Here is a 144,179-nt window from a genome sequence, read left to right as displayed (position 1 = left end):
GCTCACATTGAGGTAGCATCCTGACTCTTTGCATGGGGGTAGTGTGCACGAGTTGGTGAAAGGGGGAAGGGAACATCTTATCTTCATTGTTTACTGATAAGCGGTATGGTTTTACCCCAGCGCAGCGCCGTGGCAGACACGTAAAAGAAACCAGACCACCCCCGATTATGGTACCGTTAGGAGTCTCCCTTCGAACTCAGGAAATGCCTTTCCCTGAGACACTGCCTGTATAGTCCCGATGTTGTGAGACCTGGACGAACAAAGGAATTGAAGGAGCCATTTTACGGCGTTTATCCATACATGTATTCTGATGGTGTGGGTCACTGCAAAGAGGCGGTAAAGAATTTCAGACCTGTTTACCCTAAACCCGAGGCAAGAGTACTTTCCCAAAAAGTTGAGTGTATTTTTCAAAAAGTTGGTGTACTTTGCAAGCAAAGCCATATGGGCTAGGGAAAATGTACGCGTGGGTGCAAACGTGTTTGTGTAAGAATAGCATGTCATGTGAACACCTTCAGAATTTAACTCCTTCCAATACAACAGGGATAAAACAATTTTATTTACCTGTCAGTTTATAGCATTATAACCTTTCTTTCTTTCTTTGGTGTTTAACGTCGTTTTCAACCATTCAAGGTTATATCGCGACGGGGAAAGGGGGGAGATGGGATAGGGGAAAGATGGGATAGAGCCACTTGTTAATTGTTTCTTGTTCACAAAAGCACTAATCAAAAAATTGCTCCAGGGGCTTGCAACGTAGTACAATATATGACCTTACTGGGAGAATGCAAGTTTCCAGTACAAAGGACTTAACATTTCTTACAAGTTACATACTGCTTGACTAAAATCTTTACAAACATTGACTATATTCTATACAAGAAACACTTAACAAGGGTAAAAGGAGAAACAGAATCCGTTAGTCGCCTCTTACGACATGCTGGGTAGCATCGGGTAAATTCTTTCTCGTCCCAGCCAATATGGGACTCCCCCTAACCCGCGGGGGGCAGCATTATAACCAGTGTCTTCCAAACAGATTAATAATGAAAAGATGAAGTTCGTGAAATAACATCTGCGGTTGACAGTGGCAAGTTCATTTTTACAATCATCCCAGAAAACATTGCTTCAGCACGGACTACAGCCTTTTCTTCTGGCAGGATTTGCTTTGCGGGAATGAACTTCATAATTCCTTGACAGCTTTCAGCGGATTTCTTTGCAGCAACCTTGTCCAAGTGAGTTTTGGAACTGCAGTGTCGTTCGATGTCATATTTCCCAGCATGGGCAACGGAGAAATCTGATTTACAATACTTGCAGTGTGCATGACTTTTTCCCATAGTAGACTCCACAATTCCTGGCTCTTTCTTATATTTCTCCGAGAAAATCTGCTGCTTCTGCTGTTTAGATTTGGTACAGTCATCCGAAACTGGCACATTTTCCCGCTTCATTTTGCCACGATTGTCCAGACGATCGCACGTGCCAACAACTGAACAAGGTTTCCACAGCTGAAGACTCGCTGTCATGGTTATCTCCCTTCGACCGAAACCGGTATCGGTTGTACCATCCCCTAATCAGCACACCAACACCGGAAAACGTATTCTAGACTTTTTCTTTGGCGTATTTTGTGCGTGTGTCGCGTATTTGCGTACCGATAATAATTTGTTGTACAAAATACGCCCAAATCGTACTGGTAAACAGGTCTGGAATTTATACCTATTCAGATGGCGTGGGTCGTGTATGACCCATACTTATTATGTTGAATCCTTCTTTACTTTCTTTATTTGGTGTTTAACGTCGTTTTCAACCACGAAGGTTATATCGCGACGGGGAAAGGGGGGAGAGGGGATTGAGCCACTTGTCAATTGTTTCTTGTTCACAAAAGCACTAATCAAAAATTTGCTCCAGGGGCTTGCAACGTAGTACAATATATGACCTTACTGGGAGAATGCAAGTTTCCAGTACAAAGGACTTAACATTTCTTACAAGTTACATACTGCTTGACTAAAATCTTTACAAAAATGGACTATATTCTATACAAGAAACACTTAACAAGGGTAAAAGGAGAAACAGAATCCGTTAGTCGCCTCTTACGACATGCTGGGGAGCATCGGGTAAATTCTTCCCCCTAACCCGCGGGGGGTACTAAAGGACATAAGACTGCTGTTGCTATGGAAACTGGCATTAACAGTGCCATATTGGATTTCTAGGAAAGTTTCACAGCAACATCATACATCAGAAATGCATAATATTTGGCACAAGGATACACATAACTTCATATACATATCTACAATCCTAGAGAACGATTTTTTTTACTTAAGACTTCAGTTGAATTTAAAATAATTTTTGAAATAAGGATTAATGAATATGCAGTTAGAAATTCATTAATCGTTATTTCAAATATTAATTAAAATTCAACTGTTGTTTTTTGTAAAGTTCTACATGATTGAGGCCTCAAATTGCCTTAAGCACTGAGTTTTCAAAAAAAAGAACTTCGAGAAGTCGACTTTGGGCTCAATTACGCTGTTGTGCAAAACTACAAGATCTGTACATTAACCCTTACACTGGTGCATTAACCCTTACACTGGTGCAATTCTGTAACACATGTTACATAGCCACTGGTGAATTAACAGAGAGAAAAATAACAAAAAACAGTCATATAGGTTTTCGCATCCATGGGAGGTAATCGGAACCGACCAAACAGACTGAGCCAGTAGCGCGACATATGTCGTGACAACCAGGTGAAAGTATACGTAAAGTAGCGCGACATATGTCGCGACAACCAGCCTAAGGGTTAACAGTGTTCAAGTCTAATACTTCCTCAAATGTCAGTGTCACCAATAATTTCAATAAATCATTGCCAAATATAGCAGAGAACTGCTGTGTGAATCAGAGAATACTTTGTTATTCCTCAGATTGTCTCACTCTTTTGGAAGAACAGATAGACTGTGCTGAACTGTACTCCAGAAGTGACCAGGGCAATGTTCAATTCTCACAACTGTAGAACTCCACAACACCAGATCTATGCCACTTCCGTTTCTTTCTAGGCCTTCCCACTCTTTATTTGATGCTGGCAACAGCTTGCTCTAATTCTGAACTGCTGGGGGCCACCTGCTGTGCAGTAACCACAAGATGCTCCCTTTCTGTGTGTAGGTCCAACCGGGGCTGGTCCACAAAAACTGCCCCACACTGCGAGCATGGGAATAACTTGTCCCTGTGCCGTTTCTCACGGTGTAACTTATAGCTGCTTGCACAGATGAACCTTTTCCCGCAGTCTTTACACGCATATGGCTTCTCACCTGTGTGAATTCTGGTGTGTTTCCTCAAGTAATCCTGTCGACTAAATTTTGCTGAACAGAATGAACATTGGAAGGGCTTTTCACCAGTGTGAACTCTCATGTGATTTCTGAGGTCAGCTTTGCCCATGGAAGTAAATCCGCAAAGGTTACACTCCTCTTTCTTTGGCAGGAAATGACGTCTCTTGTGTCTATCGTGATACAGCTTTCTCTTGAACACATGGCCACAGATGCTACACTGAAACTGCGACCCGTGGTAATGATTTTCCATGTGCAACTTGAGCCACAATTCCCTGTAGAACTTTTCTCCACAGATTGCACACTGCAGTTGCTTCTCTCCATGAATCCTCTGATGATCTTTCAAAGTTTTTTTGTGCTTGTAACTGGCACCGCACACTGCACAGCTGAAAGGCTTTTCGTCGCTGTGAACAGACAGATGTTGTGACAGAGTGAGCTCAGATGAAAAACCCTTTCCGCAGTAAGGACAAATACTTTTTATTTTGGGAGTATACTTTTTAACTTGGTCACGGTGGGTTTTGTGGTGTGCTTTTATTTCACTCCTTGAAAAGGTTTCGCCACAGCGTCGACATTTTGTGAAACGCTGATCATCTGGATGGCTTAACATGTGGGCGCTGATTTGGCAGTGCGAGATGAAACCTGTCCTACAGACAGGGCATTTGTGTTTCCTTGGTGAGATATCGACATGCTGGTACAGCTCTTCATACTCAGAAAATGTTTCTTGGCAACTTGAGCAAGCATACTTGCCATCACTGTTCAGCGTGTAAGCATGTGTGATGCGATGCTCCTTGAGAAATTTGTATTTGCCAAACACCAGATTGCACTTTGGACAGCAGTACAAGAGTTTATCCTTGATTTTCAGCAGCAGTTCTATGGATTGAGGGTCCAGCCCAGGTTGTGGAGGTGGCTGATCTCCCTTTGGGTTTGGACAAGGCTTGTTCCCTCGGCCTAGGTTGTGCAGGTAATATTCTGACGCTGTTTCCAACACAGTGTTGCAATTAAAACAAGTGTAATGCGAGTACATGGCACCTTTTTCCTTCAGATAGATTTGATACCTTCCGGCCATAAATTCCTCTAGAGTATGTTGTTTGTACTGTTTCTGAGGGTTGTACTTGTACTTGACTCTTCTCACTTTTTTTGTAGAGAACGACGCATCCTCCTTTTCATCATCATCAATTTGATCAAAGGTTTCCTCCGCACCTTCACACCCCTGCTCGTCATCTCCGTGTACAAATGTTGCATTCAAGGCAGCCTTTCTTTTCACACGAGGGGCATCGGTGACTACCGCTTCCATCTTGAACCGTTTGAACTGTAGATCATTGATGTCGTCATCACAAGTGGGTCGCTCCATGTGTTTGTTGAAGGCAGATTTCAACTTGAAGACCTTCCTGCACTGAGAGCATGTGTAGCTGGAGTAATATTTTCCGGAACCGATCTGGTGGCGCAGCTCACCATAAATGGCGTACTTGCCTGTCTGGGGCGCCTCTGTGCCAGGCTGCTGGTGGTCTTCGTCTTCTGAGGAACAATGATCAAAGGAGTCTTCATCTTTTTCCTCATGTGTCAGAACATGTGACTTTAACTGTGTCTTTTTGGAGAACACCTGAGTACAGTGAGGACAGCAAAGAAGATAACGCTCTTTCACTCTGGCCAGGATTTCCAAAGATTTTGCATCCAAACCTTGCTTCCCATCATTTGGTTCGCATCTTTCCTTTGGGTACTTGTGTGCATTTAACTCTCTGGCAGTCTCAAACACAGTGCTGCACGTGTTACATGTGTAGTGGGAGTAGTAATAATTAGTCTTCTTCCTCCCGACTTGGACTCGAAACTTTCCCAACATAAACTGTTTCATTGTGTTCTTAAGTGTTCCGTTTTTCTCCTTCTGTTTTTGTATCCGCAGAAAATTCTTTCGATAGTCGGCCTTCCTTGCTTTGTCTGCAGCCCTCATTAAATCACGCTTGTCGACGGGAGTTTTTCTTGCTGCTGTTGGTAAACTTGTCCCATCTTGTGCTGCCGACTCCTTGTGTGTGTTTGCTGATGGATCCTTGTGGACGTTGCCATCGCCCTTCCCTTCAGGATCATCCCCATCAGGTACTGCAGCCCTCATTAAATCACGCCGCTTGTTGACGGGAGTTTTCCTTGCTGCTGTTGGTAAACTTGTCCCATCTTGTGCTGCCGACTCCTTGTGTGTGTTTGCTGATGGATCCTTGTGGACGTTGCCATCGCCCTTCCCTTCAGGATCATCCCCATCAGGTATCTGCTGAGCAGAGCTGCACGCCTGCTTCTTGACATGTATGTTTAGTTCTCTCTTCGATACAAATTCTTTGCTGCAGGTGGGACAAGTGTGTGTTGGGAGATGATCATCACCATCAGGTACCTGCTGAGCAGAGCTGCACGCCTGCTTCTTGACATGTATGTTTAGTTCTCTCTTCGATACAAATTCTTCGCTGCAGGTGGGACAAGTGTGTGTTGGGAGATGATCATCACCATCAGGTACCTGCTGAGCAGAGCTGCACGCCTGCTTCTTGACATGTATGTTTAGTTCTCTCTTCGATACAAATTCTTCGCTGCAGGTGGGACAAGTGTGTGTTGGGCGATGATTGTCTCTGTGCTTGTTGGTCGGCTTTGATCCTTGAGCAAGCTCTGTACCCTTGGTTTTTGACAGTTCCACACTTCTGTTATTTAAGTTACTTCCATCTTTTGAGACAGTTTGGTTTCTTGACAAAGGAGTGTCACATCTATGGAGTACCACAACAGCAGTTTTGCATATCTTCTTCGCTTTCAAAGCCTCTGTCTGAACCTCTGGTTGTGATGGTCTGTTTGCAAGGTCTTTTTCCACTCTCTGTTGACCCTTTTTCTCTGGCTCAAAATCCATCTCATTATCTGAATCCTCTTCGCTGATTTGCATGTTCAAAAAACCATCTGAGTCTTCATCTCTTTCAGACAGGGTCTGTGTGAGTGAGACCTCCTCCGTTGTGGGTTTTGAAGTGGTTGATGCAGCGTTTGAAGAGATACTCTCTTGTGTAGACATTCCTGACAGTGGAGCTTGTTGCAAAGGCATTTTGCTTCGAGGTGATGACTGGCCCAGTGGGATGTCATGTGAAGGCAGCGGGGAAGGTAGGCAATTCTGGGAGCAGGGTTGCGAAGGAGCTCCTTGCTGTGAAGGACCTTGTGTTGGCAGCTGACATGTGGTACAGACCAGCGTGAGAAGACTGTTACAGCGACCACATCGGACACCCCGAAGACTTGCTTCTTGTCCGTCACTGACGTACCTGTTGCATAGAATATTCATCTTAGTCTTTGCATGAGCAAGTTCAACTGGCTGGGCTTGTTTAAGAGAAGTAAGAAATTATTGCGAAACTTAAGTTCATGCTATTGAATTTCTCCGTTTAAATTTAGTCTATCTTAAAAAAAACATGGGACCTTCAGAAATTAAGTTAAAGGCAGAGTAAGCCTCCCGTAAACCATCACAGATACGGTCAGGCTTTTACACACAGTACAAACACCCTTTCATTTAAACACTCACCAATTGAGAACATCCTAGGTGCCCTCCGTAAAGAGCGAACAATTTTCAAAGAATTTATTTTTGCGTGGTTTATCTTACCCCTGAGCCATCGTGAACCCGTGTGATCCAGTTTTCCCCCTTTTCACAATGCAGTCGTCATAGTTAGTCATTTGAATGCGACTCGACGTGAGCTTATCTACAATAGCACGTTTTTTATGCACGAAACAACGGCTGTGGTTCACAAGAACTCTAGCGATGGCTTTTGACTGTTGAGAGGAACGGCGATTTGCACTGATAAACCGGGCCGTCGTCTGCTACGACCCTTGCGTGACCCTGCTTCCGGGCTTTTCTTTTTTTTAAACTTTCACAACTTCGAATTGTTCTGATCTTTTCTTGATGAAAAACGAATTCTTTTATGATTAAAGAATGTTTGTGTAACAAGCTGTCAATTTATTATTTAGATTTTAAAAGTTAGGTCTAGCGCAAAAACGAGGCGCCATTGTTCTTCAGGGCCAAGTCCACGAAAATAAATTCTTGGAAAATGTCTCACGCTCGACAGAAAGCAGCCAGGATGTTCCCGTTCGGTGAGCGTTCAAATGGAAGTATGCTTGTACTGTATTTAGACGCCCGGGGAGCTCTGTGATGGTTTACGGGAGGCTTACTGTGCCTTTAAGATGGGAAAAAATTGAATACAGTGGAACCCCCTTTTAAGACCCCCTATGTAAGATACATACAGAAGGAAGTCTTACATATTCACCCTATATAAGACTTCCTTCATTTTAAGACCTTGCTTTTTACATTTAGTCAAGTTTTGACAAAATGTTTTAACATAGAGGGGGGAACCGAGACGAGGGTCGTGGTGTATCAGTGATCGCGCTAGGTATTTTTCAAACCGGTATGACGTCATGAGCTGGCTACAAGGCTCTCACGAAAATCGGTAAGCTTGCAAAGGCAACCAGTAAAATACAAACAATGACTTACAATACATTAAATCAATGTCAGTGATATGCGGACGTTTTTTCTCCCCCCCCCCCCCCCCTCAAAGCAACTGTCGCACAACTTAACAGTGACACATCAGCAGCCGCTGTGAGAGAGAGAGAGAGAGAGAGAGAGAGAGAGAGAGAGAGAGAGAGAGAGAGAGAGAGAGAGAGAGAGAGAGAGAGAGAGAGAGAGAGAGAGAGAGAGAGAGAGAGAGAGACTTCCGAAATAAAATAGGAAAGCAAATAGTAATCACGCCACTGGAAGACTTACTCACTAGTTACTTACTGTTACAGTTTCACTTTCGCCTAGTCTTTGTTGTCAAAAAGTTTTCACGCGCAGAGCCAACAGCATTTCTATGACTTAGCGATTTTGAATGGTCTTCGAGAGATGAATGTTGAAAATTTCGACAACCTCTTGTGTAACCATTTTTTTGACGTGTTTTTTTGCAGTCTTCACAAAACATGAGAAAGTTCTCCCCCTCCCCCTCTGTCCGCAACCACAGAAACTCTTTGCACCATTTTTCCTGAAATCGTTTGACAGTCAGTGGAAGATGCCGATGTTGGTTTCTTTGCCGCCGCTTGAGACTCGGGCTCTGCAGATGTACTAGGCCGTGAAGTACTTTCACTTTCAGTTCCTTCATTCAAAGGCCTTTTCTCACCTCTTGGGGGTAGAAAAGACAGTAAAGATCGTTGCTTCTTCATCGCAATCGACTCGCCTCACAATAATCAACTGTATGTAGACAAAGATCTAAGCTGGTGTGAGTACGTGATTTCCCGGTATGATGCTATGTCGGCTATTAGACGCCGTCCCTTATAACATAAACTGAAAGATTTTACGATGGACCGGGAACCGAAAGAAATGGCGCGAAAAGTATGATGTCTGATTTTTGACGTCATGTTTGACACCTTGACATCAAGTGTCATCAATGGAGACATAATCGCAACATTGTAGCGCTGTCACAACAAGCCATCCAAATCTCTCTCTCTCTCTCTCTCTCTCTCGTACTGACAAACGATTTTTGTAATTACTACTTTTTTTTTTACCGGTCAAACTAAATAACAATCGGTATGTCTGACCGACATCCACTATTTTTTCCGGTATTGGCGAATCTTAACCGGTAAAATACCGGAAATTACCGGTAAACGCGATCCCTGTGTGTGTGTGTCTGTCTGTGTGTGTGCGTGTGTGTGTGTGTAGAGCGATTCAGACTAAACTACTGGACCGATCTTTATGACATTTTTCATGAGAGTTCCTGGGTATGATATCCCCAGACGTTTTTTTCATTTTTTCCATAAATGTCTTTGATGACGTCATATCCGGCATTTTGTAAAAGTTGAGGCGGCACTGTCACACCCTCATTTTTCAATCAAATTGATTGAAATTTTGGCCAAGCAATCTTCGACGAAGGCCGGACTTTGGTATTGCATTTCAGCTTGGAGGCTTAAAAGTTAATTAATGACTTTGGTCATTAAAAATCTGAAAATTGTAATTAAAATATTTTTTTTATAAAACGATCCACAATTACGTTTATTGTATTCTGCATCATTTTCTGATTCCAAAAACATATAAATATGTTATATTCGTATTAAAAACAAGCTCTGAAAATTAAAAATAGAAAAATTATGATTAAAATTAAATTTGCAAAATCGATTTAAAAACAATTTCATCTTATTCCTTGTCCGTTCCTGATTCCAAAAACATATAGATATGATATGTTTGGATTAAAAACACGGTCAGAGAGTTAAAAAGAATAGAGATATAGAAAAGCGTGCTATCCTCCTCAGCGCAACCGCTACCGCGCTTTTCTGGATTGTTAATTTCACTGCCTTTGCCACGAGCGGTGGACAGACGATGCTACGAGTGTACGGTCTTGCGGAAAAAATGCAATGCGTTCAGTTTCATTCTGTGAGTTCGACTGAGCTTGACTAAATGTTGTATTTTTGCCTTACGCGACTTGTTTACATTTTCTGTTCATAACCCCTGTAAATTTACCTCCATTTAAGGCTCCCTCTTTTTTAAGAAATGATTTTCTCATATTTTTTTAGGTCTTAAAAGTAGGGTTCCACTGTATCAACAAAAAGTGTATTGATTCTCCTGTCTGATTGTGTTTTGGCATTATTGGTATCTTTTGGTTATTTGGGTTGTTTGTATACTGTTCAAAAAAAGAAACGCATAGCTTGTAATATTTGGTTAATTTAGTTATATGGCTACAAGGATATCCACCAAACTGCAGAAAATGTTTATCTGGCCGTCGACCTTTCGTCCATTGCCACAAGTGAGCTCTGCACGTGACGCATGCGTTATCAGTGGCTACAATGTCAAAATTGCTCATTTGGCATGACCACTCGTCATGCTTCAGTGTAATCTCGTGAAACTCGGGGAATATTGAGCTCTCACCATGTCTTCCAAAACCCATAAAAGCGGATTGTTCGCCACAAAGAAATCAGACGACAATTCAGCGACGAAAGATGGCCCGATTGAGCAGAGAAGACCGCCAAATTGCATTGGGTCGTTTACAAGCAGGCCAAAGTCAAAGTGCAATCGCCAGGCACTTCCACGTGTCCCAGAGCACCATCAGTAGACTGTGGGTCAGGTTTCAAGCCACTGGCTCCGTTGCTGACTTGCCACGAGCGGGAAGACCAAGGGCGACAACTGCTGCTCACGACCGCTTCATACGGCTCCGCCACCTCCGGAATCGTTTCCTGTCGACCTCATCTTCTGTCCAGGCTCTCCCCGGGCCACACCGATTATCGGACCAGACCGTGCGGAACCGCCTGCATGAAGCTGGTTTGAGAGCTCGCAGACCTTACAGAGGAGCTGTCCTCACCCGCCGCCATCGCCAGAACCGAGTGCAGTGGGGCAACCAGCACCTTCGCTGGACCGTCCGGAATCACTGGAGACACGTGTGGTTCAGCGACGAGTCCTACTTCCTGCTCCAGCGACATGATGGTCGGAGGAGGGTCTACCGGAGAGTAAACGAACGTTACGCGCCCAACTGTGTGGATGAGGCACCCGTTCATGGTGGTGGAGGCGTCATGGTGTGGGGGGCGATCAATACCGCTGGAAGGAGCACCCTGGTGCACGTCCAAGGGCGCATAACTGCCCAGCGATACGTGGAGGAAATTCTGCGCCCACACGCCCTTCCTCTTCTGGCTGACCAGGATGCCATATTCCAGCAGGACAACGCTCGCCCGCACACAGCATGACTCACCACGCAGTTCCTCACCGACCACCATGTCCAGGTGCTTCCCTGGCCATCCATGTCGCCAGACATGAACCCGATAGAACACCTCTGGGATGAATTGGACAGACGTGTGCGCAGGCGAGAAGAAGCGCCGGCAAATCACCGCGATCTATTGCAGGCACTTCAGGAGGAGTGGGACACCATCCCACAGCAAGATATCCGGCATCTGATCCAGTCCATGCCCAGAAGGTGCCGGGCAGTTGTTGCTGCTCAAGGCAGTCACACCCCCTACTGACTTGACAGCCTCGGCACCCAATCGTATTGATTGACTGATTGATTTGAAGATGCAAATGAACTGTGTGAGCATTCAACTGTGTCCATACCAAATTTCAAACAAATAATCTAAATATTGGATTTTCTGTTAATTTTTTCGAAAAATAAAACAAATTTGGCAAGTAGCAACTATGCGTTTCTTTTTTTGAACAGTATATATATATCGCAGGGATGTCGTTAGGCGTCGGACATCGGACATATAACGATGAAAATCCCCAAATGTCCGATTCACATCGCCGCATGTCGATCAGATGTCCTATCGTTTTAGCCTGAGCGTGGTCATTGTCCGATATGTACTCCATTCCTTCGGACAGCGCGATATTCGTTAATTTTCATTTCAAAATACAAATCTACTAAAAGACTGAACGCTCTCGTGTTCAGCTGACACTGAAGTGAAGTTGCCAGTGCCGCGTGCGGATCTTTTCTTTTGTCGGGAATTCCCGAACCGTTTGCGTCGTTTGGGTATAACCGTCTCGGTGCAGCGCACTCATCTAAAAATAGTGGATTATTTTTAGATCAGTGCATGCTACAGGAGTACGGGAGACAACTCCAACTGACTAAATTTGTCGTCTGCTTTTGTTTTCGATACGAAGTACTGAATTATGCCGCTGAAAAAAACGTGGGTGGGTGTGTGTGTGTGGGCGCATGACTTTGGAACAATTCCATAAAATGTGTTATAAGCTGTTTGGCACAAATTCATAATGTCCTATTACACTTTCTGAAAGCGGTCAAATGTCCTACTGATGCTGAAGAACTTAGGACATTTGTCCTATAGGTATGAATTTGTAGCAACATCCCTGATATGGGCGAGTAAAAAAATAACTTTATGACATTAGCCAACTCATTAAGTTTAAATTCCACATAGGAAGAGGATTTTAAAAGACAAGAGTTCAAAGTCAAACCATTTCAACTCTATTTCAGCACTATATATATCCTGCTCTTTTAAGTTTAATTCTACAAACAATTATAAAAGACCGGAGTCCCTCAAACCATTTCAACTCACAGTGAGAGCAGAAACCTGCAGACATCCGCATCTGTTGTCAGGCCACGTGAGGCTCCCACAGTGTGCCAGAGATCCACAACATCATCCTCTATCACCACGATCTGTTTGATGGTCTCCACCTTGCACTCAACTTGATCATCATCTGGCACCGCCATGACTTGCAGTGCCGTTTCCCCCGATTCCATTGATCTTGTGAAGCTGTTCGCTTTTTGTTACAGACCTGTAGGGGCATACAAATGGGTGAAATTGACTTTGTCAAAAATCCACAAGACTAAAAAATTAGTAACACAAACACCGGTACTTAAAGTTAAACCAGCTTGATTCTGGCATTGGCAAGTTGTTGTTATTGCTAAGACATGTAAACGCATCCAAAGTTAAACCATAGATTCTGAGTTACAAATAATGCTACAGCACAGGAGGACTGCATTTACCTAGCAAAAGCAGGTGTTTTAAAGGTGGTCGTCTACATTTTTACTTTTTTTTCAATAATCTTATGGTTAGATTTTGCTAAAAAGATATATGTCAGATGATGAATGAACCATGGGGAAAAAAAGTATAGAAAATAAAATGTATGTAAAAAAATGTTATTTTTGAGAAGTGTTAATAACACTGCCAATGTTTTGATTTCCATGTGCAGAGAGCATACATGTGCTTTGACTAAAAGTATCCACCAATCAAATGCATGTTACTATGCCGACAGCCACACCCACACAATCACAGCAACAGTTTGACACTGGGTATTGGAGCGCTGTCCACGATTTTGTTTTAAACGCACGAAATGCATGATATTCGAGAGGAGTTTTGCCCTCGGCATTTACCAAATAAGGATATCCTACTACGTCAGGGTTTCCACATCACATAAAATTAAGGGTATAATACCCTTTGACCCTCCAAATCACGTACGAGATGCTCCCTGAAGAGGTATACGTAACTGTTTTCTTCCAAAGAGGTAAAAAAACGTACGAGTCAAACGCTGAAAGGGTATAGCCTTTGCTAGTTTACAAGCAACAGCACGCAGGCCGCCTGCTCTACTGAGACCACTAAAGTACACGCCGTGTTCGTGCCACTCCTCTGTCGACACTGACACGCCGTGAAGCAGAGGTTGCCTCCCTTGTCCTCAAACTGCGCGATATCTTTAAACTGATCATCTCGATGGCACTATTCGCTTTAGCCTATCCGGTGCTGTCGCCTGCTCAAAAAAATGCCTCGCAAAACCAAGAACAAAAACCTGACCCCAAACAGACAAAATTGTCGTTTGGCGGTTGCAGCCAGAGCAGCAGTGAGTCAGTATCATTCATCAATCAGGCATGGGAATTGAAAATAGTAAAAAAGGCTGAACATTTGTAAGTAATAGCAAAGTCGACGGCGCGAAGCGCCTGGCCCTGCTAGGGGGGTTTGGGGGCATTTTGGGTGGATTTTTTTTTTCTCCAAAGAACCCAACTGGTGTAATTTGGTGTCATCTTAGCTCCAAGTTTGCCATTATATTCAGTTTTTAGAACCATTTTTGCCTCTTCCATTTATTTTTTTGGCGGAACAAAAAAACAATTTGGCGGAAATGTGCCTTTTGGCGGACAATTCCCATGCCTGATCAATTCAGACAGTTCATCATTTTAATTTTACAATCCAAAGAAAATTACACGAAAACTCGCGACTTAATAGAAAAAAAAGGTATCCATTGAAGTAATAAAGAAAGAAAAAAAGACTTTAATGCATTGATACACTATGATACATATATATATACCGTACTTTCCGGGTTACAAGGCGCTACAGCACATAAGGCGCACCCCCTTCTTTTTAAACAAAATTGTAATCCAGTCACCCATTGGGCGCAGGGGGCCGATAGGGCGCACCAAAATTAAAAAAGTATACCGGTAACAAACGGTCGAAGAATGAAAATAAGCCGCACATCAAAGGAAGAATACAGGGTGGAAATATGTGTGCTCTATGTGTGCGGGGAGATCAAAGGCAGGTCCATTGTGATAGCTGGGTTGCCTTGTTTAGACACTGACCTTCTTCCCAGGGGTCAATGACCCAGTTTTTGCTATGAGAGGTGTTTCCCCTGTCATAGATCTGAGAGAGGAAACACTTCCTGCACCGGGGTCAGTGACCGAGTTTAACCTATGGGGCGGTCTCTTTGATGTCTTGAGAGGAAACTTGGCCAGGGTAGTACCTAGTAGCTGAAACATGCATTATCACAAGTTGTTTGACTGGTACTCAGGCGGTCTCTTTGATTTTTTTCGTATTTCATACACGGATTAGGCGCTTCGTTATACAAGACGCAGGGGTCAAACTCCAGGAAAAAAGTCGCGCCTTATGACCCGGAAAGTACGGTACATGTATTGTCACAACGTCAAAATGGCAAAGGTGAGAACTACCAGACAGGCAATCATATGGGAAAAAAATGACATTTCATGGATACACCGATTGTCACTCATACCCTGTGAAAAATCTGGAAGGGGTATAAAAACCCTTTACTTTTTTCTTGAAAGGGTATGAATACCCTTGACTTTTGGGGTTGTGTGGAACTCTGCTACGTTGAATTACTATAATGAATTTTCAATCGGCTACCCTGGCTTGCCGCTTCATCCTCCTGATCGAAAGGGGGTGTATTTTTTAAATTTGTAGGGAATAGACTCAGTACCATGGGTGGGAGCCCAAAATGTTGCCAGGACTGAACATTTTGGAAGGCCGGGGTCCAGGGGCCGCCAAGGTTCCGGCGGGGTGCAGGGGCAGCGCCCTTGCTGGGGGGTCTAAATTTTAGCATTATACTTTATAGCCCGGAGGGTTTAGGTGGCCTCTCCTGACTCTAAATCTTAGAACAAACAAGCTTTTTAGAGATGCATAATATATAAATCTTGTAAACTTGAAGGTATTTGAAGATCATCCTACACCAGGGGTGTCGTTTGGATTGGCCCTTCGTCGATTTGTTTTTACTTTGGCAGAAACTTTCAGGTCCTTATTGGCCAAATGTCCGAAAAGTATTCGTTTGAATCGGCAGTCACATAACATTGTGACTGATTCTATCAAAGTTGACTAGAACAAAAAGGAGAATGGCAGACCAGTAAAACGAAAACAGACCATCACTGATATGTGTCCAAAATGTGAGTGTCCTGGAGTGAGAGTGGTGTACCACGACTAGGAAACATGTGATTGAAGAATAACACCAGTAAACCCAAAACATGGTCAGCTGTCAGTCACACCATCACTGCATTGTTTCATTTTCCATAAAGATGTCATTAAAGCTGGTGGTTTCAGTTGCAGGATGCTGTATATGTTCTGTGTTCCTGACAATGATTGTAGGCCTATTGGTGTTCCCCTCTTGTGCTTCAATGTTGCGGTGACTTTCGATGAGCCAAAATAATAGCCGAACATTTTCCAAAATGTCCTAAAGCTTTCTGACAGTGTTCGCCAAATGTCTCGACATGAAAATGTCTAGCTACACCCCAGTGCATGACTCCTTGTCGATAAATGGACCGCTAATTAAGCTTAAACTATTATTTTTATTGATGTGTCCCGCGCAGATAAGTGAAATGTCACCATTTAAAACGGTCTAGATATTGCTGAAAGTCAACAAGAAATGAATCAGTCGAAACTGTGCGTTATCGTTCACCGAAACGGAATAAAAATGCCTCCGTGTTGGAGACTATAAACAGCATCACGACCATTGATTGAGCTAAAGAGTCCAGGTGCGGAGACACACGCTCGATATAGCCTTGAATAAACGGGGTGTATAATATTAGGAAGATTATTTATGGCGCCAAAGCGCCTTCCAACTATGCCTATGCCATGGTACTCAGTAATACTAATGGTACTAGTACTTAGCCTGGTCCTATGTATCGTGTTTGAACTAATCCTTGACAAAACTACCTCTCAGGTTGCCCAAGCATTTTGATAAAATTTGAATGCATGCTTGGTTCGCTTCTTACCGTGCTAGTCCCAGCTATAACTCAGTGGTCCCAGCACAAAAGTGCACAAATGCACCGGAAATCGTGCATTTTACATGTGTCTTTCTACCCAACTTTAGTGTGTCTTTTAACCAAAATGCAGCGGGCAAAAATGGAATGTCATTGACACCAGTTGACAAGTTGCAGCCAAAAGTTCCTCTTGTTCACGCCAATCTCTTCCCAAAGACATAATAGCCTTTTCAACCGTAGTTTGGTTAAAAAAAACACACTAATGATTGGTATTTGGCTAAAAAGACACATGTGAAACGCCGCGACTATGCATGATTACCGCTGAAGTTGTGTACTTCTGCGCGGGGACCACTGATTAATTGATGTTAAGAAGCGAACCAAGCATGCGTTCGATTTTTTTTCAAAATGCTTAGGCAACCTGAGAGGTAGTTTCGTCAAGGATTAGTTTAGACACTGTGAGTCCAGGGCGCCAGTAAATATAATACCCTATACTCACGTGACGTATCTCACGTGATCTGGTAACGTGACTAATAATGACGTTACCTTTCAAAGATGGCGGCTATATCTTGATCTTGATCTTGATATGTCACACGCTTTCCTTCTTTGCCACTACTAAAGCAAACGTGTGCAAGATTGTATGTTACGCGCTTTGGAGCATGTGCAAGAACGGATTCAAACTCGAAATCGTCCCCCCAAAAAAACCCAAAATGCACACACGACTTTTATTTCTCCTGCTGTTATCGTTTCTTCTCTTTACAAATTCTTCAACGCTCAGAATACTGAAAACGGTATCCCAGACGACAGTACTGTTTCCATACGCGAATTTAGCTGCCCTTGGAAAGTGGCTCGCTCAGGAGGCCTGTTAGTCTGACACTGTAAGGACAGAGTTGTGAACATAGACAAACACTGTACATAAGGAAGACGTGGAACTTGCGAAGAAAATGCGAAAAAGTGTTTGTGGGTTATCGTCCCTAGTCACATGCTGGCGGCGAAAACAAAATGGCGGATCGCGTAGGTACCGATCGTGTGCGAGGTGGTGGTAAATTGTGCTCGGCTTTTTGTTGCAAGAACGCCCGTTACAAACAGAGCTGCTTCGGGAAAACTTTCCACAAGTTCCCTACAGAAGAAAAAAGGTGGGTTGTGCAGTGATTATTTCATCAGGTTTACCTTCTTCAGAATGAGAATGGCAATGGCTCGAGTCAACTCACTCAGTAGACTACAGCGTCAGCGAGTACTTACGACTGTGAGTGTGAGACAGCAGTCAGTACAAAACAACAGTTTACACTTGATGACAAACCCGTGGGCATATTTGCCGAAACCTTTATTAAACCTTGCTTACGGGAAAACTACAGTACAAAGGTACATCACTCATCCGTTTTGCGTTCAGGGCTCAGGCAGAGCGTTAGATTTAGACTGAAGATCTGATTTAGCTTTTTTTGCCTTTCCTTTTTGCTTAGTTTAACAATAACATTGTTGTTTTTATTGTCAAACTAGGTGCAGAATATGGATGCAATTCACAAGGCGAGAGGACTTTGAAAAGCTGCAGCCAGCTGATGTTCAAGGTCTCAAGCTTTGTACTGATCACTTTGAGGCCAACCAGTAAAACAATCCTGCAGAGAGGATCACTTGTGTGGAATGCTGTCCCAACATTGTTTGCAGTGCCCAATCCACCACCGAAGGTTATTTATTTATTGGTTTTAGGTTTTTGCAAACCAAAGAAGCACACTATTAAATGCAGGTTGAGTAATGACAAGTTTGAGGCTGATGTAAGAATTGAAAACAACAGCATTGTTCCCATCAAATAATGCCTGTTTGCATTTAGCGCAAAAAAATGATAAGGCCAACAAAAAAAAGTTACTTATTTTGGATCGACGTCTTGATTATGATGATAAGATGAACTTATTTTGCAAAAAAACAGCCCCAAATGGCAAAAAAGGTATACGGTCGGCGTCAACAACAAAAAAGTTGTATGTTTCTGGTCACCTGACCCTACCTATGTTTTCCCGACGACCCTAGACTTTTTTTTTTGCATTTTCAAAAATAAAAGGGGTATTCGAAAATCAATTGTTTTCCTGTTTTTCAACAAAATAGTTAAAAAGATGGTTTAAAAAAAAAGTTTAGAAAAAAAATCTCCACCTTTAGTCATGTTAGGTCACAAAAAAGTCTGTTTAAGGTAACATAGGCCCCCCAAAAATAGCGTCGGTAGGTCGGCTTTTTAGTTTTGTATTTTAGCCATCTGAATATTTTTATTTTATTTTTTAATGCCCCCAAAAAGTCTAGGGCCGGTGGGAAAAAAAATAGGGTCGGTCCGGATACCGTAAACAGATTATTTTTTGTTTTGCCTTACCAGAAACATACACTTTTTTGTGTGGCCTAAGACCAATGCCATGAAATTGGGAGAAATGTTTCATTGTGACTGGGTGTTGGTTGTGAGTTTGTCAGTTAAAGAGCTGTGCAATTTGCAGGTTGCTAGTGGGAGGAAGCCACCATCACAAAGGGTAGCTACAAATGAAGCCAGCACCGACCTGTCGCCTGATGCACAAATTGTTCAACCAGGTAAGAGATTTTTAACCATGAAGAACACCCTGACATCAAAAAATGTTTAAACCCATCCATTACATAGTTGATAATTGCTGTATAGGGTGACGGGCGCTGTGGCGGGGTGGTAAGACGTCGGTCTATTAACTCGGAAGGTCGAGGGTTCGAATCCCGGTCGCGGCCGCCTGGTGGGTTAAGTGTGGAGATGTTTCCGATCTCCCAGGTCAACTTATGTGCAGACCTGCTAGTGACTTATCCCCCTTCATGTGTACACGCAAGCACAAGACCAAGTACGCACGAAAAAGATCCTGTAATCCATGTCAGAGTTCGGTGGGTTTTAGAAACACAAAAATACCCCGCATGCTTCCTCCGAAAGCGGCGTATGGCTGCCTAAATGGCGGAGTAAAAACGGTCATACACATAAAATTCCACTTGTGCAAATAAATGAGTGCACGTGGGAGTTTCAGCCCACGAACGCAGAAGAAGAAGAAGCTGTATAGGGCGGATGCATGGATGGATGAAATTGTACCTGTAGTTCCCACACGTAAAGATGGGAAACATATCCTGTTAGAGGCATGGTGTAACAAGAAACAATTAAGTGGCTCTATTAGTATTCCCACCCCCACCCCCTTTCCCCGTCGCGATATAAGCTTGGTGGTTGAAAACGACGTTAAACACCAAATAAATAAAGAAAGAAAGAGGCATGGTGTGTGAGGAGTTTACCTGGTACTGTTGTCCTAATCAATCAATCAATCAATCAATATAAAGCTTATATAGCGCGTATTCCGTGGGTACAGTTCTAATGGCCTCACCCATTCAGTACCAAACAAGGTCAATTCCATCATTGTTCCACATCGTATCCATAGTTGCTAATACACTTCATTTCTGGCCTGCCCTCCTACGCTATTGTTTATTTTCATTTTGTGATTGAATTACACATGTTTTAATTTCTTCCAGGTTGTAACTTGTTATGGTTATGTTATTTTATGTGTGTTTTGTGTGTGTGTTTTCTTTTTTAGATGACATTCAGGCGATCCTGGAGGACATAGGATGTAAAGCATCAAAGTCGTCATCCTCCCCATCCCCTCGTGAAGCGGAACTTCGGCAGAAGGTCAACAAACTGAGGAGCAAGGTTTTCCGATTAGAAAAGAAAACGATGGAACCCCGTGTAAAACGAGCGAGTAAATTAGCCAAGCCTCCCAAGAAAGACTTTGTAATAGAACAGTTATCTCATATATTATCAGGCGAGGCGAGCTATTTTGCCATTTATGCCTGTTACATATTTACCGGTTATCTGCTGCTGTGTCCAATCCTGGCAGAGACGGAACGCATGTTACCAAGGAGCCGAAGGAGAGTTGAGATGAGAGAATGTGATTAACAATTGCCAACTCTCTCCGTACAAAGAGGGTCCAAAATTGTATCAAAATATAGATCGTAGGGAATTCAAAATAAAAAAAAGACAAAAGACAAAACATGTACTTCGGCTCATAGAGCCTTCTTTAATTTTTGACTCAAAAGTCCATGCTCCGAGAGACTCCTTTTTTTTAATTTTGAATTGCCTACCATCTATATTTTTATACATTTTCAAAAAGATTCATTCAACAGTCACCTTCCGTTATTCTTGAACTTGGCTATCCCAGCCTTACCTCAACATTCGATATTCCTGTGATATTTTTGACGTAAAATCAATTTTTACTGTAAAACACTTCGGCAAGAGGATTGGTCCAAGCAAACAAATAATAAACTTGTAAGATTTTTCCTGATATTTCCGATCAATTGCCTATGGTTTTATTTAGCTAAAAGATTCAAACGTCACACCTATGACTCATGGCTATTTTTAAGGGGAGAGTAGCATCCCTGGTGTGTTGTTTTTGATGTACCTTTTGGTCTGTTTACAGTAACATAGGCACACAAAAAGAGGGTCGGTAGGTCGGCTTTTCTTAATTTTTTTTTTATAACCATCTTTTTAAATTATTTTGCAAAAAAACAGGAACAAAATTGATTTTTTTTCTTTTTCTCCAAATGCCAAAAAAAAGGTCTAGGGTTGGCGGGGAAAAATAGGGTTGGTCGGGATACCGTAAACAGACTATTTTGCTTTGTTTTGCCTAAGCAATGACTAACAAACTTTCTTTAGGGTCTGACATTGTATATACTATACAATTTTTGGGGTATTAACTAAATACATGTATACAGTTTTTGATTCCTTTTATACTTTTTCACAAATTAGCCCCCCCCCCCCCCCTTTTTTTTTTTAGTCTGCCCTGGGGGCGGGAGGTCTCCTAATTTCGGTTTCTAGGGTCATCTTATGCTTCCCCATGAGCTGAGAACTTAATTTAAAATGGGCCACGATTTTTTTATTTGTATTTTGTAATTGTGCCTTTGTCCAGTCACATGATTTCACTTTGTACTTAAAAACTTGGCACTGTCATCATTTATTGCTATTTATTGTTCAGTTGTTCAGTATTTATTGCTATTGGGCATCAGTTGTTCAGTTGCCCTCTTTTGAATGAGCCATGCATGCATTATGGATGTGTTTAGCGAATTGGGATACCTCAAGCAATGTAAAAGAAGAAACAATGTGAAGCAAACATATAGCACCAAATAAAATAACCGAATCAGAATGGAAACTTCTTCAGTGTATGTGTGTGTGTGTGTGTGTGTGTGTGTGTGTGTGTGTGTGTGTGTGTGTGTGTGTGTGTTTGCTGTTTTAAATACCGAAAATGTGAAAATAAAGCAAGTCACAACATGAGAAAGATCGACTGTACTAGTCATAACAAAGCAAGAGACAGCCTGATCAGCATGCAGCAAAGGGGAATAACTCATATTTAGCCATTCTCATTTCTAAGCATGCCCAATGAGGAAGTTATCCTTCTTCCCATTGTAGTTTCTTTGACATAGATGACAAAGATCCCGGAAAGAACAAACATTTCGCGGATGCAGACACAGAAAGACGTCATGAAGATTGCGATGCTTCAAAAGATACAGACTGTGACGATGACTGTGACGTCATTCACATATTCCGAGACGTCATTTATAGTTGTTCGGTCACTTTCGTCAAAAAGTAGATCTCTCCACAATGGCTGCTCCTGTGTTTAGGTTTATCAAGCGTGAGTACGCAAAACGTGTTTGTTCTCTCCTCTGTTAAAGCTGTGAGACATAATCGCCATTACGAGCTAGTCGTGTGACAGAGAGTTTTCTTGCACACTCGACTGCTGCTGTTTCACTCCGGCTAAAGCCGTCGTGAAACATCTACAGTCTCGTGTGCAAGAAAACTCTCTGTCACACGACTAGCTCGTAATAGCGGGTTACATGGCGGCTACATGTTGCTGACGAGGATCGCCTTCGGTTGTATGAATGTCGAATGCACCGGTTAATCCGATTGCATGCAGGGGGGGACCAAATGAGTTGTAAGGGGGGGGGGGGGGGGGGGGTTCCTCCTTTTTTTGGGGGGAATGATCAGCGAAGTGGCGAAGCCACACTGAACTGAGCGCGCGGCCTGCCGCAGCAGGCGCGCGAACTAGGGGGGACCGGGGGCATGCTCCCCCGGAACATTTTTGAAAAACGGTTAAAATCTGGTGCATTCTGGGCCTTGTTTTGAGGGTTAAGAGCAGCATTGTTTTGGTGCTAAAACTAGTAAAAAAAACCAAAAACACTCAAAGCAAGGTACATGCTTTTTCCAGGGGTGGGGTCAGTGCACACCGCTACACGCTTTCTGACTTTGGAAAAAAAAATGACTCCAACTTAAAGTGCATTCGATTTCACAACACAGTTGTTGAAACAGCTTTTTAAGTTGTCAGTGTATTCTGTTGTCGATAGAAACATCGCCGTGGTACAGATTTTTGTTTGTTTGTTTATTTGTTGCTTAACGTCCAGCCGACTACGCAGAGCCATATCAGGACGAGGAAGGGGGGGATGAAGGGGGCCACTTGTCAAGCGATTCCTGTTTACAAATGCACTAACCCATTACTTGTGTCCCAGCAGGCTTTAGTAAAACTAAATTAATACCTACTGGAAGATTACCAGTTTCCAGTATGTTAAAATAGGCTTAACCTATCTACTGCTGGACTTACATCAGAACACTAACAGATTAAACTATACATGAATCGCGAGACAAGCGGCAAGAGAAGAGATTTTTGGAAAAAATACAGGTGAATGAGCAAGAAGGCAGAAAAAAGAAAAGAATTCATGAAGAAAAAGAGAGCATGACAGGAAAGAGGAACCAAAAATCTACCTAACAGCAAACTAGAAAGCTCCTGCGGTTCCAAAAACAGGAGGGGCCTTTAATTTCATAACCGCAGTGCCCCACTGCGGGAGCCGTGGTACAGATGGGTAAACTGGAACCATGCGTCTTTGTTATCGACAATATGCTTTTGGATATTGAGAAAAATGGCCGACTTCCGCAGCATTATGCTTTGATGATCGGAAGAGACCATCCAATCACAGCCCCCGAATTCTTCTTCTTCTTCTTCTTTCTTGATGTGGACTGGGTTCATCAGAACGTCTGTAGTCCAGCGGCGGAGTACTAAGTGATTGGTTACTGGTGGTGGGTGACCCAATAACTCCGAGAAGATGGTTAAAAGTATAAAACTATTTACACGAAGAGCTGCAGGGTTACTGTGTCAGCGAGGCAAGTCCGTGGGTACGACCCAGACCAGCTTGGAAGGACTCCAGTGAAGGAGCAACTGTGGTCTTAGGGTCGAGCTTGTTCCACTGACGCAGTGTTCGGGGGAAAAAGGAGTTGAAGAGAACAGGATGGGATGCCCTCTCCTGGAACAGTCTCTGGGCTCCTCTGGTGCGGCTGTCGCCAGAGGTGTAGAACTCGGCCTTGTTGATGTCGACTATGCCGTTGTTGATCTTGTAGAGCATAGTGAGGCGGTTGGCGAGTCTTCTGTCGGCGAGTGGTTCCCATTGGAGGGTCTTCAGCATGCTGGTCACACAGCCTGGGGTCCGATCGCTGTAGTTGTTGTGGACGTAACGGGCTGCTCTGCGTTGGACTTTTTCAAGCTCCGTGACGTCTTTCTGAGAGATCGGGTCCCAGACTGGCGAGGCGTAGTCAAGGACCGGTCTGACCATGGCCTTGTACGTAGCAGCTCTGACGGTGGTGGTGCACTCCCGGAAGTTCCGCCGCAAGAAGCCCACAGTTCTGTTGCCCTTGTTGACAGTCGCTTGCACGTGGCTGCTCCAGGACAGGTCATCGGAGATTAAGACCCCTAGGTACTTGCTGGATGGTGTTGTTTCCAGAGTCTGTCCATGGAGGCTGTAGGAAGTTGGCAGGATGGGCTTCTTCTTGTTCGGGGCAATGCGGATGACAGTGCACTTGATCTGCCATGTTGATTCCCACTGTTCGAGGCTGGATAGGTCCTGTTGGAGCTGCAGACTGTCCGCTGGAGAGGATATACGTTTGAAGAGTAGGGAGTCGTCTGCAAAGAGTTTGACGCTGCTGAACTGAACGCATTCAGGGAGGTCGTTGATGAAGGCTAAAAACAGGAGAGGACCCAGGACGGTCCCCTGCGGAACTCCGGACTGCACTCCGACTGGAGACGATAGGACGCCCTCCAAGGCCACCTGCTGTTGACGCTGACTGAGGAAGGCAGAGATCCACTTGAGGGTGTCGTTTCTCACTCCGTAGTAAGCCAGTTTCGTGAGCAGGCGGGCGTAGGGCACCTTGTCGAAGGCTTTGGAGAAGTCCAACAGAATTCCCCCACGTGTTCACCAGAATAGCTATATTGGTAGATATAGTGGACATAGTGGTCTCCGCACAACTTGACAAACAAAATAAAGTTCAAACAACAAAATGTAGTTCAATGTGTACCCCTTGCGGGTTAGGGGGAACAATTTACTCTGACTACGGGTTAGGGGTAAGTTTGGGAATGGGTTAGGTATGTAAACAGTTTTAAAATGCGTCAATTTCTGGCGATGTTTGTGAACGAAGATTTCGGGTATGTCTTAATACCGAATTCCCGCGGACGGCGTCGATTGAATTCTTAGTTCACAAACATCGCCAGAAATTGACGCATTTTAAAACTGTTTACGCCTGTCAAATGGTTGTGTGATGTGTCTAGTGTGTTGGCGAAGTGTTTTGTGCTTGTCACCTCTCGCTTTCAGCCCTCACCGCTGGCTAGCACCGTCCTTTTCAGGACAACGCGAAAAAAGAGCAGCTTGCGTCAGTCTCTCTTGCCAGTACATAACCTCTCCACAGCAAGCCCTTTGTAGTGCCTCCATCGTGGCGACAGGCGTGAACTGGGTACCGAAAGGCCCCAGGCTGAACTACAAGGACTCGGAGGAGGTTGGCCCCTAGACGTACGTGTGGCATACAGGCCCACCGGCGTGTGGATACGCCCTGGTGCCCACGAACCAACCCCGGCCCAACTATGGGTTAAATAGCCGGGCAGGACAGGCTCGTCAACCCTGGAAGGCAGCTGTCCTAGGAGAAGATCACTCCAAAATTAAAACGAGGGCAGAGGAGGCTCACTATCCCTGCAAGGAAACTCCTCTAGGAGAAGGACCACTCCAAATCTAAACCCACGTAGTCCCCCGAAGACGGAAGACATCGGCCATTAGGCGGGGAGCAGACCGGATGTCTACGCTTACTACGACAAATGATTGTGTCTAGGTCGAATGTTTACATACCTAACCCATTCCCAAACTTACCCCTAACCCGAAGTCAGAGGATGGTTTTGCAGAATTGTTTTTGGTACAATATTTTGGTAAAACTTGAAATATTTCGGCGAAAGAAAATTTCGTGACACCGGACGGAGAGTCTCAGGGACAATGAGATTTTGAATGAGACTACACAAAACGTAAACATTTGATATTTTTTTTTTATTGATATGAAATGCTACTTTCCCTTAAAAAAAAAAAAAGATCTGTACCGGTGCAGAATCCGGTCCGGTCCCCCCTCTGAAGTAGTCCCCCGGGGGACCAATTCGTGGCAAAAACTGCTCTATAATGGTCCCCCCTTAGACATCCAGCCTCGTTTTTCTTAGGCATTTAAGCCATTTTCAATCTATATCTTCGTCCGGTATTATGTAGTGCACAGACAGCAATCTCTTTGTTTGACTATATTTTGCAGAAAATAAAATAGATCTGATTTATAATGCCGTTCAAAAGAAAAATGACATGAAATAAAATGAATAATAAATAAATACTGATAAGAAGAAATGAAACCAGTCTCTGATTCTTTCCTTTCTTTTCTCTAAAATTGCTGGTAACATTACTAACATTGTACATGTAACAAGAAAAACGAGGCTGGATGTCTAAGGGGGGACCATTATAGAGCAGTTTTTGCCACGAATTGGTCCCCCGGGGGACTACTTCAGAGGGGGGACCGGACCGGATCCTACACCGGGTCTGAATTCAATATCAAGAGTATTTTTTTTTTTTTTTTTTTTTTTGCAATCGAAATTAATTTACGAAAGAATCGGCACTGTCTCCGATCTGATCGCCTGTAGACTGAGTATATCCTCAGTGAACCTCGGTGATCCTCGCCGAGACAATCGTAGCTTTGTCGTTCGTCGTTGTAAACCAAAGCTGCGATCGAGCGTAGGGTAATATGCCAGGGGACTCAAGTCATCCCCTGACGCTGCTGCGCAGCAGGAGATATTTACGAGTTGACTCCGATCGTAGCGGTGTGTATTGCCTGGTAGGGATACACTCTTTGCTGGGAGTATGATGAAAACGCGATAACACAAAATTCACATGTGCACGGTCTGCATCTTTGAGACAGTTGTGAAGCTTTTGACTGTTTTTTTTCGTAATCTATCGTGACAAAAGTATCCGCAATGCTGTGACTCCTTCGCTGTACGCTTGTTATTGGCTAATACGGTGAGCCCACGCTGTTTAGTTTGCAGACCGTGCACATGTGAATTTTGTGTTATCGCGTTTTCATCATACTCCCAGCAAAGAGTGTACTACGGAAAGAGGGTTCACTCCCTTCTTCACGCCGCTTGCAAAAGTGATGCGAAGAGCCGGCGCCGAATCTACAACAGCGTTACGGCTTGACCGAGGAAAACGTTGCCACCGAGCAAGGAGGAATAGAAGAGTGACGGACTGTTTTTACACCCCCGGTATAGGGGTGTGTATAGGTTTCACTCGATGTGTTTGTTTGTTTGTTTGTTTGTTTGTTTATGTGTTTGTTTGTGTTCGCAAGTAGATCTCAAGAATGAACGGACCGATCGTCACCAAACTTGGTGAACAGGTTCTATACATTCCTGAGACGGTCCTTACAAAAATTGGGACCAGTCAAACACACGGTTAGGGAGTTATTGGTGGATTTTGGTTTTTTGGGGGGATCAACTACGGCATAACTCTTCCTTATCTTCTCCATGTTTTCAGCGTTTACCTCCCTTCCTTCGTATGGTGCACTATAGTATGAGGGGGGCATCTTCGGATATTCCCCGTTCTGTTACTATTTTTAGAAGGTCACCGCAGTGTCCAGAACGTAAATTGGACCCGTAAATTATCCTCACTGTAAAAGTGCAAAGGTCGAATCAATTTATAGCCACGCGAAAAATACACTCTCATCTATCTCTATATATTTATACAATAGATATAGATATATATATACGGTTTCTCTGTGTGTGTGTGTTTGAGTGTGTCTGTAGAAAACACCTGTGTATTGCACAGTTCTGTTTGTGATGTGGTACCTAGGGCGTCGTCGACAAGTATGGGACTCGACATGATATGATCAGGAATGGCATTATGGCCCCTGAATCATGTTCGTGCTGTTCCCATTCCACGAGTCTGGAAGGGACCGAAGCCTGACGGGTCCATGGTTCGAAGCCGGCGTACAGTGCGCCACTCAAGCCGTGTATTCGGCTCTACTTGCTACCCGGCGAAGCGGCAGATACACCCCGGACAAAATCTGGTCGATGAGATATTTCAATACCTGCTCTCAGCGCGCAGCGCAAACCGATTTTTTTTCCCCGGGATCTTTTGTTTTCTGTATGCGGTCAGTAGGTGTTACAGAAAGAGTTATATTGATTTGTCTTTTTCTCCGCCTGTCTCTTTGTCCACTCAATCAACTTATTTTAACCACACTTGTTAGCAGTGCCTTCTCAGTTGGTGGCAGTGAGAATGGTAAGGACGGGGGTGTTTTTCCTACCTCGGAGGAATTTCTTGTTGTTTTCGGCTACTTATATAACTATCGAAAAGACTGTTTTATTTAGTTTTTGTAAAGAAAACACACTGGTCGTACTGTTACCAGCATCTGAAAACTATTTCACAGGCGCTCATGCAGTATTTGAAGAGATACAGACAGAAAATAAGACACTGAATACATGTAGACAGAAACTCACAGACTTATCTTCATACATTTGCTTTATTAACATATTATTAGTGAATCTATTGAAAGTAATGGGATTTGTCAGTTCTCTACACATTCTTTACATCAATGAAAATCAGGTGGTTTTTTTCTCTCTCTCTCTCATAAACATAACATATATTTCTGTGTTATATATAGTGTTCAAACATTGCTAAAACAAAATCTAAATGCATCTTGAAATGTTTTATTGGTTGCTTGACATTTTATTTCTGTCATTTATACTGTATTTAACTTCTATTTATTCTTGTAGTGGTGTTACCTCTCAATGGGCGAGGGCCGGGTGAAAAAAACCGCCATGTATACTTTGCTTATTCCGTCATCCTCAAAAAATAATTTAAAATTTCAAAATGAAATTTCGCTTCAAAAATTAATTTCATATTCAATTTAATTAATTTAATTTTCTCTCCCTCTCTCTCTCTCTGTCGGTCGTCTGTCTGTCTGTCTCTCTCTAGATCTCTCTGTCGGTCGTCTGTCTGACTGTCTATCTGTCCGTCTCTCTCTCTCTCTCTCTCTCTCTCTCTCTCTCAGACTCTCTTTCAATCTATCTCTGTGTGTCTAGTTCTGTTTGTTTGTCTTGTTTCATTTTGTTTTCTCAGTCTCTCAGTGTTAACCTCTTGCTCAAAACCACAACGAAATTGCGCTGGTTTGGTGTGATACAAGACAAACCGTATTCCTCTAACATTCATTTATACATTTCAATTATAGATTTAATAATTGATAAAATAAGGCGAACAGTACAATCTGCATCCCCATGAAAAGACAAAAAACGGAATTTTTTTTTCTCGAGAATGATAACCATTAGAAGCTGCACATTAGTTAGCTTTTGCCTTGCTTGCCAATGCTTCCGAGGTGCCAGTGAGAAAGTTTTACTCGGTCAGTGCTGGGACGGCGGGCTGGAATACGGGAAGGTCTGGCATCACTTTTAGGCCGAAGTGCTCCCTCTTTCCGTAGGGATACACTCTTTGCTCCCAGTAAGGTAATAAATATATTGTACTACGTTGCAAGCCCCTGGAGCAAATTTTTGATTAGTGCTTTTGTGAACAAGAAACAATTGACAAGTGGCTCTATCCCATCTCCCCCTTTTCCCGTCGCGATATAACCTTGCACATGTTATTCAAATAGATCAATTGCAATAAATTACAGTTTTTACATTTAGTCAAGTTTTGACTAAATGTTTTAACGTAGAGGGGGGAATCGAGACGAGGGTCGTGGTGTATGTGTGTGTGTGTAGAGCGATTCAGAGAAAACTACTGGACCGATCTTCATGAAACTTGACATGAGGGATCTTGAGTATGGTATCTCCAGACGTTTTTTTCATTTTTTTGATAAATGTCTTTGATGACGTCATATCCGGCTTTTCGTGAAAGTTGAGGCGGCACCGTCACGCTCTCATTTTTCAACCAAATTGGTTGAAATTTTGGTCAAGTAATCTTCGACGAAGCCCGGACTTTGGTATTGCATTTTAGCTTGGAGGCTTAAAAATTATTAATGAGTTTGCTCATTAAAGTTGTCATTAAAATCGATTTTTCGCAAACAGATTTAAAATTGATTGCATCGTATTCTTCATCACATTCTGAATGTTATGTTTACTCTTAAAATGTGATCACAATTAACGAAAAAAGATTAATTAGTCTTACGATTAAAATTTAAGAAATCGATCCAAATATGATTTCATCTTATTCTTTATCATTTCCTGATTCCAAAAACATATAGATATGATAGGTTGTATTCAAAACAAGCTCAGAAAGTTAACAAGAATACAGAAAAGCGCGCTTTCCTGCTTAGCACAATACGCTACCGCGCTAATCTGGCGTGTCAATATCACTACGTTTTGCACATGGGAGGTGAGCGATTTCCTTCACGCGGGGATTGACGAAGCTGTACTGTCTTGGTGAAAAAATACAGTGCGTTCAGTTCATCCCGTGAGTTCGACAGCTTGACTAAATGTAGTAATTTCACCTTACGCGACTTGTTTACTTTTTCACTCCTGTATGTGTTAACATGTGTTCCTTCAAATGAGAAGACAGTTTGAAATGAGTACCACACTCTGTACATGCATACTTTCTCACTCCTGTATGTGTTAACATGTGTTCCTTCAAATGAGTCGACAGTTTGAACCTAGCACCACATTCTGTACATGCATACTTTCTCTCCCCTGTATGTGTAAACAAGTGTTGCTTCAAATTTCTAGAACGCGCGAACCGCGTATTACACTTTCTCACCCCTGTATATGTTAACATGTGTTGCTTCAAATTATAAGACCTTTTGAACCTTGCATCACACTCTGTACATGCATACTGTCACACCCCTGTATGTGTTAACATGTGGTTCCTCAATGTACTAGACCGTGTGAACCTTGCATCACAATCCGAACATGCATAATTTTTCACTCCTGTATGTATTAACATATGTTCCCTCAAAGTAGCAGACCGTTTAAACCTAGCACCACATTCTTCGCATGCATGCTTTTTCACCCCTGTATGTGTTAACATGTGGTGCCTCAATGTACTAGAGTGTGTGAATCTTGCATCACACTCTGAACATACATTATTTTTCACTCCTGTGTGTGTTAGCATATGTTCCCTCAAAGTAGCAGACCGTTTAAACCTAGCACCACATTCTTCGCATGCATACTTTTTCACTTCTGTATGGGTCAATACGTGCCGCTTCAAATAACTAGACACTGAGAACCTAGCACCACATTCTTCGCATGCATACTTTTTCACTTCTGTATGGGTCAATATGTGCCGCTTCAAATAACTAGACACTGAGAACCTCGCATCACACACTGAGCATGCATACTTTTTTACACCTGTATGTATTAGCATATGTTCCCTCAAAGTAGCAGACCGTTTAAACCTAGCACCACATTCTTTGCATGCATGCTTTTTCACTTCTGTATGGGTCAATGTGTGCCGCTTCAAATAACTAGACACTGAGAACCTAGCATCACACACTGAGCATGCATACTTTTTTACACCTGTATGTATTAACATGTGTTGCTTCAAATTACTAGACTGAGTGAACTTAGCATCACATTCTGCACATGCATACTGTTTTACACCTGTATGTATTAACATGTGTCGATTTAAATTACCAGAACATGTGAACTTAGCATCACACTGTGTACATGCATACTTTTTCTCTCTTGCAGGTGTTACCATGGGGACCTTCAAAGGCCCAGACTGTGTATACGTAGCACCACAGTCTGTGTGTGCATTCTTTTTCTCTCTTGCATGTGTAAACACACATTGCTTTGGACTACCACCTTGTTTAAGTACAGCATCAAACTCAGTACTTGAATGTTCCTCTTGATTCAGCCAGGTATCACACTCAGTACTTAAATGTCTGTCTTGTTTCAGGTAGGTATCACACTCAGTACTTAAATGTCTCTCTTGTTTCAGGTAGGTATCACACTCAGTACTTAAATGTCTCTCTTGTTTCAGGTAGGTATCACACCCAGTACTAGAACGTTCCTCTTGTTTCAGCCAGGTATCACACTCAGTTCTTGAATGTTCCTCTTGTTTCAGCCAGGTATCACACTCAGTTCTTGAATGTTCCTCTTGTTTCAGCCAGGTATCACTGTGAGTGCTGACTGCACCGTGTCTATCCTGCACTGTATCAAATGCTTCTCCTGGTTCCTGTTTTGGGCGATGGTATTCTGCTGGCTCATTCAACATACCTGAAAGCAGAAGCAGGCAATTTCAAAAGAAACACTCAGTAAAGTCTGAATTGTGTCAAGTTCTCATTTACTCTGTGACCGTCCCAGCTAGCAACCTCAATATATTGGTCAGCCAGTCCTTTTTACATTTGGTCAAGTTTTGACTAAATGTTTTAACATAGACGGGGAACCGAGATGAGGGTGGTGATGTATGCATGTGTGCATGTGTAGAGTGATTCAGAGAAAACTACTGGACTGATCTTCATGAAACTGTACATGATATCCCAAGATGGGTTTTTTCTTCTTTTTTTTTAGTAAATGTCCTTGATGTCATATCTGGCTTTTTGTAAAACTTGAGGCAGCACAGTTGTCACACCCTCACTCTTTGACCAAATTGACTGGAATTTTTGTTAAGCCTACACTTTGGTATTGCATTTCAGCTTGGAGGCTAAAAATTAATAAATGATTTTGGTCATTAAAAATGTGAAAATTTTAATTAAATTTAAAAGTTCAGATATAGATTATTCTTAATCTTTTCCTGATTCCAAAACTATATAGATATGTAATGTTTGGATAAAAACAAGCTCAGAACGTTAAAAAGAATAGAGAAACGCACGCTACCTCGCTGTACTGGCTTGTCACTTTAAGAGCGTGAACCACAGAGATAAGAGAGTCTTTATCTCTGTGGCATGAACGTGTCACAGTGGCCGCCGGGCATGAAACCGACACAGCTATTGAGTAAATATTAGTGAAAAAATGCGGTGTGGTCAATTTCATTCTATGAGTTTGAAGGGTTGACTAAATGTACTCATGCGACTTGTTTTGTTGTCTATCCATCCCACACCTCCTTCAAAAGGTGTGTGAAGTGCCAACAAGGCCGATTCCCACCTATAACATCAACCATTCCTCTTCCCTACTTGACCACCACCACCACCCCCCCCCCCCCCCCACCATGAGATGTTTCATTGGCCTTACCATATGGATGTGTTTCAGTGATGTGCCAACACTCTTCTGCGACATCAATCTCTATCTTGACATCTGAGAGAAGAGCTGACGTGTCTCCTTCCTCCATGCTGTTGGGGGAAGCCTTGATCCCTGACTGCTCACTGTTCAAGTGGCTGACAGTTCCTGGCTGTTCACTGTTCATGCCGCTGACAATACCTGACTGTTCCCTGTTCAAGTGGCTGACAGTTCCTGGCTGTTCACTGTTCATGCCGCTGACAATACCTGACTGCTCACTGTTCAAGTGGCTGACAGTTCCTGGCTGTTCACTGTTCATGCCGCTGACAATACCTGACTGCTCACTGTTCAAGGTGCTGACAGTTCCGAATTGTTCATTGTTCAAGGTGTTGACAGTTCCTGATTGTTCATTGTTCAAGGTGTTTACAGTTCCTGATTGTTCCCTGTTCAAGGTGCAGACAGTTCTTGATTGTTCACTATTCAAGGTGTTGACAATACCTGACTGTTCACTGTTCAAGGCCCTGACTGTTCCTGATTGTTCCCTGTTCAAGGCGCTGACTGTTCCTGATTGTTCACTATTCAAGGTGTTGACAATACCTGACTGTTCACTGTTCAAGGCCCTGACGGTTCCTGATTGTTCACTGTTCAAGGCGCTGACTGTTCCTGATTGTTCACTGTTCAAGGTGTTTACAGTTCCTGATTGTTCACTGTTCAAGGTGCTGACTGTTCCTGATTGTTCACTGTTCAAGGTGCAGACAGTTCTTGATTGTTCACTGTTCAAGGTGTTGACAATACCTGACTGTTCACTGTTCAAGGCGCTGACTGTTCCTGATTGTTCACTGTTCAAGGCCCTGACTGTTCCTGATTGTTCACTTTTCAAGGCGCTGACTGTTCCTGATTGTTCACTGTTCAAGGTGTTGACATTACCTGACTGTTCATTGTTCAAGGCGTTGACTGTTCCTGATTGTTCACTGTTCAAGGTGTTGACTGTTCCTGATTGTTCACTGTTCAAGGTGTTGACTGTTCCTGATTGTTCACTGTTCAAGGTGTTGACTGTTCCTGATTGTTCACTGTTCAAGGTGTTGACTGTTCCTGATTGTTCACTGTTCAAGGTGTTGACAATACCTGATTGTTCACTGTTCAAGGCGCTGACTGTTCCTGATTGTTAACTGTTCAAGGTGTTGACTGTTCCTGATTGTTCACTGTTCAAGGTGTAGACTGTTCCTGATTGTTCACTGTTCAAGGTGTTGACTGTTCCTGATTGTTCACTGTTCAAGGCGCTGACTGTTCCTGATTGTTTACTGTTTAAGGCGCTGACTGTTCCTGATTGTTCACTGTTCAAGGTGCAGACAGTTCCTGATTGTCCACTGTTCAAGGTGCTGACAGTTCCGGACTGTCCACTGTTCAAGGCGCTAAACTGTTCCTGATTGTTCACTGTTTAAGGTGTTGGCCAATCAAAGCAGCTCTCTCTTCAAGGTGTGACGGGTCCATCGCTGATCAGGGTTCAAAGTGTTGCTGTGTAGAAAAATGAGATTCAGCAATTTAAATAAGCAAAAACAAATGTGCTCGCTCTCTCTCTCTCTCTCTGTCACACACGGCTCCACAACAAAAGCTCCATGACGAAACCAGTATGGGTACACCAGACATTCAATGATGAATCATGTGCAGTTTTAAAATCAGCAGTTAATGGCTATGCTCATAAGAATCTTGTAATAATACACAAGAAAGAGCCATGAGGGAATTTACTGGGCTGCACTCGTTAGGGAGCACTTAAAAGCCAGTGCAATCCATTTAAACAAAACAATTCTATGTGCATGTATTCCTGTCCTCCAAGCCCCGTGACTATCAATGTGATTTTGGAATGTTTATCTTGCACATGCATGCAGTGATGCCCACTAACGTGTTCAGATACAATGAAAAGCCTGCTAAAAATAAATATATATGCATTGCAAAACGCAGCAAGAGGAAAGGCACCGATCAAGTCATTGAGTAAATAAGGCAATTTTATTTCATTCTTGCACAGTATGCATCACTGCTATCAATTAAATGTCTTTTAAAATGACATTTATTTTATTTCTCTTTGAACTTTACTAAAATGGCAACTGATCTAGAAATGAACACCAATTTGCTTATCAATTGGGAATACCTTGGTCTACATAACTTTTTTAAACAAGAAGGGCAAAGCCCATACGACTCACATGCTTGACCTTGACCTTTACATGACCTTCAGGGTCAAGGTCAAATAACTAAACCTAGCAATGACATCATACACTAAGAACTGCTTTACACATTTTTCCTACCAAAATACATGTGACCTTGACCCAAGGTCAAGGTCATCCAAGGTCATGCAACACAAAGCTGTTAATTCAAGACATAGGAAGTACAATGGTGCTTATTGGCTCTTTCTACCATGAGATATGGTCACTTTTAGTGGTTCACTACCTTATTTTGGTCACATTTCATAAGGGTCAAAGTGACCTTGACCTTGATCATATGTGACCAAATGTGTCTCATGATGAAAGCATAACATGTGCCCCACATAATTTTTAAGTTTGAAACAGTTATCTTCAATAGTTCAGGGTCAAGGTCACTTTAAAATATGTATACAATCCAACTTTGAAGAGCTCCTGTGACCTTGACCTTGAAGCAAGGTAAACCAAACTGGTATCAAAAGATGGGGCTTACTTTGCCCTATATATCATATATAGGTGAGGTATTCAATCTCAAAAACTTCAGAGAAAATGGGAAGAATGTGAAAAATAGCTGTTTTTTAGACAACATTTATGGCCCCTGCGACCTTGACCTTGAAGCAAGGTCAAGATGCTATGTATGTTTTTTGGGGCCTTGTCATCATACACCATCTTGCCAAATTTGGTACTGATAGACTGAATAGTGTCCAAGAAATATCCAACGTTAAAGTTTTCTGGACGGCCGGCCGGGCTTCGCATGTGAGTCAAAAAGGTGTTTTTTTATTGATTGCTCCCATTTTATGATTTATGTACTGCATTTTGTTGATAAATGCTGCATCAAGCCACAGGGTTATATACCGTATTTTACGGACTATAAGGCGCAGCTTTTTTTCTCAATCTTGACCCCTGCGACTAACTGAACGGAAGCGCCCTATGTGTTGTTAAAATTAAAAACCCTGGCCAAGTTTCATCTCAGCCATCAAAGAGACCGCCTGAGTACCAGTCAAACAACTTGTGATAATGCATGTTTCAGCTGCCAGGTACTAACTACCCTGGCCAAGTTTCTTCTCAAGACATCAAAGAGACCACCCCATAGGTGCAGGAAGTGCTACCCTGGCCAAGTTTCCTCTGAAGACATCAGGTCCATGTCTGTAAACAAGGCCACCCAGCTATCACAATGGACCTGCCTTAGATCTCGCGGCACACACAGAGCACAAATATTTCCACCCTGTAGTCTTCCTTTGATGAGCGACTTATAGACCGGAAGCGCCTAATGTGATGTTTTTTCTCAATTTTACCTCAAAAGTGGGAGTTGCGCCCTATAATTATAACGAAGCGCCTTATAGTCCCAAAAGTATTGTTTCACGGCGCGGCTTGGTTAAAATTCAGTGATGGCTAACTCGGAATGGAATCAATGATTCGTGAGCTTTGTTGTTGCGATCAATGAAACGCTTTGGAGATAAAAAATTATACTAACAGGGAAAACTAAAACTAAAAGAAAGGAGAGTTAAGTCACTCAAGAAGAAAAACAAAAAGGTTGAAAATGACCGATTTAAGAAAGAAAAAACACAATAAACAACACATCAGCGATGGCAGGGCTCCCTGCAACCCTTGACGTCACTATGCATTGTTTGGAGCACTAACCCCTGTGCTATACTTGCTAGTGATTAGCACGCCAGTAAATACAGCACCCTACACTCATGTGACATGTCAAATTAGCTTCAGACTGAATGTTTCTCTGCGGTGTAATTATCTTGAGAGGGAAAATCATGGCAAGATCTTGCAACTGAAGCAGAATTGTGATGTAATTTGATTGATTTTACCCTAAATTCGATTTATTAGAACACACTGGCTATACGCACTCGGAGTGTATACAGGGGTTAGAATCTTGTATACATTCTGAAGTTAACTTCCGGTCATGAAGCGAATTTGCCATTCAACACCACTCTGCAATAGGAACGCAAAGCAGTTGATTATACGAGTACAAAAAAACGAAAACAATCTGATGCTGCACGGCCATGGCTCAATAGCTGTAACGTAGATAACATTTTCGGGGTGCACTTAAAAGACCAGACACTGAACTGCATCAACATTCAGAGTGTCATTCGACACCATTTTGAGAAGGTACGTATCTCTTTTGATTCAGTCATATGTGGTATTAAAGTACACTGGGAACAAACACAGACAAAAACAAACACAGACACAAAACTGATGCTTAACGGCAGTTTATTGTCTGAGTTTGGAACACACTCGGAGTGTGTATCGACCTAGAAACGGTTGTATACCATGTGAATGTAAGTTATTTGCCAACCCTCGACACTCCGAAAATGAGATAACGGAAGTCCATACGTCAGACTGTTTTTTCATTGGCTACTTCCTAAGGACTTGTTAGAAGGCATTTTATTGGCTACAGATTTGTAACAGAGCTTTTCATTGTTGGAGTGTATACAGACTCATCGATCCTGAATACACTCATAGTGTGTAAAGCTTTTGCCTTATTAGAAAACGCACCGAGCGTTTACCAGTTACGTCCCTTGAATAAGAAAAGACATATTTTTGCGTTGAAGCTAATTTCAAAGTCAAAATACCATTTATCATCACAAACGAGAATCCAAAGGGGGGAATACATGGTCCAAAGTTAAATCAGCAGCACCGCTCGGTGGGTCTTCGGATAAATCGAATTTGGGGGATAGTCACATACATGTCACGTAAGTGTGCTTAGTGATACCAGTATGACGGTCCTGCTAATTACCGTCAACTACCGTCGACTACCGTCAACTGCCGTTACAGAACTACCATCAACTACCGTCCACTTTTTCTGTGTCTTGAACTTCTTTTTTTTCCCTAAATGCAGGTGGCTGAGTTCAAAACTCGCCATTTGGGGCGGTACTACTTGTCTCCGAAAACCTCATCAGAAATAAGAAAATTCATCCTTAGATCGTGTTTTGTTACATAATTGTTTGCAATCATGACTTATATTTTGAAGGTGGATTTTTGCCTGTTTCGGATTAGGGTCCTGGCTTCACTGTAAGTGAGGTTAGAGGGTTGCTGCTCAGTTTTGCTGCCCTCCTTTGCCAGCCGATCCGCCACTTCGTTGCCCACAATCCCCGTGTGTGCAGGGATCCACTGCAGGACAACCGCTGTGGTTTGGGCCAGTGTGTTGATGTTCTGCATCAGGTGTTCCATGGTCGAGTCTGGATTGCCCGAACACAAGGCCTGGAGTGCTTCAAAAAGAAAAACAATGGATATAATCCACACGAAGATGCCCTCCATCAGCTCACTCGTCACGAGCAGACCATTGTCTTCCGCCTCCGGACAGGCCACTGTTGAATTAACAGCCACCTAAAAAGGATCGGCATCAGACAGTCGGCCCTGTGCCATTGTGGAGAGGCGGACCAGACACCGGACCACTTCCTGCAGACCTGCCAACTCCACTGCAGTGAGAGGAAACATGTCTGGCCCACAGGGACATCGCTGCACACCAAGCTATGGGGCAGCACTCAGGACCTGGAAATGACAGCCCACTTCGTCAACATCACGGGCCAAAGAATCTAGACACAGCCATCGCCGAACGCTGAAGAAGAAGAAGAATGACTTATATTTGCAACTTATTCCCCCCTCTGCTTCTTTCTCTCTGTAAACTTGTAGGGCTAGTTATTTTTCGGTAACTTACCCAACAACCAAAATCACTTACCCAACAACGGGCCTGAATCCTCGATAGCTCATGGGTAGAGACTGTACACATTGTGGATCTACTTTTTGCGACTCAAAAGTTCAGAACACTCTAATGTATGAAATATACATTTCTGGAGCAAACAATACAACCATACCGCATTTAAACCAGCAACTACAGGCTTGAACACATGAATCTCAATATAAAATCCATGAGTTTGGTTGTTTTCTGAATTCAGATCTGCCGTGCACAATCGTTTATCGCTAGCAAGATTCCAAGGAAAAGTAACTCTCATACTTTGTCTAGCGACACGAGTAGTTCCCCTTCCAGATTTCGGCTGCATCGACAAGACTGCAATCCGACGGTCAGTTTTCAACAATATTTAATTTTATAAACAGATTACACACAATCAATTTCAAACATTTAATCAACTTAAAGAACATGCAGCGGTTTCATACACTATTTTGCCCCAGAAAACTGAACTTCATACAGTTTTTAACGTTGGAACACGGGTGTAAAACTTCGTCTGCTAGTCACATTCGAGGAAAGAACATTTCCTGAGCGATACCAAAACATGAACAGAACACACACTATCTGCCTTTACCGCCACAGCAGAATGACAACATAACTGTGTACTTGATTTTAGTTCAAAACATCGAAACTGACAAGAAGTGTTAACAGAATTGAATGATTTGCACGGAACTATACAACCGCGCATTAATCGATCGCCTGCGCAGGTAGACTGGTTGGGTGAATATGATTCGATCAAACTTTCGCACAAAAACTCCTCTTTTCTTTGAATAACTGAAGAAAGGAGGAATAAAGAGGTTACATACCTCGTCTCAGTGATTATCAAAAATAATGGTCTCAGTTCGCGGTCATGAAAAAGCTCGCTGAAGCTCGCATTTTTCATGATCCGCTAACTTCGACCATTATTTTTGATAATCACTGAGACTCGGCATGTAACCTCTACTTACACCGTTCATGGCATTATTTTCATGTTTGTGCGAGGATTTGCGAAGGAGCGAAAGCACTAATCACATGACATCATCAATACTTGTGCTTTCGAGTAACAAGAGTTACCTCGAAGAAGTCTCTACAGCCATGGAACGTGGTACTACAACGGAGGCAGTGGTGTTAGACTTTGCCAAAGCTTTCGACCGTGTAAACCACAGTCTGCTCTGCCACAAGCTCTACCACTACGGCATACGAGGAAAGACCAACAGCCTCATCGCAAACTTCCTCAGCGGCCGCACGCAGTCAGTCGTGGTGGATGGTGCGCAATCCAGCTTTGTCAAAGTGAAGACCGGAGTCCCCCAGGGCTCTGTCCTAGGGCCCTGCCTCTTCCTCTGCTACATAAATGACCTCCCCTCCAAGATATCTTCCCCTTCAAGACTCTTTGCTGATGACACAGCCGTCTACAGGTTCATCACCTGCGCAGAAGACCCAGCCAAGCTTCAGGAGGACCTCCAACGCCTAGAACAATGGGAAAAAGAATGGGACATGGCCTTCCACCCAGACAAGTGCTGTGTGCTGCCTTTCACCCGAAGCCATTCTCCCCCTCTCTCCAACTACACCCTCCACGGCCAGACGTTGGAGAGAGTCACCTCCACCAAGTATCTTGGGGTCATTCTAGACACTAAACTAGACTTCACCCAGCACATCGAGAACATCTGTGCCAAGGCCAACAAGACGCTGGGCTTCCTGAGAAGAAACCTGAAGGTATGCTCCAGCCTCACCAAAATGCTGGCCTACAAGACAATGGTCCGCCCTATTCTTGAGTACGCCTGCACAGTATGGGACCCACACTCCGACAGGCTCATCACAACCCTTGAGAAGGTCCAGCGCAGAGCAGCCAGATTTGTCACAAACCGCTACCATAACACCTCTAGTGTCACAGATATGCTGACGCTACTCGAGTGGCCTACGCTACAACAACGACGTCGCTGCGCCAGACTCGCTATGCTCCACAAGATCCTCAACGATCAAGCCTGCGTCTCCTGCGTCGGCCTCAAGCGGCAACCTCGAAGTGGACGTCGCAGCAACCACAGCCAACAGTTGGGAATAATCCCGTGCCGCACAGACTACAGAAAGTTTTCTTTCTTCCCGAGGACCACTGTCGACTGGAACTCCCTCCCATCAGATGTTGTCGAGGCCCCCTCCTATAATGCCTTCTGCTTGAGGGCAATGAGGGCCATACAGGCACAGTAACCGCCCTCCCCCTGCCCCACCAAATTTTTTAATTTTTTAATTTTTTTTAAATTTTTTATTTTTTTTATTTTTTTTATTAATCTTTGTTAAGGACACACACTTGCACTTCGCCAACATGTTAATAATGGTCAATTCATTGATCGCTGAACATTATTGGAAGAAGAAGAAGAAGACCTCCCTTGCATTGAAATTGTTGCATCGATTTCGTCGATAATCCGGCTCTCAACACAAATATAAGGGTGCATGTAGCATGAATCAGGCTTACTTTTTACAGGCATGTCCAATACTTCACTTTGTCCAAGTCATCCACTTCTCATCCACTTCTACTTCGTGAATCACACAAATCCCGTGCTTGTCGCCCCAAATGGCGATTCCGCCACCTTCGCAAGTTTCGAACTCAGCCACCTGCATTTAGGGAAAAAAAAGAAGTTCAAGACACACAAAAAGTTGACGGTAGTTCCGTAACGGCAGTTGACGGTGGTTGACGGTAATTAGCAGGATCCCAGTATGAGCAAACATGAAACAAAGAAAAGAACGATCTAGTTTGAGAGCTACTGCGGATCGACTGTCGGTTCCCGAGCCACTCAACGCTAAAGTTCAAAAACAACCAAAACAGTTTTATAAGTACCGTATTTGAAGCATGTTTTTTTGAACTGTCGGGAATAGATCTTGGCATTTTTGCCTGTCAGTGTCACAGCAACACGATTGATTTTGTGGATACGATCAGCTCTCCATTCGGCATCCGCATTCCTTGTGGTATACTATGGAAAGCTATGAGCGCTGATCGAGAATCTCACTGAACTCAATCTGCACACAGGCATGCAACAAAAGGCACCGCGCATCTTGAAAACATGGTTTACCTGAACTCGATCCTCCTCGCTGTGAAAAATGTAAGTTCCGCAAAGGCAGCCTTTTTCCGGTGCAGCGATTTGGCAATCCGAACAGAGTAACTTCCCTTTTGTCTTTTTGCCCTAAACTGCCAAAAAAACCGACTAGATGCCAGGAAAGTAATACCATGCTTGAACTATACTCCGTCTCTGCCGCTGAAGAACTTTGTAGGCGGTGAATGGTGCTAGTCCATGATTATAATACAGTAAACTACCTTGTACCGGTTGAAAGAAACCCGTGGGGACCCAAACTTTAGGTTTCTTATAGGTCCAATTCATTCTTCTTACTCGGCGTGACGTTATCAAATGGATCGGCTAGCTTTAGCCCTAAGGGGCACAACTCCGCTCATACTCTCTTCGCGCCGCCATATTGGATGCCGTCTTTGTTAGTTTTCTTCATTGCACTCTTGTTCTTTTTGCGTATTTCACTGTGTATGCAGACAGGGAAAGGCGCGAGCGCCGTAACCAACAGCGAAAACGGCCACACGACCACTCAGCGAACCGAAACAGAATCCCTAAGCTGCCTAAACGACAATAGTCAATCATTGTCCCGAACCTACAACCCGGTCTGCCCTCGGGCGGACCACCCTCATCTTCCAAAAAGGGATGAATTGTCTCGTTGCTAAACCAAACAAACAACTATTACACCCGCCCTCCAATGAACCTGTACGCATAGTACACATACGGGGAATAACCCGTTAATATACGACCACAGTACATTTAGTACAGTACATCCTAGTACACACCATGGAGGAAAAATCCCACCATAAATCATACATAAATGATTATCTTTATTGTTTTTCTTCTTGTGAATAAACACAAGAAAGAAATGGGCTGAACAAACACATACACGAATCACCGAGCCTTATATAAGCCTCAGTCACTGTGAGGACATTTGGGTAATAAACCACCAGTACGTGCAAGTACATCCTAAAAAGGGAAATGAATAATAGTCATCTATAAATGATTATTCTCAATTGAGAATCAAAATAATGAGGATATGGGTTTGAATAGTTGTCCCCTTTCAGTTTCCCCAGAACACCTCTCTAAAACCACAAAGAAGCTATCCTAGCAATTAGTGAAACTGTAAATATTGCCGAAAAGTACTACAATTGGGAGAGGTACTTAGGGATCTCTGGGCTGCCTACTGCATTTGCCGGGTTTGGCAGACCCTTGATTTTTACCCCCTATGCCACACAACGTGTCATTTTCACTTTTGTCGAGTCGCCACCCAACGCTCAAGCACCTGTCAGAGATCGTGCAAGGCATCCAACATGGCGGCGGATGAGCAATTCCAGAGAGTTACGACCCGTGATTCTCATACCGCGCGCGCCGAGTAGAAATGCTGTTGATAACTTGAGTTTCTGCAATGGGCCTATATCCGGTGTTTTCTGTAACCGGTTTGACCGGATATAAGAAAATATTGCAAGTCGACTTTCTTATAACCAGTCAATCGTTTTTTTCTATGTAAAATTGATGTTTTCACACTATTTTCGCCTTTACTTGTTTTTGTATGTTTAAACTGTATTACACACAAACACAGAGAACAAGAACAAGAACAAGAACAAATCTTTAATTGTCTAAGGCCACAGCCCCTTACAATAGTGGTTAAAATAACAGCAATAGTATCTGCACAGTTATAAATGTAATTGTTGAATCAGATGTCCAGTGTGTACAAACACCCCAGCCAGCAAAATTTTGCGCAGCGAATGCGTGTCGCAGTCGCCAAACTCTGCGTAACAACTGCACTGGACGCATGCGTAACGCGCGCGATTTTGCAAAGCGAAATACATGCGTGACACACTCGTTTTCCCTCAGATTACGCAGACCATACGCACCTCCAGCGCACGCTTATTTGACACCAAGACAAATTCGCACTCTCCACGCAGACGTCACGATTGCTTTACGCATTCTCACGCTATTAACGCGCTCTCCACGCAGACGACGCGATTGCTTTACGCATTTAACGCGCTCTTGACGCAGATGTCCTGATCATCTTACGCACTCTCCACGCAGATGTCACAAATTATTGACGCATTCTCAGGCATTACGCGCTTTTTACGCTCTCTTCACGCAGATGTCACAATTGCTGTACGCATTCTCACGCATTTGACGCACTCTCCACGCAGATGTCACAATTGCTTTACGCATTCTCACGCATTTGACGCACTCTCCACGCAGATGTCACGATTGACCTACACAATTTTACGCAGACCACACAACCGCTTTACGCACTCACAAACAAATAATGGTCAGTGCACAACATTGTATTGATCCAGAAAGACAAAGGTCAAGCGTGCAGGTTCGATAACAGAGATGATCATAATTATGTACAAGTTCTAAAACAAAAATGCAGTCAAATAAATTGATTAAAACAAAGGAGAGATTTGAATCTCGCTTATTGCCATTGTGACTTCCAGGTTTTAATTTCACTGCATTTTGACATACCAGCAGCACGGAAACAAAAATGATCAAAATACTATTCAAAGCAGAATTCAAATTGGCAGAACAAAGAATAAATAGAACAAAACCCTGATAGTCATCATCGATACGCCGTAGTACATGCAGTGAAGAATCCAGTATAACTTATAAGAGAGAATTTTGATGTACACTCGTCACTATATCACATTGATGTAAACAAATAAATAAATAATTGGCACAGCCTAGGCATAGGTAGCAGTGAGTTGTATCAACATGTTTGAATACAGAACAGGAACAAAAAGAGAAAAAAAGTTCTACAAGCCAGCTAATAGTTGAACTTCAGATTACTAATGATATCACAAACAAACACTTAGTTAATGCCCATTCTCCAGGGATCGAAATCCAGTCAATGTACACCAAACTAGGATAACACATACATTTAGAATCTATCACGACTGCATAAAACATTGGTATGCAATTCACAAAGCAAGGAACTTGAAACATGAACATTGACATTAAACGTATGTGCCCCACACACATTTCGGACAAGGCCAAAAAAAAAAATAGGTGTGGTTACGGTAACATAGCCAAAAAAAATAGGGTAGGTAGGTAGGCAATCACTTTTTTTTTTTTTAACTTTTTTTTCAAATGTGTACAAATTAAACCTACTTGACAGGGAAATAAGTATGCGACACGGGCGCTTTCGCTTTCATTGCGTTTTTTGCACTCGGTTTTTTTTTTGTTTTTTTTTTGTTTTGACAAATGTAATAAAAAGTTATAGGATCGGCCCCTAAAAATAGGGTAGGTCGGGTTACCGTAACCACACCTATTTTTTTTTTAGGCCCAAGGCAGCTGAACGAAATTCAGATGTGGATGGAGCACAAAATAATTAGATGGGGCGGCGTGAAAGCATACTGGGACAAGGAACAAGCAAGAGAAAGAGGATAAGAAGATAAAAGGAAGAACAAACAGAAGAATAAGAAAGAAAAAAACAAAATAAGAGAAGGAGAGAGAAAAAAAAAAGGAAAAAAAAAAAAAAAAGGAAAAAAAGGGAGACAATCATATGAATGTGTACCATTTAAATAAAAGAAATTACAAAAATTACTTTTAAAAAGGAGACATTTCAGGTTTTGATTTAAAGTGTGTTAACATATTCACATATACCAGTAACTTTGCATGGAAAAAAAAAGGTCACAATGATTTGAAGCAAATTCAAATGCCAGAGAAAAAACAGAACAAAACCCTGATGTCATCATTGATAATCAGTGGTACGTTCAGTGAAGAAAAAACAATTGACACAACCTAGACATGGGCAGCAGTGAGTTATCAAGTTTCACTACACAAAAGTAACAACTACAATAATGAAACAAAAGGTAAAATGCCAGCTAATAGTCAAAATTCAGAACAATATCAAAAAGAAACACTTATTCAATGCCCCTTCTCCACTGATATGTATAAGCACACCAACATGACATAAACTCATAAATTAAAAAAAAAACATGACATAAAACTCATAAATTAAAAAAAACTTATCAGACTGCGTAAAACATAGGTTTGCCATCTCAAAATGGATGTAAAACACGCAGCTTACTCACAAAATGATAGACAAGTCTCCAGCGGCCAGCTGCTCAGCAAACAAAATAAGGTGGCGAGGATCAATATAATTGAAATGCATTTTTTTTGCTGTTTCGGAGAGAACTTTGCTTCATTTACCTTACACTGCCTGCATTCAAGGGCTAAATTTTTATCAGGTGCACCAAGACTTACATCTATAGAAATCCAATCATAACGGTTTTAACAGCAAAAAAACAAATATATATTTCTAGTCTCGCTTCTAAATTCTCAACTCAACTCCAAAAAATAATAAAGAACAACAAAAACCCGCATCATGCATTGTCTCCTTCAAGCTGCCTAGGTTGTTTGCGTTCGACTCCCATAAATGACAAGGAATTGTTAAAACCTTTTCTTTCTATTTGTTCACTTTTTGTTTTCTTCTTTTCTGAACTCTTTATACTTGTATTTTATTCATTTTAATTTAGCCTGAAGGTTTGAGTCGTGTATTAAAAATCGAATATAGTGTGTAAGTGCCCTTGAACAGCTTTTCCAGAATCATGTATTCTATATTTTTAGTATGGGATACCCACAAGAAAAGTTCAAATGCATCCATGCGTCTCCACTGATAGTAATGGTAGTTGAGCACTTCCAGTTTAGTCTTCTGTCGTTCTGACACAACCTAAAAGGGTACATCATGTCTGAACATCATCTGTAGAAGAGTGTGACGTTTAAAGCTTAGCTTAAATAATGTCCAACAAAACCCCAGACTCTTCTGTACATTACCCATCAGCCACACAGACCTGAACTGTGAAATACAATTACTCACTAGCAATTTCTCAGGCGAGTCAAATCTTACATTCATCAAATTTTTGCAACTAGCATTGTAAATAAGCCTACAGAGATTACAAAGTTCAATTACTGCAAACCAAATCATGAAGGCTCTTCCATGGCCTGTTGTCTCTTTCTTTTATCACAGGCTTCCAAAAACCAGTCTTGAACGGCCGTCTTCAAGGTCTTGACCTGTGGCACCCGTACAGCTTCACGGAACAGCCTCTGCATGACAAAACAAAAAAATAACATGAACTTAGATCATCAAACAACTATCACTGATTTGAGAAAAGTCTCAAGTTTATTTCCTGACGCCTGTAAACTTGCTAAAAATCATACAGACACACAAACTTGCATACACACCATACGCTTTTACAACACACCAACTATACTTGAGTTAGGAAATTACAACACATTGTAATCCTTGTAGAAGAGAAGTAAAAAAAAATACCTACCCTAATATTTGTTTTAACCCTTTCGCTGCCAATCAAAACTTGGGTATGTGCATTCCTGACTGCCAGGGAATATTGGAGTTTGGGGTGTAATAATTCACAAAAAAATCTAGCTTCAAACTGGCAGTAGGTAGGTAAGTAAAACCTATGTTGTTTTTAAAGGAAATTGAACCAAGAATCTGTTTTTAGTGTCTAATCATGGAAATGATAATTAGTTTGGCTTATAATGATGTTTAAATATGAACTTTTGAAAAATCAGCCCGGCGCATCTTCCGGTGCCTGTGGATCAAACACAGGTGGCTGTTTTGCTCGCTCCAAGAAAGGATTATAATCACTGTCATCTACCTGTTTCCAACGAATTGTCCGAAAGAAGATCTCCCCCTTCCCCTGTCAGTATCCATAATCATTTGCACCGCCTGTAGCGTCAGTCCGGCTTTGTTTTTCCCTACTAGGGCCCGGTCGACAGTCACCGTTAGCCATTTTGACGAGTCGAGATTTCTCTCCCATACCCTGTCGACAAGGCCGAAAATAGCCTTCAAACGCAAAACCGCGTCACCATTTATGTTTATTCATGAGAATGAGGTATCCTACCAAGCCATTGGCTGCTATTTGTGTGTCAGCAGTGACGTAGCATTTCTGGAAAATCCCGGAACGGAGAAGACGGGTTTACCCGTCCTAAGGCGCTGCGGCTGCACAAGCGCATGACTGGTATACCCGTCATAAGGCAGTCAAGTGGTTAAAGTTACCTTTACTATGACTTTTTCTTTGGGGGCCTTCGGAAATTCATAATACATGTACTGTGACGTGCAGACGCATATGTGACGACATCATACCGTTTGCTAACATCCTTATTTCGTATGTAGTCGAAAATCCATGACACTGACAAATGAGCTCAGGAACTTGGCTTCTAGCAATTTAATGTTAAGCGTAAAAGCTTTGACAACTATCATTCACATGTGAAACATGGCAAATTTAAAATTGATTCCAAAGAACAAAATTTGAGACAGAAATAACTTGTTGTTTTGTAGACATGGATTTTATCTTCTTCCTAAAAGGACCAGGATGATTTTACAAATTATGAAAAACAACTCACTGTCGATGGCTTTTAGTCGCAGCGTACACCATGGTCTCTTTCCCTGCCCTCCCCCAGAGCCCCCTGTCAGCAACCGTGTAGCCTATGGAACACCTTCGTCATCACAGCATCAGTAGTCGTCTTTAGTTCATGTCCACCAACCACACCGAGCTCATGGTCATGGATCTGAAACAAACAAAACAAGCCAACTGAATTCCAAAAATCAAATATTCAGACAGCTCTTCTTCACATACAAACAATTCAATCTGGAAGCATCATACTGTCACCTGGAACAAAAAATCAATAATCGCACTTGCTTTAAAAAAAAAAGTTTTCAGAAGAGCAAATGGTGATTGAGTGTAGCATTGTCATAAAATGTAATCACACACCTCAGGTGACCTGCATCAATCATTCAATACTATCTCACAAATCTTCATTTGGAAAGCACAAACATAGTTAGAAGAGAGCGTCAACCGTGATACTATTCAGTGTGGACAATTTTTTTCTGACCCATAATCCGATGCCTACACAAAGTGAGAATCAGAACTCACAAGAAGGCACTGTTGCATGTTTGTGATTATTTGCTTGAGTGTAGCACTTGCAATTTTGAACTTGAGGAAACAGCGTAGCAATTTCTGTTACATCCCTGAAAACCTAGCAGATGGCAGCTCTGGCCACAGAGCAATATTTGCATTATTTCTCACAGATGCAATGATCACAGAAAACAAAGTGGTGCATGCATTTTCCGCACCCCACATGAGAAAAAGAGGCCCATCATTGTGCGTACCCATAAGCATAGTTTTATCATCAAAATGTGTTGGTTAAATTCACAAATGTGACCAATACGCATAAACCTTGCATGAATTCCCAGGATAATGGGAAACTGGTCATGACTGAGAACTGATGAACAGTTAAGATACACCCGTGAACCGTGATGACATCTGGCATCCTCCAAAAAGCACACACTCAAGGTAACATTTAAAGCCTAAAGAGCGTCTAACAATAACATGTCACTCTCACAAGATCTTGCTACAGTTATCTGGGGAAAATAGCACAGGCATGACTGGTCTGCTTTAACAATAGCATTCAAAGCCACCTACCAGTGATCACTCCTTCGACAGATCCATCATGTGCCTTCAACATCTTCCACACTCAACAGTAAAAAGATGACTCCATTGAACAGTAGCACAGGCTCTGGCTCCACCATGATTCTTTGGCGACCAATTACTAAATTAGTCGCATCAGGTCCATCTGCTCCTGTAGAACCTTCTCCAGCAGCAAGAACTGATGTTTATCTTGCCGCTCTGCTCTGCTCGTAGTCTTGTGTCCGCTGAATGGAAGAAAAGAAGAACAAAAAGACATTTACATGAAGCAATACATATTTTAGACAATCTGTCGGCCTGAAAAGAAACCATCAGCACTAAAAAACAATCTGAGCAAATGTTCAAAGTAAACGTGACATCTCTATATTTTTGAATGAATTCAGGAGAAGATGAGGAATATATATATTGCAATCAATTTTTAAAGGGGCATACAGAGTGGCATTTGATGGGGTAATCAGATGTAGGGACTCAGCAGTTGGAGATGAAAATTTGTGTGTGTATTTACTTCAAGCAGATTTTTTTTTTTTTTTTTTTTTAGACAGAAGAACAAACACACACTAAAAATCATTGTTTAAAGTTGAACTGACCTTAAATTTTCCTCCAAACACTAGAACTTTTTGTATTCATTCAAAAATATTCATCAAAAAGGTTAAATTTTAAATTCAATTTTGCAGACTTTGGATGAAAAGTTACTCTTCTCTGGCATCCCGCGGACACAGTTCACACTTTCTCATCAATGAGATGCCTGTGTTAATTAAAAACAAACATCAATAAAACTATTAAAATAAAATAAAAATTTAAATATAAAAATAAAATCGACCAACCGCCCCCACCCGATTTTTTTTCCCTTTGCTGGAAACAATACATTTGTTTCACTAAAACAGTAAAAGAGATCAGCTGAATTTGTTTGACACATCTGGTTATAACTAAAAGAATAAAACACAAAATAAGCCAAAGTCACAGAACAAAAAGACGCTGTCAGTGTCACTATCAATGACTCTAAATGAGACACTCATTGCTATCGAGCCATACCTGTTCATCTTCACCTTGCCGGGACGGAACGACAGTCTGCGTTACTGGCATCGGTGGCGGTGTTAAGGTCACTGTCCATCTCAGCTTTCTTCACCTTCAGTTCAAACAAGCAGTGAGCACCGTCATACTCAAGTCAAAGCTTTCTGAAAAAATAAATACTTGGAAGTTAAATAGGATCACATTGATTCCCAAACCTAACAGTAACAGTAACACGCAAACATCAAAACTGGAATATTAATTATTAAATATAAGCATCTCAATTTCACTAAATTAGTATATTTATTTTCTCTGTGATGTATTTTTTATTTTTTATTTTATTTCAAAAAAATCTGTTTTTCAACTTTATCACTGCACACGCTGACACAGCCTCTGCCTGCCTCTCTAGTCTATGCATGCCTCGGGAACAAGGGTAATTTTTCTCTTTTCCGAGACTCAGACACAGAATATTCCACTATGAGTCTATGTCAGTATGCGGAACTGAAAGTTGAACATCTGTGGAAAAATAAAAAGATACAAATAAAAAAAAACAGATTTATGAAGAGCCTATTAGTATTACTACTAAAGCTCCTGACAACTGCTGCCGCAATGACTCGACCAGATTAGGAACCAACCAAAGTTCACCAAGAAACAGACAATGAGACATAAAATGATAAACGAAAATTCAGTTTTTATGGTGCCGTGAGCGACCCGCGAATCGGGATTCGGATGGTATTTTCACTCTTCCACAACTCCTTAAAAACAAACCACTGCATCAATCAACTTTATGTTTTTGGAAAAGTTAGTTCATTCATCCATCTTTCAGACAAAACAAACATGAATGAATAGAACAGTGTTCTTCTAGGCGAAAAAAAAATCGAAAGTGTGAGAAATTCTCTCTGGAATCAAACTCGGAAGCCGAAGCCGCGAGCTATCAAAAATTCAAATTCCCAAATCTTTCCTTCAGTTGATCAACTTACCTATTCTTGAAAGAAGTCAATCTTCATTTCAGAGAGAAGGATAAGATTACCTTGCATCCAATAAGCAAGTCAAAAATACAAGTCAATATGAAGAAAAAGCAAAAAAACGCCGATACAATGTGGATTTGACAGACTTCTTGCCAACAGGAAGTTGGAGATTGTCTGATTGACAAGGGAAATAACTTCAATAAATTGCTCTTTTCAGTCAAGGTAACTGTCTCCCCTGAAATTGAACTTTCATAGAGATTTTCTTCCAAAGCAAAATAAAATAAAATGAAAATATGCTGAGAACAAATTTTATGTAACCATTAACATCAGCCTTTATTTTGAGTAGATAATTAGTTTCAAAGTTACTTTAGTTTACATTTTTTTGTTTAATCTGAATTTTTTAAATGTTTTTATCGTTTTGTTATGGGTGTTCATATAGATTTCAGTTATCTTTTCTGTTCATATAATATTTTTATTATGCTTTGCCTAGATTTTTCCACGACATTATTTTGTGGAAAGCTGATTCCTACAACAATACCAAATCCCCATTACAATAATTATATTACATGCTAAAACAATTATAATGATAATACAAATTAAAATAATCATATTTATTTTAAGATAAAAATAATCAGGATAACAATTAAGCAAATAAATGTTAGTAATAACAAAATGATTAAATAAAAATTAAATGGGAAAACCATTACATAAAATAAAAATATTTTTATTAAACTTTTAAATGCATTTTTTTTTTTAACCGAAACTGTCTTAAGATAAACTGAAAAATAACGGATTGAAAGTTTTTATGCAATTTTTTTTCTAAAAAAAAAAAATAGAAGTTTTTGAAGAAGAATAACTATTCATAACCAAAATTTAAAAGTAAATATTTTTTAATAACATAAAATATAATAAATTATTTCATGAAGTAAATGCATAAACCCACGGTATAAAATTAGGAAAAACAAAAATTGCAATCACCTTTTCATTGAATCCATGCGTGCTAAACACTGCGTGGTGAAGTCGTTTCGAATGCGACAATCTGCGTAAAAGTTGGCGAAAAGTAACGCGCGCGAAGCGAAGGTGTCACGAGGCCGTACGCATCCCCGCATGAAAAACGCAGAAATAACGCATGCGTCACGCAGAATCATGCTGGCTGGGACAGAGAGAGAGAGAGAGAGAGAGAGAGAGAGAGAGAGAGAGAGAGAGAGAGAGAGAGAGAGAGAGAGAGAGAGAGAGAGAGAGAGAGAGAGAGAGAGAGAGAGAGAGAGAGAGAGAGAGAGAGAGAGAGAGAGAGAGCAACAAAACCCAAGGAAATTTTATCTTTAAAACTTTTATTTCCAAAAGCAGTAAAACAAATAATGATGGTAATCCAGCTAACGGACGAATAACAGGCATTGATTCAAATAAAGAGAGAATGTCATATGTTTGACAATTTGCTACATCAGTCTCAGACGAAATAATGTGCAAATGTAATGATAATTCTTTCAGAGGGTTCGAATTATAATCACCATTTGTGATGTACCTCTTCAGACTTTTGAAATTGTTGAAAGCTCAGAGGAAATATTTTGATTGTCTTTCATAATTTGTGGTTTGGGTAGTCTCCTATAAGTAAGACTATCTCTGTCTATCAATCTGTCTGTCTGTCTCAGTGTCTATCTCATCCCCGCCCCACTCACCCCTCCTCCTTCGACTCAAATTGAGCTAGGAAATGAATAGTCATCTGTTTGGAGTGAAAAGAAATCAGAACATTCTGTTCTAAGTACATGTATACTAGAAAAAATATGAAAAATATATTCACCCATCTCGATATTCAATGGAGATTCATGCAGAGTTGTCTTTTGGCCCACTAGGCCTACTGATTGGCATCTTTTGCCTCGCTTCTGTGCAAGCACTCACACTAAATTAGAAAGGCCACATACATACGTGTAGATGTAAGCTTGCATGACCTCATGCATGGCAGTGACTACCCAAAATAACTTCCGTTTACAGAGTCCAATACAAGGCATACTTAAGCAATTTATCACCACTTCTACTTGACAATCGAAGACTATTCATCAATTGTAATTAGCTGTTTACCAGAAAAGAAAACTCAAACAAACAAACAAATCCCGAAATGTGGATCAAAGTAAATTGGAGCTCTAAAATTGTAAAAAAAAAAAAAATTATAAGGTATTCTGATTGAAATTTTGGCCAAGCAATCTTTGACGAAGGCCGGACTTCGGTATTGCATTTCAGCATGGAGGCTTACAAATTAATTAATGACTTTGGTCATTAAACATCTGAAAATTGTAATTAAAATTATTTTTTTATAAAACGATTCAAAATTACTCTTATTTTATTCTTCATCATGTTCTGATTCCAAAAACATATAAATATGCTATATTCGGATTAAAAACTCTGAAAATTAAAAATATAATAATTATGATTAAAATTAAATATCTGAAATCGTTTTAAAAACTATTTCATCTTATTTCGTGTCGGTTCCTGATTCCAAAAACATATAGATATGATATGTTTTGATTAAAAACACGCTCAGAAAGTTAAAACGAAGAGAGGTACGCTATACCGCGCCAACGGGCTCGTCACTTTCACTGCCTTTTGCACTAGCGGCGGACTACGTTCAGTTTCATTCTGTGAGTTCCACAGCTTGACTAAATGTAGTAACTTCGCCTTACGCGACTTGTTTTATTACTTCCCACGCTCATTGTGCGTTTTCAAGCAAAGTGTACTGTGTGCGTCTAGATTAAGGAACAGTGGATTCCCCACAATCTTAAGATTTGTCAAATTTGCCAGAAACTCCACCCAAATGGTCAGATCAAGAGTATCCCTTTGAACCAAAATTAATTAGAAAGATGAGATGTAGAGTCAAACAGTTTTTATATTGGTTCAAACACTTTCCTTCGTCATTTTTTATTGTCAGTATTTAATGACGGTATTTGTGCTTTCATAATAAATCGAGTTCTGGCGACCCATGTTGATATATATATATATATATGTTACAGGGAATAAGAACATTTAGGGAATAAGCTTAATCACTGAAATTTTAAGGGAATAGGCCTCTTCCCTGTTTCAACTGGGGAGTAAGCTTATTCCCTGAGAAAATCAGGGATTTAGCTTATTCCCTGAAATGGGAGGTCATTTTTTTTACTTATTCCCTGATTAGTTTGAAACACACAAACAGAAAGACGTGTAGGCTACATTTTATCATAAATAAATTCGATATCAGTGAGCTTTGATCACTCTTTAAAACCATCTTTTGCTTGGAAATGAGTTCTTTCTTGACTTTTACTCACTCTCTTGATAAATACAGAATGATTTCGTGAACTGTTGTCGGTGTTTGTGTTTTGATTTTTCCTCGGGCAGATTCAGTTCAATTGAAAAAGTCAGTCGAGTCTGTGATTCATATCAAGCAACATGGACGCGAAAGAACAAGTATTTCTTGAGGAAGTGCTACAAAATAAGGACAAAGCAAATAGATTACTTATGACCAGAGATGAGTAGCCTACCACAGAATTTTAGATGAAGTGAAGGAAGCAGCAGCGACAACAGCTACTAAAACCCAACATCAAAGGCACCTTCTAAGAAGGTATGAAATTCTTACCTGTGGGCAAGTATCCAAACTCGTTCTAAAGCGAAAGGACGAAACTGAGCAACCTAAACACTTCATATTTGTTGAGGAAATGTACGATGTTTTAAAGCGCATCCATGTTGTCACTGGCCATGGTGGCCGTGATAAAATGTTGAAAGAGGCTGGGAAAAAGTATGCAAACATAACAGAGGCCAGTGTCACTTTGTTCAAGTCTTTGTGCGTTCAGTGTCAGGAAAAAAAAAGAAGACCTACGATTAAAGGCATTGTTGTAAAGCCTCTCCTGTCAAAGTCGTTTGGATCAAGATCTCAAGTGGATTTAATTGACTATCAGTCACTTAAACAGGGAGGATACTCATGGGTTATGGTCTACCAGGAACATCTTACCAAGTTTTGCGTGCTTAGAGCCCTTACAACAAAACGAGCAGCAGAGGTGGCATACCAACTTTTAGACATTTTCCTTCTCTTCGGAGCCCCGCAAATTCTTCAAAGTGACAACGGTGCCGAGTTTTGTGCCAAAGTCATCACTGAGCTAAAAGAATTGTGGCCTGATTTGGTTCTTGTCCACGGGAAGCCCCGACATCCCCAGTCACAGGGGTCTGTTGAAAGAGCAAATTCCGACATTCTGGGATCTCCAGAGGCTGCACCCTCAACGACCGTGCTGGGATCTCCAGAGGCTGCATCCTCAACAATCGTGCTGGGATCTCCAGAGGCTGCACCCTCAACGATCGTGCCTGGACTTCCCACGTCCTTACTACAGCATGAGGTAAGCTGCTTATTTACTCTCTCTCTCTCTCTCTCTCTCTCTCTCTCTCTCTCTCTCTCTCTCTCTCTCTCTCTCTCTCTCTCTCTGTTTCATTATTTTCCTCAGATATAAGAGAGGTTTGCCCTGAAATGGGGCAGGAGTCTGGGGGCAACGGCCACATTCAGTAACCGACGTAGAAAACAATGCAGTATGCCTGAAAAAAACACTAAGCATTTAGATTACAATATACATATTTTACAGAGAGAGAGAGGAGAGAGAGAGAGAGAGAGAGAGAGATGCATGAGACAGGAAGAGTTGCATGAGAGAGAGAGAGCGAGAGAGAGAGAGAGAGAGAGAGAGAGAGAGAGAGAGAGATGCATGAGACAGGAAGAGTTGCATGAGAGAGAGAGAGAGAGAGAGAGAGAGAGAGAGAGAGAGAGAGAGAGAGAGAGATTTGTGGGTTGGGGTGAGGGATGGGGGGGGGGGGGGGGGTCGCCTTTATTTCAGAAAAATGTTCGTCACCTTATAATTATATTCCATAATAATTTATTCGCCATAAAACAATATATCTAAAATTAGTCTTTTGGCATGTCATCATTTCCAAGTGAATAATTGTTATTTCAGGTCATGGACTCTTCGAGCCAGGATCTTCAACGCCACCATCGGGACGTTCAACCCCAGGACATTTAACGCCAGCATCAGGACGTTCAACCCCAGGACCTTCAACGTCAGCATCAGGACGTTCAACCCCGGGACCTTCAACGTCAGCATCGGGACGTTCAACCCCAGGACATTTAACGCCAGCATCAGGACGTTCAACCCCAGGACCGTTTAACGCCAGCATCAGGACGTTCAACCACAGGATCTTCAACGCCAGCATCAGGACGTTCAACCCCAGGACCTTCAACGCCAGCATCAGGACGTTCAACCCCAGGATCTTCAACGCCAGCATCAGGACGTTCAACCCCAGGTCCTTCAATGTCAGGAATTGATAAGCATAAAAACAATATACTAGTCTCTCGTAAAAGGGCCTATCAGGGGCAAGAAAATCAGGCTGAAAGGATGGTGAAAAGAAGCAAGCAAATATTTCCTGAAGCTGAAGTTGGAGACTCGGTGACAGTCCCAATACCAGCAGTTGACCGTGGGAGATCTGACCCAAGAAACTTGATTGGCATAATCAAAGACAAAGACGACAAAGGCCTGTACACAATTGTGGTTAAAAGTGGGGTGCTCCAAGGCAAATATTCACGAAATCAATTTGATGTTTGCACATATTCCATGCACAATCTACAGGATATGAACGAGGAATGTTCTATTTCACTACGAGCAGCTGTGAGGCAAGAGTCGAACTGTGGGGGACAGGGGTACATAAAATGTAACTGCTCGGGATCAAAACGGTGCAAGACAAACCGATGCTCTTGCTTCAAGGCTCGCATGGCTTGCAACTCAAGATGCCATGCCCTCTTGACGTGCTCCAACAAAAATTGAAGATCACACTTTGAACGTGCTGTGGTAGATTGAAGAAATAAAAAAACAGAGCTTTGGACTTCAATTGTTTGCTTCAAGTCGCGGATAAAGTATGAAGTCAAGTCACTGTAGGTGATTTTCATGTTCAAATTTATACAATCTGTACTTTGCATGATTTGAATGTATACGTTCGTGTTCATCAGTATCAACCAGTCCGCAGAATATGTAAATGTTTTGACATGTTGCCCACTTCTTATTAGGGCTTTCATTGTTTGTGTGCAGCAATATTTTTATCTTGTATTTTGATCCTTGTGTATTCATGAATAAACCAATGTTTAAAGCAACAAATCTTGTATTAGTGTTTCTGTTTGTGTGCTTTAAACTAATCAGGGAATAAGCCAAAAAAATGATCTCCCATTTCAGGGTACAAGCTAAATCCCTGATTTTTTTAGGGAATAAGCTTACTCCCCAGTTGAAACAGGGAATAAGCCTATTCCCTTAAAATTTCAGTGATTAAGCTTATTCCCTAAATTTTGTTATTCCCTGTAACATACACAGTTAAGAGTAGAAAAAATTAGTATTTAGTGTAGGAGGAGGGTTGGGGGTGGGTAGGGAGGGGGTGGGTATGGTTTACTTTGAGCAGGTCGGTTTCAGTTTTAATAAACAATTTTAGAGAATTGTGTATTTTATATTTGAGTCTTTCGTGTTTTAGACATTGATGCATTTAATAGTTTTAACGAGTTGCCTTTTGTTTTATCATTCTGGTGTTTATCTAGATGTGTTGTGTATTTTATAAGAAGTTTTTAAAAGTTCGAAGTTATTTTAGCATATAGGTTTTTTTTTATGGTCTTAATAGTTAAATATGTATTACGTTATTATTAAGATTCATGTTTTGTTAGCACTAAGCAGTTGTTTTAATCAGTCTGGTTTTCTCTTGTTTTCATTTTATGAACATTTTAAATGTTAGACTAACTTATTGTTTTGTACAGAATAATAACTGTGTGAATGGTGTTATACTGAATGAAAGAGTGTGACATGAAGTTCTTGTACATCATTGTAAAGAGTGTGAATGACGTTTTAGTTTAGATGTCAAGCGCTTAGAGCAAGCCTTTTTAACGAAAGTTTTTGATTTAGCGCTATATAAATGTTCTTATTATTATTATTATTATTATTATATATATATATATATATATATCAATCAAAACTGGATTACTAGCCCTGATGATACCTAATAAAGTGGTATTAGGCTACGGTATGGGCCAACAGTTGTTCACTTTGGTATTGCGCCCGCACACACCGACATGCATGCATAGCATAGTAATAATAATAATAATAATAAATGAGCATTTATATAGCGCAACATCATAACAATACAATTATGCTCTTTGTGCTTGACACATTTAAAATTAAAACACAGTTATACAAGCATTTACATCTACATTCATAGTCGGCAACACTTAATTAAAAGCATACACCATCAAACATACATTACAAAAGATTCTTCCACTAACTAAGTAATAAAAACATGAATAAAATAGGTAGTGAAAACGATTATGTGCATCAAACTTCTGATTTAATATTTGTGTCACTTGTGTGTGTGTGTGTCACTTGTGTGTGTGTGTGTGTGTGTGTGTGTTTTATTGTACTGTTTCAGTTTCCTGTCGATTTATTTAAATTTTGGCTATTTTGGGGTAAAAGGATGAAGAGGAACAAACCACAACTATGGAGGATTTCCGGTTGTGCAAATGAGAGATCAGATGCGAAACTTTGCAGGTAACTAACGCAAATGAACATGGCTCCTGGAGTGTCTTGTTGTGTTGTTAACTGCACAAACGCGAGACACAATTTGAAAGGACAAAAGAAAAACGAAAGCCTGCGTTTTTTTCGAATTCCAAAGGTGAAAACTCGTGAGGGGGAGCACGTCAGAGCTGTCACAGAACGAAGAAGGAGAGCATGGGTTGCAGCAATCCGACGCACGAATATAACTTTCGAGCACTCATCGGATAGCCTTCGTGTTTGCTCTCGTCATTTTCACAGAGGTAAGTTTATTATTTTAATCTGGAACTAACTCACTACTGACAATGTCATATGTTATGGTTGGCAACTTGAATGTGAACAGTGACTTCTCAACAAGACCACGAGAGTCTCCAGGACGATCTGCGAAGCTTAGAAGCATGGGAAGAAGAGTGGGAAATGTCATTCCATCCTGACAAATGCAACACCCTCCCAATGACTCGAAGCAGAACAACCAAGCCCCACGACTACGTGCTCCATGACCACCAGCTGGAGTCGGTGGACGCCATCAAATACCTGGGCGTCACCATTCAGAAAGATGCAGGTTGGGACAAACACATCAACAACGTGTGTGCCAAAGCCAACAGTGCACTAGGCATGCTGAGGAGAAACCTGAAAATCGGATCTCCAAAGACAAAAGAACTAGCCTACAAATCACTTGTCCGACCAATAGTCGAGTACGCTTGCACAGTCTGGGACCCGCACAAGATCAAAGAGGTCAGTCAGATTGAAAAAGTGCAGCGTAGGGCAGCTCGTTTTGTTCTCAACAGACACAAACAGACGGCCAGCGTGGACGACATGCTCAACGAACTAGAGTGGCCCTCGCTAGAAGAACGCAGGAAAGAGGCCAGGCTCTCCATGCTGAAGAAGATCACATCGGGATCCGCACATGTGAGGTGCGAGGAGCTACACCTACTCGCCCCAAGGGCTAGAAGAGGAGTCCCCACAGAGAGACAGCAATTCAAGCGGATCCCAGCGAGAACAAACTACAGAAAGAACAGCTTCCTCCCAAGAACAATCAGGGACTGGAACGAGACCCCTTCATCCCTCCTCCTCTCACACCCCCAGGCCCCAGACTCCTGCACTGCGCAGGAGTCGAGTTCCTGCATTGTGCAGGAACTCCCCAGCCCCCAGTAGATTCTAGCTAGGTTTTTTTTTTTTTTTTTTTTTTTTTTTTTTTTTTTTTTTTTTTTTTTTTTTCTCACTCTTTGGAATCTGCAACCCTCCACAATGTGACATAATGGTCAGCCAAAATGACCGTGGTCACAATATGGAAGAAAAAAAAAAAAAAAAACAGTGAAGCTATCAACGACGATAACCTAAAAAGGTTCCTGAAATGTACCGACCCTGATCCTATCTGACACTGCTAACCTAACTCAGTCAGAGATTGACTTGTTTAGAAGTTAAGTTGGCACTAAATGCATTCATGATTTTCAAAACTCAGGTGAGTAGACTGAGATTAATGTGGATGTTCAGTCACTTTGATTTCATGTTCATATGTATACATATATATATATTAGATGAATACCCACTTCGCCGGGTAGCCGGCTTCGCCGGGAAGAAGTAGAGCCAAAGCCGGGTGAGTGGGGCACCGTACGCCGGCTTCGCCGGGTACCCGGCTTTGCCAGGTGAGTGGCGCACCGTACGCGATTGACGCCACACGAAGGAAAACTTCTAAAAATAGTAACGGGAATATGGATTGAGCGTTGTGGACAGTGACCTTCTAAAAATAGTAACGGGAATATGGATTGACGCCACACGGAGGAAGGGAGATAAACGCAAAACACTGGAGAAGATAAGGAAGAGTTACTGGGAATGGATCTGGGAAGATGAACAAAAAACCCAAAATCGGTTCAGCGCTGCGCGCTGAGAGCACGTGTTGAAAATTTTCATCGACCAGATTGTGTCTGGGGAATATGCCCACCAAATTTGAAGCAGATCCATCGAGAACTTTGGCCGTGCATCGGGCACGGACACACGGACACACACAAGTCGTATATATATATAGATATAGATAGATATAATTTAATTTTATTGAAATAGTAGCTGAACCCGGTTTTTTTTCGTAAACCTTTAGTTATTTCCTAGAACGGTCCTTGATGAATGATTATTTCTTTCCCACATCATCTATATATATATATACGACTTGTGTCTGTGTGTCTGTGTCTTCGCGATGCACGGCCAAAGTTCTCGATGGATCTGCTTCAAATTTGGTGGGCTTATTCACAGAGACCCCGGACACAACCTGATCGATGAGATATTTCAACACGTGCTCTCAGCGCGCAGCGCTGAACCGATTTTGGTTCCACCTCAGCTACCCGGGCCCCCATACCGACACACCAAAGCCGCTACACCACATCACAACGCCAAAGTTCTTGGTGGATCTTTTTCAAATTTGGACACCGTATTCAGCTACACCCCGGACACAATATCATCGATGAGATATTTCAACACGTGCTCTCAGCGCGCAGCGCTGAACCGATTTTGGTTTTTGTGTTCATTGCACCATTACAAGTAACTCTTCCTTATCTTCTCCACTGTTTTGCGTTTATCTCCCTTCATTCGTGTGGCTTCAATCCATATTCCCGTTTCTAAGTTACTATTTTTAGAATGTCACTGCGCTGTCCAGAACGCTTCCCTTGCACCCGTAAGTTGTTCTTACTGTCAAAGTGAAAAGGTCGAATCAATTTATAGCCACGAAAAAAATACACTCTCACCTATCTCTATATATTTATAGATATAGATATACATATATATATGATGTTGTGACAAAAGGTCGTGGCAAAAAGAGTAGAAAAATCAAAAATCTAAAAATATTTTTTGACACAAGTGCATTTTTATGCTGAATGTTTCATATTTTCATTACATAAAATAAAATAGGAAAAGATAGTTTGGTCAGCGGGTTCTGTAGAATAAGCATATTTTGTTAACAATCTGACAGATGTTGGTCGTGATGCTGGACATACCATTTGATTGATTTACCTCCATAAATGAAACTTCTGCAATCCAAATACCTTTTATAAATCAAAAGAAAGTACAACACCAGTGAATTACACGCAAACAATTCCAAAACCAACTTACATTATTTATTTTTTTATACATGATGTTATGTCCAACATCACGACCGACATAAACATCACGTTTCCGTTTGATGTGTTTACAAAATAAATGACAAAAGAACACTTCTGTCAGTTAAAATCAAGGATATGTAATTCCTTTTACATAAAAACACACACAAAAGAGCTCACAAACTTCAAATTACCATGATCATGGCACTTTTTGAGTCGGTTGTGATGATTAGGCGATGGACAAACTTGATGCTTGTCATTTCATTTTCAACAAAAGAGAATACAAAAAACAATTTTGGGGGGCTATTACCTTAACTACTACAGATCTAGTATTTGCAAAAAAACATAAAGGGGACTGGAAGAGCCTTTGTTACGATGACTGTGCTTAATCTTATGGTCGGTTGTGATGACATAGCGATGGACAAACAAAATTAAACATAACACTTAAAGTTAAAACTAAAAGACAGACAACTCTTTTTCTGTCTTATTTTGCATTCTCTCTCTCTCTCCATATATAATACTAATAATATGCAAAACAAAACCCATAAAGAGGACTGGAAGAGCCTTTGGTTTATGGCTTAGCATGTTATCGTAGCGAACGTTCGCAAGCTCTTTCCTCTGTGCAACTCACGACAGGCCTGGAAAAAGTCATAATTAATTTGTAGCTTAAGTTAAATAATGGGAAAATGGGAAAATGCTGTAGAGTGGGAAAGCATCTTAAATGCACCTTCATCGGCGATGATCAGGACTCTGCAGTAATCTGGACTACAACATAAATTGTTTAGGCTACGTTAATTCAATATAAGTTATAAGCCCATAACTATAGCTTATGTAACTCTGTAAGCAAGCACACACACACACACACATACACACACACACACACACACACACACACACAGAGAGCCTGCACTGACAGTGACACCCAACATTTTTTTTTTTTACTTAAAAGTTAAACTGAGTTTTTAGGCCATGACCTACTGGTAGGCCTACTACAACTAGTGTCATCTGATAATCAATTGACAACTGACCTACTTCTTTACTACTACTTTAAAAGAAGGGAAAACAGCTTACAACAACAAAAATTCAAAAAAATATACCAAAGAAATGTAAGGTCAGTTGGTTATGACAGTGAACATAGCAAGTTTGTCTCCTGGAAAAATCATCACAACCGACAGTAAACTATGTGTGGATTGGAAATATTCATGCAGAAATTCATTCCATTGCTTGTCGTCAATAATTAGCTGCTGTACAAAACATCGAACGAACATTTTCAAATTGTTTGCTTTCTCGAAACAGCCGTGAATTACATTTCGTATGTCGGTCATGTTCGGTTGTGACTTTGGACATACAAAATAATTTGTCCTCTCTCAGCTTTTTACCTATCGCACTCATTCGATGAGCGCGAACAACAAACAGAGAGCAGTGTGTCGTATTTTGATGCGCTCTGTTTCGTTTGAATAACATGCAAATTCGAAATGAGTTCAATGAAAAATTATTTCTAACAGATTGTTTGTCGGTTGTGATGTAGATGTCGGTTGTGACGTCAACTTGTAATTCAGAAAATACGGACAAACGAAGCTCTCTTACTTTCCCTTCTTCGACGCGCCATTTCCAAGAAAAACAAGCCTCGGTTTGAAATCAGTTGGGAGCGATACTATTAAAACGTACGATCAGAAGTCAACGGAGAGTGTCAGTTGTTGAAAAATTCGTGATTGTTTGGTTGTGACGTCCGGACAAATGATTCGATGCTTAGCAAATTATTCGGCATATCTCTGTCATGTTTGTAAATTTCAAATGCCCAGCGATCTCAACTAATACATTAATTCTTTTTGTGTTCTGGAAACTGCAAAAGTTCGGACTGGAGCATAGATGATACATACACACGATGTCAAAACATCGTTGTCACTTCGGACAAACATCGTCACAACCAACAACCTGAAGTTAATTTCTCCGTTTCTAATTAAATATTTTTATATAGAAGCAGGTTTGTTTACACACATATTGATTTATTATTCTTATTTCCAGATTTACAATGCAGTTTGGTTTTGTGCATTAAAAAGAGTGTTCTGGGTTGATAACAAAAGTATGAGTTCTTGCTTATTGGTTTCGGCGGGAAATTTTTCCACAGTTTTTCACTTTCATCGTAGATTTAATTCACAAAGCTGTTGTTAAAACACACAATTTTATCGTAGGTATCTCTTCATCCTATTTTCAATCCAACAAACAAACACAGACACATACATGTTTTTGATAATGTTGTTTAATTGCTTACAAACACACATGGGGTCTGGAGCACGACCTTTTGTCACAACATCATATACGTTTTCTGTGTGTGTGTGTGTGTGTGTGTGTGTGGGCAAAAACCTGTGTATTGTAGAGTTCTGTTTGTGATGTGGTCTAGCGGCTTTTGTCTGTCTGTATGTTCTGGCATTTGAGAAGCAACAACAGATAATATAGGGCTAAGAAATAAGCTCTAAAATTCTCAATCCCGTTTGACAGGACTTCGCCTGCAAAGGTGATTGTGATGAACCGCCACGCTGTCTGTCTCTGTCTCGCGATTCACCCCATATTCCCGTTTCTAAGTTACTATTTTTAGAATGTCACTGCGCTGTCCAGAACGCTTCCCTTGCACCCGTAAGTTGTTCTTACTGTCAAAGTGAAAAGGTCGAATCAATTTATAGCCACGCGAAAAATACACTGTCACCTATCTCTATATATTTATAGATATAGATATACATATATATACGGCTTCTCTGTGTGTGTGTGTGTTTTGTGTGTGTGTGTGGGCAAAAACCTGTGTATTGTAGAGTTCTGTTTGTGATGGGGTCTAGCGGCTTTTGTCTGTCTGTATGTTCTGGCATTTGAGAAGCCACAACAGATAATATAGGGCTAAGAAATAAGCTCTAAAATTCTCAATCCCGTTTGACAGGACTTCGCCTGATGAACCGCCACGCTGTCTGTCTCTGTCTCGCGATTCACCCCGGCGAAGCCGGGTATTCCTCTAGTAAAATATACGCTTATAACATGTGTTTTATCACACACACACACATACACACACACACACAGTGACACACACACAGACAGACCATCACTCGCAAAAAAATTCCCTCGCACATACACACACTCACAGATATACTGAAAAATACATGCACGCCTCAAACACGCAAGCACACACACACGCGTGCGTGCGTACGCACCCCCTCCCCTGACACACACGTACACGCGAACACAAATACTTCTGCGTGCATGCGTTTGCGCTTTAGCATTCCAGACAAAGGGAGAGACAGACAGACATAAATTTATAGAAGAAGCAGCAGACACATAAATAAAGAACCATGCAAATAATCTTTCTTCCTTGCTCGTTCATACATAAAATCATACGCATTGACAATGACATGCACGCAGGCGCGCACACAAATACACACACTGTCAAACACAGACACAAAAACGCTAAAAGGACATATTCTTGGCTAGCCTCGAGTGACCTATAGACTTGTCCAGCTGAAGCTTAGCACTCGACAATGACTCCACAAAAATCATCACGCAGAGAAAGACAGTGACGTAATCAATTGACGACATAGTAAGGAGACGTGAGCATGATCCTCGATGGCTCATAGGATATCTACTGTTAATTGCCGTTTTTAACGACTCATTTCAGGTTTGGTTTTCTAAAAGTACATCATGACTGAGTCAAGTGGCAAAGAACATACCCTTACATTCCTGTCTCAGTCGGTGCAGCCGTTTCGGAGCCTTTAGTCATCAACACACAGACAGACAGAAACAAGCTTTAAAAGTTAGATTTCTAATGTTGGAATCTTCTTTCACATAGAATTCTGGTAGGATCGATACATTTCTTGATAATAAAAGTGCCAATCCATCATGATTGCAGGTCAGCCAGCGTACGAGATGGCAGAAACTGATCCAGACTGGGCCCCATCACTGCACCTAGAACATGAGGAAAGCATAACCATGGAAGGGAATGATCAAGTTGAGTGCAAGGTGGAGACCATCAAACAGATCGTGGTGATAGAGGATGATGTTGTGGATCTCTGGCACACTGTGGGAGCCTCACGTGGCCTGACAACAGATGTAGATGTCTGCAGGTTTCTGCTCTCACTGTGAGTTGAAATGGGTTGAGGGACTTCTTACTACTGAAAATCATTTGTAAATTTTTAGTTTATTTTTTTTTAAATAGTACTATAGGACAAAGGGTACTACATACACAAAATTAAACTTTAAAGATGAAACGATTCAAATGGACCCTAGGATGCTGCTTCAAATTTGTGTGAATCGCACATCTGTCCTGACCTTATCAACATGACAGGAAACAGATCTTCTGTATATTAGTACATGGGTATAAATATATTGTTACAGGTATTTCAGTGACGGACAGGATGCAACTCATGGTGTCCGATGTGGTCAGTGCAACAGCCTTCTGATGCTGGTCTGTACCAAATGTCAGGGGTCATCACAAGGTCCTTCACAGCAAGGCATGTCTTCCCAGATCCACACCCAACAAGGAACACATTCTGAAATCTGTTCCCAGCAAGGCACACCTTCCAAGCTGCTTGCTGGAAGCGTCTTTTTACCAGCCTCTTCCCCCAAAAAAGTGTTGGAGTTATTTTCACAGCAACTGCCTTCAGTACCGTCATCTTCAAAACAAGTCTCTCCTTTACCCATCTCTTCACAGTTAGCTCCTTCGGTTCAGCCGTCAGGGATATCTACACAAGAGAGTATCTCTTCAAATGCACCGTTTCTCACTTCAAAGCTACCATCAAACTCTAAGGAGGACTCCCTCACACAGACCCTGTCTGAAAAAGATGAAGACTCGGATGGTTGTTTGGATATGCAAGTCTTTGATTCAGAAGATTCAGATGTTGAGGTGACTTTTGAACAGGCGAAAAATTGTCAAAAAAGTGAGAAAAGGGAGGAAAAAGACCTTGCTAGCGCAACATCACAACCAACAGTGCAGTTAAAGTCTATGAGTGAAAAGAACAGGCATTCCAAAACTGCTTTTGTGATGCTGCATAAATGTGACATGCCTTTGTCAACAAAGCAAAGTGATCCAAGCGGTGTCAGAGGCAGTTCTGGTAAAGGAAGACAGACATCTGGAGTGATAAGAAGAGGACTTGTTCAAGGTTCAATACAGACTGCAGACAAATTGACCACTGTGTCCAGTCAGCAATGCCCCAAACAACAGGATTCTTCAGTAGACACACACAGGGAGTCTCCAGACACACACAGGGGATCCACAACAGAACAAGATGGGACAAGTCAGCCAGCTAGAGCAGAACAAGATGGGACAAGTCAGCCAGCTAGAGCAGAACAAGATGGGACAAGTCAGCCAGCTAGAGCAGAACAAGATGGGACAAGTCAGCCAGCTAGAGCAGAACAAGTTCTTGTACTGGTAAGTAAGACTAAGAAGAATTATCGCACTGATGCAACCAGGGCAAAGAGGGACAAGCATTTCAAACTTATCCTTCAGCAACGAAAAGAGAAAAACAAGAAGCCGACAAACACCAGGGAACAGTTCATGTTGGGAAACTTATGAATCCGGGGTAAATGACTAAATAGGTGGGGCACAAGGTTTATCACTTCCACTACATAGCTCCTATGGGGGAGTGTTTAAACTAAGCTTCCCCACCCCTTTTCTTCTCTTCTCTTGTCTTATTTCTACCTTCCTGGTCCTTTCACCTGTATTTTTTTTCCACAAAACTCTTCCTATAACATCTGCAGATTTCTAATTCACCTCTTATATATAATTTCTGCCTCATTGGAGCCTTCATCTGTTTTTCTCTTATCCAAACCTCTTTGTTTTTTAACCAAATTCTAGTATTTCTCTGTGGTCTTCTTTAGACCCGGCTTGTTTGCTGAATAAAAAAAAAAGTGTAATGATTTCGGCTGGTGACCTGATGATTGCATTTTTAGGTATCTACTTAGCTGCAGCTCTGAAGAGCCAATACATCATTTTGGCCCTTCCTTGATCTAAGAATAGTAAACCAGAAGGTTGAAGAAGGCTTACCCGCTTCAGTCAATCAGCTGGTCAAGTTGGGATAAGTCAATCAGCTGGTCAAGTTGGGATAAGTGTTTAGACTCTGTCGCTTTGGACCTCTGGCTCAAGAAGCAAAGCCAAAGGGAGCTACAGGAGAGGCGGGGGTAGTCAGGACGATTATTTTGCCAAGTTGCCACCTAACCAGTTCCAGTCAAAAGTGTTGTGTCAAATGAATTCAAACAAAAATGTACAAATCAGTTGGATTGATTTTATTGTTATACAGTTAAACCACCCCTACGGTAACAGAGAACCTTATGTTTTGTCCTATTGCTGCATATATCCACCTTTCTCCTGGAGCTAGATAAGGCCAAAAAAAAAATAGGTCTGTTTACGGTAACCCGACCGACCCTATTTTTTTCGCGCGACCCTAGACTTTTTTTTGGCATTTTGGGGGGAAAAAAAAAAAAAAATCTTGGGGTTTTTTGTGCAAAATAACGTAAAAATATGGTTTTTTGAAAGAAAAAAAAAATCCCGACCTACCGACCCTATTTTTTTTGGCCTATGTTACCGTAAACAGACCTTTTTTTTTTTGGACCTAAGATGTCATCACAAAGCAAGACCTTAAATCTTGTTGATCAACTCCCTTTGACAGCTCCCTTTGTACTTGAGATTTTAATGCACACTCCCCTCTGTGGGGCAACAACTCCCAAAGTGCAAGCGAATGAATCCTAGAACATCTTTTAGACAACAGTAACCTGTGTGTATTTTATGCATCTGTTTAATGTTTGGTGATTTTATTAATGAGCGCTTCTGGGGTGATAACGCGAGACAACTCGCGAGGTGGCGCCAGTTACCAGCCGAAAGAAAGAAGGGGCATAACCTCACCAGAACCGACCATTGTCTGTTTACCGTATAAAATGCATGACTTAACACAAACTGTTACCAAACCGATATGCTATTTGGGACCAATGCAAGTTGTTTTTTTCTCTCTCGTGTGATCTTGCCGTAAGGTGGCGCCAATTACCATCCTAAAAGAAAGAGGGGGCATAACCTCACCAGAACCGCCCATTGATGTCAATTCATAATTGTTATACTTATTGCTATTCTGGTTATTATGGGGTGTACAACTGAAATGCATGGATTCAGGAACTTTGGGGAGAATCAGGCATCTTTGTTGCAGTGTTTATATTTTTCAGTTTTCATTTTGGTACTTCATGTCATTTTTTTCAGAATGTCTCACGATTTGGACCTAGGTTGGAACCTGTTGAGGAGAAAGCCAGACCTGTTCAGCAGTGCACCGTGCCATCCTGCCCTTTTGAAACGGACAGAAGCTTTGATATGAAGAGGCACATGACTAAACATGACAAATACGGACCCCTGTGGCTGTCCACCCAGAAGACGGCCAGGCCTCTGCAACACTGCATTGTACCAGCCTGCAGCTTTGCAACCACCAGGTCTTATGACATGAAGAAACACATGGGAAAACATGTTGCTAAAGCTATCAGTATCAAGCCTCAAGTAAGCAAATTGTTTTGGATCCTCTGTTTTGTGTGTGTTTTTTCTGTTTTAATTGCGTATTTACATATATTTAGAATTCAACATTATTGATATTTGAAATTTGAACATTACTAACACCAATGTACTACAATTTGTCTGTCTAAAAATGCTAACTCACATTTTTTTAATTAATATTATACTAGCAGTCAGGAACCGGCTTTGCCTGGGGTTTTAGAAGAATAACCAAGCAAGAGCTACCTCCCCTGGATTCATGAACCTTCCCGTGCTTTCTTATTTGATTTGTTCAAATCTTCTTCTTGTCGTTCGCCATTCACACTTGGAGTCTAGCTCTGGAAAAGAAGTTGGTGGTCTTATGTCGAGCCTCCACAGGTCCATGCAGCTTCTCGTGGAGGGTCGTCGGCCTGGTCCAGATCTCTCTCCCCAGGGGCTGGAGATTCCTGCAGTCCTGCAGGATGTGGGCTGCATCTTGCTCTGCGTCTCCACAGGGACACATGGGGGAGGGCACGGCTCGCAGTTTTTTGTGCAGGTGTTCTTTGTTCAAATTATTTTCCAGATAAGAGCGATAGAGAGTCACTAATGAACAGAAAGCGTTGTACTGGCACAATGAATTCCTGCTAAAAGGGTTTGCATGATATTTTTCATGTTCTCACTACATTTTTGGCGGCTGAGAACAGTTTATCACACAAGAATTCAAATACGTAGTCATAATTTTTGCAAAAGTTATCTCGCGTTGAGGTTTCAGAATACTGTTTACAATTTTAGTTCTGAACCTCCTCACACGTCTTGTTGCGGGCATTTGAAGACGTGTATTGCCCACTCACAGTTTCAGCATAAATCCGTCTACTGCTTAGATTGCTTTTGTGGTATGAGTTATCTTCCCCCTCAGAAATGTCTAAAAAAATCAATCCTGAATGGATTAATCTCATTTCCTCACACGTCTTGTTGCGGGCATTTGAAGACGTGTATTGCCCACTCACAGTTTCAGCATAAATCCGTCTACTGCTTAGATTGCTTTTGTGGTATGAGTTATCTTCCCCCTCAGAAATGTCTAAAAAATCAATCCTGAATGGATTAATCTCATTTCCTCACACGTCTTTTTGCGGGCATTTGAAGACGTGTATTGCCCACTCACAGTTTCAGCATAAATCCGTCTACTGCTTAGATTGCTTTTGTGGTATGAGTTATCTTCCCCCTCAGAAATGTCTAAAAAATCAATCCTGAATGGATTAATCTCATTTCCTCACACGTCTTGTTGCGGGCATTTGAAGACGTGTATTGCCCACTCACAGTTTCAGCATAAATCCGTCTACTGCTTAGATTGCTTTTGTGGTATGAGTTATCTTCCCCCTCAGAAATGTCTAAAAAATCAATCCTGAATGGATTAATCTCATTTCCTCACACGTCTTGTTGCGGGCATTTGAAGACGTGTATTGCCCACTCACAGTTTCAGCATAAATCCGTCTACTGCTTAGATTGCTTTTGTGGTATGAGTTATCTTCCCCCTCAGAAATGTCTAAAAAAATTAATCCTGAATGGATTAATCTCATTTCCTCACACGTCTTGTTGCAGGCATTTGAAGACGTGTATTGCCCACTCACAGTTTCAGCATAAATCCGTCTACTGCTTAGATTGCTTTTGTGGTATGAGTTATCTTCCCCCATCAGAAATGTCTAAAAAATCAATCCTGAATGGATTAATCTAATTTCCTCACACGTCTTGTTGCAGGCATTTGAAGACGTGTCTTGCCCACTCACAGTTTCAGCATAAATCCGTTTACTGCTTAGATTGCTTTTGTGGTATGAGTTATCTTCCCCCTCAGAAATGTCTAAAAAGTTAATCCTGAAAGGATTAATCTCATTTCCTCATTTTTACATTTAGTCAAGTTTTGACTAAATGTTTTAACAAAGAGGGGGAATCGAGACGAGGGTCGTGGTGTATGTGTGTGTGTCTGTCTGTCTGTCTGTGTGTGTGTGTGTGTGTGTGTGTGTGTGTGTGTGTGTGTGTGTGTGTGTGTAGAGCGATTCAGACCAAACTACTGGACCGATCTTTATGAAATTTGACATGAGAGTTCCTGGGAATGATATCCCCGGACGTTTTTTTAATTTTTTCGATAAATACTTTTGATGACGTCATATCCGGCTTTTTGTAAAAGTAAAAGCTTTTTGAAAAATGAGAGCGTGACAGTGCCGCCTCAACTTTCACAAAAAGCCGGATATGACGTCATCAAAGACATTTATCAAAAAAAATGAAAAACACGTCTGGGGATATCATACCCAGGAACTCTCATGTCAAATTTCATAAAGATCGGTCCAGTAGTTTAGTCTGAATCGCTCTACACACACACACACACAGACAGACGCACACGCACACACACACACACACATACACCACGACCCTCGTCTCGATTCCCCCCTCTACGTTAAAACATTTAGTCAAAACTTGACTAAATGTAAAAAGTGCAACAGTTGTCACTTTGTGTTGAATAAACAATAGATCCGGAGGAGCGAATAACTGTGTGGTTGTGTTTACTTTGACACGTGCTTTCTGTACCTGCAACTTTTACCGTGACCGTGATTTGCCACTGGTGTTCGTGATCGTGAAAACAAAAATCAAGGTAACTGTGATCGTGAAAGCTAAAATTTCCCTTCCCGTGATCGTGATGATGCCCCCCCTTTGGGGCCCTCATCTGAGAGGTATGGGGGACAGAGACACACACACACACACACACACACACACACACACACACACATTTACATCCATTCTCAAAAATATAGTAGTCAGGACCCGGCTTTGCACGTGTGTTTCTGATTCCCCCCCTCGCTAAGAAACTTCTAAATTCTTTTTTCAATAAGGTTAAGAAGAAGAATGTACCGGTATGCTCATTCATTTGGATTAGAAGGCTGAAAACAATGTAAAAGTATTACCATCAACTTCATGTTACCTTTTAAATAACTTTGACATGAGTTATCTCCCTTCCTTGAAAAAGCTTTTCATAGTTTTGATTTTGGTACGTTGGTTTGTCTATCATTTCAGGTTGTACCAATCAAACCTGGCCCCACCAGTTCAAGTACTCGGGAGAAAGTCAAACGTCTTCATTGCAGCGTGCCAAATTGCCCTTATGCAACAAACTGGACCCGTGATATGAAGTTTCATATGAAAAAACATGACAAACTTGGACCTGTGTTGAAACTGGTTGAGAAGAAAGCCAAACCTATTCAGCAGTGCAAGGTGCCATCCTGTCGTTTTAAAACAGACAGAAACTTTGATATGAAAAAGCACATGAAAAAACATGACAAACTTGGATCTCAGTTGAAACTGGTTGAGAAGAAAGCCAACCCTATTCAGCAGTGCAAGGTGCCATCCTGCCCCTTTGAAACAGACAGAAACCTTGATATGAAAAAGCACATGAAAAAACATGACAAACTTGCATCTCAGTTGAAACTGGTTGAGAAGAAAGCCAAACCTATTCAGCAGTGCAAGGTGCCATCCTGCCCTTTTGAAACAGACAGAAACTTTGATATGAAAAAGCACATGACTAAACATGACAAGTACGGCCCCCAGTGGCTGTCTGGCCGAAAGAAGGTCATGCCTCTGCAGCACTGCTGCGTGCCAGCCTGCAGTTTTGCAACCACCACGTCTCTGGACATGCAGAGACACATGGAGAGACATGATAAAGAAGCTGTGTCACTGGTAAGCAAGGGATCCTCTGTTTATCTTAGACTGTTGTTTGTACCGTGGAACCCCCCCCCACCCACCCACCCACCCACCCTCGTAAAATAAAGACATCCAAATTGTCCATGGAAAGAGACATTTTCTGGAAATAACTCCATTTTGAAGTGCTAAGGCAGAGTTGAGCAGTGAAGTAAACAACAAACATGATAGCCCAATCACTAGTGGGTGGTGTGTGGAGACATGCCAATTGTTCATGATTGGTCTACAATATCATGATGAGTTGTTTTCCCAGTATTTTCAAAGAAAAGAAAGAATACAACAATGGGTGATTGAATAAAATAAGTGGTCATTTGAATATTCTAGTATTCCCCTTCATTTATAATGTTTAATTTTACATGTATTACATGTAGTATTCTCATTGATTTGAGGGCATTATAAGGACATACTAGTGTAAGTGTATTTAAATTCCGGGTCCGATTCATCTCAAATTTTGTGCATAGGTTTCTTTAAGTAATATACAGACATCCCTGGAAAGAAAAGGGGATAAGTAATACATTTTATAGTGTCAAGAAAAATATATTATAATATCACTATAAAACAAGAGGCGAAGCCTTCAAGGCTCACGTAAGAAATCGACAAACAGTAACACAAACTCAATTACTCCGTCACACATACACACACACACACACAGAAAGAGCATAGGTGAAACTGTGCAAGAAAGCGAGACACTAGATCTAGATCTGTCTGTCTGCATACTTACAGGGACACGACTGCCAACTAGTCTCGGCCCGCTCAAAATATCAATGACCGAGACTTTCAGTAATTCCTTCGCGTGACGTCTAACCCTTTTACGTCATAATGTGACGTCAGTGTAATATGATGTCTTCAAATGTTAAAGTTTCTACCACAGACATACACACACACATACATACACTCACACATACATACGCACGCACGCACAGACAGACAAAAGTTAGCACTGCATAGGCTACACTTACGTCAGCCAATAATATATGTTACTGTACTTTGCAAAACGAATGTTGAAAGTTATTCAGGATTGTCGAAGCCATACAAAAACAAAAAAAATCATTATAAATTTAGTGGTAAAATATTACAACACTAATAACCCTGGGTTAAATCATTACTAAACTTGCTCACAGGTAAGTTCATTGCCTACAGTTTTAAAATCACAAAAACATTAGGTGTACCATATAGATTTCTCCAAATTTGTCCCCACCCCAACTCGATCCCATGTCCTGACTGACAAACATTAACGAAACATTAGATTGTCACTTTATTGATTTATTTTTTATTTTTGGTGGTTTTTTTTAGTAAAAGTCTGGGAAGTAACTCCTTGTATAAATGAAGCAAATGACGTTACAAAAAAGGGGAAGTAACTTGACTTCACTAGTATGCCCAAAATGTACTTTTGACATGATAACTGATATACTTATTTTTTCAGGACATACCAAAGAAACCCGATCCAGTTGATTCACCTGCTCCAAGAAACCATGATGCAAGTAATTCAAGTGTTCCAGAGGACCCTGGTGCAAGTTGTTTGAGTACTACAGGTAACCTTGACACAAGTAATCCTTGTGCTTCAGGTAACCTTGACACAAGTAATCCTTGTGCTTCAGGTAACCTTGACACAAGTAATCCTTGTGCTTCAGGTAACCTTGACACAAGTAATCCTTGTGCTTCAGGTAACCTTGACACAAGTAATCCTTGTGCTTCAGGTAACCTTGACACAGGTAATCCTTGTGCTTCAGGGAACCTTGACACAGGTAATCCTTGTGCTTCAGGTAACCTTGACACAAGTAATCCTTGTGCTTCAGGTAACCTTGACACAAGTAATCCTTGTGCTTCAGGGAACCTTGATTCAAGTCATCCAAGTGCTCCAGAGAAACCTGATGTGAGTCATTCAAGTGACCATGTGAAACTTGTTAGAAATGAACTAAGTGTTGAAGGGAATCTTGATCACAGCTTTTCACATGAGCACATCAACCTTGACCATGTGGATTTCAGAGCTCAGGAGAAACCAGATCTTAATGATTTTTCTGCTTTTGTCGACCTTGATCCAAGTGATTTAAGTGGTCAGGTGATCTTTGATCTGAGTGAGTTTGGTGTTGGGGTTAAACCTGATCCTGGTGATTCAAGTGCTCAGGAGAAACCTGGTGCAAGTGCTACAAGTTCTCATGAGAAGCCTGAGTCAAATGATTCAAGTTCTCAGGAGAAGCCTGAGTCAAGTGATTCAACTTCTCAGAAGCATGAGTCAAGTGGTTCTAATTCTCAGGAGAAGCACGAGTCAAGTGATTCAAGTACTCAGAAACCCGAGTCAAGTGATTCAAGTTCCCTTGAGAAGCATGATCCGAGTGAGTCAAAAGTTCAAGAGAAATGTGATGCAAGTGATTCAAGGGCTACAAACAAAGACAAACGTTATCGATGCAGTGTTCCATTGTGCCCGTTTGCGACAAACAGAGTCCGTGAAATGCTGCGTCATATGAGGAGAAACGAAAAACATGGACCGCAGTCTGGTGTGATGGAGAAAATTGCCAAACCGCCACAACATTGCCAGGAACCAAACTGCCTTTTTGCAACGACTTACGCCTATGACATGAAGAGACATATGGAGAGGCACGCAAACAGAGCGAGGCAGAAAAGGCCACCGCCACCGTTCTGGATCCCAAATGCGGAGCGTGCCTACCGAAAAGGATGCCGGGTGTTGTACTGTCGCGTGGGAGACTGCACCTTTACCACCTATTCCTCCTCGTCCAACTTGCTGAATCACATGCGTTCCAAGCACCCCTCTGTCGTAGGCAAGATGAAGATGCCCTTGAGCACCAAAAAGGGGCCAGGGCAGACCACCATCTCTCATTTGTGTGACCAGTGTGGCAGGGCCTACATCACGGAATCTGGATTAAGGGGGCACAAGAAAAAGGTGCACATGGGTTGCTTCCGCTATCGGTGTGACAAATGTGATAAAGGTTTTTTAAACAAAACCACTTTTTCTCGCCATATGTTGCTGCACGAAGACGTCACGTGCAGTGTGTGTGGGGAAACATGGCCTGGCAAGAAAGAGCTCCAGTTGCACATGAAAACCACTCATCCTCTGCACAAATGCCTAGCTTGTGAGCAGGAAGGTTGCCAAGCAACATTTTTAGCATTCTCAGAGTTAGCACGACACATGCAGCAAACCCATCATTTAAAGCCAGAACGCCTAGCTTGTAAGGAGGAAGGTTGCCAAGCAACATTTTCACTAAAGTCGGATCTAACGCGACACATAAGGTCTAAACACAAGGGGAGGCATTTTGTGTGCCCTGTGTGCGGCCTGACGCTGAGCTACACATTCACTCTCACTCGTCATATGAGAAAGTGCCACAACATGACAGTGACCCCGCAAAGATCTCGTGCTATAAAAAAGCAGTAACCTATGAGCTGTATGGCTGCTGGCCCCACTCTACTCCTTTTGTCAGGGCAGAGTTGTGGTTTAGAGGTAGACTGGACAAAATATTGCAGTAGGGAACAAGTTGACGCAACTGCAAAGACGATTATATATTACGGTGGAACCCCCTTTTCAAGACGCCCTTAACTTGAAGTGAAAGAAAATCGGGTCTTAATAATAATTAATTTCTCTCCAATTTCAGATTCACTTTTTTTAAAACGTGATTTTTTCCCAGCTTTTATTGGCTTAAGTTAAGAAGGAGGGGGCCTTAACAGTTAACATGGAGGGTTTTAAAGAGAAATATGAAAGAGCAAGGTCTCAAGATAAGGGGGAAATCTTTACCTTAACGATGGCCTGGGGTAGCTCGGACCTCGGTGTACCGAAGATGCTCACGCTTTTTCAACTTGCACAGCAGAAGTCTAACACAACTGAAAAACCTAAATGATCAGCTGGGAAAATACTGTTCAAAGGCAACGGTCCCATTAGGTTTCATCGTGTGCTCGCGGCTAAACTGGACAGTGCATGGGCAACTAAACTCTCCCAAAACAATATTGCACCCATTTTTGTACCCCAGGTAAAGCATTAGTTCCCATGTCATTTCTTTCAAACTGTATAGATATTATGCAATTAAAGACTCTCCACTTAGCTATCTGACATAGTTATTGGATCAAAGATTTCTGTTAAGGTGTCACGAGACCATCGCCGAAGTAAGGGTACCCACAAAATCGACCTGACAAAAACTTCAGGTACTAATACAAAAATCGACACAAATTCAGAAGAGGTGCAACTTGGCAACTGTTACATAGGATGGGAAAGCGAATCAATTATCTTACCAGAACAGGTTCTTTTGTTTTGCTATCTTGCGTATCTCTTGTGTCATTATAATGATGCAGGTGCGGAGCGCACGAGCAGGACAAAAATAGAGGTTTTTGTGTCAAGTTTGAGGGGTAGTGGTACCATAACAAAAAGCGCTGTATTTCAGCAATGACTAAATGGATTGCTTGGACATTTTCAGGATCTCAAGTCTACATACAAGACGTACCCATGGTAAAAAAAATTGGATCATTACAGATTTATTCTCAGATGTTATACGATCTTTCAGAAAATGTTTTTAAATTCGTCACAGGTTTGTGTATTTACATTTCAAAAATGCATGACTTTCTTTAACCAGTACTTGATATTTAGCGTACATTAATTTCAGCGATATAGTTTTAGTGATAATGTGATAATGTATATAAACATCTGTATTAACAGCTATTGTGTTTTCAGCGTAGCAATAGGGCCCGATATTTAGACGAGACAAGTATAATGCCGACGAGTCGAAGACGAGTCGCATTATACTTGTTCGAGTCTAAATATCGGACCCTATTGCTACGATGAAAACACAATAGCGTTTATATAGCTATTCTGACATTAAATTCTGTGTTAAAATCATGTTTTTGTCAGCAACAAGTACCAGAATGGTCCATGTCGTTGATTGCAGACGACGGTTCAACTTCCCTTTCCGCATGAAGCCACGGAAATAACCGAACATTGAAAAACCCACGGACATGTATTACGGAGAAAACTCGAGATAACCGGATGTTTAGCATTACGTCAATATGCTAGGAATCATATGACGTCATGACGTATCATGCTTGCCTACGTATATTGTATGTTCGAAAGTCTGACTTCAGTTGGGAATTCGCGTGGTGAAGACTGCGGTAAATCTGTAGATGATAAGAGAACAAGGATTGTCTCAGAAGAAACGACTAAATGTTTCAGACCGGTAACTTCATTTCAATATTGCACTATACAATGGACGTTCTATGTGACAGGAGAGTTTGCTGATTTTGTGTTAAACATTGGAGAGATCGTCTGCTAGAATCAGAGATAGGTCACTTCAGATTGCAGCTTCTGGAAATTTGCAAGGTTTGTTGCCTGTTAAAGAACTGGATTTGACACGTAATGTATGTCATGTACAGTAAGCAACAACAAAAACACACACAAAGCAAATGGCATCGTCTGTCGACTAGTCACAGAAACAAACCTGGCGAGGTATGCATGTACTTTATACACGTGGAAGAAACCGGAACCATGCGTCTTTGTTATTGACAATATGCTTTTGGATATATTGAGAAAAATGGCCGACTTCCGTAGCATTATGCTTTGATGATCGGAAGAGACCATCCAATCACATCCCCCGAATTACCCTACGTGTTCATCAGAATAGCTTTATAATGTGATAATGTATATAAACATCTGGGGCTGTTTTCGGGATTTTGTTGATAACATGTTCTGTTTGATTAAGGGTATTCAGCTGGTATTTCCTTGTTGTCACTACCTATTTTATTCATGTTTTTATTACTTAGTTAGTGGAAGAATCTTTTGTAATGTATGTTTGATGGTGTATGCTTTTAATTAAGCGTTGCTGACTATGAATGTAGATGTAAATGTGCACATCCACAGTACTGGGTTACAACCTGGGGACATGGACACCAGGAAAAAAAGTAGGACTGAATTGAGTGAAATACACTTTTTTAAGTGCAAAAGACATGCCTGTATCTTTTTCTGTCAAAGAGATGACCTTCCATATCGGGGTTTCTTTAGAAATGACAATTAGACACATGCAGTACGCTCTATGTCGTGGGTTACATGGTTTCCACTTTAGGCTTCAATATCGACAGGAAAGAACTTGAGCTCAGTTATTGCATGTGGCATGTGGACAACATTGATAAATAAATATGCAAACATGAAAGTTTGAAATTACAAGTTTCCATAAGTTAACTAGATCGAAGTAGAAAGTGGAAACCGTAACCCACGCAATTTCCAGGCGCAAAAGTTTTTTCTTGTAGGTCAAATGTAGCAACTAGCCTTTTGGGCACCCTTTTGGGTTTTAATACATGATAGAAACATTTAAGTGAGCAAAAAGTTTTCGATCTGTGCTCACTGGGTGTATGTGTATCTAGAAATAATACTGTCGTGAGTTACATGGAAACCATAGTTCGTAATGTCTTTTATTTCCAAAGAAAAGAACTAAAACTTGATTATTGCATGTTGGACTACATAGATAAATAACTTTAAAAAGGCCTTCAAATAATTAACCAAGAAAGAGACTGCCATGCGCAAGCGACAATCCTAAATGAGAGCATTAATCGATTGTCGATCGTGCGTTGCAGAAGAATAAAAAATTTCATAATGGCGCCGATCATGAGAACACATGTGCTGCTCAAACTTTGCACCAGATCAAGCTTTAATCAGTAAAATATCGCAAAATTTGTCGATGAATATATGCTACAATTGTCAAAAAAGATTTTACATATTCTGAATCTGCGTTTGAACAGTGAAGATACAGTGTGGTCTGTCGTGAGTTACGTCTCGAAAACCGGAAACGAATACGATTGGGTGGATAAATTCTCATTGTCTATTCACATGACCGGGTCAAACGTCATGAATGGAACTTTCCACGGTGTTCCCGCGATCTCACAACGCGTGTGTGATAGGCAATGCGGGATTTGTCGTCTGCTGTGGCCATGCTTTCGTGCGTTACAGATTGAAGCGAAACAAGGGTGGGGTACATTCAAGCGCAATTATAAGCTGAAATAAATTCGTTTCCTACCGTAGTGCTGTGTTTTGAAAACCTAAATGTTGTTGAAATAAATAAATAATGACTTTGAATAACTTTGAGGTTTCATTTGTTCCGCAGATCGCATTTTTTGATGAAGTTGAAACCGGAAACGACTGTAACGCACGATTACGTGTTTTCTTTGCTGATTAAAATCCCCTAAGAAGATAAAAAATATGCTCTTCTGGGGGTACGTGTCCAACAGTGTCCTTTAGAGAACCAGAAAACATCGCCAAAAAGATTCTGAGAGCTTTCTTCTCCATAGTGCAAGGCAGCAAAACAAGGTGTCGTGTTTGTGTTCCCCATTTCAGCACCATTTTGGGTGGGTAATCGGCAAAACATTAAAAACTACAAAACACAACACAAAGTTTGGAAGTTCAAATTGGCTTTTTTTATTAAGACAAATCTATTTGCTATTGTGGGAATGTAACCTTTTGGTCAACCATTAAGCACAGATATTTTGACAGATTTTCAAAGTTGATAACCCATGCTGTGACCCAGTACTGTGGATGTGCACAAATGCTTGTATAACTGTGTTTTAATTTTAAATGTGTCAAGCGCAAAGAGCATAATTGTAAAGTTATGATGTTGCGCTATATAAATGCTCATTTATTATTAGTATTATTATTATGTACAGTTCACTAATTGGCACATTTATAGGTCAAATCCTTTGACTTGTGTGCACTTAAAAAAAAAAATGGTCCGAATTCGGGGAGCGACTCAACAGTACGAGGTTTGATGTTGAACGGTAGCCATTCTTAGCTCATTTAAACCCTCCAAACTTTTATCTTTTGGATTTTCTGAATGTCCGAGTATACAAAAACAACCCCTCACTACTCAGATCATCGGTGACCCGAAGACAGCAATTTCAGCCAGGTTCAGGAGCATTGTGTTTGTGTCATTGACAGTTTTGGAGGGGTAAATTGGAACACATCTTGGGACAGAAGGTAACAGTCGCACAATTTTTCCTTTTGATAGAAAACTTTATGGAATTGTCAGGAATAAACTGAAGTTCATGTGAAGAACTAGGAGGATATTCGATGAACTCATATGACTGGACAAAATATCCCCGTCATTGCAAGTTACACTTGCGCGATGGCATGCATAATTCAGTAATAAGAGCGCATTACTCCATTGGAACTGCCCTAATCCTGTCTGAATTGGCTGTATTCAAGTCACTAGTTGTTTAAAGATGGTTATGGTACACTAGGTCTTTCAAATAACCCCAAAGGTAACAATCTGGAGGGTTTTAAAAGGGTTAGCTGGGCAACCGCTCAATTTCAATTCTTTGTTTAGATGATCTCAGAATTCAGATTTTTTATTCGAAAGAACTCAAAAGTCAGACCATTTGTCAATATATATTTATATGTTGAAGTTGGTAACATTTTGGTGGGTTGCTTTTGTTTGAGTCACCCTGTATTTCCTAGTTGTAGTGTATGCTGTTATGAAAATTCATACAGTTTTGTAGAGAAAATGCCTTGTCTCTTGACACACGTCGGGGAGAGGGAACTGCCACCCTTAAGAGATTATGTGTATGCTGTTTTGTACTCACCTGAGTAATCTGTGATTCTTAGTACTGAGCAGTGTCGGTCTGTATTACATTACTGCGGTCTATTTATGATTATGTTTTTTTCATACTTCTGTGAATGAGTGCACACATGATTGTAGGCCTACAGATAACAGAACTTTTAGGAAAATTCACACAGATCACTCTTTGTGTTGCAGCCTGGAGCTATCAAGCTCAAAAAGGCTAGGTCCATGTAACTGTTCAGTAATTAAACCACAATGCATCAACATTGATCTTTGCCTCCGTTTTAGTGTAGATGCTTGTATAAATGCTTTCCGTGTGGAAGCAAGTGTTTTGTATGCTGTGTGTGCGTGTGTGTGTGTGTGTGTGTGTGTGTGTGTGTGTGTGTGCGTGTGTTTGTGTGCACCGTGTGTGTGTGTGTGTGTGTGTGCATGTGTGTGTGTGTGTGTGCACTGTGTGTGTGTGCGTGTGTGTGTGTGTGTGTGTGTGTGTGTGTTTGTGTGTCCTTTGCTGCCCTACATGCCAAACGGCATAACCTAACTCTGTGTCTCCCCTCCACCTGTTGCCTTGCTTCTTTAGCCCTAACTCTGTGTCTCCCCTCCACCTGTTGCCTTGCTTCTTTAGCCCTAACTCTGTGTCTCCCCTCCACCTGTTGCCTTGCTTCTTTAGCCCTAACTCTGTGTCTCACCTTCACCTATTGCCTTGCCTTCCTCTCTTTCTTTTCTCTTGCGGGTTCCAAGTGAAAGCCTCAGTGATGGGTGATGTTGATTTCCTGAGGGTGTGTCACATCCAGCAGCATTTTCTTCTCAGAGTATCCTGTCAACAGACTCCTGGCCCGCCCTTTGCCACAGCTCTGATTTTGTCTGTCCACCCATAGACCTATATTCTAATATAGGTCCCTGGTCCACCTGATCTTGAAGATGAGCCTCAGACAGGTGTTGATAAAAGTCTAAATCTTCTGCTGTACGTGTCACCTTGCTCATCGTCCACGTCAGTCTCACTGAGAGCTGTAGAGTAGGACGCATTTGACATTGGAGTTGCGCAGCTGTTGTCCAAATGTTCTTCAACATCATGAAGCTGCTCGTACCCCTGTCCTAGCCGCGACGTCTCTGTCAGTGCCGCCTTGCCCATCCGAGTCGATCACACTTCCTAGATACATGATAAAGGATTGGACCAGGGCTGAGTTGCATGAAACTAAAGTGAGTCTATCCCTCCCGACCCGCCCATAAGAAATCAGAAGTGATAAGTGATTTTAACTGTAAAATTAATCTATCGCTCTTGCTCCATATTGTTCGTCCTGTTTGTATAGGTTTTGTTGGGACCGGCACGGTTGGTCTAGTGGTAAGGCGTCCGCCCCGTGATCGGGAGGTCGTGGGTTCGAACCCCGGCCGGGTCATACCTAAGACTTTAAAATTGGCAATCTAGTGGCTGCTCGGCCTGGCGTCTGGCATTATGGGGTTAGTGCTAGGACTGGTTGGTCCGGTGTCAGAATAATGTGACTGTGCTGCGACTTCTGTCTTGTGTGTGGCGCACGTTATATGTCAAAGCAGCACCGCCCTGATATGGCCCTTCGTGGTCGGCTGGGCGTTAAGCAAAAAAAAAAGAAAAAAAAAAGGTTTTGTTGGGGCCCTGTTGCTGCGCTACGTAGTACTGTGTGGTAGGCCAGGACCTGAAATTCGGTACCAGGCCAAATCTCATAAAGCAATAGCTTGCCTACCAACCCACCCATGTTTTTTTAAATTTTCATAGGTACACTATTCACTTTATCTTTCAATCTCGGGAAATTAGGCGCATCAACCAAATGAGGACAGGAGCCATGTACAGAGATTTCCTCACTAATGTAAGAAGAAGAATTTAAGAAGAATACTTTATGGGCTGACTGCCAGTGTGAACGAGAATTTGCTTATTCAGGGACAAATAAATAAACAACGTGTTTCAGACACATCCCTCTCTTGTGATTGGCACCTCCTATCTTTGTTCCCCGTAAAAGCAAGGATATGTACTCTTTTACAACTCATTTATTAAACTCGACAGTTATTTTCGGGATTCGTCTATTTGACCTTCTGCCAGTTTTGGGGTAAAAAGATGCTGGGGGTAAGAACCACAACTATGGATTACTTCCGGTTACACGAAAAGTAGCTGCTAAAACTTACAGGTAACTAATGCAACTAAAAACTACGAACATGTGTTTATTTTATCATATTCTTGATGAGTTTGCAATGCAGCTTTATTGACTGGAATGATCAAATAACATCAGTCGTCTAAAACGTGCATACAGCGGTCGAAGACGGAAGAGAGCCTAACGTCACGAGTCGGAATCAAGACTTAGTAAAGTTAGGCCTAAAAACAAAATAGGTGTGGTTACGGTAACCCGACCTACCCTATTTTTTAGGGGCCGACCCTATAACTTTTTATTACATTTGTCCCCCCAAAAAGTGCAGAAAACGCAATGAAAGCGAAATCGCCCGAGTCGTACACTTATTTCCCTGTCAAGTAGGTTTAATTTGTACACATTAGAAAAAAAAGTTTAAAAAAAAAAAGTGATTGCCTACCTTGCTACCCTATTTTTTTGGGCTATGTTACCGTAACCACACCTATTATTTTGTTTTGCTTTACTGGTTAGTTTTGTGTGTTGAACTTGAACCTCTTGAGTCTGCCAATTTTGTCGTAAACATAATACATTTTGGGGGGCAATGTTTCGAGGTGGAGCGGTGGGATGAGGGGGGGTGGGGGGGGGGGGGTCTTTTTGGGGGTAATGTTGAGCCACAGGCGGAAGGTATCGTTCACTGGACCACCACTATCGTAGAGAGACTTTCTATGATAGTAGTGGTCCATCCAGTGAACGATACCTTCCGCCTGTGGTTGAACTTTAGCGTTCAGGAACGGTTTTCTACTGCAATGAAACTTTTAAGCCTCTGATTTTGCAGAACCTGTCCATGTAGTTGTAAGCATTAGAGGTCATTTTAGATCTTGCTAAAGCTTTGAAGTTACGGAATTAACTGTACATACAGATGCCTTCACATGGGTTTTAAAATATAGAAAAGGTCAGAGCAGCCTTTTTTTTAAGGGAGACAGTGCTGCATGCATTTTGTCTACCAGTAGTAGTACTAGTAGTACCATAGAATAACCATGGCAGTCTTTTTTGCTCGATCAAATTGTATTCTTAATTTTGGAGCTCATTGGCATTGCACAAAATACTTTTTGGATAAATATTCCTTGCTTTGAAAGACTTGTGTCAAAAATAAGTCAGTAATGCCACCGGAGGAGCTCTGCATAATTTATAATGCTAAAGTTGACGGATTGGTCTAGACTGATACCTGAAAATAAGCAGCTCTGCCCTTTTTGAAAAAAAAAAATGTTTTGGTCATTTGCTTGATTGGGTCACCTTGATTTCTCTCTATCCCTTAGAGTGGAAAATAAATCATTAAATGATTCTTGCATGTGGACTTTGTCTACTAACTCACTAAAAGTAGAAGAATAAAAAACATTATGCAATGCATGATCAAGAAAATTTCTTTTACTAAGTTTTAGTGCCAGTGTTTTGTAAGCAATATGTTTCAGTCCTGCGTATCATTACTCTTACAGATAAGGAAGTATGTGATGTCACACTGACAGGAAGAAACGGGCATCACAAGATCTGCAGACCCAGAGGATTCACCTGACACGGTGTAGAACAGCATAACCATGGAAGGGAATAGTCCAATAGAATGCAAGGTGGAGACCATCAAACAGATCGTGGTGATAGAGGATGATGTTGTGGATCTCTGGCACACTGTGGGAGCCTCACGTGGCCTGACAACAGATGCGGATGTCTGCAGGTTTCTGCTCTCACTGTAAGTTGAAATGTTAATGGTTTGATGGACTTCTTACTACTCAAAGTCTTTTGTAATTCTTTGTTTATTTATTTTTTAGAATACATGCAGTACTATAAGAGGACTACATTCACAAAATAAAGATGAACTCATTCAAATGGGTGCAAGCATGTTGCCACAAATCTGCGAATCGCACATGTATGTATATTTCAGGACATTTTACCAACATTGTGGTCATACACAATAGCACATCATAGTCAGCTAGCAACTGTTTTCTTTGTCTTCTTTTCTTTTTTAAGTCGATTTTTGTCCTTTTGGATTGCTTATAACTAGTGTTATTAAGTTTGTTCCATCATCTTAGATTTGAAAAAAAGGAAAGACTCGTTTAGACTTGGCAAGGAACTGAGGACAGTGATTTGGGAGTATTTGGCAACTACGTTAGAATAGGTTTGGTTACATTTACTTTCATGTCTTTTTTAAAAAAATTAAATTTTTGTTATAGGGCTGACAGAAAGGTGAAAAGAATGATTAGAAAAATGACAGGAGTTACCTCAAAATTTTACCAATGAATTTGTGAGCCAAATGACCAAATGACAGTTGATTGACTGCTTGAAGTTAATGGCAAACATATAATATGAGTTCCATTTACTGACTTCTAAAAGGATTGAGTGTACACTATCCAAAAAACAAACAGTAATGGTGTTTATGGCAGTAAAGGACAGAAAACAGATCAACTGTTTGTTACAGGTATTTCAGCGATGGACAGGATGCACCTCATGGTGCCCGATGTGGTCAGTGCAACAGCCTTCTTACGCTGATCTGTACCAAATGTCAGCGGTCATCACAAGGTCCTTCACAGCAAGGCACACCTTCTCAGATCTGTTCACAGCAAGGCATGTCTTCCCAGATCCACACCCAGCAAGGCACACCTTCTCAGATCTATTCTCAGCTAACTTTCCTACCTTCCCAGCTGCTTGTTGGAAACGTCTTTTTACCAGCCTCTTCTGGAAAAGAGTTATATTCACAGCAACTGCCTTCAGTACAGTCATCTTCACAACAGCTCCCTCCTTTACCCTTCTCTTCGCAGTTAGCTCCTTTGGTTCAGCCGTCTCTGCCACAAACCCCATCGTTACAGCCGTCTTCGCAGGAATCTCCTTCATTACTGCCGTCTTCACAGCGAGCAGCAATGCTCTCGTCTACTCAAGGTCAAATGCCTTTTCAACAAGCTGCGCTGTCAAGGATGTCAACATCAGAGAGTATCACTTCAAATGCACGCATGCAAGCACGCCTGCATGCACCGTTTCTCACTTCTAAGCTACCGTCAAACTCTAAGGAGGACTCTCTCACACAGACCCTGTGTGAAGGCGATGAAGACTCGGATGGTTGTTTGGATATGGAGGTCTTTGATGGGGAAGAGGATTTAGATATTGAGATGACTTTTGAACAGACGAAAAAGGATCAAAAGTGGGAAAAAAGGGTGGAAAAAGACCTTGCCAGCAGATCATTGCAACAAAAGGTGCAATCTTTGAGTGAAAAGGACATGCAATCCAAAACTGCTGTTGTGATGCTGCATAAATGTGACATGACTTCGTCAACAAAGCAAAGTGATCCCAGGGGTGTCAGAAGCAGTTCGGGTAAAGGAAAACAGATATTATCTGGAATGAAAAGAAGAGGACTTGTTCAAGGTTCAGTACAGACTGCAGACAAGTTGAGCACCTGGGGCAGAATGCCGACGGATAGCCCTGACAACAACAGAGGCTTAACATATATTTGTCCTAACTGCAGCAAAGAATTCAAGTCACAGAGAGGATTCAGCATGCATCTGAAAAAGAAGTCATGCCCTAAAGCTCGCCAGGGAGCTCTCAGTGAGACATTTGTAAAAGATGATGATGCTGTGTCCAGTCGGCAGCGCCCGGAACAACAGGACTCTTCTGCAGACACACACAGGAAGTCTGCAGCAGACACGCACAGGAAGTCTGCAGCAGACACGCACAGGGACTCTTCAGCAGACACGCACATGTTGTCTCCAGACACACACAGGAAGTCTTCAGAAGACACACACAGGGACTCTTCAGCAGACACACACAGGAACTCTTCAGCAGACACACACAGGGACTCTTCAGCAGACACACCCAGGGACTCTTCAGAAGACACACACAGGGACTCTTCAGCAGACACGCAGAGGGACTCTTCAGCAGACACACACATGTCGTCTCCACACACGCACAAGGAATCTTCAGTGGAAACGCACAAGGGGTCTGCACCGGAACAAGATACAAGTCAACCAGCTGAAGCAGATCAAGTTCTGGTACCGGTAAGTAGGACTAAGAAGAATTATAACTCTGTGACAAGCAGGGCAAAGAGGGCCAAGCATTTCAAACTTATCGAAAAGAGAAAAGCAATAACCCGATAAACACCATGGAAGAGTGCATGTTGGGAAGACATGGCAGACGATCTAATCACATACAGTCTTGTTAATGAAAGAAACCACGAATCAAAAAACAAGAAAGGTAAGTTGTTGGAACATTGTTATTGACAAAAATATGTTACAACACAAATATATATCAACCCAACAGTCTTTGTTTGTTTGTTTGTTTGCTTAACGCCCAGCCGACCACGAAGAGCCATATCAGGGCGGTGCTGCTTTGACATATAACGTGCGCCACACACAAGACAGAAGTCGCAGCACAGGCTTCATGTCTCACCCAGTCACATTATTCTGACACCGGACCAACCAGTCCTAGCACTAACCCCATAATGCCAGACGCCAGGCGGAGCAGCCACTAGATTGCCAATTTTAAAGTCTTAGGTATGACCCGGCCGGGGTTCGAACCCACGACCTCCCGATCATGGGGCGGACGCCTTACCACTAGGCCAACCGTGCCGGTAACCCAAGTCTTTTAAGTGACCAGACAAACAATTAGTACCTTGATGGAATTATTAATTGTGACTTATTGTTTGTCTGTTCACTTAAAAGACCGTGGGGTCGACATATTTGTGATTGTAACATATTTTTGTCAATCACAACGTTCCAACAACTTACCTTTCTTGGTTTTTTTATTCTGAATTTTGGAATGTTGGCAGTCTCTTTGTTTATGAAAGTAACCATGTCCAAGCTTATGTCTAATACTTAGGCAAAAAAAAAAAAATAGTCTGTTTACGGTAACCCGACCGACCCTATTTTTTTCGCGCGACCCTAGACTTTTTTTGGCATTTAAGGAAAAAAAAATTAATAAAAAAAAATCATGTTTTTTTTGCAAAATAACATAAAAATATGGTTTTTTGGAGGAAAAAAAAAAATCCCGACCTACCGACCCTATTTTTTGGGCCTATGTTACGGTAAACAGACCTTTTTTGGGGGGGGCCTTATCTATTTACTTTGAGAACACCTACTACATGTAGTACTTATCATAGGTTTGTATTCGATGATGGTGGGCTTTTTTATTTGAATAATTTGTTATTATATATGTAACTGTACCTATTAGAAGTTAACTATATTTAAAACTTGAGCAGTTTAATGTTTATGAAGATTAGTTTCCAAGTTTTGCTTGATTATTGAATTCATACATGTAACAAGAGGCGAAGCCTTTAAGGCTCACGTAAGAAATAGACAAACAGTAACACAAACTCAATCACTCCGTCACACATACACACCCACACACACAGTAAGCTTAGGTGACACTGTGCAAGAAAGAGAGACACTAGATCTAGATCTGTCTGTCTGCATGTAGCCTACTTACAGGGACACGACTGCCAAATAGTCTCGGCCCGCTCAAAATAACAATGACCGAGACCACACACACCACGCGAGAGAGAAAGACTACAGGGAGGCATGCCGTCATGATGCATTAATTGACGTCAAACACTTTTGACCGTGACGTAATCTTATGCGAGCTTTATCCATAGTCTTGGATAACCACTCACACATAGACTCGGAAATGTTAAAGTTTCTACCACAGACATACACACGCACAAACACACACACACACACACGCACAAACGCACAGACAGACAAAGTTACGATCGCATAGGCTACACTTCGTGAGCCAAAAAGGGATGAGTCAGAAGATTTGCCTCGAGGTTATCATTTATCAAGCTCCGACTTCATGTTTTCAAGGTTGAAAGTTATTTCATACGTTTGTTTAATGTTTAATTTGATCAATTGATTTATACTATGCTGGTTATTTTGGGTTTTGTTGTTGAAATCTTGTTCAAGGGATTCAAGAGCTTTGGAGAGAGTCCGGTATCTTTGTTGCAGTGCTTATTATATTTTTGAGTTTTTAATTTGGTGCGTTATGTCAATTATTTCAGGATGTACCATTGAAGGCTGGTCCCAAGGGTTCAAATTCTCGGGAGAAAGTGAAGCGTCTTGTTTGCAGTGTGCCAGGCTGCCCTTATGCAACAAACTGGACCCATGAAATGAAATTTCATATCAGGAAACATGACAGATTTGGACCTCTGTTGAATCTGGTTGAGAAGAAAGCCAAACCTATTCAGCAATGCAAGGTGCCATCCTGCCCTTTTGAAACAGACAGAAGCAATGATCTGAAGAAGCACATGGCTAGACATGACAAGTACGGACCCCAGTGGCGGTCTGTCCTGAAGAGGCACATGCCTCTCCAACATTGCAGTGTACCAGCCTGCAGCTTTTCAACCACAAGGTCTCAAGACATACGGAGACACATGAGAAGACACGATAAAGGAACTGTGCCACTGGTAAGCAAATTGTTAAGAATCCTCTGTGTATCTTAATTCTTATACTGATCTTACTACCATAGAACCCCCTCCCCTCCCCTTTCCCACCCTGGAACCTTTTTTACCCCCCCCCCCCCCAAAAAAAAAAATCAAAAAACAAGAAAGGTAGGTTGTTGGAACGTTTTTATTGACAAAACAATACATTCACAAATATATCGACCCAACCATCTTAAGTGCACAGACAAACAATAACGAAAACTTATCTGGCTGATTTTTTCTTCCGCCTGCCATGAAGCCGCAAGCGAATGAATGATTATGTAACTTCATTTTCGGGACTGTGGCTCTATCCCATCTCTCCCCCTTTCCCCGTCGCGATATAACCTTCGTGGTTGAAAACGACGTTAAACACCAAATAAAGAAAGAAAGAAAGAAAGAAATTTTCGGGACTAAATGGCTCTTTGTTGTTCTAGGCATAACCTATATTTTTTACTCCCCTGAGTAAATGGGACTTATATCGGAAGTCTATATTATTAGATATGAGGACAATGACTGCGCTGGACTTAAAACGATAAGAAATCTGACCACAATGCACCTGAATGAATGGGACATTTGGGCCATTTAATCAGATAATGACGGATGTCCGACTCATAACAACATCTCTGAGTGTAGGAAAACACACGTGCTTAGCAAACACTTCCAGTGATCAGTAAGCCATCAGCGGTAAAGCGTGGCTCTGTTGTGCACATTTTCGAGAAGAAAAAAAATAATAAAAAATATTATTGAGCGCACACTACATTACTTACACATCAGAATATAGTTGACCGAGAGTGTGTACATTCGCAGCCTCATTTTGAAAAGCTTGTCCGAGTAAAAAGGGATCTTAGTCTTACTCTAACTTTTTTCAATTCCATCCAAATCTGAAATAACTAAGTGTTATGTTATTTTCTGTGTTTTTATTGGAAAAATGTGTCCTAACCTAAAATCCTGTACCCCAACAAATGATCTTTGGTGTTTCTAACAAAAACACCAGTGCGTAGAAGTGAGAAGCTTTGTTCATGTCCCACTTTCAAGCGCCATTTTGAGACCATGCTTCGATAAACAAAAATTTTAAACAAATTCACAAACATAACTTTTTTTGCAAACACGTTTTATTTCATCAGACAAAGTTGTCATAAATTGCATGAAAACATCAACTGAGTCCAAGGCTTTGTGAGAGTAAGTTTATAGACCAGCAAAGTTAGTCACTCACTGATTCTGTAACTGTTACCCAGTATCATGGACGTGCACATACCAATATTTCAGCATGTAACTGCCTTCCTCGGGATGGTATGGAAAAGAAGGGATAATGTATTATTATTCTCAACTATTTGAGGGCATATTTACTTTTGACATAATATACTCATTCTTTCAGGACATACCAAAGAAACGTGATCCAGTTGATTCACCTGCTACAGGAAACCTTGACACAAGTAATTCAAGTGCTCCAAAGGACCTTGACACAAGTAATCCAAGTGCTTCCGGGAACCTTGACACAAGTAATCCAAGTGCTTCCAGGAACCTTGATAGTAATGAACTAAGTGTTGAAGTGAATCTTGATCCTGAGGGTTTCAGAGCTCAGATGAAACCAGATCCAACTGATTTTTCTGCTTTTGTTGACCCTCATCCAAGAGATTTAAGTGGTCAGGAGATCTTTGATCTGAATGATTTTGGTGTTGAGGTTAAACCTGATCCCAGTGATTCAAGTGCTCAGGAGAAACCTGGTCCAAGTGCTCAGGAGAAGCATGATTCAAGTAATACAACTTCTCAGGAGAAGCCTGAGTCAAGTGATACAACTTCTCAGCAGAAGCCTGAGTCAAGTGATTCAATTTCTCAGCAGAAGCCTGAGTCAAGTGATACAACTTCTCAGGAGAAGCATGATTCAAGTGATACAACTTCTCAGGAGAAGCATGATTCAAGCGATACAACTTCTCAGCAGAAGCCTGAGTCAAGTGCTACCAGTTCTCAGGAGAAGCCTGAGTTAAGTGATTCAAGTTCTCAGGAGAAGCATGATCCGAGTGAGTCAAAAGCTCACGAGAAATGTCATGCAAGTGATTCAAGGGCTAAATACAAAGCCAAACGTTACCGATGCAATGTTCCATTGTGCACTTTTGCAACAAACAGAGTCCATGAAATGCTGCATCATATGAAAAGAAACCAAAGACATGGACCGCAGTCTGGTGCGGTGGAGAAACAAGCCAAACTGCCACAATGTTGCAAGGAACCAACATGCTTTTTTGCAACGACTAACCCCAATGACATGAAGAGACATATGGAGTGGCACACAAAGAGGGCGAGGCAAGAAAGGTCACCCAAACCGTTCTGGATCCCGCATGCGGAGCGTTCGTACCGGAATGGATGCCAGGTGTTGCATTGTCGCGTGGGGGACTGCACCTATACCTGCTACACCACCTCGCACAACTTGCTCAGGCACATGCACAACAGACACTCCTCTTTCATGGCCAACATAGAAATGCCTTTGAAGGCCAGAAAGGGGCCAGCCCAGACCACCATCTCTCATTTGTGCGACCAGTGTGGTATGGCCTACAAAACGGAATCTGGATTAAGGTTGCACAAGGAGAAGGTGCATATGGGCTACTCCCGCTACCGTTGTGAAAAATGTGATACTGGGTTCGTCACAAAAGGCCATTTTTCTCACCATATGTTGCAGCATGAAGACGTCACGTGCAGTGTGTGTGGGGAAACATTGCCTGGCAAGAAAGAGCTTCAGTTGCACATGAAAACCACCCATCCTTCGCCAACACATCTCGCTTGTGAGGAGGAAGGTTGCCTAGCAGTATTTTCACAAAAAAGCCAACTAACGCGACACATACTGTCTAAACACAAGGGGAGGAATTTTGTGTGCCCTGTGTGCGGCCTCACGCTGACCTACTCATTCACCCTCATTCGCCATATGAGAACATGCCATAAAATGACGGTACCCTTGCAAAGACCTGGTGTAAGGAAAAGGCGATAACCTTGCAAAGATCTCATGTCAAAAAAAGGCGATAACCTTGCAAAAATCTTGAGCAGTACGACTGTGGAGCCCACTCTACTCCTTTTGTCAGGGCTGAGTTGTGGTCTAGAACGATATTTTCACAAAAGACTATCAATGAATTTTTAACCTCATTCATAAATCCTTATTTAAAAAATTATTATAAATTCAACTGTAGTCTTTTGTCAAAATATCGTTCTATATGATTGTAGATAAAAGTCTTGTGTATCTTTGTGCTAAATATTAAGCATTTCTGATGTATGATGTTGCCGTTAAACCGTTTCCTAGAAATCCGAAATGGCGCTGTTTGTGCAAGTTTCCATAGCAACGGCAATCTACGTCCTTTAGTTTTCGCAAATTTTTCTTTTTTTTTATATATAAGTCACTTCAATAACTACCCAGAAAACTAAGTTACTCCATGTATTTTCCAAGTTTTATTTTGGTCATTTTAGTGCCGCACATTGACAGATCTAGATCAAGTGTCTTGCACTCTTGCACCGTGTCAGCTATGCTTACCGTGTGTGTGTAGGCCCCTATGTGTGACGGAGTGATTGAGTTTGTGTTACTGTTTGTTGATTTCTTATGTGAGCCTTGAAGGCTTCGCCTCTTGTTTTTCTCGCTCTCTCTCTCTCTCTGTATACTATGTCTTTGTCTGTGTCTCCCTCTGAGTCTCTCCGCTTCTGTCTCTCTATGTATGTCTCTGTCTGTGTGTGTGTGTGTGTGTGTGTGTCTCGCTCTCTCTCTCTCTCATCCGACTCCTGGCACACAGGTCAAAGCAGAGGTTAACTTGAGTGCACGTGTACCTAGCAGGAGGGGGGTGATTCGGGTCAGAAGTGGGGTAAAGCACTTTGGTCTTCAGTCTTTGGGTTATAGCTTTCAGTGGAGAAGACGCCAACATGAAATTGCACTATGCTCTACATGTGTACTATTTATTGTCCTTGTCTATTGGACACGAAGAAGGGAAGCTACAATCGCCCCAGGCCATATATACTCTTTGTTTCCTGAGCCTGGACCATTGAGACGGTTACCTCATAGATCTGTTCATTCTTCTGTTTGTCGGTGTCAAAAGTTATACCCCCATTCCACACAACTGTTCTTTGTCCCGTTCCCGTACCAACCAAGGAATGCTGCCATAACAATGGAACGCTCCGCAAACGGCCGTTTTTGGCATCTTTCAGCAGCGTCTGACCATAATGGCAGCCGTCCTTTGTCGGTAAGGGAACGGGACCTAGAACGGATGTGTGGAATGCGGGTATGACAACTCAGTGTGTGAGAGCGCTACCGTTGCGTTACCGTTGGCGTTGTTTTAAGTTCCTTTAACGATCCAAGCGTTCCGTTACCGATGGGTTGAGGTTCCAGTACCGTTCATTCTGATCGGGAGGGGAACTGCTAAAAATTTGAACATGCAGCCCAAACTCAGCCGTCCCTTCCGACCCTACCGTTCAAAGCAGTTCCATTAACGATCAGTTACGTTCATTGCGGTTCTGTCCCGATCCCTCCCGTGCCCGCACCGTTCCATGGTCGGTACAGGAACAGGACCTAGAACGGTTGTGTGGAAAGGGGGTATAAGACTCGACCACTTGGCTTATGGTGGAGACAGATGGAAGATCTCTGGATATAATTGAAGAGGAGTAGTCTTCCTTTTAGAAAAATGTGTACTCTGCCTTGCAGATTACAAATTTGTGCTGTCGGGGCTGGGTAAAGGGAGTGGAGGGTAAGGGGGTGGGGGGTGGGTAAGCGAGGGGTAAGAGAGACGAAAGAAAACTGCACAGGGAAAATTCACTGCCTGAAGTATTCAATGAAGCCACACACAAAAAAAAGAAATTACCATATATGCAGGTTTTCAATTCATAATTTTGCAAAGTATCTGCACAAGCATGTGTGCCTCTGTGAGTATGTTCGTGGTTGCTTTCATGGGACACTGCCTGTATCCTCAGGAATTTGAGGATTTCTTTTATCTCTCTTTTTCTGACACCGTTGATTTAACGTCATTTTTACAGGACAGTTTTTTTTCCTTTCAGTTATAAGTTGTAGTAGTTTGACTTTATTGTTTTAGGACAAGTAGAGCTCATTCACCAGTAGCAAAGATTCCCCCCGTGGGTTAGGGGGAAGAATTTACCCGATGCTCCCCAGCATGTCGTAAGAGGCGACTAACGGATTCTGTTTCTCCTTTTACCCTTGTTAAGTGTTTAGAATATAGTCAATGTTTGTAAAGATTTTAGTCAAGCAGTATGTAAGAAATGTTAAGTCCTTTGTACTGGAAACTTGCATTCTCCCAGTAAGGTCATATATTGTACTACGTTGCAAGCCCCTGGAGCAAATTTTTGATTAGTGCTTTTGTGAACAAGAAACAATTAACAAGTGGCTCTATCCCATCTCCCCCGTTTCCCCGTCGCGATATAACCTTCGTAATTGAAAACAACGTTAAACACCAAATAAAGAAAGAAAGTAGCAAAGACTCACTCAGTCAGTCAGTGTGCCTGAGTGTGTGTGATGGGGGAGGGGGGGGGGGGGGAGGGACTCTCCCGTGACCGGCCACCTGCAATGTACGGACAGGTTTGCACTGGCCCAAGGGTGTCCGTTCATGAGAGGGACTGCCGCTGTAACAGCAAAGCTAGTGTGAAACATAAGTAATCAATTTATCCACTTGACTATATTCACAACAGGGACCTATCACTCTTCTTTGTATGTTTTTATGCCTACGGATTTTCAAATACTCTACAACACATGTAACCCAAATTCAACATGTGCCCGTACAATACCGCTTCTTTTATGAAAACATTGCTTCGGCCATGTTGATTTTAATCAACCAATTTTCTTGTCCTATTTGGAATGGAGTCCAACTTTTGGATGGTTTTCACAAGGATATTATTTGTAAATGGTGAAGCCTGATGTCTCTCTTTATGTAGGGCTTACTTTTTGTTCTCATTTGACTATTTTTGGTGTGTGGTTTGTTTGTTTAAACTTGGTAAACTGTGTGGAAGCGCGAGTGTTTTCAGCACATGACTGTGGGTGTATATGATAGTATCATACCGTATGACTGTGGGTGTATATGATAGTATCATACCGTATGACTTTGGGTGTATATGATAGTATCATACCGTATGACTTTGGGTGTATATGATAGTATCATACCGTATGACTTTGGGTGTATATGATAGTATCATACCGTATGACTTTGGGTGTATAAATGATAGTATCATACCGTATGACTTTGGGTGTATATGATAGTATCATACCGTATGACTGTGGGTGTATATGATAGTATCATACCGTATGACTGTGGGTGTATATGATAGTATCATACCGTATGACTTTGGGTGTATATGATAGTATCATACCGTATGACTTTGGGTGTATATGATAGTATCATACATTGTACCGTATGACTTTGGGTGTATATGATAGTATCATACAGTATGACTTTGGGTGTATATGATAGTATCATACCGTATGACTTTGGGTGTATATTATAGTATCATACCGTATGACTTTGGGTGTATATGATAGTATCATATCGTATGACTTTGGGTGTATATGATAGTAGCATACCGTATGACTACATGTATATTATCCCCCCGCGGGTTAGGGGGAAGAATTTACCCGATGCTCCCCAACATGTCGTAAGAGGCGACTAACGGATTCTGTTTCTCTTTTTACCCTTGTTAAGTGTTTCTTGTATAGAATATAGTCAATGTTTGTAAAGATTTTAGTCAAGCAGTATGTAAGAAATGTTAAGTCCTTTGTACTGGAAACTTGCATTCTCACAGTAAGGTCATATATTGTACTACGTTGCAAGCCCCTGGAGCAATTTTTTGATTAGTGCTTTTGTGAACAAGAAACAATTAACAAGTGGCTCTATCCCATCTCCCCCCTTTCCTCGTCGCGATATAACCTTGAACGGTTGAAAACGACGTTAAACACCAAATAAAGTAAAGAAAGACATGTATATTACATTACATTAATGCGATCTATTTATGGTTTATCTTTTGTTCATTATTTTTTTAATTACTGCATAAAGATATATATATACGTATATATATATGTGGGGTCAGGTTCACTCTCACTCTCTCAAAATCCCACTGACAGGGTGGCAGGGTTCATTGATTTATTTCAAACCCCACTTAGCACACAATGGCCTGGAAACATAATACAAAAATTGTATTAAGTTTCAGGAAACAACAAGTCATGAAAATAGGCAATAAAATCAAAGTAATGTTATGAACAAGAAGAGCAGAAATATTTACATAATTATTCACAACACCATAAGTACTAGAGCAAAGAGTGACAGAACACAACATACTTCAGTCCTAAAAACAGCATGAACAAACCTTGACTAGAAAGTCAAATGCAAATAACCTAAGTACGGTAGGTTCAAGCTGCTATCAGAGTTTCTAGCACAACAGAACACAAGCTTATAGAAAGACAATGTGTAAAGTGTAAACTCTCAATCTCATTCCTCACAACATCACTGACAAGTTACTTGATGCCAGGATCACCAAGGGACTGTTGGGTATGGGTTGTACATCATTTACTCTAGCGCTTAACCGGTGAACAAGATCCAGTGCCTAATGTTTATATGACACTAGCAGTTAAGCCCGGCTTCGCCCGGGAGTAAGCGGAGCCCTGTAGCAATTTAAGACGCTCGCTATCCCATTATCATTAGCTTTACCTCCTTTGTTTGGATACAAAAAAAGAGTTATCTCCCTTACCTTCTAGAAATTTCCGGAACTGTCCAGTTAATTTTTCTTTCTTCATTTCTTCCCCTCGTAGGAGCAATAGCGAGTCTCTAATATCACTGGCATGATGTGCTTGCTACAGGTGAACAGTAGGCACTGAACTGGTCTTGCACCATATAGGCTGTATTCAATAAATGGGAGGTCCATAATCTGAGAAAGGAAACAATGAATCAAGAAACTAAAACCCAGGTGCACATCTGCGGCACCTCGGGAGTGTACGTGCACACTATCTTGTTCCTGCCTCTTGCCATCTCAGAGGCTTTACCTCCTTTGTTTGGATACAAAAAAAGAGTTATCTCCCTTACCTTCTAGAAATTTCCGGAACTGTCCAGTTAATTTTTCTTTCTTCGTTTCTTCCCCTCATAGGAGCAATAGCGAGTCTCTAATATCACTGGCATGATGTGCTTGCTACAGGTGAACAGTAGGCACTGGACTGGTCTTGCACCATATAGGCTGTATTCAATAAATGGGAGGTCCATAATCTGAGAAAGGAAACAATGAATCAAGAAACTAAAACCCAGGTGCACATCTGCGGCACCTAGGGAGTGTACGTGCACACTATCTTGTTCCTGCCTCTTGCCATCTCAGAGGTATGGCGACCACAGACAGACACACACACACACAGACAGACACTCTCTTTTATTTATATGTATAGATAGTCTGTTGGGCTTCTTCCTTCCGAGTCATGAACTGGGGCCTTTTTAACGTTTTAAGTTCAGCGAGTGGAGTTTTAGGTAGAGCGTGAGGCTTGATAAAGGCACTTCTTGTGACCTCATGACTAGACAGCTGGCGTTTTTATTCACTGCTTAGATGCCATGGGACAACTTTTATTTTGATGGCGCAACAATGACTGTCGCTGCTTGAAGTAACTACGACAAAGGGGGCACTGAAACTGGGGGTTCTTGTCGTGGGTGTGCATGTGTTGCCGAAACAATCGTGCTGACGGAAATGTACCGTCGCATATACTGCAGGCATGAATAAGTATGGGTGCTTTCTTGCACACGTGGCGAGTCAGATTCCTCCTGTCTTGGTACGATCGGTTACATTTGGCGCATTGGTGTGGCTTAACGCCGGCATGAGCACTAACATGGCTGTGATATTCGGTTACATTCATGTAGGTCTTTTCACACAACGTGCAGCGGTATCTTGGTCCCGATTCAAAGGCGTGTTTCTGTCGCCTGTGTTCGGTGAGAGCTTTGGAACGTTGAAAGCTATGGCCACATTCTTGGCACAGATGGCGCTGGGGGTTTTGAGATTTCCGAGGCTTTGACGTCAGTATCGGCAAACACATAGCCTGAGCTTGGTCTGGAACATCATGAAAAGGATGTGTTTCCTCCACCACCTCGCTGGCATCCACTGGGAAACTGTCCACTGTGACGGCTGAGATCTCCATCTGCAATCAAATATGGGCATTGTGTTTATAATGGTTTCTGGACGAAGAATATAGTAGACCAAATGTATTTTCTGCGGAACATTTTTATACCAAGAAAATCATAAATAAAGAAATCCGCCCAAATTCCGATCTATCAGTGGCTTAATTCTTGATTGCATAATGACCTTCCTATTCAAGCATGTACAAATAATTTGTTTTATTGACAGTGAAGCTTGAAGAGGGCGGTCATTATGCAATCAATGTTTTAAGGGACAGGCCTATGGAGGTCTCCCTTTTGCGTACTTCGGAGCGGTGTCACGTGATACGCAGAAATGGGTTGGAGGGCAAGAAGCGGAACGGCTAGTAGCGTCAGTGCGCCGCTCGATGATTCGGGAGTGTTTTAATTGAATAATGTCAAAATCAGGAACAAAAACGGTCGACTAGCCAAAAGAGAAGTACATTACATCATTGAGTGACGTTGCTAAAGTGCGATACTTGGAGAAATTGACCGAAGCTCTTTAGTTTCAGATTACATATAATTTCTGCTTCAGTGTGTGTGCATGAGTTTTCATTTTGTTATTATTTAAGAACTTATAGTTCTATTTCTAACTTTGTATGTTTATGTGTGAAGCTCTTTAGTTTTAGATTACCTATTATTTCTGCTTCAGTGTGTGTGAGTTTTCATTTCATTGTTATTCGAGAAATGGTATTTCTAACTTTGTATGTTTATGTTTGGAGAAGCGATTCTTTTTTCCTTTTTGGGATCAAGTCTGGTGTCTGCTTTAGTGCTTACTTTGATATTACCTTAGAACATTTATTGTGAACCTGTAAATGTGTAATGTGTGTGTGTTTTTTTTGTTCTTCTTTTTTATTTTTTCTATTTCGTTTTACTTTAGTGCTGCTGAAGACAGTAACTAAAAATTTCCCTGAATTCAGTGTTACGAGTTTTTTGTTTTTAATTTTTATATATATGTTGACAATGACAGTTCAGTTAAATAAAGCGTTGAACACATTATATGTATTTTAATTTTTACCAATCTGTCACTCTGTGAATGTGAAGCTGGTGTGAGTGTGATATTTAACACATTACTTTTGATTTGTACCTAATCTCTGCCTTTGTTAGCTCCAGTAGGTGTGTTTTCAACAGTTTTGTTCAATTTTGTGAAACGTTACTGTTTTGAGACAAACCAGACACATATTTTTCCGTTTAGGACAGCTGGGCTCAACATATTAACTTTGTTGACTAAACAAAGGAGCCATTACACAGATACACACTCATTCTGACAATCACTCACCAGATTCTTCACAATTAAGAAATGTCTCAGATAAGACACACGCAAGCTTTAAAAAAAAAGTCTTCAGAACAAAAACGTTACTGCAACAACAATGTATTTATTAGTTCTTACTAAAATCACATGCTTCAATAAAAAAAAAAGGATAAACTGTACAGACATGCTATTAAACCAGCACTGATTAAGGCACACACTTGGAGTCAAAAAGCTATGGCATCAACATAAGCAGTGTTGAATCTGTTTCAAATTGCACACTTCAGTCAAAAAGCTATGGCATCAACATATGCAGTGTTGAATCTGTTTCAAATTGCACACTTCAGTCAAAAATCACATGTCTGACAATGAGTGAATTAGTGTTTCCAATCAATGAACGGTAACTGTTTACATATAAAAACTGACAAAAAAGTGAGAAAAAAAAAGAAAAGAACTGTACACACACACACTTGGCATCAGATCTCAAAATCAAATAAGGAATAGTGCTGAGTCTTGAAAATGCTTTGAATTATACACACTTGAGCCAGGAAGCAAAAAAAGGAACTACACTCATGCCAGCCAGCACAAGTCATACAGATACTGTACACAAGTCAAATCAATACTGTGTTTCAGGTTTGGCATCCACATAAACAGTTTTGTTTCTGTTTTAAATCACACACTTGTCAATAAACTATACAGACATGCTAACCAGCATTGATTAAGGCACACACTTGAGTCAAAAAGCTATGGCATTAACATAAGCAGTGTTGAATCTTGTTTCAAACTGCACATTTCAGTCAAAAAGCGAGAGAATCGGTGTTTCAATCATTAGCAAAATTAATACTGCTGTTGAGGTTTGGAATCAATGAACAATAACTGTTCACACATCAATACTGTCAAAGTGTAAAAAGAAAAGAACTGTACATGCACCCACATACTAAGCATCATATCTCAAGATCAAATAAGGAACAGTGTTGAGCCCTTGAAAATGTTTTCAATAATACACACTTCAGTCAGAAAGCAAAAACAAAAAAGTAACTACACACATTCCTGCCAGCACAAATCATATAGATACATAAGTAAAATTAATACTGTTTTTCTAGTTTGGCATCCACAGAAGTTATGTTTATGTTTTTCCTGTTGATTTTTTTCAGCCACGCTCTCCTTCTTTTCTCCAGTAAATCTCGGTGTCTTCCTCCAGCGTCGACTTTCGGAATTCTGAAAAATGCAAGAGCATTTTCCTGTTGCTTCGGCTTGTGCAACCGATTATGCAACAAGTATTCACCATCTTGAATGAAATTTAGCCAAATCGTCGACGCAAATACGGAATCGCCGCAGCGAAACTTCGCGATCGGCACCACGCTTCCATGTTTTCGCTAAGCGGCGCGGTGGCTTCTTGCCCTCCAAGCCCCGGTGCGCACGAAGTGATGACGTCAATAGGGAGACCTCCATTGCATGACCTATAGACATTGCGGAACCGAGGTCCCTGCAGCTCAGTCCCCGGCCTCGGGACAAGTGGACAGACAAACACAGATCCCCAAGTACGGTCCCAACCGAAAACAGAATGCTACACACTTTGAGGGAGCATAATTAACACGTTTATTAGTATTACTGGCCGCAATGCACAGCAGCAATTGCGCAAATAGTGCCTCGGTACACAGCCCACAATGGCCAAGATGTGCAGCAACAAAATCTTTCAGTGGCGGTAGATACAGTCAAGAAGTATGATCCAGCCACGTGACTTTAGATAACACCGCTTGAGCCAGATGTCAACAAATAACCAATAATTACATTCCATGTTTGATAAGCTTGATTTTCTGTAATAACTGTGGAAAATCAAAATGTACACATACTTTACTGTAAAAGCATAAATACTCGAAGCTCAGCGTTCACAAATGATGACGGCATGCTTTAACACCTTAGGTCGAAGTACAAACGCCAGTTATGTGATAATAAGTCATTTTGGAGAAAACGGAGACGATTTTGTGCAGAAACTCACCCCGCGTGTTGCTCGGCCGCGATGCACAGCAAGGTGCCGCGGCTATTCGTCAGTGCAGCGGAGGTACCGGGGTGAAACACACCAGAGTTAATTGTTCGTCCCGATCGCAGGATAAAGCGTGGTATATATATATCCAGGGTGTCTAAAAAAAAGTTACCCGATTTTCTTTCAATACTACAGACAAGTCAGTAACTTTATTGAAATCATTTTTGCGTGATATTGTAGTCGGTTCATAGAAGTTGTGTCCCCCCAGTTCACAGCTTTCAGTTGAGATCGTCTGTTTCTTTACTGACACCACGTGATCAATGTAGCCACCCCGTTTTCCAATGACAGACTGCATCCTCATTGCCATATTGTTCATTACATTGGGGAATGTTTCCTGTGGGATGTTCTGGATTTCTCGTAGAATGTATGCCTTCAGTTGTTTTAGGTTTCTTGGTCTGGGGTACATACTAGCGTATTAGCTTACATATTAGTTTTTCCATTTCAGTCTCGGGAATTGATGTTTCAATGTCTTTGTGGGTATGTACTTTTTTTTGAGACACCCTATATATGCTCCGCCTCGTTTTGAAAAGCTTGTCAGAGGAAAATGTGCTCTTACTCTACCAAACCGCTGACAATCCTGGCTGAGTTATTTCCCAAACATTGTCTTGTTGCCATGACACACAAACTCATTGAAATCCCCTTGTTAAGTGTTTCTTGTGTAGAATATAGTCAATTTTTGCAAAGGTTTTAGTCAATTAGTATGTAAGAAATGTTAAGTCCTTTGTACTGGAAACTTGCATTCTCCCAGTAAGGTAATATATTGTACTACGTTGCAAGCCCCTGGAGCAAATTTTTGATTAGTGCTTGGTGTGAACAAGAAACAATTGACAAGTGGCTCTATGCCCTCTCCCCCCTTACCCTGTCGCGATATAACCTTCGTGTTTGAAAACGACGTTAAACACCAAATAAAGAAAGAAAGAACAAACTCTTTGAAGATTATTACTTAAGTGTTTTACTAATAATATTTTCCAACTTACTACTATATATTTTGTTTATTACTTTGTTTTTTTACCAACCTTTTTCACCAAGTATATCATTTATGATAAATGAAGTAACTAACAAAATGAATTGAATAAAGTGTTTTTGAACATTATCCGCATGGATTTGTGCATAAATACTTTTGGTGTGAAAACAAAACGTCCTGTATACGGTGTGTGTGTGTGTGTATGTATGTGTGTGTGTGTGTGTGTGTGTGTGTGTGAACTGTGAGCTCAGTTTGCATGATATGACATATCTTTACTGTTCACTTCTTGTGTATTGCAACAGGTTTCTTACACTACATGAACATTTCAGTGCACACACGCACGCGCGCACACACACACACACACACACACACAAGCCAAAAGCAAAAATCCATTAGAATTATTGGCCAATATAACATACTGAACAAGGTTTTCATACAACATGAAATTGAATTACCTTTAAAGAAAAATGATTTTTAACACCTAGTCAAGTATACATTTTATTTTTTTTAACAGCAGGCAGAAATAAAAACTAAATCAATAAATCTACAATTAAGAAAGAAATCATAATGTACATGTGAGCTTGGGAACGACAGTTATGGTACACATGCACTCTGGTGCATCCGTGTGAACTCGTGGTACCTCTATACTATCGGGGATTCATTAAGGTTTCCGAGACTGAGTTTTATTTCTATTGAATTGGTCTCGCGGAATAGCCGATTCTAAAATTTGCATATGTAAAACGATCGCTTTTTTAGTACAAGCCTCTGGAGTAAATTTTGTGATTAATGTTTTTGTGAACAAGAAACAATTGACAGGTGGCTTTGTTCCATCTCCCTTTTTCCCTCCGCCGCGATGTAAAGTTGAATAGTTGAAGGTGACGTTAGGCACTAACTAAAGAAAGTGGGGCTGCCTGACACCCCTCGAGTTGAATGGGTTAATCTTGTGACACCGGTGCACAGGATGTGAACGCTAAAACTGTGCTTTTGCTTGGAATCTTTGAGGGAAAAAGACGTGTATTTGGTGCGGCGTGTTTTCAATGCCGTTGTGACATGTCTGTCACGGCCGGAAATCTTTCCGGAATGTGAGGATTCTTTTGCTGGTAGGTTAAAACAATTTTCTTTCTGTAAATGGGTAGGCGGTGAAAAGAATAGTATGTTGCTTGGGGGGAGGATATATTTGAATGTTCAAGTAGATTGTTTTGTGAGTTGAGATGGTGGGGAAGATTTTTGAGTGTGAATGTTTTAGAAGACCGTCGTTTGAGAACACGGTATTGTAGGCATGTTATTTGGTAGGAATGATGTGTTTTGTTGGCTCACGTAAGTGTAGCCTATGCGATCGTAACTTTGTCTGTCTGTGCGTGCGTGCGTGCGTGCGTGCGTGCGTCTGTGCGTGTGTATGTCTGTGGTAGAAACTCTAACATTTGAAGACGTCACATTACATTGACGTCACATTATGACGTAAGAGGGTTAGACGTCACGCGAAGGAAGTACTGAAAGTCTCGGTCATTATTATTTTGAGCGCGCCGAGACTAGTTGGCAGTCGTGTCCTTGTAACATGCAGACAGACAGATCTAGATCTAGTGTCTCGCTTTCTTGCACAGTTTCACCTATGCTCTTTCTGTGTGTGTGTGTGTGTGTGTGTGTGTGTGTGTGTGTGTGTGTGTGTGTGTGTGTGTGTGTGTGACGGAGTGATTGAGTTTGTGTTACTGTTTGTCGATTTCTTACGTGAGCCTTGATGGCTTCGCCTCTTGTTGTTTAATGAGTTAGCTTGTGGTAGTTGAAATTGTTGATTTGTTTACGTATGCTTACGGCGTGCATTCTGTGGTTTTCAGGATGGCCGAGTGTGCGACGGGGTTTCAGTAGACGGGGTTTAGTTAGGTCTTTTTCTTTTTTAGTGGGTCGTAGATTTGTTTTTATAGACTAGGTTTTGTTAGTGAAGAGTAGTTAGATTTAGTGGAGAGATTTTGGTCAGATTTTGTTAGAGTTTTTGTAGATTTGGTTTTTTTTAAAGAATTGTTTTTTTAGGTTGTTTTTTTTAGATTTCGTTTGTGTAAATTAGAGTCTCATTGTGGGTTTTTTTGGATTAAAGTTGAGAGTGAGGATTTAGAGTAGAGTGTAGTTTGGGGAAAGGATTTGGTGTGTTTTAAAAGGGTATCTTTAAGGGAAGAATGTAGTTTTAGAATGAAGAGTGAGAACATTGTTTTTTTTTAAGTTGTTTAGTCCTATATAGTGAAAGTTGTATTTGAAGATAAACCCCCGTTATCCCACATTTTCCCCATTTCATCGTATGGAATAAAAGAACCTGGGTAATATAACTTGTGTCGTCTGCTTTAGTGTTTGAGTTCAGTACGAAAGAGGAAAGTAGATTGGCGCACGGTTACATTTGGCGCTGGCGAGCAGGGCGCACGGTTACATTTGGCGCTGGCCAGCAGGGCACACGGTTACATTTGGCGCTGCGGAGCAAGGGTGGGTAGGGGGTGTTACTGTTAGGGCTAGGATTAGAGTAGGTTAGGGGACCCCGTCGCACAGGGAGAGGATGGCAGGCATGCAGTCCGGACGCGGGCTGGTGTTGAGGAGACGGGCGTGTGAGAAGTTGGAGGGAGTCCGGGCGTGACGTCGACGGATGCGGCTTTGTTGTCAACATTGCCATTTAGTTTGTTAATCCGGGGAAGAAAGGATTACAGTGATTAACATTTCTTTTTACTCTGTTAGTCCACAGAAGGACTTCAACGATTAACATTTCTTCGGACGTTTGTGAAAGACTGTTTGCACACCGTGCAAAGAGACAGAGTTGGGGAGTGGACCAGCCCCGGAAGAGTGTGGTTGATTATGTTGATTTGATATTATGACTGACATGTGTAGTTGTATGTTTGATTACGCTACATGGATGTGATGTGATTACTAACACTTGTGGTTGTATGTATGGGTGTTAGTGTGGTTTTTGTTGCAAGCCGTGTGCTTGGGGCGTGAGTATTGCGCTGTTGATTTGTTTCAAGGATCGAAACATGGTGAACAACATAATGTTGAAATACCGTCATATCATACATATTGGAAGGGAAAAGGATGGTGAAGGAAGGAAGGATTGTGAAGGAAGGAAGGAGAGTGAAGGAAGGAAGGAAGGATTGTGAAGGAAGGAAGGAAGGATTGTGAAGGAAGGAAGGAGAGTGATGGTGAAGAAGAGAAGGATATATATCATAGTAAACTTCATATACTGTAGACAGGGTGCCTGGGACGCATTCAACTTGTATCAGTTTACCACAAGGACGCCCAGAGGTGGTGGTATTTGACGGGTTATATGTTGTCTCTAGCCGATTGTCTACGCACACATACTTTAATTTGTTTGAGTATGGCGTCTCCAGCCTCGTACGCCTCAGGAGCAAAGTATGCTACCTGTAAGGGATTAGATGACCTTTTTCTTCCTTTTTGCTCTCTGCTGTCGTTTGGTTTGTCTTTACTGTTTTCTCCGCTCTCACTTTTACTGTCTCCTCTGCTCTCGCTTTCTATTTTCTTGGTGGTATTTTTTAGAATTTGAGTTCTGGTGCTTATTGATGTCTTTGTTTGAAGACAGTGTGTACACTGGTTTTGTTTATTAGAATTAATATTAGTGGATTTTTGAAATAGATTCTGAAGGATTGTATGGTTGCCTATGAATACTCCTGTTGAATGGTTTAATTGTGATGAGTGACATTAGGTTATTGCTGATTTTTAACTAAAGGTTTGATATTCTGGGTGAGTTTTAAGGACTTCCAGTTTTTTCATTGCCTTGGCAAGTGGTCATTTTGTTAGTTTGAGAAGATTGTGTTTGCCAAGTACAGTTGGGATACAAAGAGGGGACATGCATTGATAAATCGTAAAGGTTGTCAGTATTTTGTTCTGATGTATGCTCAAGAGAGATCAGATGCTTTGATAAATCGTAAAGATTGTCAACATTTTGTTCTGATGTATGCTCAAGAGAGATAAAATATTTGATAAGTCGTAAAGATTATCATTATTGGTTATCTGGCAAGTGGTGAACATAATTCTTTGTAAAGTGAACCATGGAACTGCCTCTGTTAAAGATGAGTTGTGATTTTTTGTCAACTTGTGTGAGTTGGATGTCGACAGGAGATAGGATTATTGGCACTGGAAGGATTATGTGAAATTTGTATTTCAGAACCTATTAGTTTTAGAGAAATATTGTATTAGTCAGTTGATGATTGTTTTTGTGTGAAAGTTTTTGAAATGATTTGAGGATGGAGAATATTATGTTCTTGGGAGGTTAAATATTTTTTTGAATTTTTCTGATTCTGGCATGTCGCCAGGAGACGACAGTCTAAGTTGGGGAGGATGTGAGCTTGGGAACGACAGTTACGGTACACATGCACTCTGGTGCATCCGTGTGAACTCGTGGTACCTCTATACTATCGGGGATCCATTAAGGTTTCCGAGACTGAGTTTCATTTCTATTGAATTGGTCTCGCGGAATAGCCGATTCTAAAATTTGCATAGGTAAAACGATCGCTTTTTTAGTACAAGCCTCTGGAGTAAATTTTGTGATTAATGTTTTTGTGAACAAGAAACAATTGACAGGTGGCTTTGTTCCATCTCCCTTTTTCCCTCCGCCGCGATGTAAAGTTGAATAGTTGAAGGTGACGTTAGGCACTAACTAAAGAAAGTGGGGCTGCCTGACACCCCTCGAGTTGAATGGGTTAATCTTGTGACACCGGTGCACAGGATGTGAACGCTAAAACTGTGCTTTTGCTTGGAATCTTTGAGGGAAAAAGACGTGTATTTGGTGCGGCGTGTTTTCAATGCCGTTGTGACATGTCTGTCACGGCCGGAAATCTTTCCGGAATGTGAGGATTCTTTTGCTGGTAGGTTAAAACAATTTTCTTTCTGTAAATGGGTAGGCGGTGAAAAGAATAGTATGTTGCTTGGGGGGAGGATATATTTGAATGTTCAAGTAGATTGTTTTGTGAGTTGAGATGGTGGGGAAGATTTTTGAGTGTGAATGTTTTAGAAGACCGTCGTTTGAGAACACGGTATTGTAGGCATGTTATTTAGTAGGAATGATGTGTTTTGTTGTTTAATGAGTTAGCTTGTGGTAGTTGAAATTGTTGATTTGTTTACGTATGCTTACGGCGTGCATTCTGTGGTTTTCAGGATGGCCGAGTGTGCGACGGGGTTTCAGTAGACGGGGTTTAGTTAGGTCTTTTTCTTTTTTAGTGGGTCGTAGATTTGTTTTTATAGACTAGGTTTTGTTAGTGAAGAGTAGTTAGATTTAGTGGAGAGATTTTGGTCAGATTTTGTTAGAGTTTTTGTAGATTTGGTTTTTTTTAAAGAATTGTTTTTTTAGGTTGTTTTTTTTAGATTTCGTTTGTGTAAATTAGAGTCTCATTGTGGGTTTTTTTGGATTAAAGTTGAGAGTGAGGATTTAGAGTAGAGTGTAGTTTGGGGAAAGGATTTGGTGTGTTTTAAAAGGGTATCTTTAAGGGAAGAATGTAGTTTTAGAATGAAGAGTGAGAACATTGTTTTTTTTGAAGTTGTTTAGTCCTATACAGTGAAAGTTGTATTTGAAGATAAACCCCCGTTATCCCACATTTTCCCCATTTCATCGTATGGAATAAAAGAACCTGGGTAATATAACTTGTGTCGTCTGCTTTAGTGTTTGAGTTCAGTACGAAAGAGGAAAGTAGATTGGCGCACGGTTACATACAGATAAACAATACATCATAAGATGCAAAACAGATATCTGAGCGCTGAGTGCACATGTTCTGCGCGTTCTTAGAATCCGGTTTCATTCTAGAATGGACCGGGTCCAGGTTGGAATTCTAACCCTGCGCAAGTACAGGGGTGCCATTCTAGAATGAAACCCTTGTTGCTGGTCCATTCTAGAATCGGCCCTGCGCAAGGTTGGAATTTGGGTCCAAGTTGGAATAGTCATTTCAGTTAGACTATCACACAGCCAAAGCCACAAATGTGGATTTTCTGTTTGTTTTTGTTTTTTGTGTGTTTAGTTGGGGTTTTTTTCCGGGTTTTTTACACTTTACTCAAAGACATCGTGAATTGGGATTGTGATGTTCTGAAAGTGATTACGATTTTGAGAGACACTCAGCACTGATCGCTACGAACGGAAATTTCCGGACTGACAGTGTTTTGACGATCTCGCTTGTAACTGGATTTTCTGTTTGTTTTTGTTTTTTGTGTGTTTGGTTGGGGTTTTTTTCGGGTTTTTTACACTTTACTCAAAGACATCGTGAATTGGGATTGTGATGTGATGTTCTGAAAGTGATTACGATTTTGAGAGACACTCAGCACTGATCGCTACGAACGGAAATTTCCGGACTGACTTAATCTTATTCATATACATGAAGAGTTTGAAACGTGGGCATATCACAGTTTGGAAGGTAGGGATTCTGATAGATTAAATAAAAACTGTCAAACTTTTAGGCATGGAATTCCCCTTTGAGAGTATTTGTTGTGGTAGTACTACTACTATGAATTGCTTTCAATGTTTTTCCCATAATATTATAAAACCAGACAAAAGTTGTTGTTGATTTCTGTTTTTGTTAATGTCAACTTTTTTTTAAACCTGTGACAACAGCTCTATAACTCACTCTGTCCTTCTGTTGGTCTGTCTGTCGGTTAGTCGGTCTGACCGTCTGTCTGTCTGTCTGTCTGTCTGTGAAAAAAATTGTCAAAAAACCAGACATTTCCGAGAGGGAGACAGCGCTGACATTGCAAGCGGCCGCAACCGGCTCTCATCACAAAAACAACTGCCCTGCAAACAATACCGCCCTGGTAGTCCCCCTTGCTATGGTCTGCCTTTGTTTATTGCGTACTCAGGAGTGTCAACTTTCTTGACATGACATGACATCGCAAGATCGCCAAAGGATTTTTTTCAGGGGTAGACAAATCAGCCCCATCTTATCAAAGGGAAGGTGCAGGTGGAGATAATTCAAGGGAAGACAACTCTGTCTTACCTACAAACATTACGGCCCCCTTTATTCAAGGGTTTCATTCTAGAATGGCACCCCTGTACTTGCGCAGGGTTAGAATTCCAACCTGGACCCGGTCCATTCTAGAATGAAACCGGATTCTAAGTTCGCGCAGAACACACACAATACAAAATGAAGGGCTTCACTTTCAAACTACTGTACCTTAGTTCACCTTCGCCCGACCGGGTTATCGACTACACACGGAAGACATCGTGGGGCCGTGCGGATATACGGTTCTCAAGAAGGAAAAATATGCATACCCTTCCGTAGACCCATGCTTTCCAAAGAAGCAAACGCGTGCATCCCCTTCCGTAGACGCCGTGGTTAAATTTCCGCGAGAAGTCATTAAATTAAATTATTACCGTGCGGACTAAAGCTTCTCAAAAAAGGAAAAACGTGAATACCATTCTGCAGGCATCGTGGGTCCGTGTGGACCCACATTGTTATGTATTAATTTCGCTCCGCGCGACTTGCTTATTAACTCCAAAATTAAACAGATCGTAGAAAATGATGTTTAAAGCCAATACCTGAAGGTTTGTGACTACTGTTGCTAGTTTTTATGTAAGTTCCTTCAGTCTGGTAAACATGGGTCCGCACGGCCCCACGATGTCTACTGTGTGTAGTCTAAATTTGACCTTTGTTACATTTAGTCAAGTTTTGACTAAATGTTTTAACGTAGAGGGGGGAATCAAGACGAGGGTCGTGGTGTATGTGTGTGTGTGTGTCTGTCTGTCTGTGTGTGTGTGTAGAGCGATTCAGACTAAACTACTGGACCGATCTTTATGTTTTGTCGTCCGCATGTTATACAGATGTTGTTAAAAATAAAACTGTGTATACGAATTAGGCATTTTACTTGCTGTCTGATGGCAACAATCTTTAGCTTTCGTTTAAGGTATAATTTGCTTATATCCGTATGCAGTCAAGCGGTACATGACGTTTTTTTGTAACCTACCCCCTGCGTCATGGCTGCATTTTTACAGAATATGGGTCATGTTACAAAAACGCTTCTCATTCTTAGGTGGTTGGGTTTTGCCATTTGTCGTTTACCGAACTGTGGCTGCAAATAAAACGAACTTTCCAAAAAACATACCGTAAAGTACCTTGTACGCGCCCAGTATCGAGTAAGCGCCCACCCCCCACTTTTAGTCCAAAACCGTGCATAGGGTATAGTACCTTGTAAGCGCCCACCCCCCACTTTACACCATTGAAATCAGGGGAAATAAAAATTCCGCACTTGATCTGCTAGTTTTGTGAATGATTTCCCTTTCTTGCAAACCCTATCACGTGTGTCTGCACGCCTTGGATCTAAACGCCTGCAAGTCAATGATTACAAGATGCCGCGGATCAAATCGTACACCGTTGCATTTAAAGGCACAGTAAGCCTCCCGTAAACCATCACAGATACTGTCAGGCTTTTACACACAGTACAAATGCTCATCAAACGGGAACATCCTAGGTGCCCTACGTAAAGAGCAAGCAATTTTCAAAGAATTTATTTTTGCGTGGTTTATCTTACCCCTGAGCCATCGTGAACCCGTGTGATCCAGTTTCCCTTTTTCACAATGCAGTCGTCAGTTTGTAATTTGAATGGGGCTTGCTGTGAGATTATCTGCAATAGCACGTTATGTACCTGTGACTTTTTACGAAAAAAACGAATGTGATTCATAAGAACTCTAGCGATGGCTTTTGATTGCGACCTTGCGTGACCCTGCTTTCGGGCTTTTCAAACTTTCAAAACTTCGAATTGTACTGATCTTGTCTTGATGAAAAAAGAATTCTTTTATAATTTAAGAATGTTTGTGTAACAAGCTGAGAATTTATTATTTAGATTTTAAAAGTTAGGTCTTGCGCCAAAACGCACCACGGTCCGAATCATTCTGATAATTATCGCTCCACGGCTATCGCCAGTTGAAGGGAAGTAACTCATTTTTGACCTGAGTTCAGGATGGGTCCGATTGAGATGGAGACAATCCGAAAAATTATTTCTTTGAAAATTGCTCGCTCTTTACGTAGGGCACCTAGGATGTTCCCGTTCGGTGAGTGTTCAAATGGAAGCGTGTTTGTACTGTGTGTAAAAGCCTGACAGTATCTGTGATGGTTTACGGGAGGCTTACTGCCCGGGCGTGATTTCCAGTATCATAACAGCCGTCCAGCACCAAAACGAGGCGCCATTGTTGTAGCAGGCCAAGTCCACAAAAATAAATTCTTTGAAAATGTCTCACGCTCGACAGAAAGCAGCCAGGATGTTCCCGTTCGGTGAGCGTTCAAATGGAAGTATGCTTGTACTGTATGTAGACGCTCGGGGAGCTCTGTGATGGTTTACGGGAGGCTTACTGTGCCTTTAAGCTGTCAGCTCTTGACTATTTGGATAATAACGCCAATGGAAATGTGTCGCAAACAGCAAGTGAGTTTGGGGTAGATAGAAAAAGGATACGAGAATGGCGAGAGAATCGCGATACCCTGTTACGTCACCAGGCCGGAAAGGAAAAGAAGAACCGAAAGTTACATGGCGGTCGAGACGTCGGATCAGAAGATCTCTCTCTGATCTCTATCTCTCTCTCTCTGATCTCTCTCTCTGATCTCTCTCTCTCTCTCTCTGATCTCTCTCTGATCTCTCTCTCTCTCTCTGATCTCTCTCTCTCTGATCTCTCTCTCTCTCTGATCTCTCTCTCTCTCTCTCTCTCTGATCTCTCTCTCTCTCTCTCTGATATATCTCTCTCTGATCTCTCTCTCTCTGATCTCTCTCTCTCTGTCTCTGATCTCTCTCTCTCTGTCTCTGATCTCTCTCTCTCTGTCTCTGATCTCTCTCTCTCTGTCTCTGATCTCTCTCTCTCTGTCTCTCTCTCTGTCTCATCTCTCTCTCTCTCTCTCTCTCTCTCTCTCTCTCTCTCTCTCTCTCTCTTCCGAAAACAGTCTTTGGCCAAGTAAAATAGACTGCTGCCTATATCCAGAAGACGTACCCCTTGTTCAAGGGAAACAGAGACACAGTGCGGCCGACAGCGGCACCTCTGTAGACAAGAAAAAGATGCGACGACATTTGTCTCCCCAAGCTTTTTTAATGACAATACGAACAAGAAAAACAATGGAAGATGAACAAAGAAAGAAGATATGATTACGAAGTGATCAAATATCACATTTCTTACTGAAAACTGCTCGTGCATAGGGTGTAGTACCTTGTAAGCGCCCACCCCCTACTTTGGGTCGGAATTGGTGCACAGGGGGGGGGGGGGGGGGGGGGGGGGGTGGGCGCTTACAAGGTACTTTACGGTAATATCTAATGTGACCACCAAAAGTAACCTTTCCACTATAGCCAGCCAGGTGACTACCCGCTCTTCTTGTCAATTTCCCTGCCTTTGCCATGAGCGGTGGACTGACGATGCTACGAGTATACGGTCTTGCTGAAAAATTGCATTGCGTTCAGTTTCATTCTGTGAGTTCGACAGCTATTTGACTAAATGTTGTATTTTCGCCTTACGCGACTTGTTTTTTTAATTACTTCTCGCTGAAATTTAATGATCTGTTAGGACATAAGAGCTTTTTAGGTGTCTGAGGCATTCTTAAAAGCTCATTAAAAAATTCCAACTGGTTTAAGAGATATTTGCAATTAAACACCCTTCTGGGTCCACACGGACCCACGACAATCGGCGAAGGTTTAAAGGCACAGTACGCCTCCCGTAAACCATCGCAGACACTGTCAGGCTTTTACACACAGTACAAACCCCCTTTCTGAGTTTCATTTACACACTTACCGCTTGAAAACATCCTAGGTGCCCTACGTAAAGAGCAAGCAATTTTTACAGAATTAATTTTGCGGATTGTCTGATAACAAAATCGGACGGTGCGTTTTGGAGCTGGACCTAACCAGGGACCTAGGTCTATGGCCTAACTTTTAAAATCTAAATAATAAATTGACAGCTTGTAACCTTGTTACACAAACATTCTTAAATCTTAAAAGAATTCTTTTTTTCATCAAGACAAGATCAGTTCAATTCGAAGTTTTGAAAGTTTGAAAAAAGAAAAGCCCGGAAGCAGGGTCACGTAAGGTCGTGGTTCTCGTAGCAGACGACAGTAATGCCTATCGCCAGTTCCTCGGAACAGTCAAAAGCCATCGCTAGAGTTCGTGTGAATTGCAGCCGTTTGTTGCGTTTAGATTCAGAGGTACATAATAACGTGTTATTGCAGATAAGCTTACAGCGAGTCGCATTGGAAATCACAAACTGACGACTACATTGTGAAAAAAAAAGGAAACTGGATCACACGGGTTCACGATGGCTCAGGGGTAAGATAAACCAAGCAAAAACACTTGAAATTCTTTGAAAATTGTTCGCTCTTTTCGGAGGGCACCTAAGATGTTCTCAAGCGGTGTGTTTGTACTGTGTGTGAAAGCCTGACAGTATCTCTGATGGTTTACGGGAGGCTTACTGTGCCTTTAAATGAATCAAACAGATCATCAAGCAAAAGCATATTACATGTTAAACGGCAAGACATTTTTTTTTGTGACGAAGGATCTGTGACCTGTGGGTGAAACTCTGAAGGCACTTTTCACACCGGTATCTCTTGACACTGTGATTGACTTCATGCTCGTGCAGGTACTTCTTTGTCTTGAACTCTTTGCCACACACACTACACATGAACTTCACATCGGCGAGTATGTGACAGGCGTGCTTGGTAGGGTGAAACGTTCTCTTGGAAGCAAAGCTCTTTCCACATCGCTCACACTTAAAAGGTTTCACCTTCATGTGTCTGTTCACATGCAACTGGAGTTCACCTTCTTTCAGAAACTTTCTGTCGCATAACTGGCAGGGAAAGGGCAAGGCGGGTCCTTTCCCGTGGCCTTCTCTCAGGTGAGCAGTGAGGGTCCTCCGGTGTCTGTAGAACTTGCCACAAAGCGTGCACAAGAACCTCGGCTTGCCTTCGCTGTCAGTGTGTGTTGTCTCTGCTTCTTTGCTCAATGATGACAGCAGTTTCACGGCCTCCGATTCTTTTGTCAATGTTGATGACAGTCCATGAGTATCAGCTGTGGCATCTTCCAAGCGCGTATCCAGATCGCTTGCATCAGGTGGATTACTCTGTAACACAAGAAAGGCAAACATGTCGTATAAGCTCGCTTTGGCAATACTATTGTACCTTTCAGCCGTTTTTGTCTAATTTTCATAATTTTTCCGTCGTTCAAAATAGGAGTTTCACTGCAGCAGTGCCCTTGTAATGTAATAGAGGCCGTCATTCAAACTCTATGACAAGGCGACAGGGGTCCTAAAAATAAAGTTATCTGTGCACTAAGGTTGAGTGGCCTAGCTGCTAACACACACAATAAAAATCCACTTTACTGCGTGAAACCTCAACATTTTCAATGTTGAACTGCCAAATGGGCCCGGTGTGACCATGGCAGACAATTGAAGTAAACCAACTTTAAAACAGTCACGCGGGAGGGTTTTCACTTTTAACCTTCACCGGTTCACGCATTGCTACAGACAAAGAAAGAGTGGTCTGGCCCTATTTTAGGCGCCACTGTGGATAGGAGGGGTTGGAGGGAAATGGGGGAGGAAAGGGTAAATAGGCGGGAGGGGAGTGGTTCTTGCCAGTTATTATTTTTAGCTGGAGCCAGTCTGTAGCAGACAGTACCTGTAATGGAATACAGTGTTTGGACTGCACAGTCCGGAAGATGTGGGCTGTGTACGACCCTAATACTTCACAAGAAAGTTTCAACGTAAATAATGTGGGTCGTATACGAATAGGGATACACTTTTTACCGCCTCTTTGCAGAGTATGGGTTGTATACGACCCATGGCATCAGAATTGTTTCCGTACTTTTTTTATATTTTTTTTATAATATGCAACTCAACCAAGAAAATGACTTGCCTGACACTGACAGCAACAAGTTTTGGCTTGCAAATCAAGGGGGCAAAACTGGTCTATTCTGTTTCTTCAACAAAGAAGTTTTTCAGTTTGCAGTGTCGTTTATGTTTTGCCAGAGTGGAGCGGTACTTGAACTGCTTCTGGCACAATCCACAACGATAACGGAGATGGTCAGAGTGCACGTGCGCATGCTCTACCAGCAGTTTATGCGTTGCGAACACCTTGTCACAGACAGTGCAGGGAAACTGTGTCGGCTTTGAAACCATTCCTTTGCATGTATGGTTCTTCAGGGTTTTACGACTGCCGAACGGGCGATAGCACTGATCGCAGCTGAAGGGTTTGAGTCCGGTGTGGGAGGAGACGTGAGCCTGGTAATAGGTCACCGCAAAGAAGGTCCGCTGACACTCTTGGCAAGTGTAGGGGGCCTCCTTCCCTTTCCCGTGTTGGCTTCTCATGTGGATTCGGTAAGCTCCCTTTGAGTTGAACGTCTTTCCGCAGTCAGAGCACAGTCCGCATGGGCCGGTAGTTTCGGGTTTTGTCTTGTTGGGCGCTGGAGTTTGTACCAGCAGAGAGGGCGGAGAGTCGACTGATTCAGTTTTAGGTCCCGTGTTTTCGTCAGCGTCAGTCTCTGTGCAGCTGTTGAGGTTGGGTACGTCTTGCGTTTTCACCTGGAAAGATAATGTTCATTTCGACTAACACTGGTTAAAGCATCAAGCTGAATGTTCATGCAACTGAAGTATTGATACTGCAATGCGTTATTATTGTCTGCAAGCAGAACACCCGGAGTGGCACTTGCAATGGGAGCGGGCACATCCGATAAGAGAACACCTACCAATAAAGGACACCTTCTGCAGTCCCTTTGTCTTTCGTTATGACTAAAATATACCTGTAATAACAGGTCACCTCCCACAACTCTAGTGTGTACATTACCAAAATATGACTGCCATGAAAGACCACCTGCAATGCAGGGACATTTCTAGCTGATCCCAGGGGTGTCCTCTCATGACATGACACACCCTTCGGACCAACACCAAGTGTCCTCACATTGCACGTGCTTATTCATGACAGTTATAGTTTGTTGAAGGTTCATTGTAGTAGAAAAATGGACAAACGTCCTTTAATTAACACTTTCTACCCCACCTATGTTGACCAATTTTTTTTTTAGCCGAGACCAGCTGTGCTGCAGCAGGTCACTCAGAATTGTAGTAGCTGTGTAGAAACTGTGTATCAACACGCTGGAATGCAGGCGTTAAATCGACGTTACAGGACTGAAGCGACCGAAGCTAACAGTCTGAGCGAATATATCCGTACCTGGTCAGATAGAGCCAAATGAGTGGGTACGGATATATCCGTATCTGGGAGACAATGAGTTAATGGGATATGACGCAGAGTTAAACGCAGAGCTATCACAGAATCCGATGCAGGCGAGGAAGAAATTGGGTGTGTGCTTGTGGCTTCTGCTGGGTGCCGTCTTTATTGCTGTTATTGGCATTGGAGAATTTCTCTCGTCTCAGTCTTTCTCTCACTCTTGATCGCTTTCTTTACTAACGGTTGTACTTACTTCTGACTACTCAGTTGCACACACACACACACACACACACACACACACACACACACACACACACACACACACACACACACACACACACACACACACTGTCACGCCCAGACACACTGTCACACACACAGAAAAACGCTGTGACCAAATCAGTATGGGTACACAATGTTAATGTGTGCAAAACTTGTGCATCAAGAGGAAATTGTTCAATTGCACTGACAACAAAAGTCTCTTACAGACTGACAAAAAACCCATCGATATCTGTAGAGGTTACCCCAAGCGTGTACAACGGAATGAAAGTACCCCCGTATCCGCCAAAACAAAGAAAGAATCCGTTAACGGGCGTATAAAAAAGAATGACCCCCCCCCCTCTCTTCCTTCCCACACAATGAAAACATCTGTTAACCCTTTCACTGCCAGATGTAATAACACAGTTAGGCAGCTCCTCTGCCAAGGACTTTTGCGGAAAAGTGGGTGTAAATTAAAAAAAAATTCTGGAGGCCATGTTTCTTGTTAAAAGTTCATAAAACCTATGTTTTTCTTGGAGGAAAATGAATGCTCTAAATAAACATAGTAATTGTATGCTTTTAAGGGGAATAGTTTATGATCCTTCAAGGTATGAAAACCAAGATTTGTTTTTTGTTTTTTTTACATTTTCCGATGTGAATGTATGTTGGTGATAGGTGTGTTGTTGAACAAACATCTCAGAAATTCACTTATGAAGAGTTAAAACAAAACAAACAACACATGGATAAATGAAAGACTCACCACAATGATGTCCATGTAATTCAAAAGTGTATTATTCCCACAAAACACGAGAAAAAGTAACACGAAAAAAGTGACTGATTTAGTTTAAACACAATTTTATTCAAAATACATGACATGAAACAATTGACAAAAATGCAGCTAGGACACGAACTCAAGCAGATGCTTATTTGACGTGACCATAACAATGCTAAGTTACACAAGTTTTCATGATGGTGGACAACACAATTATTAACCAGAAGAACAAAATGTAGGAGGGGGTATGGGGAACTTAATCAAAACAGGAGGATCTACAGAGAGAAAAAAGGTGAGACTTGGAATGAAGCGCGTGGGATGAGAACATCTATGCTGAGACATGCAATAAGTAAGTTCAGATAAATGTACATTTTCATGGAGAGGGCAGTATAGTTAGTTACGAATGTATGGAAGAAAACAACCACACACACACACACAAAAAAGAGAACAGCAAAACAAAAACAAAATCTCAATGATAATTATTACTTATGTTAATATGTAATTGATGCAACAACACTGAGAGGCGGGTTAGTCGACCAGATTCAGCAATAAAGGATTGGACCGACTCAAAAATCAATGTATTTGGGCGAAATGAATGTTGCTCGCTGCCTCTTAATAATGTTTCCACGTGTCTAAAATTGGCAGGCAGTGAGTTAATTGTGGACATACGAGCATTTTCAAACAACGTGCAGTATAACAAGTAATGTTCAGCTGTTTCATTCCGGTTACCGCACGCACACTGTGGGTTATCTTTTAAATGGCGTTTGCATAAATCGGAATTAAGGTTACTCATGTTTAAACGCATTCTGCTGTGTTGTATTTCTACCTGTCTTTTTCCAAAATAGTAATAAACTGGCACATAATAATGAGGACTTTGTAAATAATGCTTAAACTCGCTAATTGAGTTTGTAGTTTTAACCACATCAGGCAGATCATTCCATAAAATTGTAGTCGAAGGAACGAATGATGTTCGGAAGATTTCTGTCCTGTGTGCTGGTACAAATCTTTCAAGTGGTCGTCTTCTGTGATAATGATTTAAGGATGAAACTTAGTGATGGCAAAAGGTCAACTAAATATAGGGGACATTTACCATGAACCATTTTATGATATAAAATCAATTTATGTTGTCTTCGGCGTTCCTTTAGACTACAAAATCCGCTTTCTTTGTAAATCTTACCATGACTAGTTCTCCGCACACCGCCAATTATAATAAGTAAAGCTTCAAGGTGTAGTTTTTCCAGGGTGTTCGACAGGGCTTCGGTACAATTATCCCATATCAATGACTGATTTGCACAGAGTTATCTGGAATAGTACTTTTCACTTGATGGAGTGATAGATCTCAAAGCATGGGAAGACGCAGAGAGCGGGCTTGCTTGGGCATAGTTCACACATGTAGGAGGTCTCCCTCCTAACTCCCTTGCTGTAGCACAGCTTGCACTTTCTTGAGGCCCTGTGCATCTTTTGGGTCTGGGGGACTGGATGGGGAAAGTGTCGCCCACTCAGACGAACAAGTTCCTCAGGCATACCCAGCTGTGGTTGTGTCACGTTGTCCTGGTAGAAGACAAAATAATGTATATAAACATCTAGGGCTGTTTTCAGTATTGTTGATAACATGTTCTGTTTGATTAAGGGTATTCAGCTGGTATTTCCTGTTTTCACTACCTATTTTATTCATGTTTTTATTACTTATTTAGTGGAAGAATTTTTTGTAATGTATGTTTGATGGTGTATGCTTTTAATTAAGCGTTGTTGACTATGAATGTAGATGTGAATGCTTGTATAACTGTGTTTTAATTTTAAATGTGTCAAGCGCAAAGAGCATAATTGTAAAGTTATGATGTTACGCTATATAAATGCTCATTTATTCTTATTCTTATTCTTATTCTAGATATAGAGTGGATTTATTTGTTCGAAAAAGTTAATTGTTTGGAATATGAATTCTCTTTGACCGACAAAGCTGTCACTGTTTTTTGTTTAAACTTCTGGCGAAAAAAAAAGTCCACCAGCAAAAGTGATATTCACTGAATCTTCTTCTTCTGCGTTCGTGGGCTGAAACTCCCACGTACACTCGTGTTTTTGAACGAGTGGAGTTTTACGTGTATGACCATTTTTACCACGCTATTCACTAAATAAAATGAATAGAATCAAGTTCACATGCTGTAATTTGATATATGAATTTGTCCCCGATGCAGGAAGGCGGGAAAGAACACCCCCTTCCCCCGCTTCCTTCTTCTCAGTCTCCAAACCAAACAAACCTTACTAGCAAGCAAGCAAGCAAGCAAGCAAGCAAGCAAGCAAACAAACACACACACACACACACACACACACACACACACACACACACACACACACACACAATCTTTTTTTAAACAAACTCTTTATAATAAGCCAACAGTTGTCAGACAAGTAATTAAAACAATGAGAAAAAATCGTGATAATCATAAATTGTAAGATCAGTACAAAAATATATTGCTTCAAACAACACATAAATTATGTTTCAAAAGCTCTTTGACAATTACAAACAATTACAAGGATGGACTGATTTTAAAAAAAGTCAAACAAAACTATGTGTCAAAAGTTTCACAACCATGACATAATAGAGAAGAATAATGCAAATGAAAGGGTGTGCAAATATTTTCCTTTTCGATTGTTCCACACTCACAAATATATCATTATGCTCAACTTCTTCTTCTTCTTCTGTGTTCGTGGGCTTTTGCACGAGTGGGATTTTACGTGTATAGCCGTTTTTACCCCGCCATTCAGGCAACCATACGCCGCTTTTGGAGGAAGCATGCTGGGTATTTTCGTGTTTCTATAACCCACCGAACTCTGACATGGATTACAGGATCTTTTCCGTGCGCACTTGGTCTTGTGCTTGCGTGTACATACGAAGGGGGATAAGCCACTAGCAGGTCTGCACATAAGTTGACCTGGGAGATCGGAAAAATCTCCACACTTAACCCACCAGGCGGCCGCGGCCGGGATTCGAACCCTCGACCTTCCGATTAAGAGTCCGACGTCGTACCACCCCGCCACAGCGCCCGTCATTATGCTCAACAAGATGACAGCTCAAATGCCACTGTGAGGGAGTGTATACCAAACAATGACCTCATTGAATAATATGTTAATAACATGAAATGTACTACACACTTATAATCACAACTTATAATATGTTAATAACATGAAATGTACTACACACTTATAATCACAACTTATAATATGTTAATAACATGAAATGTACTACACACTTATAATCACAACTGTCGCATCAGTGTTAATTTATATCACAACTTTTAATGATGCCAAAACACATTCAGTTGAAACGATTATTCCTGTTCTTGGTTTTGTTGGCCAATTGTCTGGGACAAAGATCGCAGTAGATATGATTATGTTTGTGTTGCTTTTGAGGCCGATTAAAAAAAAAATGTTATTGGAAAAAAAATCATATCCATGTTATTGTTATTCAATTAGCCTGAATATAAAAAGAGAAGAAAACAAGTCGCGTAAGGCGAAAATACAACATTTAGTCAAGCTGTCGAACTCACAGAATGAAACTGTACGCAATGCAATTTTTCAGCAAGACCGTATACAAATGGAAAAGACGTAATACCAAAGACGTCAAAGAGTCACTTCAGTCTGGGCAGAGTTTGTTGCTTCCCGAGTTGAAAGTATGCCTGAAGACAATCAAATACATGTTTCCACGGGAAACAAAGCACATTCTTCTGGCATCTACAAAAGCAGTTCTTCTGGATCATCCTCTGCAAGCTCCTCATTGCCAACTACACAGGAGGAGTCACACAGACCTCCAAAGTCCAACCAAAAAAATGTCTCAGTTTAAAGGAGTCCGCCATGAGAGCCGTCAAGGCTTTACCCAAAGAACTACTCTGTGCACTATACGCTGAGATTGAATACCCAGAAAAAGAAAAGCAGTGGAGGGCGTCCTTTCCATTTGGTTCCACCGGCACGGTCAACAACAAACAGCTGAGGTGGTTCTCGTATCCAGAGATCAGGAAACAGAAGCCCCTCCTCGGTATAATAGACTCGCATCACATTCTAACCAACCTCAGAACCAAGGTGTGCAAAACTGGCATTGTGGAATCCGGAATCCATCGAGATGCATGGGTTAAAGTGGCTAGTGGGAACCGAAGCAACAAGACAGGCCTGAGTCTAGCTCATGTTGAAGATCTGATTGATCGTCAGCGGAATGCTTTTGCTCAACTCACGTTTTTCGTACCAGTGCAGGTGGAAATGCTCAAGAACGGAGATAAGGAAGAAGCTGCCTTTTGCCGGATGGTGAGACTGTGGTATAGGGCAGATGACGAAGGAGGACTTTCAGCTCATGTGCGGCTTCGATGGCGCCTGAAGATGAGGAACTGGCTGCTGGATCGTTACGATCAATTTGCTTTTCCTCCGCCTGCAGGCTACGTAGGTGGAGTGCCCATAGTCACATACGAATCCCTCCTCACAAACATTGAGGGAAAACTCCAAATGTACTGGTTCACGGGTGCCTTCAATACTCGTTCTCTGACAACTCTAGATGCTGAGAACTTTTTTTTAGCATTCTAGCTGACTTGACACCAGGGGGAACTGAAGTGGATTGGCCATCCGTCCTGCAGACATCCCTGCAGCCATGAAAACAGCTTGTGAGCTCTCAATTCTCCAGACGGATACCAACAAGTAAGTCTGAAGGTGTGATGATGATGATGATGATGATGATGATGATGATGATGATGATGATGATGATGGTGTGTGTATATGTGTGTTTAAATTAATGTTTTTAAATAATAATTTTCCACATCATTCCACATGAAAACGACTCGAGCTCCTACCTATCCAAAGATGGAGTTGTGCAAAGCTCAGAACGAAAGTTCAAGGCCGAGGGGTGACGATGCTGTGGAGAGAAAACGGGCACCTGCAGGTCACACATCAGAAACCTCATCAATGTACGGTTGGTCGTTGGTCTAATTAGTTATTGCATTATGCCAAAAAGAAACAATTAATAATAGCAATGCAGGTAGTGTTTCAAAAATCTAATATCTACATATTGAATATACCTACAACTGACACCGAACAGGCAAGTAATATTCAAGTCAATTCAATAAGTGTTATTGTTTTTGTCTTTTTATAACTATAATTATTTTATAATGAGGAAGTGATATATATATAAATTCTGTGCATGTGCATTAAAACTATAGAACTAGACGTCTGTCAGAGCAATTTATCACGTGTGTCCAGATAAACCAAATAAACTTAACTAGCATTGTTCTAATAATTAAAGTATTGTTTCCAGGGCTGAGGCGTATCCAGAGCTAGAAAGGTCAGCAGGTCCATCGTTCAGTGTGCCTATCCACACAAGGTAATCAGTTTAGAAAAAAATGTTATGACTACAGAAGTCGGTGGTGGCGGTGGTGGTGGTGGTGGTGAAAGATAGAACAAGAGTCAGAGTAGAACGAGAGACAGAGTGTGAGAGAGAAAGAGAGATTGTTGTGAAGAGAGAGATGGGAAAGAAACAGTGTAATATTCCAATTTAAATTTCATATTAAAACCCTTTTTTTGAGCAATCATGAATTTGACCTGGCTGCCCGTGCTAGAACCAGACGAAAACGAAAGTCTACAAGCATTTCAAAGCCAAATGAGCCTCGCAGGGGGGCGAAGGGTGTTCGGCAGCACCACAGGACGGATGAGTCAAAGATTTTGGCGCACAAACGCCTTGGGATTACTCTTGATAATTGACCTGTGTTGAATAGTCTGAGAATATTCTGGTCATGGTTGATACATAATGTGACGTTTTCCTGTTGAACTGATTGATAGTGACTGACACTGAAAACACTGAGGTAATGGTGTGGAGTCTGTGCACACGCACCTATGTACCCTGTAAACCTCATGTCACACCCGCTGTTTTACTGGTCCTCATTGAGGTTTTTATTCTAATATGTTCAGTTAAGAGGGGTATGTCTCACTTGACAAATTTTTTTTTCGTTGCTATCTTTCCTTGGGTACTAGAGACGGAATGCATAGGCTTATTGAGATAGTGTTAGCCTCGGTTTATTGGCGCACAATTACAAGACACACATCCTATCATTGGAAGTTGGTGCTCGCTAAGGTTAGATTAGATTGCCCTGAATCTTGCTTTTCAGCCCATACATTTATTGCATGTGTTTGTTATAATAATGATACTTTATAAAGGATACACGTCATGTATAGTATATGAGTCTTTAAATTTGTTGGATGCGATGTATACCGAGAGGCATAAATTCCGCAAACTGAACTTTAAAAAATCACAAAAAATCAACTCAGTGGTGAATGTTTTCAATGTTTGAATATTTTATTTATTGGCCATTTTAGTGTTTATAAACCTTCGCTTTATTGATTTTGAATAGAACATCATGAAATGACAATTTTTCAAAAAAAGTGACTGAGTCCAAGCGCAATAATTTCGGAAAACGTTCAGTGTTCATCACGTTCAATGCTTTGGCCAGCTCTAAGCATCCCAATCGCTTGCTGTCTCTCTCCTTCATCAAGTCGTGGCATGATTGCGATATCTGATACAGCCAAACAGCCAGTTGCATTTTATAGGGCCATACACTATCTTTTTTACGTTATTGTCTCCCGTTCAGCCCATTGTCTTTATTAGCACAGTGAGCTGTGGCTGGATCAGCAATACTGCAAAGCGCACGCTGACAGCGTGAAACATTTGCTCCGACACTCAAGATGTCAACTACAAATTACATGTTCAATCTGATTTTCGTTTGAGAGCAAAATCGTTCAATGCACTATTTGCAGAATTTATGCCTTTCAGTATATTTCATTGAATGATGTAGCCCACTTCAATTGGTGTTGGTGTTCGAGACTGAATGCTGTGTGTGTCGTGTGTATTCTTTTCACTATATGTGTGAGTTTAAAAGTTAGATTGTGTTCAAACGTTTCATGCTAAAGCTTTTAAACACTTCTGTTGTAAGTGTAATATAAATAACATATTGTGCCACATTTACAGGTGTTTTGGTGGTGTCATTAGGCTATATTGTTAATATGTGTGTTTGTCTCATTGGAGTGGTTGACGGAACCATAAAAGCATTCCATTAAAATTGAATTTTATTTGTCTTATTGGTTCTGTTGACGATTTTTATGGGTGTGTTGAACAGCAATGAGTTTGTGAAGGATATATCTCCCATGTACATTTTTTTTGCAATGAGAATTATTATTTGTGTCATGTGGTGATAAGTTATTTGGTAGGGTAATCCTACAGGAAATTACTATTCACATAATTATCATGATGGGGTTTAAGAACGGGGAGGGTAATAATGTTTGACACTGTTTAGGAATGTATGCTTTGTCAAACATGTATTTGTCTTCTAATACAATGTAAGTGGTAAAACTAAGGTTCTTGGTAGAAATGTCCCCAGTCAGCCGTTAATAAGGCATAATATTGCATTCTCAGAAATAAATGCGTAAGTTAATTGACTGAATATTTATGTTATTTTCCCTTGTTTCTGTGCATGCCTCTTTTGGCACCAAAAATCACAATTACAAAAGACTCTCATACTCTGGCACTCAAACCAAACCACAGGTACATCTTTGCCCTAAATAAATACAAGCAAACAAACAAAACAAAAACTTACATTGCACTATATGTGCTTTATTAAAGAAATATCCAACTGAGCAGATTATTGGCGCTCACACCATACCACGGGTACATTATTGTCCTAAGTAAATTAAAAGCAAACAAATCAAACCAAAACATACATTGCACTGGGTGCTTTATCAAAGAAATGTCCAACTGAGCAAATTATTGGGCCAGGCATTTTGTTTTGTGCCGCCTTAGCTGTTCGCTGTGTCTGAAAGGCATCATGCAAGCCTTGCACAAATAATTTTGTTTCTGTGTGTGTGTGTAGGAAACATGAGAATACAATTGCAGCTTTAATGCAAAGGTTTTGTTGCAATGCACGCATGAAAATAGGTTTGTTTCGTTGTTGCAGCTGTGCCTAGATGGGTTGAGGCTCTTGCGGCAGGCAAAGCCTTTCCCACATTTTTTACAAGTGTGGGGTTTTTGCCCAAAGTGGATTTTGTTGTTGTGGGCATTCAGATCAACTTCTCTGGAGTACCATTTCGTGCACTGACTGCAAGCAAACTTCTTTCCATCCCCTTCTCCGATGTGCTTGGTTTTGATGTGGTGTGTCAGCGTCCTCTGGTGTTTGTAAGTGCTACCACAATGTTCGCACATGTGATTTGTCGAATCAGCACCTATGAACGGTAAAGACAAAGGAAAAGATTAAACAAATTTAAAAGTACACGTTTGTGTGAGTGTGTGTGTGCTGCGACACTGAAACGGTATTTTTATAATCAAAGGGAGTATAATGTGGCATGTAACATGAAACAGACATTTCCATCAATATTTGCCTCATCAGGGTAATGTATTTATGGTTATAAATGGAAAATTAACAGGATCTGGAGTCTACGATGTGAACAAGACTGGCTTTGAATGTAGTATTCTTTCACCAAAATTCATATGCCAAAGAAAAATCAGCTCTGTAATGCGATTGTGCGTCGATGCTACAATATTACGTAAACATTTTTAGTTTACGTCGTCAGTGGTGCAACAGAAGCATACGTTTTTAATATTGAAATGCAGGCTCTAAATGAGAAATCCCGTTACAGAGGGATTTTTTTTATTATTTTTTTTTGGGGGGGGGCAATTGTACAATGACCCATGTAACATGAAGTCGCTTTCCGTAGTGTCATGTTTTTTTGTTACCACGCAAATGGGCGCTTTTCCCATAAGTAAAGTAGTCTCGTGAGAGTGTGACATTTTGAATTGCACAGGTTTGTGTAGAACTAACCTCCATCCAAGGCTGAAATGTCCTGGATGTCAGGGGGTGGCTCGGCATGGACATCCACAACCTCGCTGACATCCAGCCAGCTGTCCACCATCTCTGCAGACAACTCCATCTGCAACAAGGGTGTAGCAAATCAATACATGTAATAGAAACACATTATTGTGTACATGTCTGAGAAAACCCACACTGTTGCAGATCCTCTGTGATTGGGGAAAACAAGCATCGTAGCGATTTTCTTCACACGATTTACTTGAATGTACAGTATTCCGCTGTTTCTTCATCGACAACTGCTTAACATAACATATTACTTGAGTTAAAGCGCAGTGGGCCATGAAGAGCCAATTCAGGGCAGGATAACTGCTTGCATTATAGAAGAAATCTGTATCTGAACAAGACAGTCACAGACACGTTAACAGCTGCTCGCAAGTGCAACTACAAATGTACAAGAGAGACAGATAGGGGAGACCAGTTAGCCAAGTCAGCGTCAGACTGAGAGAGGCGGCATAGGGCAGAAGGAGAGAGAGAGAGAGAGAGAGAGAGAGAGAGAGAGAGAGAGAGAGAGAGAGAGAGAGAGAGAGAGAGAGAGAGAGAGAGAGAGAGAGAGAAAGAGAGAGAGAGAGAGAATGATAGCGCCAAGTGACTTACTTCCAAATAAAACAGAAAAATTCAGTGAAATGTATAGCAGCAGACCTAGGGCTGCAGCTAAAAATGTGATCCACTATTGAATTGAGTGCACGTGCCATGTAACATGTCAGTTTGACAGACAGGGTCCCGCCAGCATTCATCCACAAAGCATTGATTGACTTGCGGATCTGGCCTGTTTCAGAATCAGAGTCGGCAAAGGCAAAGTGATTGTCACTTTAATTGAAACTGACGTGAGTGACACCAGCGTTGGAGAGAGCATGTTGCGTCACTGAGATATGTTTTTTACACAGTCACTGGGTCAGAACGGCAAAAATCCAAAAGTGTATGGACAACCTGCAGGACTTTTCAACGTTCGAGAGAACCCAGTCCTACCACGGAAGAAGAAGAAGAAGAGGAAGAAGAAGAAGAAGAAGAGGAAGAAGAAGAAATCAAGCGAGGACGAAGATCTGATCAGAGACCTGACTAACTTCACTAAGACAAAGAGTAGGAGAGTTTCTAATGAAATCAACGAGCCGAGCCAAAGTATTAGTATTTACTTCATGTATTTCGGGTTTACATATTTACTCCACAATCCACTTCCAAACATGCCTCTTACACAGTTAGAAATGTACTTGAATATAGTTTTTGATCATGAACAAGCAGAAATTCAAGTCAATCATGTCAAGAATATCACCATGATCCTAGTTTTCCCCAATAACAGAGGATCTGCAACAGTGTGGGTTTTCTCGGACATTTACATTATCAAGGGTGTATTAGGGTATGAATGACAGCTCATACTGTCTGTAAAGAGGCGGTACACCCCGAGTTTGCCGAAACTACAATAGGGGAAAAGGGAACATAACAACTCTATGATGGGGAGAGGGGTCATGTATATATGTGTGTGGGGGGGGGGGGGGGGGGGGGGAGAGAGAGAACAGGAATCGGTGGCAAAATACCGGACAAACAAAGATTGCCTGCATAAACGAGTAAATTGTTGGGTTTTTTGCTCAAATAAAGCAAAAATCATTCGTGAGAGTCTCAACCAGAGAATAAAAACTTTGCGTGAGAGTCTCACCCTACCGAGCGTGAGAGTATCAACCGGCAATTTGTAGAGTTGCTACGCGATTTCTTGACATGTAATCGAATTGCAACTTTTCAAAGACCAAAACGTACACTCATGTTTCAAGAATTGATTAATCTTGACTTTCCCGTTGACTATAATCTTTTACTTGCATTAAATATTCCATAATAACAATGAAAAGTCAACATTTTGGCGCAGAACGCTTGAAATGTGTCAATATTCTCTGCTCCCCTTTTACAAGTGCATTTAAATAATTAAATAATTCTGGAATATGGTACGCATACTTCTTATGCTAAAGTGCAAACAACAATAATACGATAAAATGTCTTTTTGTGAAAGTTATGATGCAATTTGTGGAGCAACTCACCTCGCTTTGCCGCCGCGTGAGAGCTGAAATGGATTGAACCGGAACGTGGGTAGTTTCTTCGTACCAACCGGTTATACGGGGTGGTATACTCGTAGCATCGTCAGTCCACCGCTCATGGCAAAGGCGGTGAAATTGACAAGAAGAGCGGGGTAGTAGTTGCGCTGAGAAGGATAGCACGCTTTTCTGTACCTCTCTTCGTTTTAACTTTCTGAGCGTGTTTTTAATCCAAACATATCATATCTATATGTTTTTGGAATCAGGAACCGACAAGGAATAAGATGAAAGTGTTTTTAAATTGATTTCGAACATTTAATTTTGATCATAATTTTATATTTTTAATTTTCAGATCCCCCTTGTTTTTAATCCAAATATAACATATTTATATGTTTTTGGAATCAGAAAATGAAGAAGAATAAGATAAACGTAAATTTGGATCGTTTTATAAAAATTTTTTTTTTACAATTTTCAGATTTTTAATGACCAAAGTCATTAATTAATTTTTAAGCTACCAAGCTGAAATGCAATTTCAATCAATTTGATTGAAAAATGAGGTTGTGACAGTGCCGCCTCAACTTTTACAAAAAGCCGGATATGACATCATCAAAGACATTTATCGAAAAAATGAAAAACCCGGTCCGGGGATATCATTCCCAGGAACTCTCATGTAAAATGTCATAAAGATCGGTCCAGTAGTTTGGTCTGAATCGCTCTACACACACACACGCACACACACACATACACCACGACCCTTGTCTCGATTCCCCCTCTATGTTAAAACATTTAGTCAAAACTTGACTAAATGTAAAAAACCAAGCTGAAATGACTATTCCTATCCTTTTCGGCAAATGAGAAAGCTGTTGAAGAAAATACTACAAATGCTAGTCAGAGAGAGAAAATGTAAGTTTTACGCCCTCACGGCAAAGCCATTAGGGGCATGTTACACGGGAAAACCCGGCTTTGTATGTATAGGTTACAACACGAGTGGTTTTTTATATGGCTTGTATTTCAGTCAAGACCCAGCGGATGAATATCATCGGGAGACACGAGCCTTTGGCGAGTGGCTCTCGATTGATATTCCCGCTGGGTCTTGACTGAAATACAAGCCATATAAAAAACCACGAGTGTTGTAATCTGTATATCCCATTCTACCATCAAACACAAAGTGTAGACTACTAGCGGCACTTTTGCGATCTGTGGAGTGTGAAACAGTGTTTTCAGCGAGACATGGCCTTTTTGCAACCTTAAACTAAGTGACCGTCGCTGAAAAAATAAAACGAATGAGTGCATCTATAAGTACGCGGTAACACTACTTTCAGACCGTTTAAAAGCGTTAAGTAAAGGTTCATAAGTTGCAAGAAAGTAATGAAGTCGTATAGAAATCCATTTAGTTGAAGCGCACAATTCTTTTGCGTTTCAGGTCGGCGGAACGGGGAAACCGGTTTGGCCCCCATTTGGCTTACTCGACTCGATTCAGAATCGATTCCACGTTGTTTTTTTCGAACGCATTATTATACAATTAGTCTTATTGACAGAGAAGCAAATTTTAGGGAACACATATGTAGATTTAACCATTTGCTCCCTATTTGAAATGTATCTACATGATAAACTGTTTTGCGAGTGTGTTTGCATGAACCTAAACTGGTATTGATGCGATGAAAACAGGACCCAAGTCTGTCACCGCCGCTTGATTGCATTTTGAAAGAATATGACTGGATTACGGAAAAATACACACATGTTAAGTTCTTAGATACCTTCATCGCCAATGTGGACTTACTGCAGAGCCAGGCAAAAGAGTAGACTTGCTCGCAAAACACGTGAAACAGCTGATGATAGCGAAGCCCAACCGTGCCAGGTAAGGACGGTCTGACAGATTCTCAAAAGTCGTCTGCTAACGAAGCAAGGGGAGGGTACTCGTGTTTTTGTTTTGGTTCGCTAGCATCTGGTTATCTTGTAAGTTGAATGTTCGTTTTTTCCCACCTGCATTGCTTTCATAATGAAAGAAACGTTTGCTTATTGCATCTCATACATCAGATCAGTTCTGAGATTCATTTTTGCGTGCAACTGATATGGTTTTCTGAGCCGTGCAATACGATTTTGGAACTTCATACAAATGTGTCACATTGTTCGGCGCGAGGTCAAAGGTCGGGAGCAAAGTAGTTCTTCGCCCAAATCGGAATCTGCACTATCATATATTTTTTTGAGTCCATGATGTATTTATTGAGCTATAAAAATACAACATATATACCCATACTGGAGTAACAGAGACAAAGAAGGGAGGTCATGGGATATAAGAAAATACAAATGCAGGAGGGGGGGGGGGGGTGTGTGGACAGCTGGCTACCGGCTGCTAGAGGAGACCTGAAATGGGCTAGTGACCGGGTTGGGTCGTCTTGGGTCAGTGCTGAAATGGTTACCTTATGGGCTGTTGGCCGAACGGACACCGAGCTTCATAACAAATGCTAGTTGAAATGATTACTTCTTTTCTAGCTGGCTGATTCCGCACCGCCCGGCGTCCCTGTGAATCTTGAGAGCGGATCTGTAGCGGAACTGTGCCAAACAAACCTGGCATGTGTACGACAGCCCAACGCCATGCTTGGCCTTTTGGTGGTATAACAGGGTATCTTTTCGAGTGTACACTCTGTTGCATTGATGGCATTTGTGTTCCACTGGATCTGTCGGCTGCTTCTTGAAGCTGCAGTGTTTGACGTGTCGGTACAACGAGTCCCTCGATGCGTACTTCGCTGCGCATGTACCGCACTCAAACGGTTTCACATTCAAGTGCTTGGTGTTGAGGTGAGATTCGAAGTTAATTTTCTTCATGAATCTCTTCGGGCAGTGTTGGCATTTGAATGTGGTCCGGTAGGTTTCGTGCTTCAGGGCTTCGTGTGCTTTCAGACCGTGTCTGGACTTTGCAACATGACCACAATTTGAACACAAGAACCCGGTTGTGGTTGGATTCAGAGGCGTCAGGGTTGAAAGTGGAGTCAAGGGGGCTATGTCGTCATTGGGTGGCCCTTGAGGGGACATTACACCCCTCGAAGCCTCCGTTTTTGCGCTGATGTCGAGAAAGGCTGAAGAATCTTGAGCACTAATCAGTGGCGTCATCTGGAATACAAGGAAACACGTTCTTTGTTTGGATAATGATGTCATGACAGTGGGTTCTCAGTCTGGTCAAACACCATATAATCAGCATCAGTAACTAATTATGGCTTTGCGTTCCCTGAAGCCTCTTGTAAACACTCGATTGCACGAAAGAGCCCAACAATGTCTCCCGAGGTCCATAACTTACGACGGATGATTAATTATTTTGTGAAATATAAACCTCCTTGACCTTTAGGCCTTCAATACGTTGCCGCAGACAACCACATCTTTGCTCTGCAGTGGCATCTTTCCCCAATGTTATGTCTGATTATCTTTCGTAAGCCAGCTAATGTTCTGAGTCACTCAAACGTTTAAATTGATGCAGAAACTGTACAAACTGATATGAGAGAAATCCATTGCCATGTTGGTTTGCTTCAAGATGGTCACGTGTAAGAACGTGTGCTGCTTTGATATATGAGTCGTTTTTTCTCTTCTTGTTTGTGTTACCATAATTCATTCTACCACCCCCCCTCCCCTCCCCTCCCCTAGATTACAGGTTACGTTGGTGTCTTTCTTATAGGAACATTAAATCAGAAATCAAGAATAGGTTCATTGGTATTTTGTTTGGCTTGAACTGCCAACATCTTTAAACATGGACAATTAACACACAAGACATTATGTTGTCGGTTCTTTAACATTTTAAATCTTATTACGGGTATTGCAGATTTCATTCAGACTTTAATAATTCTATACACCCTAAGTACCCGGTGTCTTGGAACGCCTACGCGCGGAGGGGTTTCGCGGCCAGCGCAGCAAAGAGAAAGAGGGACATTTTTCTGTGGCTCCCGCGGCAGCAAACACTATGTCTCAATACTGTATAAGAGAATCTTAAACCAATGAGGCAGAGCGCTATTTCAACATGTGAGAAACAAAGAGACAAAATAGCTTTAAATGCATACGGCATGTATACCCGTGTGACTTGGAATAATAGGCCGTGAAAAGTAGGATATGCGCCGAAATGGCTGCGATCTGCTGGTCGATGTGAATGCGTGATGTATTGTGTAAAAAATTCCATCTCACACGGCATAAATAGATCCCTGCGCCTTGAGTCCGAGTCTGGAGATACGCGCGCGATATAAGACTTCATATAACGACAAGAGTAAGTCTGAGTTATGCAGAACCATCTCCTGGCAGAGAACAACAAGCATTGAACAGAACGAACAGAACCATCTCCTGGCAGAGAACAACAAGCATTGAACAGAACGAACAGAACCACTCTCCTGGCAGAGAATAACAAGCATTGAACAGAACGAACAGAACCATCTCCTGGCAGAGAATAACAAGCATTAAACAGAACGAGCAGAACCATCTCCTGGCAGAGAACAACAAGCATTGAACAGAACGAGCAGAACCATCTCCTGGCAGAGAATAACAAGCATTAAACAGAACGAGCAGAACCATCTCCTGGCAGAGAACAACAAGCATTGAACAGAACGAGCAGAACCATCTCCTGGCAGAGAACAACAAGCATTGAACAGAACGAACAGAACCATCTCCTGGCAGAGAACAACAAGCATTGAACAGAACGAACAGAACCATCTCCTGGCAGAGAACAACAAGCATTGAACAGAACGAGCAGAACCATCTCCTGGCAGAGAACAACAAGCATTGAACAGAACGAGCAGAACCATCTCCTGGCAGAGAATAACAAGCATTGAACAGAACGAGCAGAACCATCTCCTGGCAGAGAACAACACGCATTGAACAGAACGAGCAGAACCATCTCCTGGCAGAGAACAACAAGCATTGAACAGAACGAGCAGAACCATCTCCTGGCAGAGAACAACAAGCATTGAACAGAACGAGCAGAACCATCTCCTGGCAGAGAATAACAAGCATTGAACAGAACGAGCAGAACCATCTCCTGGCAGAGAACAACAAGCATTGAACAGAACGAGCAGAACCATCTCCTGGCAGAGAACAACAAGCATTGAACAGAACGAGCAGAACCATCTCCTGGCAGAGAACAACACGCATTGAACAGAACGAGCAGAACCATCTCCTGGCAGAGAACAACACGCATTGAACAGAACGAGCAGAACCCATCTCCTGGCAGAGAACAACAAGCATTGAACAGAACGAGCAGAACCATCTCCTGGCAGAGAACAACAAGCATTGAACAGAACGAACAGAACCATCTCCTGGCAGAGAATAACAAGCATTGAACAGAACGAGCAGAACCATCTCCTGGCAGAGAATAACAAGCATTGAACAGAACGAACAGAACCATCTCCTGGCAGAGAATAACAAGCATTAAACAGAACGAGCAGAACCATCTCCTGGCAGAGAACAACACGCATTAAACAGAACGAGCAGAACCATCTCCTGGCAGAGAATAACAAGCATTAAACAGAACGAGCAGAACCATCTCCTGGCAGAGAATAACAAGCATTGAACAGAACGAGCAGAACCATCTCCTGGCAGAGAATAACAAGCATTGAACAGAACGAACAGAACCATCTCCTGGCAGAGAACAACAAGCATTGAACAGAACGAACAGAACCATCTCCTGGCAGAGAACAACACGCATTGAACAGAACGAGCAGAACCATCTCCTGGCAGAGAACAACACGCATTGAACAGAACGAGCAGAACCATCTCCTGGCAGAGTCTGAGAATAACAAGCATTGAACAGAACGAGCAGAACCATCTCCTGGCAGAGAATAACAAGCATTGAACAGAACGAACAGAACCATCTCCTGGCAGAGAATAACAAGCATTGAACAGAACGAACAGAACCATCTCCTGGCAGAGAATAACAAGCATTGAACAGAACGAGCAGAACCATCTCCTGGCAGAGAATAACAAGCATTGAACAGAACCAATCTCCTGGCAGAGAATAATAAGCATTGAACAGAACGAGCAGAACCACTCTCCTGGCAGAGAATAACAAGCATTGAACAGAACCAATCTCCTGGCAGAGAATAATAAGCATTGAACAGAACGAGCGACTCTCATGAGTCATCACTGCTTGATATTATCTCAGGCGCCAGGATACAGGTCCACCTAGATCTTTTTTACGCTTGCTGCGCATGCTGTTTGCAATTAGCGCGCCGCTTGCGACCCATAGTTTCTAATTTAATCTTCTATGTTTCTATACTTTTATATGTGTGCAGTACCCTTAATTTTCAGCTGAAGCGTACTCGATGTAATCGAAAAATGATGTTGGGTGTGTGCGTGCGCGTGTGTGATATTGGGTGAAAACACTCAACAAGCCAGGCAATCCCTAGTGTTGAAATAAAAGTCTAAACGATGGATATAAGTGTTCTTGTTCATTAATGACTAAATATATATGTTGTGACATATATACGTGGCTGCTCGTTATATGCCAAAGCAGCACCGCCCTGATATGGCCCTTCGTGGTCGGCTGGGCGTTAAGCAAACAAACAAACGTGGCTGCTGGAATTTGTGTATTTCCTGAATTAGACTGTATGGAATAAATAAGAAGAGCATAAACTATGTTACCTTCTGGGGTATCTGTATTGAAAGAAATTAGTTTTGTGTATTCGTGTGAGGCGGCGTGTGTGAGAGACACTGGCATTGATTGTATTGTGTAGGCCAACGACCCATTCACAAACATGGTAGAAAATAGATGTAATTAAAGAAAAAAGAAAAAATGACACACACAAACAGACCAAAATTGTTTAATATACCCCCGATTTCCAAATGTTGTTGGCAGCAACATCAAAAACTTAAAAAAAAGGCTACCCACACCTACTAGCCGCCACACCAACACCCCCTTCCCACAGAGCTGGTTGTTGGGGAGAGAGAGAGAGAGAGAGAGAGAGAGAGAGAGAGAGAGAGAGAGATGATGATGATGATGATGGAACTTTATTTTTCAAGGATAGAGGTTTAAGGCGACGCCTTTTCTTACAACCGGTCCTTACTTCTAATACAAATATCTAATAAATGATAAACAAGTAAAGCAACATGACAAATAAACAAAGTAAACGAACGAACCAGCAAACAATTGACAAGTAAGCAAACAAGCAAATAAACATAAACAATAAAATGGCAAAGTAAGCAACATACAAATCGAAAGCGAAACATGCAACATGTTAACACATGGAAAGTGATCGACGGTAAAATTCACACGATACCAACGTTTACACTAATGCTAATAATGATTATATGGTGTAAATGATAATGATGATGATGATGATGATGATGATGATGATGATGATGATGATGATGATGATGATGATGATGATGATGATAATGATGATGATGATGATGATGATGATGATGATGATGATGAAGTGATGATGGAAAATCGCAACATAAATTCCACATAATACATATAATAAAGAACATATTTGTGTAATTCATAAAGCTTTGCCAATTGTTGACAGCTACTTACACGTGTTAAGACTAGTATAGCCATCTAGGTAGACATAAAATGATTATGCAGAGCTTGTTTAAAACTCTTTAGTGAGGTTAATGATCTTATTCCAGACGGAATGGAGTTCCACACCATAGCGCCAGAGAAGGCTTGACTAGTTTTGAACAAATCAATCCTGGGTATTGGTGGTAGAAAATTGATAGACCCGTACCTTTCGGTGACTCTGTGAAATAGGTCCTGAATATAGATGGGCACTTCGCCATGATATACTTTATACATCATTACAGTCTTATTAAACTGTAACTGTTTAACTAGCGGCAGGTAGTTTAGATTCTTTAACTTCAAATCAGCTGATAATTGTGGACCATTTAACATGATTTTAGCTGCCCGACGATGTAGAGAGTTTAATTTTTTCATGTGAATATCAGAGACACCATCCCAAAGAGTTGATGCGTAATTAATATGGGATAAGATGTGGGCATGATAAAATAGTTTTAGTGTTGCGATATCGACATATTGCTTTAACTTTGATAGCAGAAACAAATTCTTGGATACTTTTTGACAAATATAATGTACATGAGATTGCCATTTTAATTCTTGATCGACTATCACACCCAAAACACGATGTTCCGTTACCTGCTGAACAGGTTGTGATTCCAGAGAAAGATTTAACTTAAGAGGTCGTGACTGGTGTTTTTGTCTTGTTGTAATAATCATGCTTTTTGTCTTTCCTGGGTGCACTATCATACAATTCTGGTTACACCAACTGTTGACTTCATTCAGACTAGACTGTAAGGAAATTTCAATTTCTTGAACAGTCCTACAGCTTGTGTGAAGCGTCGAATCATCTGCAAAAAATTCTGTTTTAACTTTGGAATTAGATATATGAAGGGGGAGGTCATTAATGAATACACAAAACAAGATAGGCCCTAAAACTGACCCCTGGGGGACTCCACTCTTTAAACATCCTTTGGGAGATGTTTTACCGTTTATAGAAACATACTGTGTTCTGTTGACAAGATATGATTTAAAGAATGAACACGTTGCGGGATTGTTCACGTACAATGCGAGTTTATGTAAAAGTAATGTGTGATCTACAAGATCAAAAGCTTTCTTAAAATCAAGAAATACAGCCCCTGAAATGTCCGAACGATTAATTGCCGATAGCCAGTTATCACATAGTGATGAAAGAGCTGTACTACAGGAATGTTTCGGACGAAACCCAGATTGAAAGTTGTGAAATAATTTGTACCTTTCCATGTAGTTCAGAAGATTCTTCTGGATGTGCTTCTCTAAAGGCTTTGATAAAATAGGAAGCAATGAAATTGGCCTGAAGTTATTAGGGTCAGACACATCTTTATTTTTAGGAAGTGGAACGACCTTTGCCGTTTTAAATGCATCAGGAAAAATATTTTGTTCAATGCAAAGATTATACACATACGTTAGGGATTCCACTATGTACGGTAGGGCTAATTTAAGCAACGACGGGGGGATTTTGTCAGGCCCCATGGATTTATTATTCTGAAGGTTTTCTATAAATTTTCCAACTTCATGTACGGCAATAGTTGGGATAGAGAATGAATCTTGTGATTTCAATTTATGACTACAAAATTCTTTTAGTCTAAACAACAGGGTGTCCCCACCCTCGACTTCTTCATTTACATTTTTAGATTGTTTCAATCGATCAGCCAAACACAGAAAGTGCTTATTGAATTTGTCAGGAGAAATGGCGCTATTTAATCTGGTATTTCTTCTCTGGGATTTACCTAACACTTCATTTATGGCTTGCCAAAGCGTGGTAACATCTTTTTTGTCTTCAACCAATTTATGAAAATGATTACTTTTTGCCTGGCGTACTAACTCGGTAACTCTATTGCGTTGTGCTTTAAATTCTGATTTCCTTTGATTTTCCTTAAAAAAATCACGTAGTGCCATAGCTTCTACAATCTCAGGAGTAAGCCATGGTGGTAATGTAGGGGATTTTACTCGGTGTTGCCTCAGAGGGGCATGTTTGTCAACAATCGGGTAGAGTATACGTGAGAAACAATTAAGCGCCTCCTCAGCCTCAGTACAATTAAACACATCATGGAACGGAGCTGAAGATAAGTCCATGAAAAACTTAGACTCGTGAAATTTTTTAAAGCTCCGATATTCGATGGTTGTGTGTCCTTTTTTATGACATTTTGGGATGATATAGTTCCATGAGCAGCAAGTCACGTAATGATCACTAATGCCAGAATTAACCACATTAACATTCGAAACCATTGTTTTGTTATCCGTGTATATATGGTCAATTAATGTCGCTGTTGATGCAGTTATTCTTGTTGACGTTTCAACTAGTTGTTGAAGGCCAAAGAGGGACAAAGTTGTGCACCAAGCTGTCTGTGGTTTATGCAAATCGATATTGAAGTCGCCTAATATTAATATAGGCTTATTTTGGCTCTTGATACTGTCCATTAGGTCGATAAAATCATCTCTCCAGTTTGACAATGCAGCAGGGTTCCTATACAGGAAACCCACGAGCAGAGGGGTAGACTTATTAATTTTGATTTCAAGCCACAGGCACTCAACATTCTCAACTTCCAAATCAGGTCTACGGTGAGTGTAATTAACTAACGATTCGTGTACATAGGCGGCGAGGCCAGTTTGCTGCGGTCTCACACTGTCACGCCTGAATATAGAGTAATGGGGTACATTCAGAAAGTCATCAGAAACATTCGAATCAAGTCTCGTCTCGCTTATGCCTAATATATGTAACGGTTGTTTGCCCTGATTCAACAGTACACATATGTCCGCGGTTTTGTTACGCAAGTGATACACATTCAAGTGAGCAAGGCGGAGATCAGATAACGCACTTTCCTTGGGCATACTTATTGCCTACAAAAGTCTGTTACCAAAACAATGTTGAACCTGCAGAGTGTTCTTTGCAAATCAAGATCAGCGTAGTCAGCAATATCTACTGTTAAAAAAGATAAGCGTATTCAGCAATATCTACTGTAAAATAATAAGTCCTTGTTGCAAGAAGGCGCAGAAGATATGCCTTGTCACTCAAAGCTATAGAGCTTTACGCTATAGAGAGAGAGAGAGAGAGAGAGAGAGAGAGAGTATGGCATTGTGTGTGCGTTAATACACATTCTTCTGTAAGTAGCAGACAAGAACAGCAAAAATGACTTAACATCTTTATTAATATTGGGCAAAAACAGTGACGCCAAAACAGATAATTTAACTATGTAAACAAACAGAATTCAATTTTTTCGAAAACCCATCAAAAATATTTTTCATCCAAAGAACAACGAGAAACCCTTCGAAATATAACCTATCAAAAACACAAAATCAGTCAATACTTACAGTACGTCTTCAGTGCACATGTCCTCTAAATGGCGACTAATCGCATAGATTCGACCATATATCATATGCATTTGTATCGCGACGAATGGTGGGTTCTGAGAGGGTATCTCAAACAAACCATACAAGCGGGAGATAAACAACAAACCATTAAACCCTGACGTTGAACCCTAGAATAAATAATTTCAACCACAGTAAATCAATATCATTTTGCAGAACTTCTTAAGTCCGAAAATAATTTCCTATGACAGTGACACACTTTGTCAGAATTAAAGACTTCAAAAACATTGAACACATTCTGTTTCGTACTTAATCAATAATCATTAATAACCAACTACAGTGGCCTGCAAGCACTTTGAAAATCCATGTAGTAATGTACAGCACATGTTCATTGAATACTTCTTGCTCTAGTCTAGAATATGACTTTTGGCAGAAATTCGACAATAATTATCACATTAAAATTCGTATGAAAATGAGTGGTAGTTCTGAGGCAACCTCCCAAACAGAACAAACAAGTGAATGAGAAGAACAATAGGAAAACATTTATTTATCCAAGCGGAGCGCGGGCGGAGCCCGCGCGTAGCGAGGTAGTTTTTTTTTTCATCTCCCAGCACTGAAATTTTTTTTGCCAAGTGGTGTCTGTCTGGACATTGTTCTAGAATTCATCTTTTAGCACAATATTAGCGACACTGTTTGGACAATTCTATTAAAATTAGGCGTACAAACTGATTTTGTTTCGGGGAATCCTCTCAGAGGATCAGAATTTTCATATAATATCATCGGAAGCTGTTACAACGGGAAAATGTGAAACTTTTGTCACTTTTTAACATGGAATTTCATCTTTGAGCGTTTCAAGCGGACTTTAATAAAATAGTTATTTGCGAATTAAGCAGCGGAAGACACTCACCGGTTCAACATGTGTATGGTCATTAAACCTCAAAACATTTCAGTAAGTGGTTTAGACAAACACCTCGGACATGTGAGGGTGACTGGTTTGTAGCTGAAGAGTTTTTTTCTAAAGTGTGTTCTAAATACAAATGACGTACTGGTAATGATGTAATGAGTTGTTCTAATCTTGTTCTTGGAACTCTTGCTGTTCCAAGCTTGTTCTTAGCAAGTCTTGGTGACGAGAACAAAGACTATCAATGAAATCTTTAGAAATAACCTCTGACAACGACGACGATGACGACGACGACGACGATAACAACAACAACAACAAATGACATCGACGACAACAACAACAACAACAACAACAACAACAACAACAACAACAAAAACAACAACACGAGAACAACAACAATCACGACAACGAACATGACAACAACAACACCAACAACTACGACGACAACTACAACGACTGGGTTATGATGACATCACCAATGATTTATCAAATGTTCAGTGTCAAGGCTGTTAAAAAATCGTTAAATCCTATTTCTTCACTGATTCTTATGAAATTTTAAAGGTAGGTTTGTTGTCCCCAACTTATTTTCACTCCATACTTTTCCAGAAGAAAAACATAATTTTGGCAGTTAAAAACCGTTAAATTTCAATTCTTCACCGATATTTATGAAATTTTGTGGGTAGGTTCGTTGTCCCCAACTGATTTTCACTCTATACTTTTCCAGAAGAAAGACATAATTTTGGCAGTTAAAAAACGTTAAATTTCAATTCTTCACCTATCTTTATGAAATTTAGTGGGTGGGTCCGTTGTCCCAAACTGAATTTTAAGACATACTTTTCCAGACAAAAAACCTTATTTTTGGCAGTTAAAAACCGTTAAATCTCAATTCTTCATCGATATTTATGAAATTTTGTGGGTAGGTTCGTTGTCCCCAACTGATTTTCACTCCATACTTTTCCAGAAGAAAAACATAATTTTGGCAGTTAAAAACCGTTACATTTAAATTTTCACCTATCTTTATGAAATTTAGTGGGTGGGTCCGTTGTCCCAAACTGAATTTCAAGACAAACTATTCCAGTCAAAAAAACTTATTTTTGGCAGTTAAAAACCGTTAAGTCTCAATTCTACACCGATATTTATGACATTTTGTGGGTAGGTTTGTTGTCAGATTTGACATGATGGCAGAATTGAAAGTGTGAGATATCCTGATGTTTCACAATTTATGCTGCATAATTCAGCCCCATAGGCGCTTGAATTTTAGGTGGAGTTGGGTTTTTTTTCAGCCCAAACCAGTAACCCCCACATGGTTTTCATGTCCCTTTCTGAGAGACTTCAAGAAGTTTCAATTTGACGTCATGATTAGCCTGCCGCATTAGCAAGTATGAAAACACGTCATCGATGACACATTTTAAGACAGAGAGAGAGAGAGAGAGAGAGAGAGAGAGAGAGAGAATCATGTACACACAGATGGACGACTTCGCTTGGGGTATGTACTGCCCGGCAGTACACATCTACTTTATTTATTAAATGATTTGTTGATAACTAACACAGTAATGAAAGAAACATTTTGATATTTGCACTGTTCCGATTTCCGAAAGGGTGACACCCCCCCCCCCCCAAACGCAACCCCTTAAAATGCTAATAAGTCCTACAGCGAATTACTTCATATTTGATGTCAATTGGCTTGAAATATAGGATGAGTTCAAAACGTTTTCATATGAAATAGACTTTTAAGCTCTTTCGAAAATGTTTTCCAAACTCGGGGATTTATTCAAAAGCACGAGGTCACTGAGAGGTAGCCACACTAAGTGATATATATCATCACTCAAGATGTTTACCTGTTGGTTTGCTGAACGGCATTGCATACAAAATGTATGAGTTGAAACAGTAATTACAGAGATTGTGGAGGATTTCAGTCGGACGAGGGGTGCTACTGCTCAGTCAGTGTTAACCCTTACTGTTGAGGCAATCACCAAATTTGAAAAACAAAAAATAAATTGCACGTGCAAAAATCAAAGCCCCTTGACCTTGACCTACATACTTGCAATTGTGTTAAATAATCATTCCACATCTGAAGCTTGTGTACACAAAATATGAAGGAATTTATTGAACAGATGCAGGAGTTGCAGTGTTAACATTTTAGTGAGTTGCATATTGTTGGGTGACCCTGCATTGACAGCGATAGAAACAAAACCAAAGTTAAACCATTTAGCTTCAGTTTTATCTCGACAAGTTTTTCTGTCTATGAACAAAGATGCGCGGTATTAATAAATGTGATCTTTAAGTTTCAACTCTTCTTATTTCCGATGCCAGTGACAGAAGCAAAACCAAAATGAAATCATTTTGTTTTATGTTTATTCCGGCATTTTTTTTCTGTGTTTGAACAACGAAGCGCGGTATTTAAATCTCTTATGACAAAACTCACACGCGTACCTGGCAGCCCCTGCTTCGTGGCCTTTCTCATGTTCTTTCAAGTACCTCGCAGAACCAAAAAATGCGCCACAGACGGTACACTGGACGGCTTCTTTGTGCGAGGGGTGAGCGTCACGAACATGTCTGGTCAGGGACTTTTTGTAGGCGAACTTTGTCTGACACGTATCACACTGAAACGGTTTGATTCCAGAGTGCGAGTTGATATGCCCAGCAAAGTCCAGTGTGCAATGAAACTTTTTGGGGCAAATCGGACAGACCATGTGAAGCGGCTTTCCTTGTCCGTGACAAAGACGCACGTGTCGTCGAAAGCCTGAGTAGGTGCGCGCTGGAAACACTTGCCCACATCCAGCGCATAAGTGGTCCTTAGAAAAACGAGGTGGTCGTGGTTTTACTTTTACTCGACTCTCTTCTGCCTGAACGAAACTGTCCATCCACTTGTCAGAAACCCCTCCAGACTGAGATTCCATCTGAAAGCAAACCGGTGTTACGATATCAATGTTCGCCTGAAACGAGCTTTCGCATTCGGTGTATAGCCGAGA

General features: G+C 41.3%; 5 protein-coding genes and 5 long non-coding RNA genes across 15 annotated transcripts in view; 6 read left to right on the top strand and 4 right to left on the bottom strand.

Annotated features, from left to right (window-relative positions):
- Nucleotides 1-2,425: 2,425 nt before the first annotated feature.
- On the bottom strand, nucleotides 2,426-16,295 carry LOC138965398 (zinc finger protein 658B-like). The gene is made up of 3 exons (XM_070337535.1): nucleotides 16,229-16,295; nucleotides 12,303-12,522; nucleotides 2,426-6,568 (listed from the first exon to the last, which is right to left on the bottom strand). Exons 2-3 carry the CDS (start codon nucleotides 12,485-12,487, stop codon nucleotides 3,046-3,048), a joined length of 3,708 nt encoding a protein of 1,235 aa, XP_070193636.1. The 5' UTR covers nucleotides 12,488-12,522; nucleotides 16,229-16,295; the 3' UTR covers nucleotides 2,426-3,045.
- An 817-nt stretch (nucleotides 16,296-17,112) lies between these two features.
- Nucleotides 17,113-21,443, top strand: LOC138965410 (uncharacterized). The gene is made up of 3 exons (XR_011455443.1): nucleotides 17,113-17,895; nucleotides 18,682-18,772; nucleotides 19,774-21,443. It is a non-coding gene; the product is annotated as an uncharacterized lncRNA (long non-coding RNA).
- Nucleotides 21,444-28,122: 6,679 nt separating this feature from the next.
- LOC138965412 (uncharacterized) lies at nucleotides 28,123-41,702 on the bottom strand. Of its 2 annotated transcripts, none has more exons than XR_011455445.1 (3): nucleotides 41,631-41,702; nucleotides 32,713-34,212; nucleotides 28,123-31,758 (listed from the first exon to the last, which is right to left on the bottom strand). It is a non-coding gene; the product is annotated as an uncharacterized lncRNA (long non-coding RNA). The 2 variants fall into 2 exon arrangements; XR_011455446.1 differs by lacking the exon at nucleotides 41,631-41,702 and adding an exon at nucleotides 41,036-41,254.
- A 3,433-nt stretch (nucleotides 41,703-45,135) lies between these two features.
- LOC138965414 (uncharacterized) lies at nucleotides 45,136-50,914 on the bottom strand. The gene is made up of 3 exons (XR_011455448.1): nucleotides 49,085-50,914; nucleotides 48,006-48,170; nucleotides 45,136-46,685 (listed from the first exon to the last, which is right to left on the bottom strand). It is a non-coding gene; the product is annotated as an uncharacterized lncRNA (long non-coding RNA).
- Nucleotides 50,915-54,264: 3,350 nt separating this feature from the next.
- LOC138965415 (uncharacterized) lies at nucleotides 54,265-57,209 on the top strand. The gene is made up of 2 exons (XR_011455449.1): nucleotides 54,265-55,415; nucleotides 56,019-57,209. It is a non-coding gene; the product is annotated as an uncharacterized lncRNA (long non-coding RNA).
- A 1,382-nt stretch (nucleotides 57,210-58,591) lies between these two features.
- LOC138965397 (uncharacterized) lies at nucleotides 58,592-81,745 on the top strand. Its single transcript, XM_070337534.1, has 6 exons — nucleotides 58,592-58,900; nucleotides 65,613-65,841; nucleotides 66,098-67,130; nucleotides 68,946-69,233; nucleotides 72,267-72,923; nucleotides 74,368-81,745. The coding sequence occupies exons 1-6, from the start codon at nucleotides 58,648-58,650 to the stop codon at nucleotides 76,330-76,332; spliced, it is 4,425 nt and encodes a 1,474-aa protein (XP_070193635.1). The 5' UTR covers nucleotides 58,592-58,647; the 3' UTR covers nucleotides 76,333-81,745.
- Nucleotides 81,746-85,041: 3,296 nt separating this feature from the next.
- On the top strand, nucleotides 85,042-88,217 carry LOC138965404 (protein starmaker-like). Its single transcript, XM_070337543.1, has 2 exons — nucleotides 85,042-85,312; nucleotides 86,039-88,217. The coding sequence occupies exons 1-2, from the start codon at nucleotides 85,164-85,166 to the stop codon at nucleotides 87,702-87,704; spliced, it is 1,815 nt and encodes a 604-aa protein (XP_070193644.1). The 5' UTR covers nucleotides 85,042-85,163; the 3' UTR covers nucleotides 87,705-88,217.
- Nucleotides 88,218-89,607: 1,390 nt separating this feature from the next.
- Nucleotides 89,608-94,706, top strand: LOC138965403 (zinc finger protein 37-like). Its single transcript, XM_070337542.1, has 2 exons — nucleotides 89,608-90,007; nucleotides 91,398-94,706. The coding sequence occupies exons 1-2, from the start codon at nucleotides 89,711-89,713 to the stop codon at nucleotides 92,997-92,999; spliced, it is 1,899 nt and encodes a 632-aa protein (XP_070193643.1). The 5' UTR covers nucleotides 89,608-89,710; the 3' UTR covers nucleotides 93,000-94,706.
- A 3,607-nt stretch (nucleotides 94,707-98,313) lies between these two features.
- Nucleotides 98,314-144,179, bottom strand: part of LOC138965405 (zinc finger and SCAN domain-containing protein 26-like) — a 122,801-nt gene continuing 76,935 nt past the window's right edge. The window contains exon 4 of one of the 5 annotated variants that reach the window (XM_070337548.1): nucleotides 98,314-99,149. In XM_070337548.1, the coding sequence (XP_070193649.1) occupies nucleotides 98,556-99,149 (594 nt within the window). In that variant the 3' untranslated portion in view covers nucleotides 98,314-98,555. Of the gene's footprint in view, nucleotides 99,150-113,857; nucleotides 115,448-118,876; nucleotides 120,124-131,856; nucleotides 132,584-142,858; nucleotides 144,108-144,179 lie in introns of those variants that run through there. The other 4 variants (XM_070337547.1, XM_070337558.1, XM_070337544.1 and 1 more) reach the window with 4 other exon arrangements.
- Nucleotides 105,839-109,150, top strand: LOC138965411 (uncharacterized). Its single transcript, XR_011455444.1, has 2 exons — nucleotides 105,839-108,254; nucleotides 108,544-109,150. It is a non-coding gene; the product is annotated as an uncharacterized lncRNA (long non-coding RNA).

This window comes from Littorina saxatilis, linkage group LG4 (assembly GCF_037325665.1).
Source record: "Littorina saxatilis isolate snail1 linkage group LG4, US_GU_Lsax_2.0, whole genome shotgun sequence".
Classification (NCBI taxonomy): Eukaryota; Metazoa; Mollusca; class Gastropoda; order Littorinimorpha; family Littorinidae; genus Littorina; species Littorina saxatilis.
This window is presented reverse-complemented; position numbering and strand designations above follow the sequence as displayed.

What these genes read in the sequence shown, in the direction of transcription:
- LOC138965397 (XM_070337534.1), top strand. Translation starts at nt 58,648, where the DNA reads ATGAACATGGCTCCTGGAGTGTCTTGTTGTGTTGTTAACTGCACAAAC. An exon ending in TGCAGGTTTCTGCTCTCACT is followed by an intron (nt 65,842 to 66,097) that starts GTGAGTTGAAAT and finishes ATATTGTTACAG; the next exon opens with GTATTTCAGTGACGGACAGG. An exon ending in CAGAACAAGTTCTTGTACTG is followed by an intron (nt 67,131 to 68,945) that starts GTAAGTAAGACT and finishes CATTTTTTTCAG; the next exon opens with AATGTCTCACGATTTGGACC.
- LOC138965398 (XM_070337535.1), bottom strand. Translation starts at nt 12,487, where the DNA reads ATGGAATCGGGGGAAACGGCACTGCAAGTCATGGCGGTGCCAGATGAT. An exon ending in TGCAGGTTTCTGCTCTCACT is followed by an intron (nt 6,569 to 12,302) that starts GTGAGTTGAAAT and finishes TCTATGCAACAG; the next exon opens with GTACGTCAGTGACGGACAAG.
- LOC138965403 (XM_070337542.1), top strand. Translation starts at nt 89,711, where the DNA reads ATGAAATTTCATATCAGGAAACATGACAGATTTGGACCTCTGTTGAAT. An exon ending in ATAAAGGAACTGTGCCACTG is followed by an intron (nt 90,008 to 91,397) that starts GTAAGCAAATTG and finishes TCATTCTTTCAG; the next exon opens with GACATACCAAAGAAACGTGA.
- LOC138965404 (XM_070337543.1), top strand. Translation starts at nt 85,164, where the DNA reads ATGGAAGGGAATAGTCCAATAGAATGCAAGGTGGAGACCATCAAACAG. An exon ending in TGCAGGTTTCTGCTCTCACT is followed by an intron (nt 85,313 to 86,038) that starts GTAAGTTGAAAT and finishes TGTTTGTTACAG; the next exon opens with GTATTTCAGCGATGGACAGG.